Source organism: Mustela lutreola, chromosome 4 (assembly GCF_030435805.1).
Source record: "Mustela lutreola isolate mMusLut2 chromosome 4, mMusLut2.pri, whole genome shotgun sequence".
NCBI classification, from domain to species: Eukaryota; Metazoa; Chordata; class Mammalia; order Carnivora; family Mustelidae; genus Mustela; species Mustela lutreola.
Window position 1 is genome coordinate 196208470 of NC_081293.1, and position 118927 is coordinate 196327396.

The following is a 118927-nucleotide window of genomic DNA, read 5'->3' on the forward strand; positions in this document are numbered from 1 at the left end:
GCCGCACCCCTCCCCCACCCCTGCTTGTGCCCCCCTGCACAACGGGCCATGCCACTGTGCCCTGAGCTGCATTCGGAGCTGTCAGGGAAGTTGGCCTGGCCCTGGGGGAGGCACGTAGCTTTTGTAGTTGAACCGTGTAACTGTCTCCCCAGCGCATTCCAAACCTCCCCGACCATCGACCATCATCAACTGCGCACCCTGCTCCCCCTTAACCCCCCGCCCCCCCCAGTCCTTGCGGGAGCCAGCAGGGGCAGCCCTTCCGTACACCCATTCACTACCTCAAGCTCGGCAGCCCCGTCTCCTCCTTGACTTTATAATCTGTGGGATCTGCGCCCGCACCGCCGCCCAACACGGGGAAGAGCCAAGAGGGGCCCAAGGGAACCTGGCAAGGGACACTAGGCACAGGTCCCTCGGCCACCTTCTTAAGCCCTCCCCTTCAAAACCAAACAAAAACGGCAAACAGGAAACGCTCGTCTTTTAAAAATTACTCTATTATTATCAAATAGAACCACAGTATCCAAAAGGTAATTATAAAGTTCTAGTCCCCAACTAAGTGGCCCTGCACCGCCCCTCCGAGTGGCCGGCGGCCAAATCACTCCCCCCGTGCTGATTGGTTTCATCCATTTTATTGTCAAGGAAATTAACAGCCCGAAGGGGTTCCCCAGGTCCGCGCACTCCCCCCACCCGGGTAAACACGGCAGCAAGCGACCTGGTCTCACTACCCCGGTGTCCTTGGGAGGAGGGACGAAAGGAGGGGAGGGGGGCTCACAGCAAAGGGGCTGGGGGCGCCCCGGCCCCGCCCGCCCGGCTGGGGCCTCGCGGCGGCCGGCAGGTGTCCGGGGCGGGCCGGGCAGCGGCGGCGGGGGCTGCGGGCGCGCTCACTCGCCCGTGTGGGTCCGCAGGTGGTACTTGAGCGACTGCTTGTAGCGGAAGCACTTGGCGCAGTGCGTGCAGGGGTAGGGCCGCTCGCCCGTGTGCGCGCGCTGGTGCTCCAGCAGGTGGTGCTTCTGCGTGAAGCGCTTGCCGCACTCGGCGCAGTGGTAGGGCCGCTCGCCCGTGTGGATGCGCCGGTGCTCGAGCAGGTGGTGCTTGCGGATGAAGCTCTTGCCGCACTCGGGGCAGGCGTGCGGGCGCTCCCGCGAGTGCACGCGGCAGTGGTTGGTGAGCTTGGACTTCTCGCTGAAGCTCTTCTCGCACTCGGGGCACTTGAAGGGCCGCTCGCCCGTGTGAGTCCGCTGGTGGCGCAGCAGGTGCGACGGGCGGCTGAAGCTCTTGCCGCACAGGCTGCAGATGAAGGAGACCTCGTGCTTGCCCGCGTGCACGCGCTGGTGGATCACCAGGCTGATGTGCAGGCGGAAGCTCTTCTTGCACTCGGGGCACGTGTAGGGCCGCTCGCCCGTGTGCGTGATCTGGTGCTTGGTCAGGCTCGACTTGTGGCTGAAGCTGCTGTCGCACTCGGGGCACTTGTAGGGCTTGGGGCCGCCGCCGCCGCTGCCCGAGCTGGGCGACTTGGGGCGCGGCTTGAGCGCGTGCTTGGGGGCGAAGCCGGGCGCGCGCTCGGGGGACGCGTAGCCGCCGCGGACGCGGTGGATGCGCTGGTGCAGCGTGAGCTGCTGCTTGTGGCGGAAGCTGATCTCGCACTCGGCGCACTCGTACGGCCCCTCCTTGATGTGGTTGCGCTGGTGGATGATGAGGTTGATCTTGAGGCGGAAGCTCTTGCCGCACTCCATGCACGTGAAGGGCCGCTCGCCGCGCCGGTTCCGCTGCTGCTGGCTCGACGGGCCGCGGCTGTCGCCCAGGTGCCGCTCCCCGTGCGCCGGTGGCGCCAGCCGCTTCCCCGCCGGCTTGCCCAGCTGCAGCGGCGGGGGGCTCTCCTCGCCCTCGGGGGACAGCTCCCCGGGCAGGGGCGTCTGGTACATGGCGGCCTCGTAGCGCCCGGACAGCGGCCCCAGGGCCTGCAGGTGCTGCGGCAGCTCGTCCTCCTCCTCCTCTTCCTCCTCCTCCTCCTGCTCCTCGGTTTTGATCACGATCCCCTCTGCTCCAGGGACAGGGAGAGAGAAGGACACACGTCAGCGGCGGCCCGGGGGCCTGCACCCGGGACGGAGGCAGTTGCGGTGGCCTCGCCTTGGCGCCCCCGCACATTCCCGGCCCCTTGTGGGAAAACCCCCCCCTCCGCTCCCCGCTGCCTGCGGTCCCCACTTCCCCGGTGCTGGAGGTGTTACCGCGCGGGCCTTGGCTCGGTTCAGGAAGGAACCCTCTCGGGGAACCCTGTGCAGCTCAGAAGGGGCAGGCGGCCCTGCCTGTCCTCACGTTCCGGAGCGGGTGGCGGGTGAGCAGCTGCCCACATCGGCCCCCGCCCCCTCCCCCCGGGGGGGGCACTCGGGCCCAGGGTGCCTACCAGTTACCACCTGACACGGACCCTCCCTTTTCCACTGGAGCTACTGGAGGGCTGACTCCTCAGGCTCTAAGGCCTCCTCTACCCCAAATCCGGCAGCTTCACGGGTCTGTGGCTTTCCAGAAGGCACCTGCGGGTTTCTCCCCAGGTGTCTGTACTCCCCCTCCTCCAGCAGTCTCCCCCTCCTCTCCCTGCCTCCAAATCACACAGGCCACATACCACCCAGCTCCAGTTCCGGCTCTGCCCTTAAATCTCCCGTGACCGTCCCAAAGTGCAGCCCTCAACCACTCCCCGGCCATCGGCACTCACTGGGGTGCCTGCCCAGGGCTTAGGGCCTTGGCCTCACCTGCAGCAGGACACCCACACAGGTGGTCACCGGCTGTGACCCTACCAAGTCTGAGGCTAGGGCCAAGGTTTCTCCTGCCTTTCCCCCAGCCTCCGGTGTGTGGTGCCTCCCACCCAGGAAGGGTTCCCTGAACACAACTATAGGATGTCCTCCTCCTCCCCGGCTCTCCGTCCTCTGGGCTGGCCCTTCAGGGCCCAAGATGTTAGCTGTTCTACATGGTGTTCTAGAGTGTTCCCCGAGAACGTTAGCCCTAGAGAAAAGAAGTGCCCTCTGACTTCTGTTTGCATTTTCTTAAATGCCTTGTACTTCTGCACTCCCTAAACAGGGCTACTTCAAGAGCTCTGTTTTTAGCTACTGTGTGACACGAGAAAGGCACTCCCTTCTCTGAGCCCCTGTCAGATGGAAGCTGCTGTTACAGTCTGCTTTTGCAGAATTCTTAACAGCAAACGAACGAGAACTTTTCCAGGTCTCGCCCGAGAGCTTGTTGTTTTATTCACAATCTCTTATGGGATAAGCCAAGCAAGGATTAGCCCCATTTCACAGACACGGGGCCTCCAAGCCCAGAGATACCTAGTGATTGTTCCAAATGAAGTAAGTAAAGCCAGACCTCTGCAGAGCTTCTAACTTAGGGACCATCTAGCCTGTCCCCTCAATTGCCAGGGAAACAAACTGGTGGTGTGCTGGCCCAGGTCTTACAAAGTAGCCGGTAGTGACCACTGGGCCTTGGGACTTCCTCTTGCTCCTCGGAACCCAAGAAACAGTAGGGTCACAGTTAGGACACAGATGTGCCAGTCCCAGCTCAGGCCTCTCGTCACCGCCAGCATGGCCTGGGCCCTGTTAGGATTCTCAGCAAGGGACGCAATCCAGGATGCAAAATCCCACCAAGTACCGTGCGAACTTTCCTGAGGTCCCACTGGAATGAAGGCCCAGAGGGCAGGCTGACATTTCTACTTGAGGCCTCGCCGCAGCTCAGCCTCACGATGTGCCCTGCACCTTCCCCTGTTTTACAGAGACAGCCTGTGGATTAAAATGCTTTTGGGGGTATCATGAGGTTATTCAGAAGCAAGGGGTTAGATCCACACCTTTGACCAAGCAAGACGTCTGTGATATCTTATGAAGTGCAGAAAGGCCACCTGCAAAGGGATTCTCTACAGGCAAAATGAAAAAATGTAAAAAGTCATCAGCACCGGGGCACCTGGGTGGCTCAGTCGCTTAAGCGTCTGCCTTTGGCTCAGGTCATGATCCCAGGATCCTGGGATCGAGCCCCGTATCAGGCTCCCTGCTCAGCAGGAAGACTGCTTCTCTCTCTCCCATTTCCCCCTGCTTGTGTTCCTCTGTGTTAAATAAAGTCTCAAAAACAAACAAAAAAACCCCAACAACCAATAATCAGCACCATACTTTTAAAAACCTATTAAATAAAATGGGTGTGGATACATTTCTATGATCAATAGTATAGTATCAAAACTGCTATGATAATTAATGGCTTTTTGGCACGTAAAGAAAACATCTAAAAAAAAAAAACCCAAAACGTAAGTGAAGTGTGTTCCTTAAAAATTTGGTAGAATTCACTTAATTCCTATCTTACACATTATTTTTAGAATATAGAAAAAGAGAAAAAGCTTCCCAGTTCACCTTCATATAAGTTGAGTATAATCTTATTTCCAAAACTAGATGGGGGTGAGTCAGGAAAGCGTCAGGCTGATTTCACGTATGACTATACCCGAAAGCCCCTGAATGAACGGCAGCTCACTGAATTTCATGCTGTGTATGAAAAGTACGCTGTGATGACCAGATCGGGCTTTTCTCAGGACGGAAAGGACTGTTCAGCGTCAATCAGCCACAAAAGATGTCCTGAGGTTAGGCCGCTGAGAGCCTACTTCCTCACTGTTCTTGAACACACACAGGGCCGAAAGTATGCAGGAGGGTGACCCAGAGATTTTATAATTAAACATGAGTGATGGCCAGATCGTACCAGGAAGAGACCATACAGTCTGTTATTTTAAAACACATTCCTGACTAGGGCTGAGCTCTCTGGGTTACTGGGACTTCTAATGTGACCTAAGAACTATCAAGAACATAGCAGAGGGGCGCCTGGGTGGCTCAGTGGGTTAAGCCTCTGCCTTCGGCTCAGGTCATGATCTCAGGGTTCGAGGATCAAGCCCCGAATCAGGCTCTCTGCTCAGCAGGGAGCCTGCTTCCCCCTGCCCCACCCCCGTGCCTGCCTCTCTGCCTACTTGTGATCTCTCTCTCTCAAATAAATAAATAAAAATCTTAAAAAAAAAAAAAAAAAAAAAAGAACATAGCAAAAATGGAAGTTCTAGCCTCACCATGATGGCATGACCTTGGGCAATTTGTCTGATCTTCTCTGCCTATAGAAGGGGGGAGCTGGAGAGGTGATCTCGGAGACCCCTTTGGGTCTGCATCTGACTTCGTCTTTGGCTGTAATACCTTCTTCCAAGCCCGGAGACAGACTCTTATAAATCTGGAGGCAGGAAACCCGCCCCCAAGGCCGTGCCCGGGGCTGTCATACCTGTCTATCCGTCAAGGTCAAACGACCCTGTCTGAAGGGAAGCCCAGCTTTCCCACAAGGCAGGGCCTGTCTGCAGGCCTCATGGTAGCAGCTCCCCCCACAGCCTGCACCCCCGCCAACTGACCTGCGCAGTTTCTCTGCTGCACCAGCATCTGTTTGAGCTCGCTGAACTCACTGGAGCCTTCCGTGGACTCCTCCAGCGCGTTCTCCTGTTCCTGCATGTCCAGGTCCGGCTGCTCTCCGCACGGGTCACCCAGCTCCGAGTCCTGGAAGCCGTGCTCTTCCACCTGCCCCATCAGGGGCTCCGGCGTCTCCAGACTCTCGGAGCCCTCGTCGTTGGTCTGCACCTCGATCTTGATCACGATCCCATCGTGTGCTGCAGAGGCGGGGGGGGGGGGGGGGGAGGGGGAGAGGGCAGAAAAACCCAGAACACGTTCATTGCACGAGGTTTCTGCAGCGTAGGATTTACATCTCAAAAATTCTCATTTTAGAGACCAGGAGAACTGTAATGCGGGGTCGAGTGAGCAGACACAGGTTTCTTGTACATCAGTACAAACTGGAGTAAAGTGAAAATAGATGTGGAGTTTGTATTCCATGACCCCTACAACTTTAACAACAGTATTATCAGGGGTTTTTTTTGTTTGTTTTTTTGAACAAACGGGATCTTAATTCCGTTTCCCGGGTCAGGCCAGTCAAAGTCAGCAGTTTCCCCCCCTCACGGTCAAGGTGAATAATGAAAAGGCTAGTCACCTCCTCACCCTGCCCACCTTCCTAGCCCAGGCCCCTGGGGTCCGATTCAGACAGGCCCGACACCCCCGAACGCCTTCCCAGCTCACAGTTACAAGCACGCGCGCACGCGCACGCACACACACACACACGCACGCACTTGGAGCTCTCAGCTTTGTTTTAAAACAGCCTCTGATTACACACGTTGCCCTGACTTTTTTTTTTTTTTTAATTTGCCCAGAGGTCTGCAGGTAACTTCTCATGTCAACACACACGGGCATCATTTGACATAAATGGGCCTTCGCATGTAATCTTTGAGCGCGGCCTGTTTTCTCTTTCGCTTGGCCTCCTCCTCCCCTCCCTTCCCGTTTCACAGCTGCGACCTGCCCAGGCCAGCCCTGCCAGCAACCTAGCATTTTCCTCTGCACTTTTCTAGGGATTTATGGCAAACATTTATGTCTATCTGTTTTTCTCTTCTGGCCATTATTAGTTTTTAAAAAATGGGCACCTACACAGTTCTCTCCCTCCACTTCCTCACTTAGCTCTCTTGTAGAAATCGCTGCAAAGCAATTCTGGAGGCCACCGCCTTCCTCCCCAGTGCTGTCCGCCGCCCGCGGTGAGGCCGGCAGCGCGTCCCGCCGTCCGCTCCGGAGGCACCGGCGCTGTTTTGTTCCGGCCCTCCGCCTGCTGAACTATCCCGCGATCACAGGTGGATTTGCATGTCTCACTATGAAACAGGGGTTTAGATTTCCATGCGAGTCCCGGGAGTGGGGCCGTAGAGTCAAAGGTGTGGTTATTTTTAATCTGACAGATGTCACGAACCGCTCTTGAACAAGGCTGCGACAATCCATGTTTCCACCAGCCCGGCGGGAGCCCAGCCTCCTCCCCGCCTCCCTGCTGGGGACAGACGCCACTGCTCTTTCATATTTTCCTCAGTCAGACGGGTGTACGTTGGTAATTTTCTGATACTTTAATCCCACTTTCCTGATGAGGGTCATCGAATATTGTTTCTTTTCCTTGTTGGCCTTTTCAAGACGATTCCGTATCAACTGTGTTCTGTTCTCGTCAACTGGTGAGAGTTCTTTGGTTCCTGTGCTAAAGATAACCCGTTTTCTCTTATCAGCATTTCAAACAGTCCCCAAATCTAGCATCTGTCTGTTGACTCTGAGCCATCTCTTATCAGACTACTTTCTTCAAGTCTTCCCGTGGTCACACATGTCTGTCTGTCTTTTATGGCTTCTGGGTTTTCTTCGTTAAGAGGGTCTCCTCTGCTCCTGGAAGGTTCACAGGGTCTCCTGGAGTGTGTCTCAAGCTTTTTATTGCTTTATTGTATACATTAAGGCTTTTGCTCCATTTGAAATTTATTTTTATTTTGTGTGGAGTGTGAGGTAGGGGTTAAGCTTTACTTTCTTCCCTGTGGAGAGAGCTGTGCCAGCAGAAACTCCCTCACAGCTTGAAAATCACTTTTTTGTTTTGTTTTGTTTTTAAAGATTTTATTTATTTATTTGACAGAGAGAGATCACAAGTAGGCAGAGAGGCAGGCAGAGAGAGAGGAGGAAGCAGGCTCCCTACTGAGCAGAGAGCCCGATGCAGGGCCTGATCCCAGGACCCTGAGATCATGACCCGAGACCAAGGCAGAGGCCCAACCCACTGAGCCACCCAGGTGCCCTGAAAAATCACTTTGTTAATGAAGGAAATTATAAACGTGTAGCCCATCAGCAGACGCATTTATTCCTTCACTGAATTCACTGAAGCACCGGTTACTTACTGAGCACCAACTATGTGCGACGGGGTCTTCTAATGACGTGGAAGACACCGGTGCACATAAGAGAGCTCCCCACCCTCATACACCTTACCCAAGGCAATAAACCGAATTCATACATTGTATGGGGGTGTCCGAAGGTGGTAAGTACTGTGGAAAGAGGAAAGACACCAGAAACCTCGGAAACTAACCCAACCGTCCGTGCCCACGGAAAGCCTGCCCGCTCTCAGCCATGCCCACTCGTGATCCCCAAGCTAGAAGCCGGGAAACCAGACCCACCCAGCAGGCGGGCAGCTGATGCCACAGGACCCGAACTGGGCTCTCCTTGGTGCCCAGCAATCCTTTCACTCTCCTCGGACCTGCCACCCAATCTCCTGCCGGCCACGGGGAGCAGCAAAATATAAAGCAGCTGGACGGTCCCGTCGCCTCGGCCACAGCCTTAAACCCGGACCCTGCCTGCCTTCCCCTACAACCAAGTTTCCGAAACCTCTTCCTCCTATTCTCGGTCTCACAAAAAGATGAGGTCACCCTCCCTCACATCCTTGTTCACTCCTGCTCCAGCTCCAAGTCACCCCGCTGACTCCCCTTTTCTCTCCCACCTGGGGAGGCACCATGGTGGCGGGGCAGGGACGGGGACGCCTCTGCTCACTGCCTTAGCCCGCCCCGTTCCTGGGGCCATCGCGCTCCCCCTGCAGTGCCCGCTTCTCGCTCTGCAATCCCTACAGCCCTACAGCCACCAGCACAACCGGGACCCCAGCATCATAAAAATGCCTTCCCTCGCTTCACAAACTCCTGAAGACATTTTGCTTGCCTCCCCCCTCTAAAGCGGTTTTCAAACACGAAGCACCCCTTCGCACTTTTTTGAATAAACATATAAAACGCTTCAGTAACTGCAAAAGATGTCATTTCTGGCGTACTATAAATATTGAGGGTTTGAAATAAACTCTTCCATCACTCTTGAATGTCACCAGTGGGATCTGAGAACAGCGGCAATTTTCGACCCTCTATTATTCACTTAAAACCTACACGAACAAGTTCTTCTTTGATAGTTGAAATTTTTCTATCATTCCTTTTCACCTTGAGCTTCTATTTCCATTCCCACTTTGCCCACAGAATTTTATCCCAATAGAACATCTTTTTATGCTGAGAAGCCTTTTACTGGTCTCCTGGTCTACCACTCTGCTGCAAAAATGTGTATGTAAATTGAAAGATTAATTTTGCTTTCATTTCTAATAACCATGGGGCTCTAAGTGTTGACTGTTTTCCTGTCTTAAGTTATCCTTCGTTATTAGTAGTATATAATGATACACAGATACTCAAGATACAAAACTAAAAACTTGTTGGAAACAGCTCTTATGAGGATGGAGAGGAATTTTTTGTCCCCTAATTAGTTTGCTTATCTGAGAATGAATATTCTTATCACATGATTGAGACAAGAGTTCAGAATCCAATCTGTTCCTATTTTTCATTTTCATGAACACAAGCATTGGCAAAGCTCATTTACATAGACATATAGATGGGCTGGCAGGGGCTCTGTTGTGGAATCGTCACTTGATTCTCTGAATTTGCTCTGAATTATAATGCTATGAAAGCACATGGTTAACACAGCATCAAAAATTGTTTCTAATGACCTATTAGCTGACAACTTAATTAGGTTCTCTTTCAATTTTGTTAAAAGCGAAGTATTGCAAGGGATCTAACTTGCAAAAGAATTCGCCATCCAGAGGTGCCTGGGTGGCTCAGTGGGTTAAACCTCTGCCTTCGGCTCAGGTCATGGTTTCAGGGTCCTGGGATCAAGTCCCACATCGGGCTCTCTGCTCAGCGGGGAGCCTGCTTCCCACTGCCCCCTCGCTGCCTACTTGTGATCTCTCTCTGTCAAATAAATAAAATCTTGAAAAAAAAAAAAAAAAAAAAAGAACTTGCCATCCAGGCCCCAGGGCGCTACGTTTGTGGTCACGTGCCCCTACGGTCTGGACTGTCTCCATAACCCAGACGGCTTTTTATAGATCGGAGAACTACTCCCTCGTAAGATGGGGACCGGGGAGGGGTGCGGCTGATGAGGACGAGCTGCATGTGTTGTGTGCCCTCACTGAGGAGTTTTATGAATGAGAACAGATCAACTAAGGACTTACTGAACCATCAAAGCCATCTATGTCATGTCCCTCTTGGGAAGTCTCCGTGCGCCTCTAGGGGCATTGGTACTCCAGCTCGAGACTGCTGCCTTCCAGGACCCGCCCCGACTTCAAGACCTTATCGGCCAAACCTCTTACGATGCTCTCAGCTGCACGGAACGGTGCCCCTCTCCATGGTGTTTACTTTTCCCTCCCCTTGCAAGGTGCTGCATTTACTCATCTGCAAGCCTCTCCTCCATTTGTTAGACAGCAGGGGAGCCAGTGGTCTCCCACCAAAAAGGTTTCCCCACCCCACACAACTTTTGAAAGAGTACTGACACCCTGACTGCACTTCTAAGCAGCGATGTGTTCTCGCATTAAGAAAAAAATTAAAGACACATATCTTGCAGGACTACAGTTTATGATCAAAGGTAGAACTTCAAGCCACTGGGGAAAAGTTGTCAATAAAGGGGGTGGGAATGAAGGAGGGAGGGGCGACAACTGGCGTCACGTCAAAGTAAATCACTGGTGAAACAAAACTTTAGACGCAAATAATAAACTCATCCTAGTGTCAGGGAAAAACCAGTTTCTCTCCTATTTCTTTACAACCATGAACTGAGGAACGGGCTATTCCCAGCCCCCGGGACTCCAGATCCTCCTTCTGGAAGCTTCTGGTTGGTCACAGCAGATGTCATAGGTGCCCAACACATACCAACTCTCATTTTCAGGTGTACATTTTTTTGGGAAGAATTTCTATAGCTTTGTCTTGACGTTGTTTGGTGATAAGGAACTGATCTAATTTGTGCTTGGTTTGTGATCTCTGTAACTACATTTATTCCTGAGAACACTTGCAAGATGGGAAATAAAGAAAAAAATCAACCCTACGAATTATTTCCAAATGTATCATGTGTTTGTGAGCACTACATTTAATAGTTAATGAAGCTGATATAATGTTCTATTTCCAGACACTTAGTGAAAATACTTGACTATTTGCCTTTTGGAATTTTCTTTTTGTTTTCTGGAGCAAGAAATATTTTATTTCAGATTTCAAGTATTTTTAGACTTTTTAAAAAGCTCATAGGCCCAAGACCTGTAATCATGTTTACTGAATAAAAAGGGCTAAGTTAAGTATTTCTATACTTAATATGAAACCCAGACGCCATAAAGTTAGTTATGGGTAAATATGAATACATAGAAACTTAAAACTGATAAAATCTGAACATACAAAAATTCAAAATATCCATTCCACACACACACACACACAAATACTAAATACAAAGGTAAACCATATATTCAAAACACAGGGGCACTGAGTGGCTCAGTCGGTTAAGCGTCTGCCTTTTGCTCGGGTCATGACCCCAGGGTCCGAGGATGGAGCCGGCATCAGAGCAGGGAGCCCGCTTCTCCCTCTCCACCCTGTTCACGCGGTCTCTTTCTCAAATAAACTAATAAATAACTATATCTGCATGCATGGGATAACTTAAAAAAAAATTTTTTTTTTAAAGATTTTATTTATTTGACAGAGAGAAATCACAAGTAGATGGAGAGGCAGGCAGAGAGAGAGAGAGGGAAGCAGGCCCCTGCTGAGCAGAGAGCCCGATGCGTAACTCGATCCCGGGACCCTGAGATCATGACCTGAGCCGAAGGCAGCGGGTTAACCCACTGAGCCACCCAGGCGCCCTAAAAAAAAATTTTTAAGACATTTTATTTCTGCAAGAGAGCGAGCAAGTGCACACCCACTCGTGTCCCAGGACCTGAGATGAAGCCAGACGCTTAAGCAACTGAGCCACACAGGTGCCCAATATCCTTAACTTTTAAAAAGCTTTTACAGATCGATGATAAAATGATGGATAATCCAAAAGGACCATGATCAGAAGATCATTCCTAAGATAAGACATCCTTCTTATCAATAAAGGTATGAAAATAGGCGCAACATCATTACAGAAGTTGAGTGAAAGCATCAAAATACTATCTTTTCTACCCATCACCATGGCAAATAATAACAAGATAAATAAAACTCACTACAGGCCCGGGTATGGGGAGAGAGGCAGTCTCACGTCTGTGTACAAACCGGAGGTGTAGTAATTAGCACAACTGCTTTGAGGGACATTTTTTTTTAATATCTTTTTTTTTAAAGATTTTATTTATTTATTTGTCAGAGAGAGAGAGTGCACAAGCAGGCTAAGTGGTAGGGAGAGGCAGAGGGAGAAGCAGGCTCCCCGATGAGTAAGGAGCCCAATGTGGGACTTGATCCCAGGACACTGGGATCATGACCTGAGCATGAAGGCAGCGGCTTAACTCACTGAGCCACCCAGGCGCCCATGTTTTGAGGGACATTTTAAAATAAATATCAAATTTTTAAATGGGTCTATCCTTGGACCCAGAAAGTCTATTTGTTTTTTGTTTTGTTTTGTTTTGAAGATCTGATTTATTATTTGAGAGACGGAGAGAGCAGGGGGAGAGACAGATGGAGAGTCTCAAGCAAACTCCGCAGTGAGCAGGAGCCTGACTAGGGGCTCAAGTCCCAGGACTCTGGGATCATGACCTGAGCCAAAAGCAGATGCTTAACCAACAAGCCATGCAGGCGTCCCCACATACCTTTTTAAAAAACATTTTAAAAATCGGGGCACGGGCTGGCTCAGTCCAAAGAGCGTGTGACTCTTGATCTCTGGGTCCTGAGTTCGAGCCCCAGGTTGGGTGCAGAGATTACTTAAATAAATGAACTTTAAAAAAAATAAAGAGGGACGCCTGGGTGGCTCAGTTGGTTAAGCAGCTGCCTTCGGCTCAGGTCATGATCCCAGCGTCCTGGGATCGAGTCCCACATCGGGCTCCTTGCTCAGCAGGGAGCCTGCTTCTCCCTCTGCCTCTGCCTGCCATTCTGTCTGCCTGTGCTTGCTCTCTCCCCCTCTCTCTCTCTGATAAATAAATAAAATTAAAAAATAAATAAATAAATAAATAAAGAAAGAAAAAAAATTTTTTAAAATGCATTAAGAAAGACTTTAAGGATATGCCAAAAACTTTAAAAAATCTAACAAAGCGCAGCCATAAAGATGCTGGAAAGCCAATGTTGACCATCATTTCTCTGTTTTGAGCTGGTGAAGAAGGTTAATGTGGCAACATGGTTTTTACTTTCCAGTAAGTCTCTGAAGTTTCATCAGCATAATTCAAAAGGAATCAATGCAGAGAGGGAAAGCGTCGCATTATTCTCTTCACTGAATTCCTTCCAATTATGGGCTTGAGACTTTGGCTCTGTCCCTCCCCCTGCTCGTGATCTCTCTCTCTCTCTCTCTGAAATAAACAAATAAACTCTTTAAAAAGTTACACATGCACACATGTTGAGGGTTAGTTTCTCAAAACTTGTTTTGATTTTTATTTTTAAAAATTTTTTAAAATAAACATTTATTTTGAGATATTTCTAGATTTACAGAAGAACTGTGACATTAGTACGGAGGAAGTCCTTTTGTGACATCACTTTAAGCCTGCTGTGGTCTCCTTGGATTTATTTTATCATTTTCAGGTTTAGGTCACAAAGCTAATCCTCCTCTTAGGGATAAATGTGAAAGCGAACCTTGACACAGAAACTTTACTCTGTCGTTAACATCCATGATACTGTTTTTACATGAAGTTTAAAAAAAATTCTTTAAGATTTTATTTATTTGAGAGAGAGAGCAAGCTCACAGAAGGAGAAGCAGACTCCCTACAGAGCAGGGAGCCCAACAGGGGGCTCTGGGATCATGACCTGAGCTGAAGGCAGACGCTTAACCGACTGAGCCACCCAGACGCCCCACATGAAGTTTTTTTAACGTTACCAAAGCTTTAACAATTTTCAGCACTTGTTTTTAGAAAGTTCTCCTCCACGCCCAGCCGCACTTCCCCAGAGCAACACTTCCAATCCCTCCGGCTGACTCTTCTGTTATCCCCTTCATAACTCTAAGGAACACTCCTCTTGCTACTCCTTGAATTATCTTTCTTTCCTTTTTCAAAGATTTTATTTGTCAGAGTACGCGCGAGAGCAAACATGTGCTTGTGCACAGGCGGAGGAGCAGAGGGAGAAGCAGGCTCTCCGCTGAGCAGGGAGCCTGAAGTGGGGCTCGATCCCAGGACCTAGAATCATGACCTGAGCCCAAGGCAGATGCTTAACCCACTGAACCACCCAGGTGCCCCCGGAAGCATCATACTTTTGTGTCGTGGATGTATTCAAGAAGTCCCTCGAATTTTCAGGGTAAACATCACCTGTCGGCTTCCAAGAGCTGGACAGGAGGCCCTCTCTCCCCGTCCAGGCGAATCTCTTCCAAATCCCCAAGCCTTCCATTTTAGTTTGCAAGTCCGCTTGGAGGAATTTCGGGCATTTACATTATTAGATCACATAAATGTTATAAAACATTGGACCATGGAGTATACCATAGCTATTTTCTATGTCTTTTGCTTTCGCTGGAGCTCACAATTCTTTCCTTGGCTCAGCTTACGAATTTCCTTAAGTCAGCTTCAAACTCCCCCATCTCTTCTGTCTCCCCTCAAAGCATTCGGACATAATGGGTATTTCTCAGTTTCATCGACTTGGGAGAACAATTTTCTACAACCTCCTGATGTGCCCCAGTGTGGACTGGTTGCCTCCAGGTGCACAGCTGTCTTCTTGCGATCCCCCTTGGGACCACCCCCCTCGCCTCACTTCTGCTAGAACTCCCAACACATCTTTCTTTGTGTAAGCAACTTGCCTCCCCCAGTTGGAGGAAGGGTGCACAGGAGATGACCTTGAAAATGTCTTGATTTCATCTCTCACATTTAATTCGAATCATCTGGCCGATATAAAACTCTAGAATGGTTGGAAAATATTTTCCAATTTTGAAATTTTAGAGAATTTTAAAGGTATTGCTCTACTGTCCTTTCCCGATATCACTGAAAAGTCCAAAGTCATTTTAATTCTTGTTCCTTTGTAGGAGCTTTTTTTTTTTCCTCTCCGAAGACTTGTGGGATCATTTTGACCTCAGCTGCCCGGAAATTTCTTGCTGATGTATCGAAGGCACGAGTCTGTTTTCATCCACTGTTCTGGATATTTGCTGGGCTCTTTCAATCTAGAAAACCATGTCTTTCAGTGCTGAGAATTTTCCTTGAATTACTGCATTGCTAATTCCTTCTTCCCTATTTTTGCTATTTTTTTCCCTTTCCTTTCCTGTTCTTTTCTTTTCTCTTCTCCCTTCTTCCTTTTGTGGTTGTTGATATTCCTATTATCTGGATGTTGGACTTCCACCCTTTACTTTTTAAAATTCTGTCACTACTTTCTTTTTTGTCTTGTGCTCTATTTTCTGGGACATGTGCTCAACTTTATCTTCTAACACTGCTAGCTGGGAGTTTTTAATCTGTAGTCTTTTTAAATTCCCAGAGTTCCTTTCTATTCTTTTTTTTATAAGCATCATACTTAAAAAATATTTTCTTTATTTATTTAACAGAGAGAGAGGGCAAAGCAGGGAGCCAGGGGACAGAAGGAGAAGCAGGCGCCCCGCTGAGCAGGGAGCCCAATGCGGGACTCAACCCCAGGACCCTGGGATCATGACCTGAGCCAAAAGCAGATGCTTAACCCACTGAGCCACCAAGGTGCCCCAATAAGCATTATACTGTCGTGTCATGGATGTATTCACTTCTTTTATCTCCTTATGGAATGTGAAATACATATGTTATAGATATTACATAAACAAATATATACATATGTGTTTAAACCCAGTTTTAAAAATCTCTCTGCATAGTCTCTGTTTCCTTGAAATTTATTTTTTCTGCTTTCTTTTCCTTTGCTCTTTCTATATTAGAGACTTTCCCCAAATGTCTGCAGTAATGGTTATCTACTTATATTTAAAAGTAGAACACTCAAAAGAGATTGAAAAGTTTGGTGCCTTTAAGTAGGGCTTACTGGTGATGGGCTTCCCACTGGGATGGCTTGGCTGAGTCATTTCCTGGGAAGATGCCATGGGCTGGTCCCCGAAGTCTCCAGGCAAAACGCATCCTGTATGCTGCCTGGGGGTTCCATCCTGGATGTCTGCTACGACTTGTGAGCCAGGTTGGGAGGAAGGCTGGAGATCTCAGTACCTGCATGTCACGCTTCACTGCCTACCTTGCAGCCAGCGTGGTGTCCTGCCCTCCAGGGGCCCGGTGTCGCCTTCAGACATGGTCTTGTTCACCTTCTCCAGAGAAGTAGGTGCAGCTGTCCAGCAGGGCTGGGAGAGGCAGATGCTGGCGAGGGACCGAGGGAGGCCGTAGAGGGAGGTGAAAGGCGTCTGCCCCATCTTCTGTTTTTAAGCCCACCTTTGCCCCATTTCCCGAGGTACCTCCGGTCTCCGCTCCTGCTCCTTCCCGAGTCTGCAGTAGGGAATGGGGGTGCAGTGCACACGGAGTTTCTCTTCTGCATTCCCCAATCCCAATTTTGGATGTAGCTTTCTAAATCAGTGATCACCCAGCCATCTGCTCGTAGGGCTTCCAGAATGTGCTTGCTGTTGTCTCCCTGCACACTCCTTCTAAAAGCCCTTCGCTCTTGCTTTAGAAGGATTCTGAGAGGTAGGAGTAAACACATGTTCAACCTGCCATCTTTAACTCGAAGTCTTTCTTCATGTGTGTGTTTTTTTAATTATTTTTACTGAATAAGTAATACATACTTACTCGAGAACATTCTACAAAGCATAAAGAAATATGATTTTGTTACATTTCCATTCAATTTTTTTCCCCCTATCTTTTGTTTACATCCCGGACTTCAAGTTACATTTCCATTTCTCCAGCAGTCACTTCCCCTATCGACGGATCCTGGCCATCAGCGTCACGTGAGCAAAGCCCACCTGAAGCAAACAAGGTCGGCCCCCAGCTCAGGCCCATATGTGCGCCCCCCCGATCACGGCTACCCTTGAAACAGCGAGGATGCGTGCTGGCTCCCTCCCCTCCCCGGCTGCTCAGCCCACTCTGAGGGGCTTCTGCCCCATCACACCACCAGGTCACTGTCGCTGCCCACCTGCACGACCCGCGGATGAGTCAGTCTTTGCCTTACTAAGCCACACCGCGGAATTCAGCACGGCTGACCACACCCCCTCCTTCTGGAAACCCTCTTCTCTTGAAAGACCCCACGACGCACTACCCTAACTTCGCGCGCTCTACCGCCTGGGCCAGCCAGGGCCCCAACTATCCTCCTGTCTTGCCACCTTTCTGACCAGTCCTTCCATTTCCTCCGGTTCCTCTGCCTCCTCCTTCCTTCTCCAACTCCTTCAACAGCGGTTCTCGGCCTTGGCTGCGTGTGAGAATCATCCTGGAACCATTTTAAAGAACATTAACGCCTGGGCCCCTACCCAGACCAGTATATTCCAAATCTGCTCTAAAAGTCAGGGCTCCCAAGGGGATGGCCTGTGCTCTCTCCGGTCTCCCTTTCCAGACCGGGTCTATGCTACCAATGCCCAAATGTCTGTCTCTAGCTCAGATCTCGGCTTTTAACGCTTCCAGACTTTCTTCCCTCCAGTGAATTCTCCTCCAGGCACCTGGGACTCCTACTCGCCCTTTAGGTTCCCACTAGAAAGTCGTCCATGCTGTGGGTCTCAAGGGCCCGGATGCTTGCCTTCACAGCACCACTGCCCGCCTTAATGTGCGGTTGGCGGGGGATGGGGTTAGTTATTACTGTCAGTCTCCTGACGTCCTGCCTGGTCCAGAAAAACCCCTGAAGGGGTGCCTGGGTGGCTCTGTTGATAAGCATCTGCCTTCAGCTTAGGTCATGATCTCCGGGTCCTGGGATCGAGCCCCGAGTCGGGCTCCCAGCTCAGCGGAGAGTCTGCTTCTTCCTCTGCCACTCCCCCTGCTTGTGCTTGCTAATAAATGAAATCTTAAAAGCAAAAACAAGAACTAAAGAATGAACGTGCAAATGAAACGTGGTATAAAAACTTCATTGATGATTTCAGTGGCTATATGAGAGTCTGCATAATGTAATATAGTATCTGTCCATCTTAATCCACAGTTTGGATTTTTTTTTTTTTAAGATTTTGTTTATTTATTTGATAGAAAGAGACACAGCAAGAAAGGGAACTCAAGCAGGGGGTGTGGGAGAAGGAGAATCAGGCTTCCCACTGAGCAGGGAGCCCGAAGAGGGGCTCAATCCGAGGACCCTGGGATCATGACCCGAGCCAAAGGCAGCCGCTTAACAACAGAGCCACCCAGGTGCCCCCACGGTTTGGATTATTTTCCTAGTGCTAGAGACTCTCAGAAAGCAAAGGACATTCTTAGGTCAAGTATATGAACATTTTTAATATTTAAAACATATTTTAAGACTAAAAAAATATCAAATTGCTTTTCACAAAGACTGAGACCTTGGATTCCAGCCATGCCTTCTGGTTTGATTTTACTCTCCAGTAATTTGTTAGGTAAAAATGGAAGCTGGCTTCCCCAGACCTTCGTTACCCCCCTTCGAGGGCCATGAATGGGAGCCCCTGCTTGAGTGTTTTGAGAGCAGGGTCGATATCAGAAGCATTTTTGCCCTCAGGGATCCAAACCATAAAAAAATGGGTTTATTGAATACATTCACTTAGCCAGTTCATAAAATTGTCATGTTCAGTGTACTTGGAACTCTGGAAAAATCTCAGGTTTCTAGGCTTTTCCCCACCAGTATCGCACCAGAGCCAGTTCTGCAGCCCCCCCTTCTAAGGGGTGAGATGTGGGAGCTCTGGTAACAGGCTCTGCTAAGGGCAGGATCACAGAACAATCCTGCTCTCCAGCAGCCAGGGCCCTGGTCACACACGGAGGTGCGAGCCCCCAGCTGGCCCTGTGTGGCGGGGGTTCCCATGCCCTCCCCTGTGCTCCCTCCCGTCTGGGCTCCAAGCGTCTGGGGATGGTCCGTGGAACAAATGGCACATTCCAGCCACACAAGGCAGCCTCTGTGATGCTCGGGCCGCGGACGCACGTGTACCACAACAAATCCGGCCTGGGGCCCAGTGGGCTGAGGTTTTTTGCTTTCGATTCTGGCCCTGCTCTGTGGGAGGCCCGTCTGTGATGAGGGTGTGAACAAGCAGACAGGGGCAGGGGACAGAGGCTGTCGTCCCAGCGTGTGTGAGAGAATGCGCGCGGAGCAGTACCTAGACCACAGAACCCCACCGGGACATCAGATTTTAGGGGATCTACCCTGACCCACTTGCCCAGATTCTCATTCTCTGCCTCCCAGGCCTGGTTCTTACTTCTTCTGCTTTGAATTTCTCTCTTTTTCCCACGTGATCCTTGTTTTTGTCTGTGGCCACTCAAACTTGTGGACACAGACTTATTTTTTTCTAAACACACACCATACTTTGTTCCCAAGTCCCCAGTCTCACCTGCTTTTATTTTTTATTTTTTTAAAAGATTATTTATTTATTTATTTATCTGACAGAGAGATCACAAGTAGGCATAGAGGCAGGCAGAGAGAGAGGAAGGGAAGCAGGTTCCCCACCAAGCAGAGAGCCTGATGCAAGGCTTGATCCCAGGACCCTGAGATCATGACCTGAGCCGAAGGCAGAGGCTTAACCCACTGAGCCACCCAGGCGCCCCTCACCTGCTTTTAAATCCTGATTTTTGTCTGCCAGAATGAACCAAGACTGGCCTCTACTCTCAACTTAAATCTCTCGCAAATCTCCAGGAAGGAGGGGTACTGGATTGCTCTGAGGGATGCCGGCACTTATTTTTCCAGAGGCTTCTGTCTCTTCTGTCACTTACAGCTCTCAGTCACCAGAGCTGACTTCACCCTAGATGTTGCTGGACCTCCTGCGAGGATCCAGCTGACAGGTCCCAGAACCAACGACATGATTTCGTAACTAGACCTGGCCTCTGGCTCTGGTGAGTTCTCCGGCTGGATTATCCTTTTAACAAAGACAGGATCACCCATGATGTCTGGCTGTGAAGGACAAGGATTGGCTTCCACTGCAGACCTTCAAGGTAGATGATTCAAGTCCAAAGGCAATTCCAAAGCAGGAGCTCCACAAACAGACCACGCTCCGCAAGAGCTCCAGCAGGGCAGGCACGTGGGCCACGGACACGGGGGCTGGCGAGGGCCGACGCCTACGCAGAATGACCGCGCCTGGGGTTTACTGGCTGCCAGTACAGCCCAGTCACCCCATTAGGCCCTAGAGACTAGGACCCGTCCTATTTTACGGATGGGGAAAATAAACTTCCCCAAAAGGCCAAGTTATCTTAATCAGACCGCCGGTGAGCATAGAAGCCGGGATTCAAAAACGCAGGTATCTGACGCCAGGGTCCACACTTGAGACACACGCCTTTCCGCGGCCTCTGTCACACCAGCCCATCCACACACCGTTCTGCACATCGCACAACGTCTCCCGTCCAGTCTGTCTGTCCCTATCCCTCCACTGACCGGCTGCAGGATGGGGGTGAGCATCTTTCTCTGGAATGCTCCACAAGGCACCATCTCTAGCACCCTGACAAGTGACCGCTTTTCTTTCAGTTCTGGTTTTGTTTCCTGCCAAGAGTGGGGGTGACACCTGGTCATGTCAGAAACTCCCCAAGATGATGAACCCAATGGTGTCCTAATTTCCCAGCCACTTGGGCCACTGGTGGGGGGCAGGGGGTCAAGGAGGCGTCAGGCAGGTCTCGCACCTGCAGGCCTCCTTCCTGCACACATCTGCTAACACAGCCCTCCGGGGTCTGCTGCGGGTGGCGACACCCCACGCCGGGCCTCCTGAGGGCTGGAAGACCTGGAAGGCAGAGCTCTGGGCCACCCAAGAGCCACTCACCAGCACTGGGATCTGCGGGCGTCTCGCCTTCCTCGGAGTCCTCCTGCTCCTGCACGGTCGGCCTCTCCCCACGCTCCATCTGCGACATGAGGTCTGGTTTGGAAATTGCATAGTCTGGGCAGAAGGAAGGAAAGAAGACATGCTATGTGGTGAGGTTGTAAAGATGTCACCTGTGTGAGTGGGACACGAGGAGGAGCCCCGCGGTCAGTGGCAATGCTGGAAAAGAGATGCGCCCGGTTCCCAGCCCTCCTGTTGAAGGCCCCCGCGGTGTGTAGGCCTGTGCGTGCATGTGGGAGGGGCCTGCACGCGTGCGGGGCAGGGGGCAGCAGCCACGTGCACACCAGCAGGAAGTGACCCTGTCGCTGGTGGCCGGGGCGGCGACATGTCATGCCTTTTCATGACAAAGGCACACAAGAGAGTTGAAATTTTATAGGGTAAAAAAAATGAATCCTGACAAAAATCCAGAAGCTAAAACTCTAAGCACGGATAGTGTCCCTCACATTTAAAAAAGTTTAAAGCTCTCTGGAAATGAAGTTACCGGATGAAGACACGCGGAGGAGACGCGTGGAGGAGACGCATACGCGTGTGCGCCCACACATGGCTTCTCTGTAAATGGTTAACATCCGTTATTCTATCTAAAGAGCCACCACGATTCGTACAAGATAAAAAAGCAACTGTAAAGAGGTAATTCATAGAAGAAATGCAAATGGCCAGTAAAGACAAGAAAAGATGCACTAGCTCACTACTCATCAAAAAAAAAAAAAAAAAAAAAAAACCCATATGAAAATAATGAGGTGTCATTCTTCACTCATCAGAAAGGACAACTATTTAAAACAAGGCCATCAGTTTGAGCCCCGGCATGCAGAGACAGCACTGCCACGCTCAGGGGCGTGAAGGTCACAGCCTTCGGGAGAAGTAGCCACAATACTGTGAGCGGGCCTCCTCTTCGCCCAGGAGACGCCCTCCTCAGAAGCTGTCCTCCCGGCGGTACCCAGACAGGAGCACACGGACACATGGGGACGCGGAGTCCGGACTCGGCAGCAGGCAGGAGATGCAATCAGCCTACTCCCTGTCCACAGCGAGAAGGTCAGACGCCCAGCGGCTCCCTGGAGGGCCACACATCCTTCTGAATAGGACTACCTGTGCAACTGTGGAAAGCGGCCTAGGGCCCATCCTTCGATAGAGTAAGTCACCGGTCCCCATCCGTGCAGGCCACAGGCGGCCTGTGCCCAAGCTTGTGTTTGCACGTGCATAACTGAGGATGGGAAACAACGCAGGCCGAAGGGATTGTGCTGGTTACCTCTGGGGGGGCACTGGGGTTGCTCTTTATTCTATAAATCTAAATGGTTAAATTTTCAACAATTTCAATAAACTGAAATTTCAATTATGCATATACTTTAAAAAGAAAAGAAAAAACGAGTCAAATAGAAGAAAGTTCTCTTAATGGAGAGGTATGTGGATATTCAATGAACAATTCTAGCAAGAATCCAAGTTTCTAAGCGTAGACTGGCACATGTAAATGTTTTCCTTCTATTGCGTGCCCAAAGAGTTCCCCACACCAGACAGAAGAATATGTATAAAAATGAAGTATATTCTCCCAGGTTTTCCTCCTGAAATACTCTTATTAATGGAAACAACAAGAATGCACAGACTTCTGGGGAAGAGAGTCCTTGGTGAGACTGTGACCTGCTGGTGGAACCCAGCATGAGCATCGATCCCCCGGGTCACAACCTCCTCTCTGCACAGAGGAGATAAGAACCCGGGGGACGTAGGCTCTCCATCAGTGACAGTGTTCAGTCACCTGAATGGGCGAAGGGGAGCGAGGGCTCATGCCTGTCCCAGTGCCCTCTCGGGAGAAGTGGGGATTAAGTAACTTGATTCTCATAAAGCCCTTCGCACTCTGCTTTGTAACAATTTCCTGGACAGACTCATTAAACATATAGGTACAGAGCCAGGAGGAAATAATGTAGAGGTGGGACCCTGACATCTGTCTCCTTCCCACCTGTCCCCGTGGCTTCTCAGTGGAGTGGTGCTCTGTCTACACGCTCTCCTCATCTCTGCTACCCTGGTGCCTGGGGCTGTTTGTGCTAACTCGTCGTGAACCAGTTAGAAAAACTGAAATTCGGTTTTTCTTGTTTCTGAGTATTGGGAGGACTGGCACTCAGAACTCCCCACGTCTCCAAATGAACCTCAGGCTCGTGTCCAGGAAGCCCCCCAGCGTGGGTGAACCTTCTCCTTACCCATAGAAACCAGAGACTCGTAGTTGCCCCGCATCACGTTCTTGTAGAGCTCCTTCTGCCACTCGGACAGGTTCCCCCACTCCTGCTCGGAGAAGTGGACGGCGACATCATCGAAGGTGACAGGAACCTGGAACCACACAAACTCAGCTTGGACCACCTGGACAGCAGTCATGGGCCCTCAGCCGCCAAATCCCAAGGTAACAAATAGCTCTCAGCCCCAGGCCCTGGCTCAATGTCCTTCTCCCGGTGGTGGGTCTTCACCGCAGGCCTCTCTAGAAATCTGGCCTGACTTCAGCCACTGTCCTGGCCCCACAGAGTAAGGGTCTTGTTTTGTCTGGTCTGTTTTTCTGTCTAATGGGATAATCCTTGCGGCTACAAAGCATGGTCTGCAGACCAGCAGCATTGACACCGGGGAATTTGCTAGAAATGCAGACCCCCAGGCCCCAATCTAGACCCACTAATCAGATTCTGCATTTAGTAAGATCGCCACACTAACATTTGAGAAGGGCTGGCATAACAGTCCAAGTTCCGTCCCTACATAAGGCTGTGTACAGGGACAACACACGAAGAACAGAAAGAAAACCAGTCCACATTCCAGTTCAGGATCTTCTGGGAAAATAATATTAAAACCTAACTATTCTCTAGTTTTTTGGGATTTCTCTTGAAATCACATTTTTACTGGCATTAACATAATTTCTAAGTCAACTGATAAAAACGTGGAGCAGGAGAGAGCCCCAGAACCTTCCACCAAGGTCTCCGTCCACCTCTGACAGTGAACTACCAATGTTCACACCAAGTCCCACTCACTGTGACCTGAACGCCCTTCGGAACTGACCATCCCTGATCACTAGGAGGTCCTCTGACCTGTTTACCCAGGGCTTAACCAACAGGACAAACGCGATGTTGGCGTGTCTTGTGCTTGGTGAAGTCATGCTAGCACTAGGTGTCATTATATCTGTCTCCTTAACCACCTCTTTTTCCTTCTTTTATATGAAATTCCTAAAGCACATGCAATTCGGATCCCTCCTTGGGAGGCCCCGGTTGGGATGGCTTTACCTTGGGGACCTCTCCATTGCTGCCCGGGGGCAGGCGCAGGATCCAGAAATTTCGGTTTTTCAGCAGGTTCTCCATGTTCTCCAGCCGCCTCTGCAGCAGCCCGTACTCCTGCAGCAGGGTCCCCAGCACAACCCACTTGCTCTCCAGGTGGTTCGCAAACTCCACGGCCGTCTTCTCGCAGTCCGCCAGCTTCTTCTCGGCCGTCCCCGTCCGGCCCTCCAGGGTCAGGAGCCGCATGGCCTGGGCCTCCAGTTTCCTCTCCACCGCTTGGACGGCAGCCCACACGGCCAAGCGGGTGATCTCCGCCGTAGGGAGTGGTGTGTCCTTCTGGGCTGCAGAAGAGATCTGGAAGGGAGTATCTTTTTGGGATACGGGGCTCTGAAGCAGGGGGTCCATGTCAGTCTCCGGCACTGTGGGGGAAAGGGACAGGGGGTCTTTCTCGGGAACTTCAGGCGAGTGGAGTGGGGCTTCTTGGTGGGGGGTGGAGTGGGACAGAAGTGATATTTCCTGTTCAGCAGCAGCTGGGGGTGGATACTGGGTCTCTTCTTGGGAAGTCAGGGGACCCTGGAGATGAGTCTCTTGCTCAGAAGCGGCCGGATACAGGAGTGAGGGTCCCTTCTGGAGAACATGCGGCATTCGGCCAGAGGTCTCTAGCTTGGGAGTCTGGGGCAGGGAGCCTTGTCGGGGAATGGGGGGAGACGAAGAAGGAATCTCTTTGGGGGGAAGAACGCGGGACTGAAACAGAGTTTCTCGGGGGATTCCGGCAGGGGCCTGACGTGGGGTTTCTTCTTGCAGAACACTGGGGAATGACAGAGGTGACGAGCTTTGGGTCTCCATGTCCAGCTGCTGGACCTGTGTTCAAGGAGAGAAAGGACAGGATTGAAGGCCACAGAATCCAGATGGCAAAGTAAATGCCAAAGGTCGGCACCCACCGAAAAGGGTCATGGGTTTCCTGGTAATGAGATACATTGCGCGGACACGGGTCTCTTCTTGAGAGCCTAGAGCTGATTTAGGTATCAATTATGAAACTATTATTAACAACAAAGAAAGGTGGCCACCGTCTGTGTTGGTAGAGCTGTCTCTTTCTTCACAACACACATCTCACGGGGACCACCCAGGACTAGAAGTGGACCAGAGGACAAGATACAGGCCTCTGCTCTCGGTCCTGTTCCCGCCGACTGCTGCCGGCTCACTCGGCCTCTCTGTTCTCCCTGTCCTTGCCCATAACACAAGGACAGTATCTGACACACCTGCCACCTCACGGAGTTTGAGCACAGGGCATCAAAGGAAATAAGACTTTGTAAACCACAAGAGCAGAACTGTCAGTGCCGGGCACCGTTATGACCCCCAGACTCCCAGCAAGGTGGGAGGAGACCCCAGCGGGGCTACTAAAGGACGTCCCTTGACGAGGAACTTGACATGTGGCCCCACTGCTCCTGCTTGTGTCAGGAGGCAGTCCCTGTGCCCTCTGTCTTAAGGGCAAACTTAGGGGAAACCTTAAGTTTCCCCGACTCTGATCAAAGCTGAACTGTGGACTTATCAATACAATTTCACCAAGCATGTCTACGGAGAGAGGCCAAATGGGCTTCTGGGTATCCCAGGCAGACAGAGAGAAGAGACACCCTGCCCGAGCCAGGCCAGGGGACAGCAGTTCAGCCCCTTGTACGCGGGAGCCAAAGCGCCCAGGGCCGATGGTCCCTACTGCAGGAGGCGCGCTCTGGTGGTCTGAGTTCCTCCCTGTGGTCTGTGAGGTGGGGAAGGAGAAGCAGAGGCCTGGAGAGGCTGGAAATGGAGCGGAAGTCAGCCATTCTGTGACCCTCGTCAAGACTGGTGGGGCAACTAGAACTGACATAAAGACTGACTCCCTTGGGGATTTTCATTCTTCACTCTCTCCCTGTTCCCCACCTTAGCCACATTCGTGTTGGGAGAATTCTTATGTCACCAGGGAGGTGAAGCCAAGATCTTCTGAGTGGCCAGCTCTGGGTTTACTGAGCCCATCAACAGCGCTATCGGAACCGAACCGAAGTTCTTCTATAACACGTTTGTCCATTTGCTTGTATCTTCCTTCAACCAATCTGCTGAAGGACCCACTGCTGGGCCACGTACAAGTGATCTTTAATGTAACTGGAAGCCCCATTCTCTTCGTTTGAAAGGGAGCATATCCAGTCTGACCCAGAGTATATGCTCAATGAATGTCTGCTGACTGAATGAACAATATAAATGATTGGGTCACGTGAAAAAACAATGTTAGGGGACAGCAGGACATTGCTTCGGTCATCTGTCAGAGCCGTCTCAACTAATTTGTGTCTCCTACCACTTTCCTTCTTTCATTTGCTCACTCATTCACTTACGAGGCCTTCACCGAGACTGCACCACACGTTAAGCCAAGAATTGGAAACCGAAGGCCTGTGCAGGCTGAATGTTCTCAAGGTAGTATGATCCAATAGTTCTGCAGCTAACCAGATGTGAGAGCTTATTAGTCAGATAACAGCTAACAGTTAGTCAGCACTTACTGTGCGCCCTGAACTGTGTTAAGCATTTCAAAGGGCTATCTCTCACGTCATCCTCAGGAAGCCCTATGAAACTGGGACTCTCAGAACTGTTACCCACACTTAGCAAAGGGAGGCGTGGAAGTTTGGAGAGGCCAACCCGCTCGCCCAAGGTCACACCGCAGGCTGGCCGCAAGACACTGTAGGTTGCCTCTGGGCCTCAGCTGTCAACCCAGGTAGCAGGTCAGGTTAAGTGTTCTGAATCCTTTCTGCCTCTAAAATTCAGAGAAGCCTGGAGAGTAAACACAGACCCGTGGGAGGGTCTATGGTTGGCAAGGCCTTACCCATAAAGACATTTCATAGAGCCCTTTGAAAACTAATGAAAATTGTGGATTCTCTCCCTCAAAAAACTAACAAAACAAAACAAAACAAAAATACAGGCGGGCACACACACACACAATTCTGCAAACACTTTCAAGGGGTTCACAGACCCCAAAACCTGGAGATCATCAAGCTACGTCTCAACTTGTCACAGGTAAGGGCAGACAGGACAGCCCTCTGGGACAGGAGCCTCAGATGCCAGGGGAAAATGACCAGCATAATGGAACACAATAGGCACATTATGGCCCTGTCCTTCGAGGGGGGATTAGGGTATTTGCCTACAACTAATGGGAAGGAAAAATCCCTGGAGGCCAAGTTAGTCTCCCTGAGTAATACACGGGTTTAACTAAAACAATGAAAAAACTAATTATAACAATAAAAAACTCCAGTATAGTACCTAAAGCCAGCAGAGTAAGATACGGTTACCAACTAGTCTAATCAGAGCTCAAAGGAAAATACCATTTCTTTGCTGTTACTAGACTGGCTCTCTCCACTTCCAGATTTGGAGGACTGTAGAGGGTTGAGGGGGGCACAGGAACATACTTGTCCTCTACCCCTAAATTAAAGCCCCTTGCTATAATGTCCTCCGTGTCAGTAAACCTGTGGCTCAATTTTACCCTAAGCACAGAGGGATGGAGCTATAAATATAGTATCTAAGATTAATAAGCTTGCATTCTCAAACTGTTGTGGGCAGGGGGAGAATTCTAGACTATAGATCATAGGATTTAACCCACCCTCCCTGCCTCGTGCATCCCAAGTGGATGGGGTCCCCAGGACTCATGCATATCAGCAGAAAAAAATACATCACCATTCATACCGATTTATAAAAAAGCCATGCCATTTTCTTGAATGACCCAGTGTGGTTAACTCAGAATTATATACCATTCAAGGGCCCTGGAGACCAAAGCCCAGAGGTAGGCATTTTTAAATCTCCATTTTGCTGTATTTTTCCAATAGATGATTACTATTTTTATTGAACCAGGAGGCTCTTTAGAAAGCATGTATCCCGACCCCCTCCACACAACAGTAAACTGAGGCTCACAGGCGCTGACTCCCAGCAGCCATCCTGCTCTCCAGCACGGCCACCGCATCTCAAAAGAGCAGGTCTGCGGGGAGATTTCAGGGCTGGTTTTTCAGAATGGCCCACTAAGCAGGACCACCGGCCACGAAACCCTTAGGAGCTCGCTCCCCAGACCCCATCCGTCTGGACACCCAAAATCTGGCGGGGGGGGGGGGCTCCAGACGCAGAAGCTGGAGGCCCAGGCGCCGAGCCCGAGGGTCACCTGCTCCCCACGACGCAACCGCTCGGCCGAGCCTCTCACCACGCCGTCACCTCCCCCCCGACGGGCCGCGTCCACCGCGCGCCGGGCCAGGCCCCTAACCCAGGCGAGGCCGCCACCAGAGCCGCCCCCTCCCCGTCCAGGCCCGCGGCCCGAGAAGGCTGGCATTTCTGGGGACGCGGGCACCGGGCCACGGAGGATTCGCTACGTGACCTTGGGGCAGGCCGGGCAGGTCGCCGCCAGGAGTCTGTGCCTCAGTGTCTCCGCTCTGCGAAATGGGGAGAGCCGCGTCAGCGCCGCGCTCCGGCCGCGGGAGGCTCGGCGGGGGCGAGCTCTGCGGAAAACGTGCGGCGGCAACCCCGACGGACGCAGCGCCGGCTCCGCAGGGAGCGAGGCGCGCCGCCCCGGGCGCCCACCTCCGGGCCCGCGAGCGTGCCAGGCCCCGGCGTCCCCGCAGCCTCGCCCGGACGGCGGCCGGATCCTCGGCCCCGCTCCCATCCCGCAGCCCGCCCCCCCCCCCCGCCGCCCCCGTTAAGGGGCGCGCGAGCCCGCCGGGCCCCCCCCAACCCCCCACGTCGCGGCGTTTCTGTCCCTTACCGAGACCCCAGGCCGGGCCGCCGAGCCCGGGACGCGCAGGCCGTCCCCCGGGCCCCGAGTCCGCGCGTCCGTGCGCGCGCGGGCCGCCCTCACCGGAGCCGGGGCCGCCTCGGCCATGGCCGTGCGCTGTCCGGCCCGGCCCGGAGTCGCCGCCGCCGCCGCCGCCGCCGCCGCCGCGCGGCCCCGCGCAGGCCGGCCCCCCGGCCTCTCCGCAGGCGGCGCCCGCCCGGCCCTGCCTTCCCCCGCCCGGGCTCGCGCGGCCGTCGGGCCCGGCCTGCTCAGGGCGGGCGGGGACGGAGCGGCCGAGCCGGGCGGCGGCGTCGGAGCGGGGCGCGCGGCGGTGCGGGCGGCCGGGCGGGCTGCGCCCCGGCCGCGAGCTGGGCCCCGGCCCTCAGCACCGGCCCCCGGCCCGCGCGCGGCCCCTCTGCGGCCGCGGCTGCGACCCCGGCTCCGGCCCCGGCCCCGGCTGCGAGCTGCGCTGCCGTCCCGGCGCCTCTTCAGCAGGGGAGCTGCACAGCAGCTGCCATGTTGATACAAACTGCATCCTGGGAGGCATGTCCCTCTCAGGCCGTTTAAAGAGAAACACTCCGAGGCTCGTCGGAGGCTGCAGGAACCCAGACAGCTCCATCTACAGCCGGTAGGAGCGAACAGTGTCGAGCGAGCAGCCGGGCGGCGACGGACACGCCCTGAGCCCCGGGCCAGCCCGTCGTGGAGCCCGGGCCGAACCGCGCGGCCTGCCCCCCCACCCCAGCCGCCCCCAGCCGCCCCCCCCGCCCAGCCCGGCCTCTCACCTGGGGTCCTCGCCTCCCCGGGCAGCCTCGGGCGAGACCCGGAGGCGGGAGAGCCGAGCACAAACCGCCGCGCGCGGCCGAGGCGACGTGCTGGGGTCTGGAGGCGGCTTGATTGGCTCCGACAGCCTTCCTCCCGCCGGATCCCCCTGCTCCTCTCAAACCCAGAACCCGGGTCGTTCCCTTTCAAAACCTGCGCTCACAAAGGGATCTAAGAAACCCGTCACACCAAAGCGAGCCCGGGTTCATGTGACCAGCTCTGTGCAGTCCGGGTTCCAGGGAAGCGGACTGTGGTTCCAAGGGTAACAAGGGGGTTGGGTGCTTTTGTGAAATGCCCGAGTGTTGTTTTCGACAGGAGAGGACACAATTCCGAGAATCATAGAGTGCTGGGGCTGGAAGGGGCCGGACCCGGCATTTGGGAGGAAACTGAGGCCGAGTGGGAAGGGACATGTTTACCCCAAGTTGCCTTCCAGCCCCTTGCAGGAATGCTCTTTATAACCTTGAGAGATATCCCAAAAGAAAGGGTAGAGAGCTTGGAGTTGGCGGCTCCCTTTCCTGGACAGGTTCACGCACACCCATATTTATGGAACATCTAGCAAGAGGCAAAAACTAGAAATGAAATGGGGGTGGGGGGCGAGGAAGAGAGAAAGTACAGGCAGGCCTCCTGGATACACGTGAGAAAACCCAACTGGAACTAACTTGAGTGGGGGAGGGGGGAGAAAAGTAGAATATTTTTGTTCACCTAATGGGACCCCAGGGAGGCCAGGGGTGGAGCTGCCTTAGAAGGAGGCAGGAGCAGGGCTCAGTCCGCGGGCGGTGTAGATAGATGTCTCTTTAAGAGTGGAAAGTTATGGATACAGATAAGGGCAGGGCCTGTCCATTTCCTTCCCTTCCCAGAGGTTGGAGATCCCACCTATGTCTTGGTGCATCAGTAAACAGGGCATGCCACTGGTTTGGGTATTTTAAATGTTTATGTGAATGATGTAATTCATTCCATATCAGGTTGCATTTTTTTTTTTTTTAAGCATCATTGTTTTTGAGATACAGTCCTGTTTAAACAAGAATATCTGGTTCATTCATTTTAACCACCGTATAGTATTTCATTGAATAAATAAAGTCCAGTTAACTTCCCCCTCCGCCAGGAATGAAAACAAACCTGCTGGCAGCAACATGTGTGTTCATGTCTCATTGCCTATGTTTGAGCTTCTCTGGGAACGACCCCCAGACACAGAAGAGGGGGTGACAGGAGCGCCTGCCTCTTCCCTAAATTCAACAAATTGCTCATCAGTGAGATGGTGCCCAGTGACACTCCCACCAGCGGGGCATGGGGTCCTGTTTCCACAGCCTTACCAACACTTACTGATAATGGACTTTGAACCCTGCCAACACGATGAGTTTGAATTGAAATGATAGTTATTTTACTTTAAATTGATATTTCTTTCTTTCTTTCTTTCTTTCTTTTTTTTTTTTTTAAGATTATATCCATTTATGTGACAGAGAGAGATATCACAAGTAGGCAGACAGGCAGGCGGGGGCGGGGGGAGCAGGCTCCCCGCCAAGGCCCGATGCAGGGCTCGATCCCAGGACCCTGGGATCATGACCCGAGATGAAGGCAGAGGCCTAACCCACAGAGCCACCCAGGCGCCCCTATATTGATATTTCTATTTCCCTGATTATTAAGAGAATGGAACATCTTTTCACATTTCCTAGACACTTGGTCTCTTCAAATTTTCTCTCCATTTCCTTTGCCAGTGTTTCTGTTGTGAAGTCTTTTCTTATTGTTGTTGTTTTTTTTTTAAAGATTTTATTTATTATTGTTGTTGTTTTTTTTTTAAAGATTTTATTTATTTGACAGACAGAGATCACAAGTGGGGGTGGGGAGAGCTGGCTCCCCGCTGAGCAGAGAGCCTGATGCGGGGCTCGATCTCAGGACCCTGGGATCATGACCTGAGCCGAAGGCAGAGGCTTTAACCCACTGAGCCACTCAGGCGCCCCTCTTATTGGTTTATAGGTGCTTTTTAAAAGAATGTATTAGGGATATGAACCCTGTCACCAGACTCAACATGCTTACTGATAGGATTGTATTTCCATCGACTGTCTTACTAGTTGTTTACTTTGTTTTCCAGGTCTTCGGCAATTTCTTTCTCTTTCTTTTGTTCCTTCTTTCTTTGCCTACATTTGGATGGAGTATTTCTTTTTTTAGTAATTCTGTTTTCACTGTACAGTTATTATTAGTTATGCCTCATTTTTCATGGTTGCCCTAAGTTTTAACACATACAGCTTTAATTTTTAACAGCCTACCTCCTGTGAGTTTTACCCCCTCACCATGCTGCGTTAATCTGTGCGTTAATCTTAAAGCAGGTTACCCACCGTCCTTGTGTTATTGGTAGCATACATTTTATGTTTCCAAATGTTACCAGCAGGAAGGGAGTCCTCTAACTTTGTTCTTGTTTTTCAAAATTGTTTTGGATCATTTGGGATGCCTTGAACTTCCCTTTGAATTTTAGGGTCACCTTGTCCATTTCTGCAACTAAGCCAGCTAGAATTTTGATGGGGCCAGGAAATCAACTAATCAGCTCCTGTCCCACGGAGAAACACCTAGATGAATGAACGTATGATCATTCTTTTTCAGACAAATGTAAGATGAGACGTTCAGTACTAATTTTGGATTTCTTGTTACCAAAATAAAGTGAAAGACTTCAATCACCCAAGAGTTAATTAACTGCTTGAATTTATTTTTCTTTGTCTTTTAGCATATGTGAAAAGTGGAAAAATAAAAATATGTCTTCCTTTTGACATGTTTAACACGAAGTTACTTTTATAACTGCATATCCTCTCAGTGTATTCCCCCCTCAAGATTACTAGTTGTATATTTGATGATATTAAATAAATATCCTGTAATCAGCTGAACTTTTTTGCTATAAACTTTTTACAGTAGGAATTGTTCCAAAAACCAGACATGTATTTTTTTTAAAAGATTTTATTTACTTATTTGACAGAGAGCCAGAGAGCACAAATGGGGGGAGAATGGCCCAGAGAGAGGGAGAAGCAGGCTCCCCGATAAGCAGAGAGCCCAGTGTGGGGTTCGATGCGGGGCTCGATCCCAGGATCATGACATGAGCCAAAGGCAGGTGCTTAACCCTCTGAGCCACCCAGGCTCTCCCGAAAACCAAACATGGAAAGCAGTGATAAGATGAAAGCTTGCAGCTCTCTTGCTTACATGTTTGTAGAGCATGCAATTTTTAAAAAAGATTTATTTATTTATTTGAGAGAGCATGAGAGAGAGAGAGAGAGAGCAGGCACTTGCACACACACAGTTGAGGGGGCGGAGAGAAGATCTGAAGCAGACTCCGTGCTCAGCGTGGAGTCCTATGCAGGGCTGGATCTCACAGCCGGGAAATCGTGAGCCGAAACCAAGAGTGCGCCACTTAACTGACTGGGTCACCCAGGAGTTCCAGAGCATGCGACTCTTGACCTTGGGGTTGTGAGCTCGAACCCATGTTCAGTGTAGAGATTACTTAAAAATAAAACCTTTTAAAAAAACCGAATGGGAGCAAAAGGTGGTTTTTTCCCCTTAAATCATTCTTCTCTTTCACAAACACTTTGTGTATTTTATTATTTCTAATTTATTACGCTGTGATTATGAGAAGGGGTCTGAATAGAATTGGTTATTTGGAATGTGTTGTGATTTGCTTTGCAGCCAGTTTTTGTAAACATTTCATATATACTTGTACATAGAATCTCTAATTGTTTGGATAAAATTAGATAGGTTTTTCAAATAGTCTAGATTCTTACTAATTTTTGTTTGTTTTATCAAATAGAGGTATATAGAAATGTCCCATTGTGATTTTTTTCCAGAATTTTCATCATAATTCTGTCATTTTTTGCTTTATATGTCCTGAGTCCATGCTGTTAGGTACATTAGAGCTTTTTTTTTTTTTTTTTAATAATACAGTGATCCTTTTTATCCTAGTAATGCCTCTTGCGTTAAAGTCTGCTTTGTCTAAAGGTATTTACTAGTCCGTTTCCTTTAGATGAGTGTTTGCTACGAGAGCTTTTCTCCCCCAACTCTTTACTTTGCACCGTGTTGTACTTTCTTTTTTTTTTTTTTTTAAGATTTATTTATTTATTTGATAGACAGAGATCACAAGTAGGCAGAGAGGCAGAGAGAGGGGAGGAAGCAGGCTCCCTGCTGAGCAGGGAACCGGATGTGTGGCTTGATCTCAGGACCCTGGGATCATGACCCGAGCTGAAAGCAGAGGCTTTAACCCACTGAGCCACCCAGGCGCCCCATGCACCGTGTTGTACTTTCAAGTCTTACTCTTGTCTCTTGAAAACAGCATGTGACAAGACAGCAAGTGCCATTTTGTCCTCGTCTGGGGATCGAGGCGAAGGCCCCCACAGTTCACTTTCTTGTGGCCAGAAGGAGCTGGGACAGTCACTCTCCTGCGGAGCTTTACCAGGAAGCACCCCTTGGAGCTGATACCCCCTCTCCATGCATGTGCACACACACAGAGGACTAGAGAGAAGGCCGTTGTTGGCCATCCTCCCCTTCCTGAGCAGTCAGTGTCCTCTGTGGAGCCCAGGACTTCGCTCATTGCTCTTTCTAGGCTCCCTCTTCCTTCATAGGGAAGAAGAGGAGCCCTTGCTCTGTGTCCCCCAAAGTCCCTGAAGTCTGCGAGCACACTGGCACATGGACGCAGATGGCTTTTTATTTTAAAAGATTTTATTTATTTATTTGACAGAGATCACAAGCAGGCAGAGAGGCAGGCAGAGAGAGAGGAGAAAGCAGGCCCCCCGTTGAGCAGAGAGCCCCATGCAGGACTCAATCCCAGGACCCTGGGATCACGACCTGAGCCGAAGGCAGAGGCTTTAACCGACTGAGCCACCCAGGTGCCCGGCAGACGGCTTTTTAAGTTTTATTTTTTTTAAGATTTTATTTGACACAGAGAGAGAGAGAGAGAACAAGTGCGCACAAACAGGGGGAGAGGCAGGCAAAGGGAGAAGCAGGCTTCCCACAGAGCAGAGAGCTCGATGTGGGACTCGATCCCAGGACCCTAGGATCATGACCTGAGCCGAAGGTAGACGCTTTACCAACTGAGACACCCAGGCGCCCCACAGATGGCTTTTAATGTAGAGATTGTTGAAGGCTTAAAGACATCACAGGGAAAAGGAGGGGCTAGTCCCACCCTGCTCCAGTTCCCCTGGAACCCCAGTGGAGCAATGTACGACCCAAGCCACTTCCTTGCCCTCTTGTAGAGGAAGCACAGCAGGTGGGGGGCGGGGGACCCTTGGGGTGCCCACATGCCACAGACCATATCATGGGGGGCCATTTCTGGGAAGAGTCAGGGGCAGACATTTCTTGATATCCCTCTGGAAATGCTTCTCCATGTCAGAGGAACTGGGGGTAAAGCTGAGTACTACCCCATCCCCCCTCCTGGACACCACTGGATCAGCTGAGCCCCACAGTCCCAGGCGGAACCAAACTGAAGTTTCTATGGCAACACACACGAGCATGTCCTCCCTCATGTCCTTCTGGAACTCTCCATGCATTGGCCAAAAGTGAGGCTTTGTGAAGACCCAAGTTGGAATCCAGGTGAAGTGTGGGAAGACCGGAGAGAGAAAGGAGGAAGGATTTGAGGACTAGACCTCGTGCTCTCTGCACCCCAAGCTGCTGGGGCCCCAGACAGATGGAGCCCGACGGGTGGAGGGGACACGCGTTCTGCCTGAGACTGCCACTGACGTTCAAACAGGGTTCAGACTGAGGCTGGAATGAGACTTTTCTGGTGAGGGCAAGTTATGAAACATGATGGACTTTTGACAACATGTCATCATGGTACCAAACAGCCACCGAGAGGAGGGCTGACATAGTGCAATCATGGGGCAGTCGTTGGAGAATAGAAGATCTATGCCCCAACGAATATTTCTCACTACAGCTGCAACGCATAGAGATGGATCTTTGTTCAGCTTTACAATCTGATAATGTGTGTTTCGACTGATGAACTTATTTTTTCTATTCATAGTGAATAGAGAGACCTATTTGGGTTTTTTCTGTCACCTTATTTTGTGATCTTTACCGTAACGTTGCTCCTTTCCCCTGTCTGTTAGATGAATCAAGTTTTCCTAATTCACCATCCCTCCCCCTGCTAGGAGCCACTCTACTCCTATTCTTTCAGGGGCTATTAGGAACATTTAAGTAGGTCTGATTGACTCACAAATATGTATGATTGCCCTTCTCTGGAAATCACAAGGACCACAGGATGCTTTCACTGGCCGCCTGCTCTGTCTTGCACGTGGTCTGGTGTTGTAGATACTTTGTTTTATATCTCCCAAATTTATCTTTATTATTGTTTTATGAAGTCCATGTATGTTAATATACACCCATATTTACTATGTTTCCCCTCTCATGATTCTCCTTATGATTGTTCCTCCTCTGTACTGGGTTTAAGTTTCTTCTTCCCAAAGACAGTCCTCAGCCATTTATCGTTATCTATGACTGCTTCCTTCTCAGTTTTTACCTTCTAACAAACGTCTTTATTTGGCGTTGGTTGTGTGCGATAATTGAGCAGGGTACAAAATCTAGGTTGACGGTTTTCCCCTCGCCACTTTGCAGGTGTTAGCTCATTGTCTTCTGACCTCTGTTATTGTCCTAGAAGATTCTACAGTCTTCGTTGACTCTTTTTCCTTTCATGTCAATCTGTCTTTTTCTCTGGCAGCTTTTAGGATTTTCCTTTTGTTTTTGGTGGTTCTAGTTTCACCACGATTTTTTAATTTTTAATTTATTTTAATTTTTTTTATTTTTTAAAGATTTTATTTATTTATTTGACAGACAGAGATCACAAGTAGGCAGAGAGGCAGGCAAGGAGATGGGGGGAAGCAGGCTCCCCACTGAGCAGAGAGCTTGATGCGGGGCTCGATCCCAGGACCCTGGGATCATGATCAGAGCAGAAGGCAGATGCTTTAACCCACTGAGTCACCCAGGCGCCCTTCACCACGATTTTTTTAATGTGTGGCTTTGCCTTTGGGCCTCTTGAATTTGAGGATTTATGTATTCCAAGTCTTGGAGATTGCCAGCCATTCTTTTAAAAATGTATTTCCTCCTAATTTCTTAATTACTTCTTTCTAGATGAGAAAATCTGTTTAGATAAGTGTATGGAAGGTGTTTTTGTCTATGCTTTTAAACATGTCATATATCTCCATTCATGATTTTCTCTTTCATTCTGGGTATTTTTCTCATCTGTAGCTCATTTCACTAATTCTTTTTGGCTGTGTCTTGGTCAACTGTTTAACCAGTCCGCTGAGTTTTAAAAGTTTCAGTGACTTTTATTTCCAGAAAAAATTTTTTTTTTCAAATGTTACTTTCTTTTTAACGGTATCTTGCTTTTTCTTAAGGTTTGATTTGTTTCTATTTACCAGGTTTTTCCCATGCTTCTTCTTCTACTTTCTGCTCTCTGTTAGTTTTGGGGGCATTATAAAACTATCCATGTTACATTCAATCTTGAATAATCTGTACATGAATTCAGGTTCTTAAATTTTGATCCCGGTGTTTGTTGTCTCACTAATGGTGGACTGTGTCCTTGTGGGTTTTGTAATTTGTGATTGTGAGCTTATAGTGAGCCAGACTTGTGGTCTGGACTGTGGGATAGTTCCTCCTGTTTTGGCATTTCCTCAGCCAGAAACCACAAGCACTCTCATTGGCCCTTATCCAGGTATTATGTCAATTGGCCAGCCCTGTGGGTAATGTAAATTTGGATTCCAGCCTCCATGGTGTACAAGCTGTGGTTTTAGATTCTTAATGATGATGCTGCCCTGCCCACTGCCATCACCCAGAGCCCAGCCCGAGGCATAAGCTTTTTGTCATTTGTGACGGCCATGGTGTTCTGCCACACAGATCTTTCAGAATTTACCATCTAGCTACAAGGAATGCAGTTAGACCACAGCTCAGGTCATTAATGCCTTCCGGAAATGCCTTGGCTTTCAAGCTAAGTCCATGCTGTCCTTGGGCAGCGCCAACCAGTGTGGGAGCAGGTAAAGTGCAAGGGTCTGGGTGTTTCTGCTCAACACAGGACTCCCCTAACAGGAATTATTTGCTCTAGAATCCTTTGGTTGGCTCAAACTCTGTCAGAACCACAGTGTGTTCTGTTCCTGCTGCCCAAACCTGCTTGTACTCCTCTTCCCTTCCATGGAGGTTAGGTCTGTGTCCTGGTCTGAGACTTTGTCTGCGAAATCCTGCTTCCTTCTGCCTTTACCATTTATAGTGTCATTGTGCAGTAAACGTCCTGCACTTCAGTATGTGTGTGACTGAAGCGAGCCCAGTGTCCTGTTGTCTGAAACTATGTTTCAGCATCTGCTTCCTGAGGACCACCCAGCACATCGTCTTTTGGAGGTGGGTGTATTTTTTCTGAACCATGTATTTTCTGAAGTCGAGGTCTTTAGAGGACGTTCTCTGGATGAAATGTCAGCTCAGACTCTGATCTTCACGGTCCCAAGGCCTCTATACCCTTCTCTTCACCCCACCCTGTTAGACGCAGCCACTGTTCACCTGCTTACGACCTGGATGTAGTTTTGTCTTCATTTCTGGTACACTACGATTTCCCTTTATTCCTTTCTGAGCTCTGTATTTAAAATTATGTTTCTTATATCCCATCTGGAATTTGCAGATGTTTCTATCAGGTTCTACAACCCACAATATTTGCATTTATTCTTTTTTGCCCTATTTTTAAAGACAGATTATTTAAGTGTATATGTTTAATGCCTAAGTGGCGCTTCTAATGTGTTTAAGTAATCATGTATAATTTGCACAAGACTCGGGGTTAAAAGGAGCTTGACAATCACATCAAATCAGGAACTTTGTTTCTAGCTGTCAGGGAATAAAGTCTGCCTTAGGATTTGTGTAAGTGTTCTGCCTCGTCTTTATACATACACCTTTATACACATTTCCGGGAAAACATTATATACAAAGTAGGGGAGAGTCTAATGTAAAGACTGAAGGAGTGCAAACCGGGTCTATGAGAAACGGGAGGCATCACTGCCGCCTGTACACCTTTATACACATTTCCGGGAAAACATTATATACAAAGTAGGGGAGAGTCTAATGTAAAGACTGAAGGAGTGCAAACCGGGTCTATGAGAAACGGGAGGCATCACTGCCGCCTGCAGAGACCGGCGACAGCTGGTGATGCTGAGCCATCTTCTGAGGTGTAAGGAGTGTACCAGGTGCACTGTGGAGCCAATGGGGCGGTCAACGCCATGAAGTGGGAACAGCATGTGCAGAGACATGGAACAGCACAGTGCTCAGGGAAGAGGTAGTTCAGTTTAGGCAGAAGATGAATATATGGAGAAGCTGCCCTCACGAGGGGTCGGCTATGCAGGCCTAAAATTGGGATTTTCAGCAGTAGGTCATAGGGGTCCTTGAAGGGCTTTAAGCCAGGGAGTGAGAGTGCTCGGATTTCCCAGTTAGAAAGGTCACCCCGGTTCTGTATGAGGGACGGAGTGGGGGCAGGATGGGCTGGGTGTTCCACCCTCGAGGTCCAGGAGGATTCTGGCGAGCCTTCAGTGATGTGGAATAAAGACTGACGAACGCCAGAGAGGAGAGAGAGAAGGTGACAGGAACCCCGAGAGGGAGGGGTGTCTGCCCGGGAATGGAGACAAAACAGAGTGAAAGTTAAAGGGGCCAGTCCTCACTGGTCTTGACGCTGTTGCAATGGTTCTGGCATGGTTGACCCCTCTTGTCTTAAGGCCACCTGGGAACAGGACAAAGATACAGGACTGCTACGGAACAACGGAAAGTCGAAAGGGATGGGGACCACCTTTGGACAAGAATGAAGTCACAGAAAGATCAAAGCAAAGAAAGCTGTCGGGAGGAGGCGGCCGCAGGTGGGTGCGTTTCCATGGGCAGCCGAGGGCGGCTGAGATGAGGGAGGGGCGGGGCATGACGACCGTCAAGCTTTCTCACTCACGCACATTACTTTGATGCCAGAACGTAGGACATTTCACGGAGGACATGGCCTGGCCTTGGACAGGAGTTGGGGATTGCCCTGAGATTTGGAATGTGTAGTAAGCGGAACACGACCCCCCAAAGAGTCCACATCCTGATCCCTAGAACCTGTGAGTATGGTGCCTTACATGGTGTGTCTGGGTGGCTCAGTCGGTTAAGCATCTATGTCTCAGGTCATGATCCTAGGATCCTGGATTGAGCCCCGCGTCCAGCTCTCTGCTCGGTGGGGAGTCTGCTTCTCCCTCTGTCCCTCCACCCCTGCCTGTGCTTTCTCTCTCTCTCACTCATTCTCTGCCTGAAAAAAAAAAAAAAATGATAGTGCCTCACATGGCAAAAGGGACTTTGCAGGTGTGATTAATTTAGGATCTCTAAATGAAGTGATTATTCTGGATTATCCTGGTGGGCCCAGAGTCCGTTGCAAGATGCTGAGAGCGAGGCAGGTGAGTCCAGGTCAGAAAACGATGTGATGATAGAAGCAGAGCTTGGAGTGACTGCCTCAGGAGACGAGGGCCACGAACCAAGCGTGGCCTCTACAAGTGGGAGAAGGCGAGGCCGTGGATTCTTCACTGGACCCAGGAGGAACGCAGCCCTGTTGACACCTTGATTTTAGCCCCCTAAGGCTCAGTTTGGACTTCTGACCTCCAGAAGTATGAAACGGATCTCTCCTGACTTAAGCCACAAAGTTTGTGGTCCTTTTCCCTAGCAGCAAGAGGACACTAAGACCAGAAGAGACCACAGTGCTCTGGCCTAAGCGGGGGGGGGGGGGGGGCAGCCCAAGGTGCTGACCTGGTCTCCTTAACTGTTCACCGAGTGTCCCTTCGGGGTATTGATACTGAACTCAACCCTCTGCCCCCACGAAACCCCATCCTCCCCAAGTTCCCTGTTTTGAGAATGCACCCGAGCCAGGGCCTTGGGAGTCGTCTACTGAGTGGAACACTACATGGCTGAGGGCTTTGGCGTGAGGCATGGGATTCCCGCAGCACCCGGGCGTGTGGCGGGAGGGCGTGTGTGAACGGGGCCGAGCATGGTGGTGGGCTGGAGGCTTGGTGAGCAGGGCAGGCACCAGAAGTGTTCCTTGTTCTTTTCCCAGGACTGAAGACATGTCCTGCGGGGGGGTGGGGGGGGGGGCGACAAGAAGCGTGTGGGCGACATCGGGGCTGTGGGTCCCAGGAGGGATGCCATCACCACAATGGGCGTGGGTGAGACCCACTTCCACTCTCTCTCCATGTCCTACTCCCATGCCCTTGGGGCAATTTTACGCAGATTTTATTTTACATTTTCATTTTCTTAAAAAGACAAAGATCAAAATGTGACAACGACTGACCACAAGAGAGAAAACATGAACAATCATTAACTCTGGTTGATGGGAATGTGGGTGTGAGCCCGGCTCAGACGGCTCAGACGCCACCGGCCGAATACAATGACCCCAGGCATCGCTGGTCCTTTCTTTGCTCCTGGCCAGCCAAGACAAGACTCGGGGAGAGAACATCCAGCATCTGGTGTTCTCTGACATACTGCTTTTCTCTCCCAGACCTATTTTCTTCATGTACATTGTACAGAATTATATAAAGCCAAATTACACCGACATTATTATATTCTGAAGCACAGTGACCGGCTGTGCTACGGTTTTCCCCTCCACAGAGTCAAACTTCTCCGGATTCTTCCACTCCTAGCTCTCAGGGACGGTGGCCTCCATGACCTGAGGTGACCTGTGCAGGGGCGGGGCGTGAGAGAGCTGGCCACCCAGCTCCCTGGTGAGAAGGGTCTGGAGGCATCAGGGCTGAAGACATGGGTCTAAAAATGCAACCAACCAAAGCGCCTTGGTGCTGGTTAGGTTTTATTTTAACAGGATGTTTCCTCTTCGTTTGTTTTTCAAAATATCAGTTATATCAATATTAGAAGTGTAAACAGGTACAAAATATACAGTACATAGAAACAATTTTCTTAACTAGTCTATTGCCTAATAAAAGTACGCACGAGGGAGCTGACGGAACGGAAGCCATGGTTTCTCGCTCCTCAGGGGAGACAAGTCACCCATTTGGGGCGAGGGAACCGGCGGCTGCTCCAACAAAACGGGAATGGATACTTGTGTGGTGGGGACGGCACTGTGGTAGAATCAAGAAACCTGGGCTGTTTCTAGCTCGACCTCGAAGATGTCAGATGGGGAGTGAGCAAGCCCTTGGCCCTTGCCCAGGCTCTCGGACCTGCCACCGAGCACACTCACCAAAGAGGCCAGCGCTCAGCGACGTCTTGACGCCCGCCGACTCTGCTCTGGCAGATGTGACACAAATCTTAAGAGGGCAAAGACGAAACCCTTCCCTCCCCCAGACTGATGCTCCGGGAAGATGAGCCGCGTCTAGTCCGTAGTCCTCCTCGCCCGTGGGCACGGCACCGCGCACTTGACTGAGCTGGGCGGGGTGTGTCCCCCTCGAGGAATTTACTTCCTCGTCTCTAACAGGAAAGAACACTTGTCCTGCGTGCTTCACAAGGTCACAGTCATCAAATGAGATGCGAAGTGAAAGCATTTTGACAATGAAACACTACACAGAGAGAAAAGGAAAGAGAAGCATTTCTCTGGAGTGGAAAGCAGCCCCGCTCAGGGGCGGGCAGGCCAGCTTTGTTCCTGGCTCTACTGGTAGGTGACGGTGACGGCCAAGGCTTCCACTTGCCGGCCTCAGCTGCCTTGTCTCTGCAGCCCTCACACTGGGTTTTCAGGTGACTCTCCGTTAGAAGGCTCTGAGTCACCTAACAGGGTCACACCACCCAGATCCCTTTCCATAGGGGTGGCAGATGGCCCGTAATAGGCCAGCACTTTGGGGGGCCTTTTCAGATTGAGGAGAGCTGGGAAATAGGACTGGCTGCTGCTGGGCAAGTCCTTCTCCCAGCTGACAGCAGGTGCGGAGCAGGTCTCCACACTGCAGAGCAGGTGCTGACGGGACGAGTTGCAGCCCCAGCGGCCTGGAGTACAGCTTGGGGGGGGCCAGAGGTGTCTCACCTCCACCGAGCTCTGTGCAACCATCAGCCCATCCCTAGGAGTCAGTGGTGCGAGGGAAGGACCCTCCTCACCTGTGTCCCCAGTCGGCCAACTCAGGGCACACTCACTGTCAGACTTGGTAAGGACACAGGCCACACAAACACGCGCTCCGGAAACCAAAAGTACACTCTAAACTGGTGCTACGACTATTTTCCAGCTTTTTTCGTCAAGAATTTAAAAAAAAAAAAAAGTTTTCATAATTAAATTACTTAAGATTCTATGCTGCTCAGTTTCACAATCAGAGAATTCTACTTTGTTTAGAGGTGGAGGCCGGATCGTTTTCTTTTTCCAGTGATCAGTTCAATAACGTGGAAATCTGCTTCCCCCAGACCCCGTTCCCACCTCAGCCTTCCCCACCACCCCGCAGTCTGCAACAGGGGCGTCCGAGACACGCGCGGCCTGCGGGGGGGGGGGGGGTGCCTCACAGGTCCGCGCCGTCGCTGGGTCCCAGGACGCTCAGGCCACAAGTCCAGTCGGTCACAAGGTCTGTGGAGGCCAAGGGTCCTTTAGAAGCCGGGCTCTTGAAGGGGTCCGGGGGCCCGGCCGGGAGCGGCGGCAGCGGCGGGCCGCGCGCCGGGGCCTTGGCCCCCGCCGCGTGGTTGCGCTGGTGCTTGCGCAGGTGGTCCTTGCGGATGAAGCTCTTGCCGCACACGGTGCAGGTGAAGGGCCGCACGCCCGTGTGCGTCCGGTAGTGGTCGATGAGCTTGGAGCGCTCGGTGAAGCGCTTCTCGCACTCGGTGCAGGGGAAGGGCCGCTCGCCGGTGTGCAGCATGCGGTGGCGGATGAGGTGCGCGGGCCGCGTGAAGCAGCGGCCGCACTCCCCGCACCGCAGCGCGCTGCCGTCCCGCGCCCCGCCGCCGGCCGCCGCCGCCGCCCCGGGCGCCCCCTCGGGCAGCCCGCAGCCGCGCTGGTGCGCGCTCAGGCTGACCTGCAGCTGGAAGCTCTTCCCGCACGTGGCGCACGTGAAGGGCCGCCCGCCAGGGGGCGCCGCCGGGTGCTTCTTCAGGCCCGGCTTGTGGCCGAAGCCTTTGGTCCGGCCGGGGTATTTACACGGCTCTCCGAAGGGCCTCGGGGCCTGGCCGGGGTCCAGCACGGCCTCCCCGTTGTCGGGGGAGCTGTAGGGCACCCCCTCGGGCCCAGTCCTCGGGTTCAGGCCCACGGGCGGTTTGCACCGGAAATTCCAGCCCCACCGGACCCCCCCAAAGAGCCAGTCCCCGGGGGGCGCCTCTTCCTGGGCCACCGCGGGGCTGAGCTCGCCCATGTCTCGCTCGGGCCGGGCGGGCTCTCTCAGGCCCAGCCCGGGGTCCTGGCTGGGGAAGGAGCTGCCCTGGCTTTCCCAGGCTCCTTCCTGGACGGGGCTAGGGAAAAACCTCGTGGCTTGGCCTGGTCCGAACAGGGTCGCGTGAGCCTCTAGGTCAGTGGGGTGCACGGGTGTGGCCACCACCTCCTCCTCCTGGACTTCTGTCTTGATCACAATTTTTACATCTGCTGAGAAAGAGAGAAAGACCCCGTCTCGTTCTGTCCCCACACCTGCTTAGAGAAGGAAGCCCGGGCACTCTCACGGGGCCAGTCCGCAGCTACTCAAGCCCTACTCCTCTGAGCCCCTCCCGGTGGGCCTGGGGCTGCCCCAGTCGGTGGGGAAGGACCTGCACAGGCAAAGCCAGAAGCACAGCAGCTCACCACACCCCAGGTTCACTCTGGCTATTAAGGCTCATCATGCTTTTCTCCTGGGGCTGCCCACAGGTGGCCAAGTAACCAAGACACAGAAGCCCCGTGGTGGGCTCAGGGGGATGTGCAATTGTGCTGTGCCCTCCCCCCAGCTGCGGGATTCAGGCAGCTCTCCGACCTGTGAGGAACCCATTTCACAGGTCTGTCTGAGCATTAAACCGGGTGACCTGTCTGAAAACACTCAGCATGCTATTTGGAAGGCAGCAAGCATTCAGTGAACGAGGCCAGCTTGCTCATGGAAAAGGGGTCAGTGAAATAGTACCAATGTGTTTGAGTTTATATAAATGTACTTGAATCTCACATCCTGAAGTTTTAGATCATGCACCTAGGCTTCTAGCACATTCTGGGGGTGGGGCTAAAATATGATGGAAATGTTTAAGTAACAGACAACCGGCTGTCAAAACAGAAGTAAATAGAAAGTCAATACATAAATTTGGCTGTTGTTCCTCCCGATATTGGCCTTCAGACACCTGTCTTTCGCCGTGCTGGTACCTAAGAAGCGGTTCTGGTTTGCTTTTGGTTTTGCGATGCCGGCGAGGAGCCAGGATTGCTGAGCCTGAGCAGAAGGTACGTCCTCGTAAGGGATCAGCTTCCCAGGGCTGACTGGTTAAGACCACATGAAAAAGGGACAGCTGGAAACATTCTCGAGAAAGGCTGTCCAAGCTTAAGAATTTAGAAGGTGATCAAGGACAGACTGACAGCGTCCCAACATCACAGACACCTAACAGCCTGTTGGCCAAAAGGTCAGGGCAGTTCACCAGTAACAGTGAGGGCCCCAGGCAGCCTCCCAGGAAGACGCGACCCTTTCCCGTCCTCTCTCGGCCCCGTACCTTCTGTGGAGGCCGCGGTGTTGAGCTTCAGTGTCCCGTCTGAGCATGCCGAAGAGGGATGGTGGGGAGGGAGGTCCGCCTGCCAGGAAGTGGGTGGGATAGTGGTTGAAAAGTTGGAGTGGACGCCTGCAATGAAGAGAGATCAGAGCCTGTGGGTTAGGGGAAGGAAGGGGGAACCCCTGTGAAAGGAAGGGCAGGCTGGACCCTCGGATCCCAGCGGGGCCTTTGCTGCGGAAGCATAACGGCCCTGCCCTCTCCCGCACCCAGTTCTCTTTTGCCCCTTCTCTGAGGCCCCAGGAAGCTCAGATGTTATTTCATACACGCCTCTCGAATGTGAGGCATCTGGTGATGTGAAAGCCCACGGGTGGAGGCAAGAGCAGGAGTGCGGCTAGAGAAGGTCAGGCCGAGAGATACCAAGATAGGGGCATCATCAAAGCCACGGTGGGGCCTGCAGAACATCATCTGGTACAGCCCTCTGCCTCCAGGTGGGAAAACTTCCCCGTGAGTCAGGCCAGATGTGCGAGAGCCCGCAGTGCTTCCAGAAGCTCCTTCCCCACACCCTGCCCTTTGTTGTGGCATCTCGTTCCTGGTGTCTGCTCTGGGTGCGGCCACTCACCAGAGGCAGCATCTGTCGAGACGTCTCCTGCTCCCGAGTCCAGCTGGCTGAGGCCCCATGGCTCCTCCCCGATATCCGGCTGTCCAGCTGCCCACGCCTCTACCCCCAGCGCCTGCTGCTCCTGGAGCTGGAGCTCGCCCTCCTGCTTGATCTGCATTAAGAGGTCAGGGGCAGGAACTGGGGGCCCCGAGCCTAAAAAAGGGAAAGGGTGTGAACATACAGCATCAGGGTCGCTCGGGCATGGGGTGGACACACATCCAGCCACAGATGTGGACACAGGGGCTTACAGGGGTCAAGCAGCAAGAGAACCCAGTCGGAATGGAAGGCCAGAACAGCAGGGACCTAGGGCCTTCTGGGCGAAGCTTGAGGTCATGTGGTACTGAGCACAGGGTAGGGCGGGAAAGCATTCTCGGGGCTGGACCTCTGGACCATCCACGCAGAAGACTGGGCTGCTCTTGGCAACTCCTGCCCTCGCTTTTAACACAGAAATGCTACGTAGTCACCCCAAGTATACTCCCTTCACCTCCCCCCACCTGTATATAAGTGAGCAGAAAAGAAAGATCCCAGATATAAGAATCAAAGAGCAAATGTAAAGTCAATCCAGAGTTCAAACAGAAGCCAAGCGACCCAGCAAATTGCTGAAACAGGACGTGGGCCTTAGGGGCTGAGCTTTGATGCCCAAGCAAGGCTCGGAGCCCCGCTGAGTTGCCTGCCTGAGCCCAGGAGCCTCGGTCCTAGTGAGCTGAGGACTAGAAAAACTCCAGCCACCCGAGGGCGCTACCAGGAAGCTGCCACCTGTCTAGGGCCATGCGTGGGCCAGCCGCCCTGAGAAAGCGAACTTCCCCGTGTCCACACTGAATCCATACCCCCCACATGGTGCAGAGAACTGACGCCAGGAAATGCACGGAAACACTGGCTGACCGCCCCAGCAACCTGGGAGGCCACCCCCCAGCGCAGGCAAATGCAAACCTACCCTCCAGGGACACCCCCACAACTCAGGTCCCCATGAAAAAAACTAAATTTACAACCAGAAGAGGAGCCAAATGACATGAGAGTCATGGCCGAACTGACTCCCAAGAACTACAGGAAAAAGGACATGCGGAAGGGCACAGGGACCGAAGTCCCAGCCTGGGAGCTGATGCACCGAAGCCTGTGCCCAAGGCTGTCCCTGCCGGGTCACACCACACAGTGGCTGAAAGCCTCCAGGCTGAGGCCGTGGTGGCCCCAAGGACCAGCAGAGTCAGACAGAGTGTCTCAGGAGGAAAGCATTTTCCACCGCTTGCAGGCGCTGCAGGGCTCACAACTACAGATCACCAGCTCAACAAGAAAAGTGGCCACCTCTGGGGGTTGGAGAGGTCCTACGCCACAGGACCTGGCCCGCAGAGACATGGGATACTGGAATTATCACACACAGACTATAAAGTTTAATATATTTGGAAAAATAAAAAGGGGGAAGAGTCTGATAGATAAGAGACTACCCAAACTGACCAATCAGAGTTTGAAAAAAGAAGAAACTCGAGCTTTGGAATTGTAAAATAAAATCACTGGAATTTAAAAATCCAGTCTATAGGGGAAATGAGAAAGAAAACAACTGAGCCAAGGATGGTGAGCTAATTAGAAGACACATAAGAAATGATGGACAGAGCCGAATATACGAAGACACGTGCGCTGTTACGAAGGGTAGTATGAAAACATTCCAAATACACAAGTAGGGAGAAGGCGGGTAAGGTGATATTCAGAGAGAGAAGCTGCAAAATTTCCCAATCAGTGTAAGGAGGCTGGACCGGCACTGTCCATTGGAGAAACCGTGCAGGCCACACCGCTCATTCTAGGTTTTCTAGTAGTTATGTTAAAATAAATAAATAAAAGGTGAAATTAATGTTAAATAATATATTTTACTTAACCCGATATGTCCAAAATGTTCACCATTTGTATATTTTGTCTTTACAGCACTTGAAAAAAAGGTTTTATCTGTTTATCTGGGAGAGAGAGAACAAGAAATGGGGGTGCAGGGAGAAGCAGAGTCCCTGCTGAGCGGACACTTGCCCCACTGAGCCACCCAGGCACCCCTTTTACAGTAGCTTTTTTTTTTTTTTTTTAAGATTTTATTTTTTTGACAGGCAGAGATTACAAGTAGCCAGAGAGGCAGGCAGAGAGTGAGGAGGAAGCAGGCTCCCTGCTGAGCAGAGAACCCAGTGCGAGGCTCCATCCCAGGACCCTGGGATCATGACCTGAGCCAAAGGCAGTGGCTTTAACCCACTGAGCCAGCCAGGCGCCCCAAAGATTTTATTTATTAGCGAGAGAATGAGAGAGAAAGAGCATGAGAGCAGGGAGGGTCAGAGGGAGAAGCAGACTCCCCACCAACCAGGGAGCCCAATGTGGGACTTGATCCCGGGACTCCAGGATCATGACCTGAGCGGAAGGCAGCTGCTTAACCAACTGAGCCAGTCAGGCGCCCCTTTGCAGCACTTTTTAAGTGACCAAAAGCCACATGTGGCTAGTGGCCACCATTCTAGACATTTAAAAGATAAAGATGACCACACTAAAAACTGGCAAAAAACTAGCTGTATGCTGTTTGCAAAAGACGCACCTAAAACAGAAGGATGCAAGAGCAGAGTAAAAGAATAAAAGCCAGAATAAAGACTTCTTTTAAAAAAATGTAGTCAGGGGCATCTGGGTGGTTCAGTGGGTTAAAGCCTCTGCCTTCAGCTCAGGTCATGATCCCAGGGTTCTGGGATTGAGTCCTGCATTGGGATCTCTGCTCAGCAGGGAGCCTGCTTCCCCTTTCTCTCTCTCTGCCTGCCTCTCTGCCTACTTTGATCTGTCAAATAAATAAATAAAATCTTAAAAAATAAATAAAAATTAAAAAGATGTAATTAAACCATATCAGAAGAAATTGATTTTGAAAAGAGAGGTATCACAGAAATACAAAAAGGGTCACTGTGCAATGTTACACTGACCAGAAAGAGAAAAGAATTCTAAACGTTTTATCTAATAATTTGGCTTCAAAATAATAAAGCAAAACTCCAGGAGAAATAAACAGCTCCCAACTTCTCAGCGGCTGGTTTCAGCACACCTGTTTTTGTAACTGATAAATTAGCTGACTCTGGGTTATAGGAAATTCAAGTGACACTATTAGTGAACCTGATCACACAGACGTAGCAGAACCTAAAGACAAGGAACACACACGTTTTTCAAGCCACACAGAAGTCAGGAAAAATGAACGTTCGAGAGCATAAAATGAACTTTGGTAAATTTTAAAAGATTTATACTTTATGCACTTATTTTCTAACTATAATATTAAGTCAGAAATCAAGAACAAATATCCCAAACTCCTCATTGGTACTAAAACTTAAAAATATGTATGTTTTCTAAATAATCCAAGGCTCTAAGGACAAATGATAATGAAAATGAGAAGATATGTGGACCCCAATGCTAATAAAGATAATATTTATCAAAAGATGTGGGCTGCATCTACAATGGTACTTAGAGGGTATTTTATGACCTTGTATGTTTATATTATGAAAGAGAAAACAGGAAGAAAATTAAGGGTCAAGTAATCAATGCCACTCTACTGACTTTAGGATGAGAAGTCCCCCCACTGGACCACAGTGAAGGAGCTTATCCCCAGCAAAACAACAGAGAGGGCCTGGCCCCTGGGGGGAGCCGATTGCCCACCGGGAGGAGGATGTGTGGGTGGGGACTGTGCTTGTCCACCTCTGCTCCCGCACTCTCTAACGATGAGCTACGTTCCTGGTGGGCCTCCTGGACAGATGCCCAAGGGTGGGGGGGCGGCGTGTCACAGAACTGAGCCCGTTGTGGATGAGAACAAGGCCCCGGGGAAAAAGGATTCCCTGCCTCGCAGCTCCCTGCAGACATCAGCAACAAACAAAAACCATGTTAAAAAAAAGGCACCACTGGGGTGCCTGGGTGCCTCAGTCGGTTAAGCTTCCAATTCTTGACAGGCAGATGAGATCAAGCCCTGTGTCAGGCTCTGTGCTGGGCACAGAGCCTACTTAAGATTCTCTCTCTCCCTTTGCTCCTTCCCTCCCAGCTCTCAAACTCTCTCTGAAAACAAACCAAACCAAACCGAACCAAAAACCAAACCAAAACAAAAAGACAATACCACTGACAATAGCAATTTGTTAAAAATACAAAAAAAAAAAAAAAATCTAAAAAAATAAAAACTAAAAATGATACAAGGAACCTAGGAATACATCTAACAAGAAAAAGCTGTACAAGATCTTCTTTGGAGAAAGTTCTACAACTTCATGGAGGCACATGAGACAGATATACTAAATGGAGGGGGCTTAGGACATTCCCCCCAAAACGTGCCTCAATACAGCAAAGGGGTCCTTTCTCTCCAATGTGATTAGTAGAGTGAATGCAAGCCTGAGCACTGTGCCATCTGGAAGTCTCACAGAACTTGTTACAGGGTCATTAGGAAGGTGACCCCCGAAGAGCAAAGGAAAAGAAGACCCGAAGTGCTACTGAGAAAGAGCCAGGGTCCCGGCTGCCCCTGCCACTAAGAGCTTGAATGTGAAAGGCAGACCTTTGAGAGCTGAATATGAGATAGTGGATTACTGCCTTGAGGTAGGGGAAGTTTCTTTCCTTTTTTTTTTTTTTTTTAGGATTTTATTTATTTATTTGACAGAGATCACAAGTAGGCAGAGAGGCAGGCAGAGAGAGAGAGAGGGGGAAGCAGACTCCCTGCTGAGCAGAGAGTCCGATGCGGGGCTCGATCCCAAGACCCTGGGATCGTGACCTGAGCCAAAGGCAGAGGCTTTAACCCACTGAGCCACTCAGGCACCCCTAGGGGAGATTTCTTAATTGTTTACGACATGAAAATGACAAACCATAAAGGTAAAATCCAAGTATATTAAAATCAAAAGCCTCTGTTTTTTAAATATACCATAAAGGGGGAAGATACTGGCAATACACACACCTGAGAAAGAGATTAATATTCAGAACAAGAAAGAAGCTCCAACTAGTCAATAAGTAGAGGGAAAACAAAAGAAAACAGACAAAAGGGATACACAGGTTCTTCCAGAGAAGAGAGACAAGTGGCCTATACACAGAGGATATAACATTCAATCTCATTAATTGGGAAAATGCACATTTTAAAATAGGAATTTTCCAGGGCTGGCGAGGATGAGGGCCGGCGGGCGGCCGGGCGCCCCGTGGGCAGGTGCCGGCGGGCAGGCCGCCTTACAGAGCGCTCAGACGTGACCTGGAGAAGCTGAACACGCGTCTTTCCTACGAGCCGGCAGTTCCACTCCCGAGCCTACACCTAGAGAAACTTCTACACATGCTTCACAATTTTCACAACAGCATCGTTCCTAAAAGGAAACACGTTAGAAATAGCACGGACGCCCACCGACAGAAGGATGCATGCCCCGTGTCGCCATCGTAAAGCAGAAAACCAGAGAGCGGTGACAAGGAACGAGGGCAGCTGTGCTGTGTCAACACAGAGCGACTCCCAGAAGGGAGGGCCCGTGAGAGAAGCAGTGTTATTTAGGAATATCTACATACACACGTAAGGAATCAAAATGTAAAGAAAAGCAAGGGACTGATCACACCTCCTTCTGAATTTTCTGGTTGTCTGGAAAAGGGAAGGGGGGGGAACCGGCTCAGAGACGGACCACGGGGCCATGGAAGGTTCTGGCTGTGATCGATTTCTGATGCTGGGGTTTTGAGAATGTGGGTGTTGACTCTTATTCTTTAAGGATTACATGGATTTTGTTCTGTACGTAGATTTTTTTTTTTTTTTAAAGATTTTTGTTTATTTGTCAGAGAGAGGGAGTGTAAGTAGGGGGAGCAGCAGGCAGAGGGAGAAGCAGGCTCCCTGCTATGCGGACTTCTAGCCCAGGACCTTGGGATCATAACCTGAGCCAATGGCAGACACTTTACTGACTGAGCCACCTAGGTGTCCCATGTCTATAAACTTTTTTTTTTTTTTAAGATTTTATTTATTTATTTGACAGAGAGAGATCACAAGCAGGCAGAGAGGCAGGCAGAGAGAGAGGAGGAAGCAGGCTCCCTGCTGAGCAGAGAGCCCGATGCGGGACTCGATCCCAGGATCCTGGGATCATGACCTGAGCCGAAGGCAGCAGCTTAAGCCACTGAGACGCCCAGGCGCCCCAGTTAATAAGGATATCATTAAAAGTCTATGGCAGGGGACACCTGGGTCGTTCAGTGGGTTAAGCCTCTGTCTTTGGCTCTGGTGATGATCTCAGGATCCTGGGATCAAGCCCCGCATCAGGCTCTCTGCTTAGCGGGGAGCCTGCTCCCACCACCCCCACACCCCGCCTACTTGTGATCTCTGTCTCTCTGTCAAATAAATAAATAAAATCTAAAAAAGTCTATGGCAAAAACCATCCTTACCGCCCAGACCTTTGAAGCACCTCACAGAGAAGGACGCTGGGACCAAGTGACAATATCCTGGACAAATTGCCAAAGAAGAAGAATAAAGTTATAACAATTTTAAAAGAAGAGATAAGTTTGGTGTTATTTGAGGAAGGTAAAACTGTCTACAGAACAAAATCCATGAGAATCTCAAGTGACAGGTCCATTACTAGAAATAATAAGGAGGTTGAGCAAAAGGAGTCTTTTACTAAAGGAAGTTAACAGCAGAGCTATAGACTTGTAATAACTATTTAAGATACAGTGAATGTGAAAATGCCATCCACAATAGAAACCACGATTGGAGAAAACCGTGAAGCTGCTTCAGGCCACTCAGCCTTCACTCAGTGAGTCTGCCCATGGGGAGAGGGGCTCATATGCTCACGTTGTGAGGAAGCGAGTTCTCCAGAAATGAAATGACAAAGTCAATGCAGTTCCCATCAAAATTCCCGCAGGATTTTCCGAGAACCTGACATCATGATTCTGAGACTCATTGAGAACAGAGGTCTAAGAATAGTCCAGGAAAGTTTCGAAGGGCAAGTAGGGAAGGCTTAGGCTTCTAGATAAGAGAGCTTCTTATGAAGCTAAAACAGGGAGTGTTGGCACAGAGACAAAGACCAAAAAAAAAAAAAAAAACAACAAATAAAGAGCCCAGAAACCAAGTGCGTGCACGGGAACCTGGTTCATGACCAAACTGGCGTTATTATAAATCACTGGTGAAAAGACAGAATATTCAGCAGATTTTGTTGGGAAATCAGATGTCCTTGTGGGGAAAAAAATTTAAATTCTCCCTCATAACCTACACAAGTATTAATTCTTTTTAAAAAAATTATTTATTTATTTGACAGAGAGAGACACAGTACGAGAGGGAACACAAGCAGAGGGAGTGGGAGAGGGAGAAGCAGGCTTCCCGCTGAGCAGGGAGCCCGATGCGGGGCTCGATCCCAGGACCCTGAGATCATGACCTGAGCCGAAGGCAGATGCCTGACTACTGAGCCACCCAGGAACCCCACAAATACTAATTTTTGATAGACTAAAGACTTCAATGTGCAAAGCAAAACTTTAAAAGTTTCGTAAGAAAATGGAGAAGAATGTCCTTCTGACCCGCAGTGCAGTAGGGAAGGCTGTCCTAAGATAGAAAAAGCAGATCATAAAGGAAAACACTGGTAAGTTTGATTGTACCCAAAATGACAACTTCTAGACAGGCACGACAAAGTTAAAAGACCTGCCACAGGCTGAGAGAAGATATTTGTGATGCAAATAACAGACAAAGTGTTTGGATCCAGAACCTACAGACAGAAGTCTGAATCAGTAAGAGAGTGAAAAGCAACAGTAGAAAAACAGAAAAAGACAATTCATTGAAGAAACCAGATACGTGTGAAAAGGGTGCTTCGCTTCACTGAGAGTCAGGGAAAGGCGAATTAAAACACGATGCCGTGCCAACGTCCATCAGATCGGCCAGGAGCTACTGCTGAAGGAGGGCAAGGATGTGCGACAACGGGCACTCCTGGCTGCTGACGGGAGCAGGACTAGCCGCGTGACCATGGCAATGGTGGAGGTGCAGACAAGCATGCCTGGCGGTGCAGGGGGTCCCCCGGCCTGTTTCCTGGAGAGGCCGCAGCACACGGACACAGACAGACAGGGGTGACTGCCCACTGCGGCACCACTGGTGAGAGTGAAAAACCAGAAACAGCTGAAGTGCATATCAACAGACCAGTGGAGAACAAGCTGGAACATAGTTGCTTTGGGGATACTAAGCATCTGTTAAAATGAATGAACTTGATCTATCTGCATCAACAGAGACAGATCTGAAATCCATGGTACCGAGTGGTCAATATACTGACATTGATACCATTTCTCAAAACACACAAAACCATATTATATTGCTTATGGCTACAGGTGGACCTAACAGTTTTAAATGAAAGTTTTAAAAGGCTGATGGAGAAGGAAAACATCCACTTCAGGACTACGAGTTACCCTGGGGAGGAGTGAGATTAGGAAATCTAACAAGGAATTCACCACACATATTTTTACACAAAAATATTTTAAATTACGTAACTACATACATTTGACAAATATCTGTTGAATTTCTACTCAGCGCTAGGCAGTTCGAGGTGCCTGGAATGATCACATGAACAAAAGACATAAAAGTGCTTGTCCTCTTGAAATTTACACCCTCCTGGGGAGAGCCTGCCGGCCATACAGTCATCTGCAAATGTGAAATCTATCATCTCTTCTCTCTGAAATTTACATGCTGTCTGTATCCCTATTGATTCTGTAAATGTGAAATATATGTCACAATCTAGAAATACACACAATAGATGATGCTCTCTGCTGTGGAACCAACCAAAGCAGGGAAAGGAGACTGGAAATTCTGGGTGGGAACAGGGGGACACAATTTTAAATAAGGTGATGATTTAAATGTTAAATAAGAGCTCTGAAGGAGGTAATGGATGGAGCCGGGGTCGGCGGGGGACCTGAAGGGCGTTACTGGCAGAGGGCACTGCAGGTGCAAAGGCTCGGGGACTAGAGCAGCCTGGAGCACTGGGGGAAGCAGCAGGGAGGACAGTACGGCTGGAACAGGAGGAGCGAGACGCAACCGGAAGCATGAGCCAGAGTCTCTGAGTCCGTGGGAAGCCAGGAAGGGGTTTTGAAGGAAAGGGCGTAGGGCTTTCTCTGAGCGATTAGAGCAGGAGAGGGGAGGGTGGTCGGGAGGTGACCACAGGAAACGATGGGCTCGGGTGGCAGGGTAGAGGAGACGGGGTGGGACAGCATTCCGGAGTGCTCGCTACTAGATCTCCGATGGCTGTATGTGTGAGAAAGGGCCGAGGCTGACCCCTAGGTCTCGCCTGCAGCTGGAGGGTGGGCAGTGGTCTACTACAGCAGGAGAGACCTGGGGGTGGGGGACGAGGGGAGGAGGAGCTCCGCTGGTCGAGTGCTTGGCATAAGATGTCTATCCCACCTGGGTCAGGGACAGACCAGGCAGCCAGGTGTGATTTCAGGGAGAAGCCCAGCAGGGGACACACTACAGAAGCTGTTGGCATGCAGAGCCTACCACACAGAGAGAATGGAGGGCACCCCGACGCTTAGAGACCAGAAAGAGCATTGGGAAATAGCAAAGGGAAGGTGTTAAGTAAGCCAGGAGGACACCAGGAGGGGGAGGCATCCTGTCAAAGCGGCGAATCTGGGAAGAGAGCCATCAACGGTGGCAAATGATGTCGCCAATGGTTAAGACCAGACCTTTAATGCTATATGGGCCCCTGTGGCCCGACAGAGGTGCTGATGGCAGGACCTCTGGAGTGGAAGAGGAAGGGGAGAAAGCAGGCACTGAAGGAGAGCACTCCTGGGGCACGGGACACAGGAGGGCAGAAGAGGGGCGGCTGCTACAGGGCTGTGCCGTCACAAGGGGTCGGTGTTCAAATCGAGCAAGCGATGGCAGGGGCAGATGATGGGAAGGATGGGGGGTGTGGGTCCTTGCTAAGGTGGCCTGGACCGGATCTAGTGCCCAGTGGAGGGCGCCTTCGGCAGGAGGTCTGACCGTGGTGGCAAACACGCAGAATAGTGCGCGGGTGCAACCGACAAGCTGGTGGGGTGGGGGGGCTGTGAATATCGTTTCTTTCTTTCTTTCTTTTTTTCCCCAATTAAACAGTATTTGTTCAACATGAAAACCTTTCTAAGCTCATGGGCCACAGTTTGCCAACCTCTGCACAGCTGACTGGACCAAGGAGACACCCTGGGACTGCAGGTAAGAAAAAGCGAGCTGTGGGGAGGGCTCTTCAGCCATGTGCAGCTGCGTGGGAGCAGGTGCAGGACAGGGAGATGGACTTCACCAGCATTATGGTCCTGCTGGATACTGGGGTCAGGGCACTGGGCGGCTGAACTCAAAGTGAGGGGAGGTGAGGGTGCATCACTCTCAGCAAAAGGGGAATGACCTGGGTGGGGGCGTGGAGAGGGAGTGGAGGCTGGGGTGTTCCCAGTGCACAGAGCACCTTCTGTGCCCTTGCCAGCCACAGTGGTAAGAGCAGGGATGCGGTCTGCAGGAGGCGGCAGGAAGACAAGAAGCATCTGAATGAAAGGTGGGGGTTTCCAGGGAGAAGGGGAGACCAGCAGGAAGCCATATGGAGGAGCAGGGACACTGCTGCCAAGGCCGGGGCTAGAGGGACATGGGAAAGGGGTGCTCTGCAGCCAATGCCAGGCCCTGGAAAGAACCAGGACTCGCGGACAAGGATGGGTGGGGATGCTCCAGGAAGAGCCTGCACATTTGAGGTCTTGCTGGGGACTGAGCTCCCCAAAGCACGGAGGGAGAATTTAGGAACCGAAAAGAAGCAGAGAGGAGGTCTGGTGGGGGGATGCACGAGCGGGGGTGGGGGGTGGGGGGTTGAGGAGTGAGCTGGGGTCCGACTTCTCCCGCAGAGGTTAGGGCAGGGGTAACGGGGCTCTTGCTGTGGGGCTTGAGGCAGAAAGTGGAGTCTGTGTCGGAGGGGAGGGTGTGTGGGGGTCTCGCCAGTAGCCACCGTATTTCTGGGCCCCTCTCCACCCTCTCGATGGCAGCGTGCGAACCGGAGAGGCCTCCCCGGAGATGGTGTGGGTCAAGTGAACCAAGCCCACCGTGGACCTCCCTCCCAGGCCTGGAGGCCGGGCTTGGCGTCAGTGCCCTCTTCTCCATTCAGACTCTGCAGCGCTCTGCTGAGTATCCTTCCGTCCTCCACTTCCAGCTCTGTCCCTGGCACCTAGCAAAGTCTCAAAGGACATCCGTGGAGGCGAGCGCCCCTGGTAAGCGCGCTCGGGAGCGTGGACGGCCTGGCCAGCTCTGCGCATGCGCTGCTCGGCAGCGGGACCCTAACTTGCGGTCCCCTGCGAACCCGGGAGACGCGTGTCATTAATCACAAATGAAACACAGCGAGGCTCTTTAGCAACACAGGTGTTCGGACGCCAGGAGAAAACCCAAGGCAGGTGGGACAGACACCGCGGTTTTGTGCGGAAAGCAGGCTCGGGCCTGCAGGGGTGGGCGTGGGGTGGGGTCTCCTCCTGGCTTCTCTCACGCATCCTTCTGTCCCTCCCTTGGATTTCAGAGGTGCTGGCTAGCTCCAGAAAAATCCGAAGCAGTAATACCAGGTATCCAGATTCACCTTAAATGAGTCTGTCGCCCTAATCGTGTTGAAACATGTGGCCAGCCAATGGGACTGGCTCCTGGTCAGGGGCGATGCTGGCTCTTCATAGAACTGGAAGGAATTACATTTTGTCTCCGACCCACTCCTACCTTCCCTGTGAGTGTCCTGCCCCCTCCTTCCCTGACTGTGTGTACTGGCTCTATCTCTTTGCTAAAAGACTAAGTTTGTCACTTGCTTCCGTGCTGGGAAGTATTCCTAGAGTGTTAGGAGCACAGGTTACAGGTCATAACTCAACTACTAAAAAACTTAGATTTAAAACTTTCAAGTCTGAGGTTTCTCCTCAGCTCTTCCTGAAGAGTCATGCCCTCCCTGACCCCTGCTTTCCTGTTTCCAGCGGCCTGCCTGGTCTCCTGCCCTTCTCTCAGCCCCTCACCTGGACTCGGGTCCACAGGAACATCTGGAACCTTGGGGCCAGGGCGACGCCAGCTGCACGGCTCCTTCCCCGGTTCAGTCTGGGAGAGGACCTCAGGCTTGGAGATGGCGTAGTCTGAGGAAGGACATAAAGGTTAGCTTTTACCATGTGGTTCCATTCAGAGCTGGTGACAGGCAGCCTGGGAATCCACGGGTGGCCCAGAATCGAAACTTCTAGATTAGTACAGAGCACTGGTTCTCAACCATGGGCAATTTTGTCTCCTGGGAGACATTCCGCAGTCTGGAGACATTTTTGATGGTCATGACTGGGGGTTGGGGGTGAGGTGCTCCTGGCATTGGTGCGTCTAGGCCAGGATGTTGTGGAACATCCCACACGGCACAGAATAGCCCACGACAACCAATCATCTGGCCCCAAAGTCCGTGCCCAGGTGAAGACACTCTGGTAGGGTCTCCCGTTAAGAAGTGGTGTGTTTCTTTAAACTGAAATCTACCATCACGCCTGCCCCTGTTCCCACCATCACTGAGCAGGCCTTACTGCCTCCAGATCTGGGGTCACACAGAAACCATCCCAAGAGGAAAGCAGCTCAGGGAGGAACAACCTCCTGGGGCCACTGCACACAGACAGTGACAACGGCCCCAGGGGTCTGAGGGAGCAGAGCCTTGAGGCATGAAGAGAGCGCTGGCACGGGAAGCATGGTCTGCCCATCTTCTCCACTAACCACTAACTCACCAGAAAGGCCACATACTCCTGTAAGAGAAGGCTAAAGGAATGTGGGCCTGAGAGCAGCCCCAGGCTTCAGAGCAGGCCCACTGATGAGGAGAGCAGCCCCATCCTGGACCTGAGAGCAGCCCGAGGCTTTAGACTTTGTCGTGCCAGGACGGAGATGTCCATGCTCCATGCCTGGTTAGAGAAACGCCACCACCCCTCTCTGTGTGGCCACCCACGAATGTCACCAGGTAGAGGGAGTTTTCAACTCGGTCACCTGGTGCTCATCTTTAGTAGGAGGAGAAGAAAACTCCTTGCATGGTCAGAGCTTTCTAGTGATTTACACATTGTTGCGACGAAAACCACCAGCATGGAGAGGTAGGTCTGGGGACTCCCAAAGTCACATGTAACAGAATGAGTGTCATGCCTTACCCAGGGACACCAGCGTCTCGTAGTTGCCCCGCATCACGTGCTTGTAGAGCTCCTTCTGCCACTCGTCCAGCTTGCCCCACTCCTGCTCAGAGAAATACACGGCCACGTCATCAAAGGTCACGGGCACCTGGAACCACAAGGGTCACGCATGCTCACCCACACACTTCCAGGCACAGTCCCTCGGGCTGTCCCACCCCAGGGGCCTGAGGGATACCTTGGGGGCCTCCCCCTTGCTGCCGGGGGGCAGGCGCAGGATCCAGAAATTTCGGTTCCTCAGCAGGTTCTCCATGTTCTCCAGCCGCCTCTGCAGCAGCCCGTACTCCTGCAGCAGGGTCCCCAGCACGGCCCACTTGCCCTCCAGCTGGTTCCCGAACTCCACGGCCGTCTTCTCGCAGTCCGCCAGCTTCTTCTCGGCCATCCCCGTCCGACCTTCTAGCGAAAGCAAGCGGGCAGCCTGCGATTCGATCTTCCTTTCCATGGCCTGAATTGTGGCTGCCATCGTCCATGGAGAAATCTTTCAGAAACAAAGAGAAGTGCACCCTCATTCAGCCCCTCTCCCCTGGGTGCTGGGGAGCTGGGCGGCTGGGGGGGGGGGGCACAGAGCTCGGATTAAAAGTGGGAATGCCCTGGGCCACAAGCCTGATCTCAGCCCAGGATGGGCTTCTCAGGGTAACTCAGATTTGGCCATCATCTGGGCAGGTGCCTTCTTACCGGGGGGCTGAGCTCGCCCGGACTGGGGACCTCTCGCATCTCCCCGAGCTGACTCCCTGAACCCAGCTTTTGCAGCAGAGTGCATGGCCCGTGGAAGGTGCTCCGTGCACTTCTGCTAAATAAACAGCACCTTTGCACCGCTGGGGCATTTCAGGGGATAAATAGTAAACTGCAGATTCACCAGCGCCCAGCCTGCACCTCCCATCATAATGGCGCAGGACCGTGTACGGACGATGACCTTGCAAAAACCAAAAAACAAAACAAAACAGCTGGTTCACTGAACCGGCACAAACATGAGCATTGCTCAACTGTTTTTTGTTTTGTTTTGTTTTGAAGCATCTCTTAAAAGCGTCTCTTTTTAATAAACATAAAAATCAAACAGCTAATCCTTCTCCCCCCAGTGCCATCTGATTTTGCCCCCTCCTGTTACTTTTCCTTAAACTAACAATCACCGTTACTGCAAATCTCCGCCAGCCAAGAGTTAGACTTTTTGACCCACGTGGCAGGCATGAGTCAAGGGGACAAAATCAACACGGGTCCGCTGGGCCCTCTGAGACTCTGTTTCTCTCGATGTGCTCACCACTCCCAAGGGGAAAACTAGTCTGACATCTGTAGCTCCTCGGGGAGAAGGGACACACCTTACAGGCTGGGTGAGGAAGGTAAAACATATGCCATAAGGTCAGACTTTAATGCGTATGACTTCCTTGTTGCTGGAAACTTCACACGTAGCCTGAGTGACCTGAGAGGTGGCAGTTGGGAGACCGCGAGGAAAGGGCACATTTTCACTTGAGGAGGGGCCAAACCGGCCGACCCACCCACATGTGACGGTGGGCCCTCTGGGTCAGAGAGGAGGTCCAGATATCTGCACTTTCTTCTGGCTGTGCCTGAGGACGCATGTCTCCTTAGAACATTCTGGAAACTATTCCCAAACAATAGTAAAATGAAGAAGCGACTAGTAGGGAGCAGTGTGGGCTCATCTGGAGAAAGGCTCGGAGAACTACAGCATGGGTGGAAAAGAGTAAGCGGAGAGTGTGAGCAGTGGCCCAAAACACTGTCGAGCCCAGTTAGAGCTTCCGTGGTTGTTTGGAGCGAGACCCCACGAGGTGACCTCTGACCTGAGGAAGGAAGGGGTTTCGCTGGGGAGGAGCTGGTGGGCAGAGGGCTGTGGTGGGTGAGACTCTTACTCTCAGGAGGCAGGTGTTTCTGCCCCCAGGCTGCAGGGCCTGGCGCTGGACTGGTCCCTGGGCCACCCTCCATGGCAGCCGCTACCCTTCCCTTGCCCACTTGTCCTTTCTGATCAGTCCCTGCCACCTGACTCCAGCCTCCAAGAGCCTGCTCCAGCTCCCCAGCTACTGAAATCCTATTCAGCCTCCGAGTGCCCTTGCCTGCCACAGGACGGCAACCTTTGTGCTGCAGGAAAAAGACACCTCCATAAACCCCTTTATAAGACACACAGTGTGCCTACCATTTCAACAGGCGCAGGGAGCCCTAGGGCCTCTGCACTATTTAGTGCGAGGTGGTGACCGTTTCTGCGCAGGCCCAGCTCCATACTAAATGGTGGGTGGGTAATATGGGGCTGCCCTCCGACTCCCGCCAGGGAAGCAGAAATCCTATGCTTGTGAGGAGCCCATGGTAGGAGAACTCAAAATCCATCCAGGACCGCCCCCCCCCCCCCAGGATGAAGTCCAGGATTAAAAGCCCTTCCAAGTCTCCCTGCAGCCTTCTCTCCCACTGCCTCCTCACCAAAACCATCTTCCAAGGAGCAGGGACTGGATTCCGGTCCTTGAACCCGCTGGGCACTGCCTTCTCTCTGAGCGCAAGCTGTCCTCCCTACCTGGAAAGCTGCACCGGTCCACTCGGCCTGATGAAATCCTAGCCTTCCTTAAAAGCCCAGCTCAAATCACAGCAGCACAGGCCGCGAAGGGGTGCCAGCGCCTCCCTCTCCTTCCCCTGCCCTCCCGCAGCACCTTTCTGCCTCAGTGCCAGAACCACTCACTCACTGTTTGCACCATGCTCACCAGTGTACCTGCCTGCTTCCCCCAACACACAATGTGTCCCTGAATACAGACCAGCTGTGCCTTTTCACACACTTTCTAGCTGGGCGATCCTAGGCAAGTTAACTTCTCCAGGCCTCGGGTTTTTCCTTTGTATGACGGAACGAGCACCTACCCCACAGGTTTGTTGTGAGGACAAAATAATGCCTAACAGGGCTGGTGCCTGCCCGCTTCTACGAGAAGGAGCAGCTGTCTTCCGCCCCGACCTCGATCCTCGATCGGGCCGGGCACTCGGCGTGTGCGGAATCGAAGCCGCTTCGGACACCTCCCAGGTGCCACCAGGCCGCTTGGGGGAGCTGGGGGGTAGGGACCGCTGAGGCAGAGCGGTGGGCAGAGAAAGGAGACGCGGGGTGGGAGGCGCGGAGAGGAAGGGGCCAGCGGATGGGGCGGGGGCAGGAAGCCGCGGAGGGCTGCAGGAACTCGGCGTGGGGCGGCCTCCGCTGCGGGGTCGGCCGGGTCCGCCCTGCCCCGGCTCGGCCGCGAATGGGGGGCCCGGCCGGCGGGCGCCGTAGGCCCCGGCGGACCCCGCGCTCCGCCCGCCGGAGCCCAGGCCCGGCGGCCCGGCCCGGCCCACGGAGCCCCTCCCCAGGGCCTGCGGCGCCGAGTGCTGGGCCCGGGCCCCGAGTCCGCGCGTCCGTGCGCGCGGGCCGCCCTTACCGGAGCCGCGGCCGCCTCGGCCATGGCCGTGCGCTGTCCGGCCCGGCCCGGAGGAAGTCGCCGCCGCCGCTGCCGCCGCCGCCGCCGCCGCCGCGCGGCTCCACGCAGGCCGACCCCCGGCCTCTCCGCAGGCGGCGCCCGCCCGGCCCTGCCTTCCCCGCCCGCGTCGCCGCGCTCCTCGCTGGCCGGCCCGCGCCGCTCCGCCCGCAGACGCGCCGCCGCCGTCAGCGCCCGGCCGGTCCACACTGCATCCTGGGAGCCGGCGCAGGCCCGTGAGGCTTCCTGGAGGCAGCGCGGCCGCACAGCCCCACCTGCAGCCGGGAGAGGCGAACGGCAGGCGCGGCGCCCGCCCCGCCCCGCCCCGCCCCGCGGCCAGCCGACCCACCCACCCGCCGGTCCACCGGCCCGCGGATCCGTGGATCTCCCGGCCCGGCCACCCACCGGCCTCCCGAATCCGCGACCGCCCGACCCCGGACCCACAGACTCCCCCCGCCCCGACCTCCGACCTCCGAGCGCCGAACTCCCGACCTCCCGACCTCTGACCCCACCCCGACCCCCCGACTCCCCGACTCCACCAGTCCACGAGCCCGCCGACCCCTCCGACACCCTGACTCACTGACCCACAGGTCCACCGGCCTCCCTACCCGCCGACCCACTTGGATCCACAGGTCCACCGACCCACAGGCCAGCCGCCCACCAGCCTCCCGACCCCCTGAACCACCACCTATGCTGTTCGGCCCACAGGTTTCTGGACCCCCGGACCCGCCGCCCCCCCCCCCGCAACGCTGCCCCACCCACTGGCCCCTGCCCCCCCCCGCCAGACCCACACGCCTACAGATCCCCCCACCCCTCGACCCCTCCGCCCCGACCCACCGACCCACCGGCCTCCGGCCCGGCGTGCGCGGATGCACCGCCTGGACCCCACGCCGACCTGCCTCCTGCCCGCCTCCCGCTCCGGAGCCTACGCACCCCCGAGGGACTCGCTTACTAAAAGGAAACTCCCGGCTCCAGGGACCAGCCTCGCCGGGCCGGGTGACCGCGGCGACAGCCCCAGAAGACCCTTGCCTTCCCCCACAGGGCATCCGCCACGTCGTCTCCGAGGCTTTAGGTCTTTGCCAGGCAATTTGGGCTTTTCATGTATTTATTTGTTTATTGGGACAGCTGTAACTCAACGTCTGTCTTGGTGTGAAAGACAATAAATTCTTCCAACGACAGGAAAGTAGTTCGGTAAATCCCGGTGGACTGCCACTTCGAACTTTCCGTAATGTGTTTCTTATTTATAACAAATATTTCTAAGTGAAATGAACACAATACCATATTTATAATTGTTTTGGTGAAGAACTTGCTGTGGGAAGGCGTTCGTGGTATTTTAAGAGGAGAAGTCTGTCCAGAATGATCTCAGTTTTGTGTAAAAGAAAAAAACACCAGCGCGTCTGGAAGCCTACAGAGCAACACAAGTTAGCTTCCTTTTTCTTGCACAGTGAGACCACGGGCTGTTGTTTATACGTCTTCTAGCATTTTTTTTTTCCAATTCCCGTTTTTATTTTGTAGCAATAAGAATAGAATTTTTTAAACAAAAAGGAGGCAAAAATTAAATAAATAATTGGGAAAACTCCTTAAGAGGCAAACCCAGGCTAGCGGGATCGAAGGAGCCTTTGAATGGGGCCCCCATGTGGTCACAAAGACGCATTTCAAACTTGCTGAGTTTCCTCTAAGAGGGACTCTTTCCTAAAAAGCAACCTGTGCCCCACATGGTCCAGACCTCTCTACTGGGGTCTAGCTTTGGGGTCTAGCAGGTGGGGGTCTTCTCATGCTCTTTGCTTTGTCTCCATGAGCCTGGCCGGGAGCTACGCAATGGGGATCACCCACGACGCATTTTTCTCTATGTGAAAAAGTAGAATCTCCCCAGGGTTAGGGGGAGAGTCACTCCAGAATCTGCTCCCCGAGCCTGATTTTCTTTTTCTTATTGATGCTAACTAAGCCCGGCTGTTTTCAGATGCCCCCAGCTCTTGAAGGTTGCCCCTCAAATGTAGGGGTGGGGTGGGCGAAGGATAGGGGATTGCCACATTGGAGCGCATGGCTCCCTTTTGCCTTTGGAATAAGTCCCTGAAAGGCTATGGCAGCCGCACTCCCTGTGGGAGAGTGTTCCTGAACTGCCCATGGTCCTTTTCCGATTTGTGTTTCTTCTTATAGCTTTGTTTCCACAGGATTCCTTCCCCTCCCAAATCACACATTTCCTCTGCCAGGGTGGACCCATGTTTTATGGGCTTGAAATGGTTATATCTTATACGATTTAGAGAATATTATTAAGAAAAAAACTTCACAAAATTGCAAATGTAAAAGTAGATGCAGAGCTGGTGCCAGGCAGGTGATCTGAATCTTAAGATTTATTAGCTTCACGGTAAGGTCCTTGATTGAAAAACTACACGAAACAAAAACAGCCATGGGAACATACCCAAGCCTGTCTAAGTTGGGACGTGTGCCCTGGGGTTATTGCGGGAGGAAGTGGGAGTCAAGAGAAATAATGAAAGTTCTGCCATTGGCTGGCGCAGATCTCCAGGCAAGACCGCTGGCCTCGCATATGTACAGTGAAAGATTGGACGGGGCTCTTCTGTGACTTTCCTGGGCCTGGCCTTCCTACCACCACCAATTTGCTTTGACCCAAGTGAAGACCGCTGTGTCCGTTCCCACCGTGGGCTCCATGCTGGACCCTGCATGATAGCTTGTTCATAGTCACGATACCACACGTTGGTTCCTGGATTACTTTGGAGAAGGGGGTTTCCTCCTTTTCGAGGAAGCAGAGGTGTTACCTGCACGGTGATAGGGCCCCTTAGGGTCCTGGGCTTCCCTGATGCAATGTGTCACCGCCTCAACGTGGGGGTGTGAGTAGCGTGGGGCGGGGCACAGCCCGTGCCTCGGGAATGAATTCTTCCCAGGACGGAGGAGCTGATCGTGTGGGTTCCCACCTCCAACAAAGGGTGCCCCTTCCCAGCAGAGTTGAAAGCCACACCCATCTGAACTGGCCGGCGGTTGGACCCATTCAGCTTTGTACTTTCCAAGGCTGGCAAACTGCCTAGGACACAACAAGGAAGAAAGTGTGGGTGTGCACGTGTGTGTGTTATGTGTGTATAGTTTCCTCTGTGTTTTCCAAACAGGGCAGACCTTTTAAAGTAGATGAAAATTCGAACCGGATCTTGAAGGATGGGCAGAACTTTCATAAGCCGAGAGCATTTCGGACCCGAGGGCGGTAGTAGAAATGTTAGCTGGGGGAGCCGCAGAGAAAAAAAATGGGGGCCGGAAGGTACAAAGCATGTTTAGAAGGAACACAGTCATGGTCCCGGTTGGCTAGGACTTGAAACCACAAGGGAGAAGAGGCTGGGCCATATTGTGATAAGCTTCTACAAACTTCGTTCAGGCCAAGGAGCTGGATTCAGTTGGGGCTGAGCATGAATGAGCCATCTGTGAGGCGGACGGGGACACTGACCTGCGGCCGTGACAGTGCCGGGAGGGTTGAGGACGTCTGGCTAAATGCAGCGGGAGCCGGAACAGGAAGGAAGGAACAATCGAGAGAGAGAGAGAGAGAGAGAGAGAGAGAGAACGAGCTGTAAATGATACGCAGTAATTAAGTGGAGACGCTGTGAGCAAGGATTGCAGCCAGCGCTGAGAGGCTGTGCTTGTGCGTGTGCGTGTGTGTGTGTGTGTGAACGGGGGCGGGGCATGCTTGCAGTAGAAACAGAGTGAGTGTGAACAGGAGCTAGTTTTCAGGAACGTGACTTTAAAATTCCACTTTTGAAATGTGCCATTTCTGGGTAGAAACTGCCCATCCTAGTGGATTCTCAGACCAGCTCTGTGTGTGGGAAAGCTGGTGAAGGGGACGGATTTCTGGATCCCTCCCAGATGTACAGAAGCAAAATCCCCAGGGGGATAGGTCCTGAGTGTTGTGGGGGAATCTTTTTTAAGAAAGAAAATCTATTTTTAACAGGCTTCTAGCAGGGGGTGGGTGCAGGGGCCGGGCTGGGGCTCTGATGCCCGGCCGCGGGAAAGAATGAGCGGCCCAACCTGCCACCTAAGACAAGAATCCCTTGCGAAGCCTCCCTTGCTGGCTCTCTCCAGCCTCTGCTTAAAGAAAGAGTAAAGATAACCTCTCCCCCCGTTCGATTAAGTTTTATTTCATTAATTTATTTATTTGAGAGAGACGGAGAGAGAGCATGAGCAAGCATGAGTCGGGGTGGGGGAAGGGCAGAGGGAGAGGGAGAGTCTGAGAATCTCAAACAGACTCGGCACCAGCCATGGCCATGGAGCCCGACACAGGGCTTGATCTCATGACCCTGAGATCTGGACCTGAGCCAAAACCAAGAGTCAGCCACTCAGCCGACTGAGCCAACCAGGCACTCCATTTTTTAAAAACTTTTTTACTTACTTATTTATTTTACCTCTCTGCCCCTTAGATTCATACACAAGACCTTCTGTCCTTCTTCCTCCATTTCCAACTTGATGGTGCGGTCTGTCTGCACATGCGTTGAAGCCGGCGTGAGGATTTCCATGCCTGTGCCTTTCCTCATATTATTTCCTCTCCCTTTTATCCACACGGAGCGCCCCCAGTCTGTCCCAGACCAGCTCATGCCCCCAAGTCTCCTACAAAGCCTTTCCATTCCCATCAAATCTGCTGTGAACTCTGCCTTGGTCAAGCTCGCAGCTTCATATTGGCACCATTCATTTGGGACTTCACGAAAAATGATAACACAAGGTCACCGTGTCCTGACTTGCCTCAGATTATAGGCTCCTGACAGCACGGGCTGTTTTTTCTTTTTGTCTCCTCTGCCGTGCTTGCTAGGGTAGGTTAACAGAGCACGTTGCAATCCCATGTATTAATCTTGATTTTTTTCTGTGGTGTGATGAGTGAGGGTCTCATGAACGCATCACCCACTGCTGGTCCATTCCCATGGCTGCTCCTGTCAACTCTCCCCTTCTAGAAAAATCCAAGGTGGGTGGTCATGGATCGTCTGCAGCTCATCCAGCAGGAGGGGGTGGGGAACAGGGGAGCACGAGATCCTCCGTCATCCCAGGGGACTGGAGAGACCTGAAGCTTGTGGTTCAGACTGCCCAGATGTAGGGGCTGCTGAATCAGGAGCCCCTGTTGTACTGCCTATGCTGGGACAGGTACAGCTGTGTGCAGGCACCTCCATTTTTCCAGCTGCTCTCTTGGGACTAAGCACACAGCCCCAAGGTTCAGGGTTAGACCTTTCCGAAAGGTTGTGGTAGTCCTTACTGCTGGTCCCCAGATATTTCTGGCTGGCTCCCCCAAGGGACATGGCTGGATTGTGTTTCCTGCCTCTTCTGGTTGGGTCTGGTCAATGAGTTGTCGTTTCTGCACTGAGCACTTCCTGGTAAGTTGGAGCCTTCCAGAGATTTCTTTCCCTCCATGATGGTGCTCAGCAATATTTGAGAAGGGGGCTGTTCTCTCAGCTTGCATCCTGGAGGGAGGAGACACTGGATAGGACCCTCAGCCAACCCAGTAACAGGAACATAAACAAACAAACAAAGAAACAGAGCCCCTTTGCTGTAATAAGTCCCACAGTTTGGGGGTCGATAGCTACCGCAGCTTAACCTCGCCCATCCTGGACCTGGTGGAGGTTGGCCAGGCACGAGCACAGGTGTCCTCGGTTGCAGGTGGTGTCTGCTCAAGGCTGACTTCTCACCCCTGCAGGGAAAAGAAGGGACTCCTGGGCTCCTACAGAAAATGCTGCCCTGTAGGTCTGAGCAGCAAAGTGCTGGAGGATTCACAGCTGCCTCTGGACTTGCTCCGAGGGGCCGTGCCAGGGCCTCTCCTAACACCAGGACAATCCAGGACAACCTTGGAGTTCCTTTATAACACTCCGATGCTTGTTTGAATTTTAAAAGATTGTTTGGACTTATTGACTACTGGAAAAAAAAATATGATGATTCAAAGCTTCAAGGCCTTTCTCTTGTTCCCACCCCCTCATCACTTGGGGCCCCCAGTAGTGGTGGTGGGGAGGGCCATGCTTCGGAGAGAGCTAGCTCTGGGGTCTCAAGTGCTGCTGAGTTTCCGTTCTTTTTTTCTTTAGATTTGCTTATATATTTGAGAGAGAGTGAGCGAGGGAGAGAGAGCAGGGGCAGAGGAGAGAATGTCCAAGCAGACTCCTGCTGCGTGTGGAGCCCTACACGGGGCTCGGTCTCAGGAGCCATGAGATCAGGACCTGAGCCGAATCCAAGAGCTGGATGCCTAACCGACTGAGCCACCCAGCTGTCCCTGGTTTCCATTCTCAGCCAACCTGGAGGTCAGCCCCTGAGGTGGCTTAAGAGAGCTGGGGTAAGGGACACCTGGGAGGCTCAGTTGGTTAGGCGTCTGCTTAACGATCCCGGGATCGAGTCCCACATTGGGGTCCCTGCTCAGTGGGGAGCCTGCTTCTCCATCTGCAGGCTGCTCCCCATGCTTGTGCTTTCTCTCTAATAACTAAATAAGATCTTAAAAAGAGAGAGAGAGAGAGAGAGCGCGTGAGCAAGCTGGGTTAAGGTGGGTATGTAGCAAATGTGTAGAGGAAGTTTCAGGGACCTGACATCTGTGATTGCCCTTCATACTTTCTAGGACCTTTTGTAGCCTCAGTTATTCTAATACACTGATGTCAGAACTTGTCTACGCTGCGGGTGCCAGTGACTGATGACAGCCGAGAGAGTGACCCCTCATCCCAGGGCCCCTGCACCTTCCACGGGGACAGAGCTCTCAGCCTCAGGAATGAAGGCTTGAACCCTAGAGCATTCCAGGCTTCCTCAATAGAGGGAAAGGCTCTGGATCTGGGTTCTCTGGGGCAGAAGTTAGGTCACTCGGAGCTGGTAAAAATGAGGAGCATAGCAAAAGAAGGTAGGTGGGCCTTCCTTTAAGCAAACTCCACATGTGGAAAAATCCAGACTTATATGAAACAAGCATCAGAGTTTGTTTTTAAGTTTATTTTAAACAGTCAGTAACTGAAGTTATTGAATAGTTCCCCACAGCTTTTGAAAATAGGAGAATTAGATTTCTCACCATGTACATTAAAGAACACTTACTGTGCAGGACATGGCCCACCCCGGGAAAGACATTATTAATTACAATAGAATCAAGCTTATTACTAGATTCTGACTCATTTTTACGAGAGATTTTGAAGTTTTATAAGGCTAACCCTTGAGTCATTCATTCTGGGTGACCTCGTAATGAATACAATACTGCCTTATGGTTTTTGGGGGTGGGGGGAACCTGTCACTTCAAAGACTAGTCACCTCAAATTAGGAGTATTTTATAGGGACACCGAGTTATTTCTAGCTTGGCCAGGGACAAAAGCCACTCAGTAGAAATGAGTCAACAAGTCCATACTGAGTTACTAGCAGAGTCTCAGCCCGGTACTGGGCAGGAGGAGTATATAGTCAAGGTGACCATATTTTCTAAACAAAACCCCCAGGGTTTTAGTATCACAGAGGATTTTTATGTCACTTATTGGCGCTAAGAGATAGTCTGGGAGGTATAATTTGGACCTCAGCTCTAGAAAATCTGGGAACAATTGAATAGGTTCCTGTGGTAAAAGAGTATATCTGAAAATATAACTGTCCAAGGGGGACACCCGGGTGGCTCAGTCAGTGAAGCCTCTGCCTTTGGCTCAGGTCATGATCCCAGGGTCCTGGGATCGAGCTCTGCATCAAGCTCCCTGGTCCACGGCGAGCCTGCTTCTTCCTCTCCCTCTGCCAGCTGCTCCCCTGCTTTTGCTCTCTCTCTCTCTCTCTCTAACAAGTAAATACATAAAGTCTTTTTTAAAAAAACCTCAAAAACTGTCCGAGGAAAACCAGCACACAAGTTTATTTGTTCAACAAAAACCACTTGGGGTTCAGCACAATGATGACAGGTGCATCACTACCTAAAAGGAGCGCCCTGTTCGGTGCGGGACGGATGTGGACATGAGCAATGAGAAGAGGATAAATCCGGAAACAAACCCGGGAGAGGGAAAGGGGGCTACGTCTTGCCTGGAGGGTTGGGGTGGGCAGAGAAGGCTTCTCGAAGCCACTGCCTGAGCCCAACAGTGAAGGGCCAGCAGGAGTTTGCAAAGCAGACGAGGCTGGGGAAAGAACATTCCAGACAGGAATCAGAATGTCTGAAGCACGAGGGGGCAGAAAATTAAACAACACACTTCTAAATAATTCATGGAAACTGGAAAATACTTCGAAATGAATGATAATTAAAAGAATGTATAAAAAGTTTGCATTTTCCAGCTCAAATCACATTTAGATAGAAATTTAAATCCTTAAATGCACATATTAGAAAAAGAAGAAAGGCGGCGCCTGGGTGGTTCAGTGGGTTAAAGCCTCTGCCTTCGGCTCAGGTCATGATCCCAGGGTCCTGGGATAGAGCCCCACGTCGGGTTCTCTGCTCAGCGGGGAGCCTACTTCTCCCTCTCTCTCTGCCTGTCAAAAAAAAAAAAAATCTTTAATAAAAAAGAAAAAGAGGGCACCTGGGTGGCTCAGTAGGTTGGGCCTCTGCCTTCTGCTTGGGTCATGATCCCAGGGTCCCGGGATCGAGCCGCACATCGGGCTCTCAGCTCGGCGGCGAGCCTGCTTCCCCCCCCTCTCTGCCTGCCTCTCTGCCTACTTGTGATCTCTCTCTGTAAAATAAGTAAATAAAAATCTTTACAAAAAAGAAAGAAATAGAAGAAAGGCTGAGAAATCAGTAATCTAAATGACCATTTCAAGAAATTAGAAAAAGAACAACAAATTAACCCCCCCCCAAATGCAGAAAGAATGAAATCATAAAGATAAGAACAGAAAACAAGTGTTCCTGGCAAAGCCAAAGTTGGTCATTGAATAAGCCAAAAAAATCGATAAGCCATTAGCAAGAGTGATCAAGAGAAAAAGAGAGAAGGTACATATGGATAATATGAAGGCTGACAAGTGAGGGCTCCCTGGCAGGCTCAGTCGGTAGACCTCAGGGGCGGGCTCAAGCTGCACATCGGACGTGGAGCCTGCTTAAAAAAAGCAGGGGAGGGGATGACAAATGAGCGAATACTTTAGCTCCCGGAGACACCAAAGCGGTATAAGAGGAATATTACGAACAACTCGATGCCAAGACATCTGAAACATTAGATGGAATTTTCAACGAATTGTTGAATTCCCTGAAAAACACAATTTATTAAAACTGACCAAGAAGAAATAGAAACTTGAAAATTTTCATATCTATTAAATAGACTCCTGAACTAGAAATGTTCCCAGAAGGAAAACTTGAGGCTCAGATGGCTTCACTGGAGAATTCTTCCAAATATAAGGAAGAACTAATAGCAAACACATATACGGTCTTCCAGAGAGTTAGAAAAATGGGGAACACTCCCTAACATATTTTATGAGGCCGATGTAATGCTGACATTTAAACCCAACAAGGTCAGAATGGACTAGTAGAGGCCAATCTTTCTTATGACCTAGATGCAGCTGAGAATATCTAAATGAATAAAACATGGTGACCAATCAGATTTAGTCCAGGAGCAAATCAAGGTTGATTTACCATTGATCAATAGAATTTATCACATTAATAGAATAAGGGAGGAGAATCACACAATCATTTTCATAGACGCAGAAACAGCATTTGAAAAACTCAACGTCTCTTCATGATGTAGAAGCACTTAGCATACTACTCATGGGCAGTGTAGTTTCTTAGAGCTGCTGTAACAAAGAGCCTCAGACTTGGGGACTTAAAACAACCCACATTTATTATTTTATACTTCTGTAGGCTGCAAGTCCAAAATCAGTTTCACTGTGCTGACCTGAAGGTATCCCCAGGCCCCAGAGAAAGAATCCATCCCTCGCCCCTTCTGGCGTCTGGTGGCTGCCTCCCTCCAGTCTTGGCCTCCAGGTCATATTTCCTTCTCCTATTTTGTCCGTGTCACGTCTTCTTCTGCCTCCCTCCTATAGTACACTTGTGATTGCATTCAGGGCCACTCAGATTATCTAGCATAATCTCCCATTCCAAGACCTTAACTTAATCACCTCTGCTAAGACATTTTTTTCCCCATATAACATAACATTTACAGGTTTCGAGGATTAGGACTTGTGATCTTTGGGGGCCTTTACTCAGCCCTCCGTGGAAGGTAATGTTATTAACCTGATAAAGGGGGTTAGAAGATTTTCATAGTAAGCATCACATTTAATGAGATACTGCAAGGTTTTCCTTTGAGACTAGGAAAGAGGAAAGGACCTCCACGGTCACCACTTTTATTCAACTATGTTTCCAAGGTCCTGGCTAGTACAGTAAGGAGAAAGAAAAAAAGAAAAAGCACAGATAATAAGAAAGGAAAAAATAAGATTGCCATTAATTACAGTTGATAGTATTGTGTGTGCGGAAAATCCAAAAGAATATACAGATGAGGACGCCTGGGTGGCTCAGTTGGTTACACGTCTGCCTTCGGCTTGGGTCATGATCTTAGGGATCAAGCCCCGCGTTGGGCTCCTTGCTCAGCAGGGACCCTGCTTCTCCCTGCGCCTGCTGCTCCCTCTGCTTGTGCTAGCTTTTTCTCTCTCTCTGACAAATAAATAATAAATAAATAAAATCTTAAAAAAAGAATATATAGAAGAACCACTGGAATTAAGTGAATTTTCCAGATCACTGGATACAAGATGACAAGACAAAAATCAATTCTATTTCCATATGACAGAAATTTAAAAGGTAGAAAAACCACGAACAGTGCTATTCCAATATCATACAAAAAACCAACTACTGAGGAATAAAAATAAAGATGTATAATCTCTACAGAAACCTGTAAACCACCACTGAGAAAAACTAAAGACCTAAAAAGTAGCGGGATATACTAAGTTAGTAGAATGAAAGGCTGAGAAAAGCAACAAAAACAGTTCTCCACCCATCTTTATAGATTTGAATAATCTCAACCAAAATCACATAATTTTTTTGTGGATATTGACACATTGATTCGAAAATTTTTATGGGCGTGCAGAAGGCCAGGAAGAGTAATGCACTCGTGAAGAACAGAGCTGGGTGAACTGTACCACTAGAGTTGGCATATACGGTAATCAGATGGCGTGGTAATGATGGGCGAGAAATTATGTGGATCTATGGGGCAAAAGAGAAAGTCCAGAAAATATGTGGGGACCTGGTGCACTTGGTGCACAGAGTAATGAGGGAAAGACTGGCTTTTCTGACGTGCGCCGCTGGGTTAGTTGGATAAACCATGTAGAAGAAGGTCTACACTCTCATCCCGTACATGAAAATCAATTCGCGGTAGACCATAGCTCTGCATGTAAATAAATAAATAAATAAATAAAATAATATATTTCTGGAAGAAACCTGAAAAGCATATCTTTGTGATCCGATGAAAATGTAATGATTTACTCATGAGAATGCAGAAAGCATGAAACATCAAGGGGGCTACTGATAAATCAGACCATCGCAGTTAAGAATTCAGTTCATCAAAAGACAGCTTTAAGAAAGCTGAAGGTCGGTGTCCGAGCCGCTGCTGCCAAGTCCGGATTCAGTCTCGCGCGCCGCTGACGCTCGCCCTCCCGACGTGCACTCCCGATTTCTTTTGGTTCTAAGTCCAAAATGGCAACTCTCAAAGACCAGCTGATACAGAATCTTCTTAAGGAAGAACATGTCCCCCAAAATAAGATTACAGTTGTTGGGGGTGGTGCTGTTGGCATGGCTTGTGCCATCAGTATCTTAATGAAGGACTTGGCAGATGAACTTGCTCTTGTTGATGTCATGGAAGACAAACTGAAGGGAGAGATGATGGATCTCCAGCATGGAAGCCTTTTCCTTAGAACACCAAAAATTGTCTCTGGCAAAGACTATAATGTGACCGCAAACTCCAAGTTGGTTATTATCACAGCTGGGGCACGTCAGCAAGAGGGAGAAAGCCATCTTAATTTAGTCCAGCGTAACGTGAACATCTTTAAGTTCATCATTCCTAATGTTGTCAAATACAGCCCAAACTGCAAGTTGCTTGTTGTTTCCAATCCAGTGGATATCTTGACCTATGTGGCTTGGAAGATAAGTGGCTTTCCCAAAAACCGTGTTATTGGAAGTGGTTGCAATCTGGATTCAGCCCGGTTCCGTTACCTAATGGGGGAAAGGTTGGGAGTTCACCCGTTAAGCTGTCACGGTGGATCCTCGGGGAGCATGGAGACTCCAGTGTGCCTGTATGGAGTGGAGTAAACATTGCTGGTGTGTCTCTGAAGAATCTGCACCCTGACTTAGGCACTGATGCAGATAAGGAACAGTGGAAAGAGGTTCACAAACAGGTGGTTGACAGTGCCTATGAGGTGATCAAACTGAAAGGCTACACTTCCTGGGCCATTGGACTGTCTGTGGCAGATTTGGCAGAAAGTATAATGAAGAATCTTAGGCGGGTGCATCCAATTTCCACCATGATTAAGGGTCTCTATGGAATTAAAGATGATGTCTTCCTTAGTGTTCCTTGCATCTTGGGACAGAATGGAATTTCAGATGTTGTGAAGGTGACTCTAACTACTGAGGAAGAGGCCCGTTTGAAGAAGAGTGCAGATACACTCTGGGGGATCCAAAAGGAGCTGCAGTTTTAAAGTTTTCTAATGTACCACTTCCCTGTCTAGACTACGACAGGGATTTAGTTGGAGGTTGTGTACATTGTCCTTATTATCTGATCTGTTACTTAAATAATATCAAAATGGCGTAAAGAAAAAAACATCAGTTTCCTAAATTTCTAAATACGAATGGTTCAGTAAACCCTGCAGCTATACCCTGATGCTGGATGATACCTGCCTTTATAGTCCTAAATGGGTTCATCTCAGAGGCACCACTGCCAATATTGCATATGCAGCAGGTGCTCTTCAAACCAGATGAGTATTTCCTGTGTGTTCTAGGACTTCAGGTTCCTTCACCCAACATGCCTAGTCCATCTTTTCCAGTCAGTCACATCCTGGGCTCCAACGTATAAATTCATTATTGCATGTATCGTGCGTAACTGTTCGAAAGGATCTTCGTGTACCATGTATGTCAGAATATAGTGTACATTGCCATATAATGTAAAAAGACCATACAACCAACTAAGTGTTGTTGTACCAACTAAAATACCAAATAAAATTTGAACAGTAACTTTAAAAAAAAAAAAAAAGAAAGCTGAAGGTCAAAGAGAAGATATTTGCGATGCATATAATTAACAAAGGACTTGTATTCAAATATAAAAGTAATGCCTACGAATCAGTGAGAATAAAGACAGACAACCCTACAGAAAAATGGGAGTGGAGCAGGCATTTCACAAAAGACACTGTCCAAATGGCCAATAAATTGGTAGATACAACCATCCAGGAAAGTTGCATGTCATTAACTACTGAAACACAACGGTTGCCTAGCTGTGATCCAGTAACTGTGCTCCTAACAGAAGTGCACATACGAGTTCATCAAAAACAGGCACAAGAGTTTTCTTAGCTGCCTTTTCGTGATAGCAACAACTGGCCGGCAACAACTTAAATCTTCTTTAACAGGAACTTAGATAAATAATGAATATTCATCTAGCAGAATACTATACAGCTATAGCAGGCAACAAACCTTTCTTACACGTGCTGGTGCGGAAGGATACCACAAGCAAGAAAGGGAGGCAGACGCGTCAAATCCAAAACTAGGACACGGACGGGGCCAGAAGTTAGAAGAGCGGTTGCTTTGGTGAGAGGCTGTTAACAACTGGGAGGAAGTACAGGTGTGGGTTTTGGGTTACCGGTAATGATGTTTCTTCTTTTTGTTTATAAAGGAAGTTCTAAACATAATCTAACTTTTTATTTCAAAAAGTCTCAAATCTATAGGAAAGTTATAAAAAATTGGTACAATGGAAATTTTAATACCTACCGGGGTCACCAGTTGCTAACATTTTGCCATATTTGCTCTATGTGTGAGTGTGTGTATGTGTGTATGGGGTTTTGTTCCTGACTCCTTGGAGAACTAGACTAGAGTCTAAGAACAAAGGCGTTCTACCTAATCACAACACACACGGGAGGCTCGTCAATCTTGCGATCCAGGATTTATCACGCAATCCATAGTCTATATTTCTCAATTCTCCCGATGACATCGTCATTAGCTGCCTTTTCTTTCCAGGCTGGCGCACTCTATGTGGTGGTCCGCGAGTTTAGAGTGCTTCCATCCGGTCTTCGGTGTTCTTTTGTGAAAATGACAGCTTTGAAGAGTCCCCCTCGGGCGATTGGCAGAATGGTCCCTGCGATCAGCTTTCACAAGATAGCATGGCTGGATCTCGCCAAGAGTATGTAAAGTCCACGAAGAGGCCCAAGGATGTGTTAACAGTTAGGATAATGGTTTACTTTTAGAGAGAAGGATTTGTCTGATCGTTTCCTCATTATCTGAAGTTCAATATTTTGGCAAAATGACTACATAGGTGATACTATGTCCTTCTCACGTTTTATGTTATATTTATGTCTATGTGTTATATGTGTGTGTGTGTGTGTGTGTGTGTACATATATATATTTATCTTATGTCCGTGTGTTGCCGCAAAAGGCAATGATGCCACTTGGCTCCGCTACTGATGAAGCTGAATTTGATGATTCTGTTAAAATGATGGTTGACGGATTTTTCTGTACCCTGTTTCCCAACCATCCTCACCTTGCAAAGTTAGCATCCTTTAATCATTCTTACCAAGATCGATTACTACACTGATGGTCATAAAATGGTGATTTGATATTTCTATCAGTCCTTTTACATCGATTAGTTGACGTTTTGGGAAAGAACAGCTTTCCTTTCTCCACCTACAATTTTTTAAAAACCCTATTCACGGATTCTTTGATGAGCTATCACAATTCCTATCTTTGTTCGGATGCTCAAATTGTTCCAAATTGAGCTAGCACGAGGCCTTTTCATGTGAGCCCTGCATTCTGTTGACTTATACTGACTAGTTGGGACCTTCTCAAATTTTGTGGCATGAGATGTTGCATTGTTCACTTGCTGGGTTTCTTGCCTGGAAACCATCCATTTCTCCAAGAGTTTCTGGTTCCTTTTAACGGTATTTAGTAACCACAATACAGGCATTAGGAGTGCTCATTGACACCATGTCATTTCTAGCCATTTTTGGCGGGGTATGTCAGGAAATGCTTGTGTGCACACGTGGGCACATCCGTGTGTATCACACTGTTGTTGACAATTCCAGTCCCTCTCTAGGGGGAATTCCAGTTCCTTGCCTTCCTCCACTCCACATTAATATCTCCTGCCCCCCACAGTGAGAGCCCTGGTTCCCCCGAATATCAATATATTTACTCGTTTGCTCAAAAATAGATTTTGGAAGTTATAAAGTAACTTGCTAAGTGAAGTTCAATGTCTTGTTGTAATTCAAAATCTATCTATCTATCTATCTATATAGCAGTGAGAATTTTTTTTTTTTGTGGTCCTGTTATCAATATGACATACCACTAGGCTTTTGGGTTTTGTTTCTGTTTGTTTTTAGGTTTATTCCCTTCTACTTATTGTGGGGTTTTTTTGTTTGTTTTTGAAATGTAAAACATTAAAATGACTCACAAGTCAAGGCATTATGACCATGTCCACTCGGGGAAGAGCCAGGGAAATGAAAGCATATATCCAAAGATTTGCCCATGAATGTTTATAAGAAGCTTTATTTATGAGATCCAGACACTGGAAGTAACACAAAAGACCAGAATAGGTGAGTGGTGAGTGTTAATAGAGCCCTACCATAGAACAGTACCCAGCAAGGGAAAGAAATGAACTATTGACACACATGACAACAGGGACAAATCTCAAAGCATTTCTGCTGAGTGAAAGAAGCTAGACAAAAAAGTACATAAAGTGTAATTCCACTTTTATCCTAGAAAATGCAAAATAAGCCAGCGCAACAGAAGGCAATTGGAGAGTGCTTTGTTTTGCTCGTTCCTGCCAGCGTAACCCTAGGGATGATCCTTTCCACACGGACAGTATGGGTTCTGGTTGCTGGCTTTCTTTGGGCGCTCCTGAACCAGGCTGATAGGTAGTGCTCCCCCCGGGAGATGCCCCGGGAGCCCTGAGATCCCAGCACCCTATCCTGAGACACCAACACCCCTTACGGGCCAGTCTGAGCGCCCCCCTCTCCGGAGCCCCGCCTCCAGCCTTCTTCATCCCGATAACTGCAAGCTCCTCCCTGTTTCCCTCCCAGCTCCTGGGGTTAGAAGCCTGCCTTGCCCTGCTCTTCTCTATCCTTGAGCGTCCTAAGAAGGACTGAACCAATTCCCCCCATCACGTTCTCTCCGTTGAAATGCCCAGTGTAATTTCTGATTTCTGACTGTACCTTCCCCCAGCAAATCTCTCCTGATGTGTGACTCGCCTTTTCACTTTTTTTCTGGAAGCTTTGAGTACAGTGAAGGTAGTTCATTTTAATGAACTAGAATGCATCATGGATCCTTTATTCATGGGTTCTAGGCGTGTGTCTTAAGGAAGACATCCTTCTACGCCAAGTTCCTTCAGGGTGTTTCTCTTATATTTTCTTCTAAAAGTTTAAAAGCTGTGTCTTTTATACCCAAGTCTTCCATCCACTTGGGGATTATTTTGTGCACGGGTATCCCGCTGTCCCGGCGCCCATGTTGGGAAGCACACCCTTTCCCGCTCTCAGCCTGCCATGCCACCTTCCCCATAGAGCAAGTTTCTCTCTATGGATGGCTTCATTTCTGGAATCTTCAACCTGCTTTATTGGTCTTGTGTGTCTGTCCTCGTGTCAGTACTACACACTGCCTTGCAGCTCTAGGATAAGTTTTCATATCTAATAGGGCTAGTTTTCATGTCTAGCTCATTTTCTTTAGGAAAACCCCTATCTGTCCCCAGCCCTTTCTCTTCCTGCATAATTTTTAGCACTAGAATGTCAAACACTATGGTAATCCTGATTGGGATTTTGATTGATATGGCATTAAATCTACAGATGAATTTGGGGAGCATTAACATCTTTACCAAATTATTATTTTGTCCTATCCAAAAACATAGCATATTTCTTTGTTCACTTAGGTCTCCTTTAATGTCTTTCAAGGAAACTTAAAAATGGTCTAAACGAAGGTTTTGGGGGCACCTGGGTGGCTCGGTCGGTTGGGCATCTGCCTTCGACTCAGGTCATGGTCTCAGGGTCCTGGTCTGCTTCCTTCTGCACCTCCCCTCTGCCTGTGCGTTCATGTCCGCGCGCGCACGCTCTCTCTCTCTCAAATGAATAAATAAAATCTTAAAAAAAAAAAAGGATTTGTACAGCTTAAATTTGTTCCTGGGGATCCTGTATTTTTCTTACAGTTTTAAATGACATCTTTTCAAATATTTTATTTCTAATTCTTCATTACTGGTGTACAGAAGTAGATTTGATTATAATACCTTTATGTTTTATCCTGAAGTTTATTAAACTTGATAATTCAAATAATTTGTGGTTATTTTCTGGTGGGAAAATCATAGTATCCATGAATAATGGCCGTTTCATTTCTTCCATTCCATTCCCCGCCCCTTCTTTTGCCCTAACACACGGTCTCTGGTTTTAGGTACAATCCTTTCCTTGCTTCTCGCTCTTGAGAGAAGGCTTCCAACATTGCCCCATGGAGTATCGTGACTCGTGGAGGGGGTCTTTGTTGGTGTATTGTTGTTGGCGCTCTCCTAATGGATTTTGTGAGTCTCTCTCTCTCTCTCTCTCTTTTTTTAACAAGAGGAATTTTAGTTTGGGGATTTCTCTGATTCCTTCCTGCCTTTTCCCTTCTCAGTAAGAGGAGAAAGTTGCTAAGAGAGCCGGAAGACCAGCAAGGGAGAGCCGCTGGTAAGGGCGTGGTGTGACCAGGAACCAGCTCATCTCTGGCTAGAATGAGGGGCGCCCCAACTTGGGGGAAGGGGGTGCCGAAGTTTAAAGGGACAGACACCAAAACACCAGCGGTGTTGCTTTGGCTGGTGGTGTCTCAGATAATCTGTATTTACTCCATACTTAAATGCCTTTGTGAAGTTTGCTATCTGTACATCCATCCAACAAATTTATCATCTGCTAATTTTGATGCTTAATGTCATGGTGGGCGCTGTAGAAAATGGGGAGGTACTGCTTTTCATTTTTTCAACAGGAGGGTTTATTACCCATGGAATAAATGTAAGGACTAGACTCCATTGGAAGAATGACAGGGAGATACTCCTCTTCCCCGGGGCTTTCCTTTGCAAGTCTCTGTGCCCTGCAGAGTGCTGGTTTCCCCGACACACACAAGCCAGGCACTCTCATGGCCTCTTGTGGCCCTCTGGGCGGGTGTCTTTTCTCTATGCTTTTGAAGTCAATGGTCTTTTGATCTTGGTGGTGTTTTGGCCAGGGGCCAGCCAGGTTCATTCGCTGGGGCTGCAGTGCTGGGCCTCAGGGCAAGGGTCCGTCCAGCAGAGGCATCTCGGGCCCTGGTTCTCGTGCACAGTCCCTGCTGCTCCTCTCCAGCTGCGCTGACCTTCTGGTGGGAGGCTCCTTGGGACAGTTGGGACAGCTTCCTGGGTCCTAGAATGGGGGGTTGAGACCTCTCTGGCTAAATAATTCCAGTAATTTGTCTGGGTTCAGTCAGGACCCTGCCAAAGGTCAGGAGGTGGTGGTGGCGAGAACACAGAGCAGGGGGAGATGAGCAAAGAAGCCGGGACCCATCCAGCGGTGAGGGGGAGGGTGCAGAAGGCAGGCTGCAAGGAGCCGGAGCTTGCTGCCGACCACCAGGAAGGCAGAAGGGGTCCAGCTCTTAGCAGTGAGTTTCCAAGTAGCGCCTTCAAAGTGGGGCTAAGAAAAACCAGGCTGCAAGATTGTGAGCCAAGAAGTTTCTGGGAGCTAGAGTTAGGTAGGGGTGATCTCTGTTGGGGGGCGGAACAGGACCAAAAGGCGCTCATTTCTTAAAGGGAAACTTTCTAGAATTCAATAGAAATTTCAGTGCATAGGGAAGCTGGATGTTGCAGCGCAGGTGAAAAGGAATTTATTAGACAGCTAGTAAAGCAGGGGGTATAGCTCAGGGGCAGAGCATTTGACTGCAGATCAAGAGGTCCCCGGTTCAAATCCGGGTGCCCCCTGACTCAAGTTTACTTTTAGTAGCTACATCAAATGGTACCTTCAGCCTGGCCCCTGATGTTTGGCAGACTGGGACAAAGGAAAGTCCCAGAACCAGGAATGTGGTACAAGCCATGGTCATGTTGTGCTGTTAAGATGATATAAAGACTCAAGGTGTCTGAGCAGGAGAATTACCAGGGAACATGGGGAAACACATTCAGTTCCCAGGCCCCCAGTCCAGAGAGTCTGGTTTACTGGCCTGAGCTGGGGCCCGAGGAGCTTGATTTCTCAATGACACCCTCCTCCTTCCTTTTCATCCACCCACATCACAGAAACACTAGATAATTCTTCTGGGCTGCACCACTTAGCAACTGCTGTTCCGGAGCATTCTAAATGCCTTTCTAGGGTAACATAGGGGCATGTAGATGTCTTGGTCCTACACTGGGGGGAGGGAAAGCTGCAGGGCTGCCAGGAGGAGATGGGCAGGAATGGATCCAGTCTGCGGTGGAGCTGGTCTCATGGGCTGACCGAACATAAACAGAGGTGTTGATGGGGCGACACAGGTGCTCAGGAGCCAGCTAGAACTGGGGCACAAGAGGAGACAGGGGGTCTATCTACAGATCAAGTGGTCTCTCATTCAATCCACATGATTCCTACCCTATTCAGGTTTTTACTTCCGAAGAACTGCCTTTCCGCCACTGGGTCCTGCGAACTTGAGTTTTCCTGCAAGGAGAGAAGGGAGCTCGGATGGTATAGATCTTGGCCAGAGAGCCTCTCCAGCTTCTTGTGGCTGCAGGTGAACTTCTCCGGGACTGACCGAGACCCCCTGTTAACACTTGCCCTTAGAGCCTTGCAGATGTCACCACACATCTGCATACCTGCACACCATACCTCCGTGGCAGGGAGAATGGAGCTTCGACTCCTGCACGCACTCCATCCCTGCTGAGCACAGGACTGTGCCCACAGCAGATCCCTAGGGCTCCGGTGGCTCTGCCCTGGATGCTCTGCACGGAAGTACGTGCACAGAGCAAGGGACCTTAAGGAAAGGCAGCGAGGGGGCCCTTCAGGGAGCATGCTGACTGCCAGGAGCTGTCAGCTCACTCATGAGGCCCTGTGCCACCCTGGGGCTACTTCTCTGCCCCCTGCATCCATACAGGGACTCCGGGGAACGCATTGTGGGATATCTGCTTTCCACGTGCCTGTCTCTGCTGCTGAGATGGAAAGCCCCCACCAGGGTGAGTACGCCGCAGCATGTTTTCTCAGGAAGATGAACAAGGTGACCCGGTTAGGGAGCTCTTTAATGCTGGCTGGTGGAATTTCGGAGGCAGACTGGAAAGGCAGTGGTTTCAGTTCTGTTCTAATTAATGCTCAGTTATGTTCTGTGCCGGCATCTAGATGGTGGACCAGTTGTCCCTCGAGGGCGTTCACATTTCAGGTCAATATTCCCACGTCATGATCACATGGCGAGGTATTTCTCGCCCAGTCATTCCTGCAAGCTGTATCAGACTTCAAGGTGTCAATTTACTGCTCTGTTTCATTCCACTTGAAATTCTCATCCAGGACATCAGGAAACCTCTCACTCTATTTGACCTCACTCTAATTGACCTCTCCAGACTCAAAGGCAACAGCTAAAAGCAAAAATCTAAAGTCAGTCCTGCATAATCCCTGGCAGGTCCCCCCCCAAACAAGGGAATGATAATAGTTCGTCATAATATCATTGTAGCTACAATCTGCTTAGTCCCATAAAATATTACCCTAAGAGACAAATACTGTTATGTGGTAAGGGGTAAGGCGGTTTCTTTGCATGTTTTGAAGACTGTGGAAGGAAGCTGGTGCCTCCTCCAGGAAGCCTTCTTGATTCTTACAGAGATGCAGGAAGGGGTAATCAGGGCGGGAGAAAGAGCTTACACAATGGTGGGACATAAAGTGCCCCCAGGGGTGTCCTAAGTGCCTGGGGACAAAGAGAAGGAGGGGTGGGCTGGAGCTCCAAGGGAAACAGGGACCAGAGGTTGAAGGGCTTTATATTCAAGGCTCAGAATTTTGTTTTAGTCTACTGAAACCCTCCATCCTTTCTCAGCCCTCCAGACTTTTCTTTCCCGCCTCTGCTCTTTGCAACCATTTTTACTTCTCACTGAGGTCAGGTCACTCTGCTCTGCATTGCCCCTCAGACCACTCTGCCCTTTCTCCTCTAGAGGAGAACCTGGTGGTACTATTTAATCAACATTATTTCCTGAAGGCCCAAGGCATAAACGTGTCTTTTTAAGATAAGCCAGGAGTCTCTGGGAAGCTACATTCGTTGGATGAGGGCCCATGAGTGGAGCCAGGAGGGAAAGGAGTTTGCCACAAGGAACTCATCTTTCTGAGGCCAGAGTAGACCTTGTCAAGGTTCCAAACTGTGTGGTTTTTATTTGTAAACTTTACAGATTCATGATGCAGAAGATGCAAAGTAGTGAGATGTTCAGAACCGTCTGTGTGCATGTTAAGTCAGACTACATGAGGGGCACTCGGAATTGAAGCAGACCTCCTGGTCCGCACTCTTACCCTAGAAGCCGAGACCCAGGGTCTTGTTGTTCTGTTGCTTTTCCTTTGTTCTCAGTGTGCCTTCCAGCTCACCGCAGGCCTGTTCCTTTGCTAGGCAGCCTCCTTACCTGCCCTCTGCTCCACACCCCCGACCCCCCACCCGTGTCCCCATCCTGGCCTTCAGCAGTCCCTCCTCATCCCTGACATCCCCATCAGCCAGGAGGGAGTGGGGGTGGAGAAGCTAGAGTTGCTTCCTTGGAGCTCATTTTGGCTCTTGGGGTAGCTAGGGAGTGATTAAAGGTTGTGGAAAATCTTAGATATTCCAAGAAAACTAAGCAGTTGAAACATGAGGTTATCACTAACTCCAGGAAAAACAAAAAGTTTTACCAGAATTCTTAGTTCCACTTAGCACTATGAAAACTATTAACTAGTAACAGTGAAAATATCAAACATGGAAACATAGAAAATTATTTAACCAAAAGTTGAGATATAGTTATAACAGAAAATTGAGAAAGGAAGGAGACATACAAGTTATAATCTTCATCATAAAAGTAAGACAATTGATGTTGAAACTTGATTAAGTTAGATGTTGCATATTATGAGATATTTATATTATTTGAAATCATGGCAGCAAAGAGACTAAAAGAAACAGACAAAACAGTAAAGGGTGGTTGCCTCTGGGTGGCAGGAGGGAGATACAAAGAATTGAGTGTTTTGTGAAAAGCTTTAAAAACACTATCTGACTTAAAAATAATTTCATAAGATACTTCAATAAGGGGTTCCTGGGTGGCTCAGTGGGTTAAGCCTCTGCCTTGGGCTCAGGTCATGGTCCCAGGGTCCTGGGATTGAGCCCAGCATTGGGCCCACTTCTCTGCCTGACTCTTTGCCTACTTGTGATCTCTGTCTGTCAAATAAATAAATAAACTCTTAAAAAAAGATACTTCAATAAAAGCACAAAATATAATATTAAAAACATCCATGTTCTGTGGGTGGAGGTGTAGCTCAGGATAGAGCTTTTCACTGTAGCTCAGGAGTTCTCTGGCTCTGTGTAGTCCTCATGTCTCCATGATTTTCTAGGACAACTCCTTGGTCCAGGTCAGGGACTGGAAATTTCACTAACCTCTCCAGCTACCACCCTCCAGGTTTGGTGAATAAACACGCACACTGGAGAGACATTTTCAGATGTAAGTACTACGTGTGTCTCCAAGAGGATAGGCGGATCTCTTCAAGTTGCTGTTTTGTGGTGTAGAATAAGAGAAACTCAGACAAGTGAATCTTAAAAACCCTTCCAGTAGTTAAAGTCAATGCTCCTTCTGGCTGCTGCTGTCATCACAGACTGAAGAATAGGGGGACATGCAGGCGTGTGGAGGGGAGAGGCTGGGGGCTCTGGGGACTGGGCAAGGACCTTTCTGGGGTGAGTTTGTGGAGGAATAAATTGCTGGTTTGATCAACTCTCTGGAGACAAGTAGAAACTCCCCATGTGTTATAGGAGTTCTGGGTGTGACTATGAAGGTGAAAGGTGCTTATTAGATACTCATATAAAGCAGGGGGGTATAGCTCAGGGGTAGAGCATTTGACTGCAGATCAAGAGGTCCCTGGTTCAAATCCAGGTGCCCCCTGCCCTATTGTTTTTCCTATTCACAGCTGTTGCCCATATTCCAATTTCCTTTCACCCATGCTAATTATGACCCTTCCTGAAATTGGAAGCCACAGGTCAGCCCTTGCACAAAGGCAGTCTAGGTGGATTGCCCCTTACATGTTTGCCTATACCAATGCTCTGGATATCTCTCTTGGCATCTAGCTTTTTCTCCTTTCTCTTTATATCTAATTTCTTCCACTCTATTGGGTCTTCAAAGAGAAGGCAGAGACACATGCTGGGAATTCTGCTGAGCTTTTCCAGGGCAGACCAGAGATCAGACAGTACTTCTCAGGATCAGACAGTAAATGGTAACCTTAAATAATCGCCCTAACCTCTCCTTCCCAGCAAAAAGAGTTTGGCACAGTGGAGTCATGGTGAGCCCTACAGAGACAAATCATAGCATCCAGGTTCTCTCCATGTATGATAGACATTTCCCTCTGGGGATCTGGTTTGTCCACTTCAACCTTCTGGGTCTAAAGCCTGGCTTAGCTACTCAGACAAGGGTTGCTCCCAACTCTTGGAGCTCTGCAACACTGTCTGAATTAAGAGTCCATTTCTGTTTTCACTGAAGGGAGAAAACTAAAGAGTGGGGACCCTGATGGGGTGGGTAGTTTTGGAGACAGCTGGCCCGGTCCTGGGCTAAATAAAAAAGGCAATGGGAAATGGATTGGAGGTTCTCCAGGCAGCCTCTCTCCTTTTTTCCTCACCAATGATGCACAGGGGACGGAGGCCTGGGAAGCCGCAGGGCTGAAGGAAGATGTCTTGCCATGAACCAGGTCTGGCAGTTTCCAGAAAGCCAGTCCTGGAAGGGGGCCATTTTCCAGAACTGAGTGTTATAAAACAGATGATGAAAGGTATTACTTAGAAGGCTTCTGTAGCCTGGGGGTATAGCTCAGGGGTAGAGCATTTGACTGCAGATCAAGAGGTCCCTGGTTCAAATCCAGGTGCCCCCTTATTTATGTGCCAAGGGTTTGCATTGGAACTGGATTGCAATGGGCATGGCATCCTGCATTCTGGTCTGCAGGGTTCCTGCAGAGACTTATGTTCTTGTCACATAGGACTCTTAGGGACCGGTGTGTTTGGGGAGAGACTAGGTGAGGGAGGTCTTGGGTTGACACAGCTGTGGTTCAAGGCCATGCTCTCTCCTCTGAGCCTCACACATACCCAGTCAACCTATAACACACCTCCAGTGATCTTCGTTTTCTCTTTTTGCTGCTCTCTCTCCCATTGCCAAGGCCAAGGCCAAGGTAGACCTCAACTACTTCCTGCAGGCCTTCTGAGTCTATTAGCTTGTGGGAATAATTGTGGGCTGACATCTCAAACAGATCTCCTGCCCACCTCAGAGAGCCATGGAATTGGGAGAAAAGTCACCTGGTTGTTGAAGAGGCCCTGGGCTCCTGAGACAGACAAGGACTCAGAGCTGGAAACTTGCCTGGGTGCAGAAGTTTCCTGATCTCCACAGCTCACCCACTTACTGAGGGAGAGGGATCTTGACATTGAAAAACAGTTCAATGAACAGAATGTAGAGTGAGTAGTGGGCATGAAGATGAGATCCAGAGACCTCTCAGTCTCCTGTCTTGTGTACTAGATCTAAGCTATTAGGTGTCCTGTCTCCCCACAGAGGAATGAGTATATGTTCCCAGCAAGTACCTTTCCTGTGTTGAAGCCACCTAGGTGGTTTTCCCATCCTGAGTAAGCAGGGCTGACCTGTAGGGAGCAGGCATGCTGCCCACTGAAAATGTGCCTGTCTTTCTGGTGCATATGCCCCCTTACCCCTGGGTTCCCCTGGGCCACCTGGGAGCCCTCTGGTAGCAGCTCTGCAGCCTCCCCTCCCCCAACCCTCTCTCTCCCTGGGGCAGGACAAAACCCCAGAGAACAATGAGCCCTCTCAGTTAAATTCCTCAAATGTTTCTTATGCTGAAAAGGGGCCAGGCCTGGGGGTCCAGAGATGAGGGAAATCTACTCAGATGTTTTCCTTCCTCACTCTTTTTAGAGGCTCTCCTTCTTGTGAGGAAGAGTGATTTGCAACATAAAATATATTAGCTAGAGAGGAGCCTGGCCACTCCAGGCTGACTCAGTGAGGGCTCTGCAGAGATGGTGGGGTCAGTTGGGTCTGGATGGTGAATGTCAGGCAGTGTGTGGGGAGCACATGCACAAAGAAACAAAGATGCCATGTGTTTGGAGCATTTTCTGGCTCTAGAAGGTATGCAAGGGCACCGGTTTGCAAGTACTTATGTGTGCAGAGTGGGTGCACACGTGTGTGTCTGTGCACATGGTGACTATGCAGGGGACAGGTCACATGACTGTGACCTAATGTCAGACACGGACATTCAGCAGAGGAGGGTCTGTTTGTAAGGGAGGTTTTGGAATTCAGACTTTGTTCTGTGGGTCATAAGGAGTCCTGCAGACTGCCAAGAAATAGCAAGGCCAGTCCCTTCATTTCAGGACATCACTTAAGAGACATTACAGAGAGTGCTTACATGACTGAGTTTGCCAAAGGACCCTTCCTTATCTAGTATTATTTTTTGAGCACCTTACTATGTGCTAGTACCATGTCTAGCTGCTTACCTGAAGTTAACCATATTTGTTGCAAGAAACTTGTCCTTGTTTAAGATGAGGAAACTGAAGCTAACAGAGTTTAAAAAAAAAAAAAAAAAAAAAGGAGGAGGAGTCAAGATGGCGGAGAAGTAGCAAGCTGAGACTGCTTCAGCTAGCCGGAGATCAGCTAGATAGCTTATCTAAAGATTGCAAACACCTGAAAATCCATCGGCAGATCGAAGAGAAGAAGAACAGCAATTCTGGAAACAGAAAAACAACCACTTTCTGAAAGGTAGGACCGGCGGAGAAGTGAATCCAAAGCGACGGGAAGATAGACCCCGGGGGGAGGGGCCGGCTCCCGGCAAGCGGCGGAGCAACCGCGCACAAAATCAGGACTTTTAAAAGTCTGTTCCGCGGAGGGACATCGCTCCAGAGGCTAAACCGGAGCGAAGCCCACGCGGGGTCAGCGTGGCCTCAGGTCCCGCAGGGTCACAGAAGGATCGGGGGTGTCTGAGTGTCGCAGAGCTTGCGGGTATTGGAACGGGAAAGCCGGCTACAGAGACAGAGCCGACAGTAAGCTCGCAGCTCCGTGTTACCTTGAACCGGTCGCAGGCTCGGTGAGCTCGGAGCGCAGCCGGAGGTCAGGCAGACGGGAGTAACTGGGCGCTGTTCTCTGAGGGCGCACTGAGGAGTGGGGCCCTGGGCTCTCGGCTCCTCCGGGCCGGAGACCAGGAGGCCGCCATTTGTATTCCCGTCCTCTGGAACTCTACGGAAAGCGCTCAGGGAACAAAAGCTCCTGAAAGCAAACCCGAGCGGATTACTCACCCCGGCCCCGGGTAAGGGCGGTGTAATTCCGCCTGGGGCAAAGACACTTGAAAATCACTACAACAGGCCCCTCCCCCAGAAGATCAACAAGAAATCCAGCCGAGACCAAGCTCACCTACCAAGGAGTGCGGTTTCAATACCAAGGAGAGCAGCAGAATTCCAGAGGAGGAGAAAGCCAAGCACGGAACTCATGGCTTTTTTCCTGTGATTTTTTTTTAGTCTTGCAGTTAATTTAATTTTTTCTTTTTCATTTTTTTTTTTTTTCTCGCCTTCGGGTAAAATTTTTTTTTTTTTTTAACTGTTACCTTTTTCTTTTTTAACGATTTTTTACTAGTTTATCTAATATATATATATATATTTTTACATTTTTCTTAGGTGTTTTCTTTTTTAAAAAAAAAAAAATTCTTTTCTTTTTTTTTTTTTTTTTTTTTTTTTTTTTTTTTTTTTTTCTTTTTTCTTTCTTCCTTTTTGAACCTCTTTTTATCCCCTTTCTCCCCACTCACGATTTTGGATCTCTTCTAATTTGGCTAAAGCATATTTTCCTGGGGTTGTTGCCACCCTTTTAGTATTTTACTTGCCCCTTCATTTACTCTTATCTGGACAAAATGACAAGACGTAAAAATTCACCACAAAAAAAAGAACAAGAGGCAGTACCGAAGGCTAGGGACCTAATCAATACAGACATCGGTAATATGTCAGATCTAGAGTTCAGAATGACAATTCTCAAGGTTCTAGCCGGGCTCGAAAAAGGCATGGAAGATATTAGAGAAACCCTCTCGAGAGATATAAAAGCCCTTTCTGGAGAAATAAAAGAACTAAAATCTAACCAAGTTGAAATCAAAAAAGCTATTAATGAGGTGCAATCAAAAATGGAGGCTCTCACTGCTAGGATAAATGAGGCAGAAGAAAGAATTAGTGATATAGAAGACCAAATGACAGAGAATAAAGAAGCTGATCAAAAGAGGGACAAACAGCTACTGGACCACGAGGGGAGAATTCGAGAAATAAGTGACACCATAAGACGAAACAACATTAGAATAATTGGGATTCCAGAAGAAGAAGAAAGTGAGAGGGGAGCAGAAGGTATACTGGAGAGAATTATTGGGGAGAATTTCCCCAATATGGCAAAGGGAACAAGCATCAAAATTCAGGAGGTTCAGAGAATGCCCCTCAAAATAAATAAGAATAGGCCCACACCCCGTCACATAATAGTAAAATTTACAAGTCTCAATGACAAAGAGAAAATCCTGAAAGCAGCCCGGGAAAAGAAGTCTGTAACATACAATGGTAAAAATATTAGATTGGCAGCTGACTTATCCACAGAGACCTGGCAGGCCAGAAAGAGCTGGCATGATATTTTCAGAGCACTAAACGAGAAAAACATGCAGCCAAGAATACTATATCCAGCTAGGCTATCATTGAAAATAGAAGGAGAGATTAAAAGCTTCCAGGACAAACAACAACTGAAAGAATTTGCAAATACCAAACCAGCTCTACAGGAAATATTGAAAGGGGTCCTCTAAGCAAAGAGAGAGCCTACAAGTGGTAGATCAGAAAGGAACAGAGACCATATACAGTAACAGTCACCTTACAGGCAATACAATGGCACTAAATTCATATCTCTCAATAGTTACCCTGAATGTGAATGGGCTAAATGCCCCTGTCAAAAGACACAGGGTATCAGAATGGATAAAAAAACAAAACCCATCTATATGTTGCCTCCAAGAAACACATTTTAAGCCCGAAGACACCTCCAGATTTAAAGTGAGGGGGTGGAAAAGAATTTACCATGCTAATGGACATCAGAAGAAAGCAGGAGTGGCAATCCTTATATCAGATCAATTAGATTTTAAGCCAAAGACTGTAATAAGAGATGAGGAAGGACACTATATCATACTCAAAGGGTCTGTCCAACAAGAAGATTTAACAATTTTAAATATCTATGCCCCCAACGTGGGAGCAGCCAACTATATAAACCAATTAATAACAAAATCAAAGAAACACATAAACAACAATACAATAATAGTAGGGGACTTTAATATTCCCCTCACTGAAATGGACAGGTCATCCAAGCAAAAGATCAGCAAGGAAATAAAGGCCTTAAATGACACACTGGACCAGATGGACATCACAGATATATTCAGAATATTTCATCCCAAAGCAACAGAATACACATTCTTCTCTAGTGCACATGGTACATTCTCCAGAATAGATCACATCCTCGGTCCTAAATCAGGACTCAACCGGTATCAAAAGATTGGGATCATTCCCTGCATATTTTCAGACCACAATGCTCTAAAGCTAGAACTCAACCACAAAAGGAAGTTTGGAAAGAACCCAAATACATGGAGACTAAACAGTATCCTTCTAAAGAATGAATGGGTCAACCGGGAAATTAAAGAAGAATTGAAAAAAATCATGGAAACAAATGATAATGAAAATACAACGGTTCAAAATCTGTGGGACACAACAAAGGCAGTCCTGAGAGGAAAATATATAGCGGTACAAGCCTTTCTCAAGAAACAAGAAAGGTCTCAGGTACACAACCTAACCCTACACCTAAAGGAGCTGGAGAAGGAACAAGAAAGAAACCCTAAGCCCAGCAGGAGAAGAGAAATCATAAAGATCAGAGCAGAAATCAATGAAATAGAAACCAAAAAAACAATAGAACAAATCAACGAAACTAGGAGCTGGTTCTTTGAAAGAATTAATAAAATTGATAAACCCCTGGCCCGACTTATCAAAAAGAAAAGAGAAAGGACCCAAATAAATAAAATCATGAATGAAAGAGGAGAGATCACAACTAACACCAAGGAAATACAAACTATTATAAGAACATACTATGAGCAACTCTACGGCAATAAATTTGACAATCTGGAAGAAATGGATGCATTCCTAGAAACATATAAACTACCACAACTGAACCATGAAGAAATAGAAAGCCTGAACAGACCCATAACCAGTAAGGAGATTGAAACAGTCATTAAAAATCTCCAAACAAACAAAAGCCCAGGGCCAGACGGCTTCCCGGGGGAATTCTACCAAACATTTAAAGAAGAACTAATTTCTATTCTCCTGAAACTGTTCCAAAAAATAGAAATGGAAGGAAAACTTCCAAACTCATTTTATGAGGCCAGCATCACCTTGATCCCAAAACCAGACAAGGATCCCACCAAAAAAGAGAGCTATAGACCGATATCCTTGATGAACACAGATGCGAAAATACTCAACAAAATACTAGCCAATCGGATTCAACAGTACATTAAAAAGATTATTCACCACGACCAAGTGGGATTTATTCCAGGGCTGCAAGGTTGGTTCAACATCCGCAAATCAGTCAATGTGATACAACACATCAATAAAAGTAAGAACAAGAACCATATGATACTCTCAATAGATGCTGAAAAAGCATTTGACAAAGTACAACATCCCTTCCTGATCAAAACTCTTCAAAGTGTAGGGATAGAGGGCACATACCTCAATATCATCAAAGCCATCTATGAAAAACCCACCGCAAATATCATTCTCAATGGAGAAAAACTGAAAGCTTTTCCGCTAAGGTCAGGAACACGGCAGGGATGTCCATTATCACCACTGCTATTCAACATCGTACTAGAGGTCCTAGCCTCAGCAATCAGACAACAAAAGGAAATTAAAGGCATCCAAATCGGCAAAGAAGAAGTCAAATTATCACTCTTCGCAGATGATATGATACTATATGTGGAAAACCCAAAAGACTCCACTCCAAAACTGCTAGAACTTATACAGGAATTCAGTAAAGTGTCAGGATATAAAATCAATGCACAGAAATCAGTTGCATTTCTCTACACCAACAGCAAGACAGAAGAAAGAGATATTAAGGAGTCAATCCCATTTACAATTGCATCCAAAACCATAAGATACCTAGGAATAAACCTAACCAAAGAGACACAGAATCTATACTCAGAAAACTATAAAGTACTCATGAAAGAAATTGAGGAAGACACAAAGAAATGGAAAAATGTTCCATGCTCCTGGATTGGAAGAATAAATATTGTGAAAATGTCTATGCTACCTAAAGCAATCTACACATTTAATGCAATTCCTATCAAAGTACCATCCATCTTTTTCAAAGAAATGGAACAAATAATTCTAAAATTTATATGGAACCAGAAAAGACCTCGAATAGCCAAAGGGATATTGAAAAAGAAAGCCAACGTTGGTGGCATCACAATTCCGGACTTCAAGCTCTATTACAAAGCTGTCATCATCAAGACAGCATGGTACTGGCACAAAAACAGACACATAGATCAATGGAACAGAATAGAGAGCCCAGAAATAGACCCTCAACTCTATGGTCAACTAATCTTCGACAAAGCAGGAAAGAATGTCCAATGGAAAAAAGACAGCCTTTTCAATAAATGGTGCTGGGAAAATTGGACAGCCACATGCAGAAAAATGAAATTGGACCATTTCCTTACACCACACACAAAAATAGACTCAAAATGGATGAAGGACCTCAATGTACGAAAGGAATCCATCAAAATCCTTGAGGAGAACACGGGCAGCAACCTCTTCGACCTCTGCCGCAGCAACATCTTCCTAGGAACAACACAAAAGGCAAGGGAAGCAAGGGAAAAAATGAACTACTGGGATTTCATCAAGATCAAAAGCTTTTGCACAGCAAAGGAAACAGTTAACAAAATCAAAAGACAACTGACAGAATGGGAGAAGATATTTGCAAACGACATATCAGATAAAGGACTAGTGTCCAGAATCTATAAAGAACTTAGCAAACTCAACACCCAAAGAACAAATAATCCAATCAAGAAATGGGCAGAAGACATGAACAGACATTTCTGCAAAGAAGACATCCAGATGGCCAACAGACACATGAAAAAGTGCTCCATATCACTCGGCATCAGGGAAATACAAATCAAAACCACAATGAGATATCACCTCACACCAGTCAGAATGGCTAAAATCAACAAGTCAGGAAATGACAGATGCTGGCGAGGATGCGGAGAAAGGGGAACCCTCCTACACTGTTGGTGGGAATGCAAGCTGGTGCAGCCACTCTGGAAAACAGCATGGAGGTTCCTCAAAATGTTGAAAATAGAACTGCCCTATGACCCAGCAATTGCACTATTGGGTATTTACCCTAAAGATACAAATGTAGTGATCCAAAGGGACACATGCACCCGAATGTTTATAGCAGCAATGTCCACAATAGCCAAACTATGGAAAGAACCTAGATGTCCATCAACAGATGAATGGATAAAGAAGATGTGGTATATATACACAATGGAATACTATGCAGCCATCAAAAGAAATGAAATCTTGCCATTTGCAACAACATGGATGGAACTAGAGCGTATCATGCTTAGCGAAATAAGTCAAGCAGAGAAAGACAACTATCATATGATCTCCCTGATATGAGGAAGTGGTGATGCAACATGGAGGCTTAAGTGGGTAGAAGAATAAATGAAACAAGATGGGATTGGGAGGGAGACAAACCATAAGTGACTCTTAATCTCACAAAACAAACTGAGGGTTGCCGGGGGGAGGGGGTTGGGGAGAAGGGGGTGGGATTATGGACATTGGGGAGGGTATGTGATTTGGTGAGTGCTGTGAAGTGTGTAAACCTGGTGATTCACAGACCTGGGGATAAAAATATATGTATATAAAAAATATATGTTTATAAAAAATAAAAAAAAAAAAATAAAAAATAAAAAATACTGAAATAGAAAAAAAAAAAAAAAAAAAAAAAAAAAAAAAAAAAGCCTGCCCAGTGACACAGATGGAGTAAGGAAGTGGATGCAGAAAAGAAAAGGAATTCCAGAGAAGCTTTCAGGATAAAATATACAGGTCCTGGTGACAGATGAGACGTACAGGATGAGGAATCGTGTGAGAAAGTAGAGTTGGAGAATGAGGACTACTTTTGTCCAGAGAGAGAAGTAAAGAGGAGCTACAGGGAAGGTGGAAAACCTAATCTACTTTGGGCTAGAGATAGGAGCAGGTTTTTGGCCAGGGGAAGGAACAAGATGGAGAAAGAATTGAGTCAGTTCAGTTATGGGGACCAGAGTGCGGATGGAGTGGTTTACTTGGAAGGGGGGATGGGCATGCTTTCCTTGAGATGAACAGGAAAGAAGAAAGGTGAAGACAGGGGCCTCTGAGATGTGGTGGGAAACCAAAGAGCTGCTGTCTTGCTGCTTCTGTTCTGTCTGTTAAGCAGGGGTAGCGTCTTGTGCTGGAATGAGGGGCAGAAGGGGGGGAGGGAAGCATGTCCCTGTAATTGAAACAAAGGAGTCAGGTATCTGCTGTGGGGTGGGGTGTAGCTTAATTGGAGTTATGATCGGGTTCTGCATCTCCGTGAGTCCACTGTGGACAGTGGAGAAAATTGCTGTCCCCTAGAGACACTTGTCTCCACCCAGGTCAGCACAGGAAAAGTACTAATGATTTTATTCTCTAGCTCCTTGTTTTTTATTCTAGGCAAAAGCCAATCCCAAGAGTCTAGGTCACTCTCAGTAGCAGATAAAGTTGCTGGTTCCCTTGCATACACTCTGGTTCCAGGGTCTGTCAGCCCCACACTCACCATCTTTTGTGTGATTCTATCATCAAGAGAAATCTGTTAGCTCCATGGACTCCTGCGGATTTTTACCAGTTCCATTCCACGGTGCAGGGATCTCATCTCTCAACTCCCGGGGTCTCTTCCTATAGTTGCCAAAAGGAGACAGGAAAAGAGAGCAAAAGAACCTAGAACTTGAAGGACAAAGAAGATAGACAATTTAAGCCAAACTGTTATCCGTACTAACATTAAATGTAAATGTATAAAATACCACAGTAAAAAGACAAAGAATGTAACTGGATTAAAAAAAAAAAAGAACAAAGAATGTAACTAGATTAAAAAAAAAAGAACAACTATAGGATGTTCACGTAAGATAGGTAGAAAACATAAGGATATAAATATATTAAAAATAAAAGGACAGAAAGAGATGTAATTATGATAAATATATATCAGGTAGCTATATTAATACCAGACAAATAATTTTTGAGGCAAAAATTATTACAAGAGATAAGGATGATCATTTTGTATTGATAAAAAAGTTTAATTCACCAACTAGGTACCACAATTCTAAATCTGATGCACCTAAAAAAAAAAGTCTCAAAACATATGAAGCAGAAATTAACAGATTAAAAAGGAGAGATGAACAACTTTCCAATTGTGTGAGAGATCTTTAAAACCCTCTTTTGTGAACTGAAAGGACTTGCAGAGATAATATCAGAAAGATATAAAAGATTTGAACAACATGATTAATAAACAGTATTAACACATAAAGAACCTCACACTCAACAATTAGAGAACATGCATTTTTTTCCCCCAGTCACTCATGGACATTTCACACAAACTGACCATATTCTGAGTGTAAAGCAAGTCTTAACTAACTCTAAAGTATTTCAATCACAACAAATGTGTAGCCTGACCAAATTAAATTAAAATTCAAGTAACGATAAATAACGAGAAACCTAACAAATAACTAGAAAATCCCCATCTTCTTAGAAATTAAAAACTATACGTCTAAATAATCCAGGGGCCAAAAGAGAAATTGCGACCGAGTTAGAACTACATGATGATGAATATACCAGATACTGAAACTTGTCAGCTGCAACAGTGACAGTGTGCAGAGAGCAATTTAAACCTTTCCTGCACCCACATCTTTGTGAAAAGAAGAAGGTGAAAATTAATTAACTCTGAATCTATCCCAAAAAAGATAAAAAAGGGCCATAAAGGGGTGTCTGAGTGGCTCATTTCGTTCAGCAACTGACTCCTGATTTTGTCTTAGGTCGTGATCTTGTGGTCATGAGATCCAGCCCCATGTCAGATTCACGTGCTGGGTAGGCATGGAGTCTGTTTGGGATTCTCTCTTGCTCTCCCTCTGCATCTGTCCCATCCTCTCTAAAAATAAAAAATTAAAAAAATAAGCAAAAATGGAAAGGGACAATAAAGCCAAAGGAAAAATAAAAAAAGTAATAAATATGAATTAATGAAAGCATAAATTGATTAAATAGAAAACAGAGAAGTAAGAGATTGCGCCAATGAAGCAAAAGTTGTTCTTTGAAACAAATAATAAAAATGATAACCCAGACAAGACTGACAAAGGAAAAAAAGAAAACGCTAATAATCAATATGAGAGATATTTGAAAGGATACATTATTACAATTTCTAAAGACATTAAGAGGATCATAGGATTATGTTATGAATGACTTTGTGCCAATAAGATATAATATTCAGGTGGCATGGAAAATTTTCTAGGACAATACAACTTACACCAATAGAATGAGTGAGTTTAGCTGGCCTGAGGTGGGTCAGTGGAAAGTTCCACAATTTTAGCTGATCGAGGTGCCAGTATATTGACTTCCTACCCAACGAATGGCAAAGCTCCTCACTCTCCTGTCCCCCAACAAGATCATTTCCTACACCAAAACTTCTGCTTTTCTGTGGTCCCTCCAAACTTCCTTGTAAATTCATGATATCCATATCTACATATAGCCAATGAAGGGTTTGTATCCACAACATAAAGAAATTGGACAAAACAAGAAGAAGAATACAGACAACCCCACAGAAAAACGAACAAGAGATTTGAATAGGCCCTTCACAAAAGTACACACCCACATGACCCATCAGGATATGAGAAGATGCTCAAATGTTCATTAGTCTTTGGGGAGATGTGGTGGAAATCACAAGGAGATAGAATTAGATTCTCACCAGAATTGTTAAAATGGAGAAGACTGGTGGTACTGAGCATTGTGAGAATATGGAGCAGTAGTAAGTTTCCTATGTTGTCTATAAGAGTACAGTTTGATATAACCGCTTCAGAAAACTAGCATTATCAGTTAGAGTTGAAACTGTGAATGCTCTCTTATTCAGCAAATCTATTCTAAACTATATACTTTAGAGTGCACGTACATAAAAGAAGGTTCATACCAGCATTTCTCTTAATAGCTCCCAACTGGAAACAGCTTGAATGCCCATCAGCAGTAGCACAGATAAATAAATCACGGTACAGTCATACACTGGAATGCCAAACAGGAATCAAAAAGAACACATGACTGTCACGGTGACCAAACATGTGTGAGTCTTAGAAACCTAAGGTTGGGTGAGAGAAGCCAGACTCAAAAGAATAAATCCAAAATCAGGCAAAATTGATCGCTGGCGAAGGAATGGTGGTTATCTTTGGGGATAGGAGGCAGTTGGGAGGGGTGCAAAGAAACCCTAAAAATGCTAGAAATTTTCTGTCTTGATTTGGGTGGTGGTTTTGGATGAACGTGTATGTCAGCATTCATTGAGCTGTACGTTTAGAATTTGTGTGCTTTGCGTAAATCACACTTCAACAGGAAGTAAGTAAAAACAAGTTAATTGCATCTTTCATTTCGAGAATGTCTTGATTAGTTTTTCAAATATATGTGATCATTTCTGAGTCTTCTGCTCCTCAGTTTTGATCTCATTTCTCTCTTTTAAGATCCTCATTGATTTATTCAAATGTCAAAGGTGGAGTCTTTGCAGGTCCAAGTCCAGTGTTTCCTATTTCATTGACTCTCATGGATTTTAGGTAGTTTCCTTGTGCATTTTTAAATTTGCTCAGCAAACAGTGACATAGAGCTTCCCAAGTGCCAGTCCTGATTCAAGTGTTTAATGTGGACTAACTCATTTGATCTACCCACCCGTCCATCAAGTATATGCTATTATCATTTCACAGCTTATGCAGTGAGGCATAGAGAGGGGAAGTAGCTGGCTAGAAGGCGCACAGCTGGGGCAAGACTTGGAGCAAGGCTCTCTGCCTTCAGAGCCAATGCCGTGGGCCTCTAGGCAATGCTGCTTCTCACACACTTGGGTTTGTTAAAACCGGGGATCTTGCTGGCACTCAGTTTCTGGCCTCTGGGGAGTTCTGCGCTCTTGCAGGTTCATGAATCTTTCCATTTGACCTGGCAGTCAGCCCTTTTGGGCAGAAACAAGAAATCCTGGGGACTTTAGCATCATGGTAGAAATCAGTGTAAAGATGAGAGTTTCTGCAGCCTCCTGGCCAGGACGGGGAAAGAGAAGCTTCCAGTGGACTTTTGAGGAGATTGCCAGACATCCAGGCTGGTGGGTAGGAGGGGGAAATGCCAGTAGTGGGGAGAGACAGTTTGCAGAAGAGAAAGTTTGACAGCTCCCATGACAGCAGTAGGGGCAGGGACTTGGGATGGCTGGTGATGCAAAGATGCAAATCAAAGTAAGTTTATCTCCTGGACAGGATCAGGCATGGCCCACAGATCAGAATGCTGCCAGGTCAAATGGGGTTCTTTTCTAGTAACATTTCTTGGTCCTTGAATTACATTAGCATAGGTCGGTTCGTGCTTTTGGGGATGCCTAACTCTTCTGCCGTCTACTTCTGACCACTTTTTGGAGTGGTTCATTCTCCGTCTATACTAACTGAAGAAGGGGTTGCTGGGAGGGTCACCTTGTGTCCTAGACCATGATTTGGTAGAGAGTACCCTGAACCAAATGTCAGCCCACGAGGGTGGTGAGGGTCAGACCTTCATGACATGGGTTTGGACAGACACTCAATCATGTTAAGTTTCTGGTTTTCAGGTTCTCACCAGGATGGGCATGGGGATCTGCCTCCCCATGCCATTCTAGCAGCCATCTTTAAAGCTTCTCCAGGCTGCTGCCTGCCCCTAGGGGCTGTAGGCCAGGAGGACATAGGCTGGGGGCTTTTGGGGGAGGGAGCCCATTGCCTGATATGCAGCATGTTGGTGCATTTTCACCCAAACAGGCCAGGCAGTTCCTGAGAGAGGTACTTCAGAAGGCGTTACTCATCCCTGTACAGGTAGTCTGGGTGTGGCTACACAGATGAAGAATATTAATTAAGTCACCCCATAGCAGGAGGGGGTATAGCTCAGGGGTAGAGCATTTGACTGCAGATCAAGAGGTCCCCAGTTCAAATCTGGGTGCCCCCTATTTATTCTTAATTTAAATTGAAGCTGCATTTTTAAAAACTTCCTCTTCCTTATTAGGCGTCAATGTGAAGTTGTTTTCCCCTGAAACCATCCAGTGGTGGACCTTAATACCATAGTTGCTCTGTCTGCCCAGCTCCTTGTGTTCTGGGTCTCCTCTGATTCATCCCTAAGTGGGCAGCATCAGTGATCTGATGTGGACAGTATCTTCCAGGGACAGTCCCCATCTCTGCCTTTGTGTCCTCAGGGCTCCCCCTTCTCAATTCAGGCTTTCTGTGAATGGGGTGGATGGGGTCTTCTCTTTCCAAGCCAAAGGGCTGGGATCTGTGGCTCCCATGTTCACGTGCACGTTGAGGAACTACTGAAGACGTTCGTATGTCTTCTTCAAGCTTTACAAGTAAACTTCTGCATAAGGGACCACTGAATTATATCATCCATCTCCAAACTAGAGAGTGTATTGACTTTCTGTGGTTTGGAAAAGGAGCATCTGGGCATGTGGGTAGACAATCTCAGAGTTCATTCTGAGTTCTGAGATACGGCATGGGATTCACAAGTGATTTCTATGACGTCTTACACCAATCATCATTTATGACCTTTCTCCCAACTCCCTAAAACACATTTCACCACCCTCTAGGCTTTGATCAATAGCAGAATTCTACACTTTTGATGGGCTAAAAACAGGTTTTCATAATAAATTATTTGACAGCAAGAAAGCTTCAATCCCTTTACACAGGATGGTGGGAAAAGGCAGCAGAGAAGCTACTGTGGTCGGACTTTGTCTAACTCGGTCAGCTGGCCCAGAGCTCTCTGTCTGACACCCCGGGTTGAAAATATTCTCTATCCTGAGTTCTGTTATCAGCATTACAGCATGAGGGCCTGAAAAAACAAAACTTCTTTTATCCTCAGGGATGTGTTTTGGAGTTTCCCTTTCATTGAAGCTGATTCTTTTTTGTTAGAGAAAGACTCAAATTTCTGACTTAGTGCTTATTTTTCCAGTTCCATAAACACTTAGAACTTTGGCCGAGAGCCGGGTGGCTTGTCCCTTTCCTGTCCCTGCCCTCCCACGACACCTTCTGATACTGAAAATGACGTCTGGTGGCAGCCTCTGTCCATTTCCTCCTCCTCCCCGTGGGGCCTTCCATAATTGTGTAGGACCTGTTTCTGTTTCTTGCCCTTCCCAAGAGCTCCCGAGTGGCCCCCACCCCCGGATTGAGCCCTTTCCCTCTTATGGGAGAGAGCCTGTGTATATGAGGCCATGTATATGATTTTCATCGCTAAGCTGGGGCTGGTCCCTTCTTCAGTTGTCTTGCTCTGACTGTGAATATGACAACCTTTCTCTACCTTTGGAAATGTCATTCTTTGACTTTATTGTGAGGTTCTGATGGCCTAGGAGGCGAGGTTTCTCCTCATTATTTTCAGACTCCTACACAGTCTGTATGCCTGTTGGGAGCACCCTCCCCATACCCTTGGAACCGTATACTTGGATCATAGAGGCCTCTGGGGAGGCTGACAGGTCAGGGCAGAGACGGCAAGTGTGGAAGAGGGCAGTGTGGCTGAGGGGCTGGGCTGTGCTGGGGTCCCCAGAGGTAGTGAGCTAGTCCTTTGCTCTCAGAACTACCAAGGACATTATGCATCCTAGCTGAGTGGACAGTGGACTCTTGCTATGTGAAACCACAGCAACAGTGCTGGAGGGGAGGGGTTAGAAATGACAAATTCCTGCAACCACCACAGACAGAAGTGGAGAGGGAAGTACAGGCCAGGAGGGGCTTGGGGTTTGGGGCCAACAGGAGTCTAGGCTTCCCTAGAGGGAGATACAAAATGATCATCTTTATCTCTTGTAATGATTTTTGCCTCAAAAATTATTTGTCTGGTATTAATATAGCTACCTGATATATATTTATCATAATTACATCTCTTTCTGTCCTTTTATTTTTAATATATTTATATCCTTATGTTTTCTACCTATCTTACGTGAACATCCTATAGTAGTTCTTTTTTTTTAATCTAGTTACATTCTTTGTTCTTCTTCTTTTTTTTTTTTTAATCCAGTTACATTCTTTGTCTTTTTACTGTGGTATTTTATACATTTACATTTAATGTTAGTACGGATAACAGTTTGGCTTAAATTGTCTATCTTCTTTGTCCTTCAAGTTCTAGGTTCTTTTGCTCTCTTTTCCTGTCTCCTTTTGGCAACTATAGGAAGAGACCCCGGGAGTTGAGAGATGAGATCCCTGCACCGTGGAATGGAACTGGTAAAAATCCGCAGGAGTCCATGGAGCTAACAGATAGCTCTTGATGATAGGATCACACAAAAGTTGGTGAGTGTGGGGCTGACAGACCCTGGAACCAGAGTGTATGCAAGGGAACCAGCAACTTTATCTGCTACTGAGAGTGACCTAGACTCTTGGGATTGGCTTTGCCTAGAATAAAAAACAAGGAGCTAGAGAATAAAATCATTAGCACTTTTCCTGTGCTGACCTGGGTGGAGACAGGTGTCTCTAGGGAACAGCAATTTTCTCACTGTCCACAAAAGGTGGACCCACGGAGATGCAGAACCCAATCATAGCTCCAATTAAGCTACATCCCACCCCACAGCAGATACCTGACTCTTTTGTTTCAATTACAGGGACATGCTTCCCTCCCCCTCTTCCGCCCCTCATTCCAGCACAAGACGCTACCCCTGCTTAACAGACAGGACAGAAGCAGCAAGACGGCAGATCCTTGGTTTCCTCCCATAGGACAGGGACACTGATGACCAGGACACTGATGACGCCCACTTAGGGATGAATCAGAGGAGACCCAGAACTCAAGGATGGTTTCAGGGGAAAACAACTTCACACTGACGCCTAATAAGGAAGAGGAAGCTTTTAAAAATGCAGCTTCAATTTAAATTAGGAATAAATAGGGGGCACCCAGATTTGAACTGGGGACCTCTTGATCTGCAGTCAAATGCTCTACCCCTGAGCTATACCCCCTCCTGCTATGGGGTGACTTAATTAATATTCTTCATCTGTGTAGCCACACCCAGACTACCTGTACAGGGATGAGTAACGCCTTCTGAAGTACCTCTCTCAGGAACTGCCTGGCCTGCCAACATGCTGCATACCAGGCAGCGGGCTCCCTCCGAGGGAGGAATCAGGATGTGTGTAGCTGCAGAACACAGGAAAGGAAAGAATATTTGTAGTGCTTTCTCTCAGTTATTTTTAGCCACTCAGTACCTACAAGGCTGGAGTGTGTAGGCATGTGGGTTATTATTACATGTGTAAATTGGAAAATGAAAGAATCCCCCCCCCCTCATTGGCAGTAGTTGTTTGGTTTATTTTCTCCCACAGGAGATTATATATATATATATATATATATATATATATATATATATTACAGATATGCTATATATAACACATACATAAATATAAAAATTTATATTTAAATATATATTTTTAGGGCTGCCTGGGTGGCGCCGTTGGTTGTGCGTCCAACTTGGTTCTGCCTCAGGTTGTGATCTCTGGGGAGGGGAATCAAGCCCTGCGTCAGGCTCCCTGCTCAGCACAGAGTCAGCTTGAGAGTCCCTCTCCCTCTCTCTCTGCCCCTCCCCACCTCTCTCTCAAAAAAATTTCTGATACATATATATAAATTTAATGTATGTTTATATGTAAATACCTTTGTATGTGTGTATAATCTTTTTTAAAGAAGATTTTATTTATTTATTTATTTGAGAGAGAAACAGAGACAGAACATGAGCAGGGGGCAGGGGCAGAGGGAGAGGGACAAGCAGACCCCCCAGTGAGCAGGGGGCCCTACGAGGGGCTCCATCTCAGCACTCTGAGATCATGATCTGAACCAAAGGCAGGCGCTTAGCTGACTGGGCCACCCAGGCGCTCCTTAATATATAATAATATATTTCTATGGTATCTTTCTAAAGGTCCAAATGAGTTCACATCATACATATGCCAGGCAACTTGCCTTTGGCCCTTAGTGATATTGTTTAAGCGTCTTTCCAAGATCGTACTCTGGACCTCTGTCATCTGTTTCTGTTGTATCATACCCTATCCTGTGACTGCTTTGTGACCTACTCCCAGTCAGTGGAGAGTTAGGTGGTTTCTAGTTTATTGCTAAAGCACAAAAAGGCAAAAGTTGTAACGAGTCTCCACAGATGTGGATCTCTGTGCGCTCACCTGAGTATTTCTGATGGATAAATCCCCAGGAGTGGAACTTTCCTAGAGTATAATTTCTCCTCAGTATCTTTTCTTTTTTTAAAACAAAGGTCACAAGCTCAACATGGAAAACTTGAAAGATAAATAAAAGTGCAGAAAAAAAGCTGAGATCATCTACAATTTCTCTCAGACACACTGTTTTGTAACCTGCCTTTTCTTTTTTTTTATCTTTATTTTTTTTATAAACATATAATGTATTTTTATCCCCAGGGGTACAGGTCTGTGAATCGCCAGGTTTACACACTTCACAGCACTCACCATAGCACATACCTTCCCCAATGTCCATAACCCCACCCCTCTCTCCCGAACCCCCCTCCTCCCAGCAACCCTCAGTTTGTGAGATTAAGAGTCACTTATGGTTTGTCTCCCTCCCGATCCCCATCTTGTTTCATTTCTTCTCCTACCCCCCTAACCCCTCACATTGCATCTCCACTTCCTCATATCAGGGAGATCATGTGATAGTTGTCCTTAGGGAGATCATGTGATAGTTGTCCTTCTCCGATTGACTTATTTCACTAAGCATGATACCATCTAGTTCCATCCACGCCGTCACAAATGGGAAGATTTCATTTCTTTTGATGGCTGCATAGTATTCCATTGTGTATATATACCACATCTTCTTGATCCATTCATCTGTTGACGGACATTTAGGTTCTTTCCATAGTTTGGCTATTGTAGACATGCTGGTGCACGTGCCCTTTCGGATCACTACTTTTGTATCTTTAGGGTAAATACCCAGTAGTGCAATTGCTGGGTCATAGGTAGGTCTATTTTCAACTTTTTGAGGAGCCTCCCTGCTGTTTTCCAGAGTGGTTGCACCAGCTTGCATTGTAACCTGCCTTTTCACATGACATATTAACACAGATGTTCTTTAAAAAAAAAAAAAAAAAAAAAAAGATTTTGTTTATTTATTTGAGAGAGAGTGAGCACGAGCCAGGGTGGGCAGAGGAGGAGGGGCAGAGGGAGAGGCAGAATCCCCCCTGAGCAGAGAGCCCAATCCCAGGACTCCAGCACCCTGATCTGAGCTGAAGGCAGACGCCTAACGGATTGAGCTACCCAGGCGCCCCTTATGGGCGTTCTTCTGTGTCATTAAGTAACCATTGGATATGGGCTCTGAACCTTTGAACCTTCCCTCAGCACAGGGAAGGTGCTGTCATCGGCCACAGTTATGTCACCGTCCCAGTGTCCCTGACATGCTCAAAAGCCCTTAGTGTTGAAGAGAGTGATCTGGATGGTTTTAAAGCTCGGCCCACCTGTAAAGGTCATCAAGGCGACTGGGGGCGTCCTCAGACAGGTGCATATAGTAGAGAGGCGGGAAGAGGGAGGGCTGGGATCCCCCATGAGGAAGACACAAGCTGAGAGAAGCAGAGCTGTATGGGAAATGCCAACCAGCAAAACTGAACCGTGATGTAGCAACACAGGTAAAAGTGTGACTTAGACCATCCTATCAGCTGAGGGGGTATAGCTCAGGGGCAGAGCATTTGACTGCAGATCAAGAGGTCCCTGGTTCAAGTCCGGGTGCCCCCTTTACAAACTTTTACTCCCAAATGGGCTCTTTTCTCTCTGCCCTTGGTGTAGAGTCCTGGGCTTCAGTGAGGGAAAGAGAGCTAGAGCTGCACCCAAAAATCAGTAAGAACAGGGACAGCTAAGGATCATCTGTCCTTAAAAGCTCACCTCACATTGATGGGAAGACGTCTGGCCTCTGTCATTAATTCCAGAACTCCTTCAGACACTGACGTAGCCCCTCATGTCTAGCCAGCCTCCAAGACCTGCTCTGGGGCAGGTGGAAGACATTCCTGTCCACCATGTCCTTCTGCACCCCCCTCCGCCTGTGCCAGCCATCCACGGCCAAGGACGTCAGTGTCAAGGCAGGGCTATGTCAGTGGAGGGCTCTGAGCTTCCCTAAGGCCAAAGGTCCCCTGCTGGACGGCCTGTCACAACCCCTGGCGTGTGAGATGGTAAGAGCCGTGGCATGCGCTGTCATGGAAATACAGCTTACAGGCTCCGGGTCAGGCTGCCTGGATCCGTGCCCCCTTGGGCATGGGGCCAAGGGACTCTATTTTTAACAAGCTCATGGGATGATCCCAGTGGAAAGTCAGAATTGGAAACCACCAATTTTCTTTGTTGCCCCTTGTTACAGGCTTGAAAAGAGGCCATAATTAAGAGATGTGTCCAAGCACACACCTGATTAATCATAGGGTTGGGGCCAGATCCCACATGGCTGGTCTTGGGTTCTTTCCACTTCCCTAACCTGGGACAAGATGCGACGGGGCCCACTGCCTTCAGCTGCTTCCCCCTCCCCATAGCTGAGGCTGCCCTGGGCTGGAGGAGAGAGGCCTTCCCTAATAATGGCCCGAATCATGGCCACCGAATGTCCAGTACTAAACCAGACGAGCTCGCAGTGGCCCTCCCGGCCTGTAGTCAGGTCTTTCCCCCTGAGCCAGGGCTCCTTTCACATTGTATCCTGGTTGACACCACTTCATGGTTGTGGCCTCCCCAGGGAGGGACTCCCCCCCCCCCAGGACCCAGTAGTTTCTGTTTATTCCAGCAGGCCCCATGTCCTGGCGACTCACCCTCTCCTGGCCATGAGCTCCTTGCCCTTTCCCACTGACCCCTCATATCAGTGCCCTGAAGCCGCCCTGTCCCGCCCAACCCCTCCCCTCCTTCTGTCTCTCGCTGGCACACTTTCTTGCTCCCCCTCCTTCCCTCGTCACTCCACGTCTTCCTGGGCTCCCTTCTCCCCCAGCTTCCCCTGTTCGACCACCGGCTGAAGGGTGCTTCCTTTTCCCCTTCCTCATCCCAAGGCCAAATCTTGGGGCTGAGCCTGGGGGAGGCATTTGGCCAGGAAGACGGACGCCGCCCTCGCAGTGAGCAGCCCCATCTGCCTTGAAAGGCCTTGTCTGGGCTCAGCACATCTGGAGGGGGCAGGGATGGGGTTTAAGGCTGCCTGTTTGGGGGTACCAAAGCCCAAAAGCCTTCTGAACTGGCATGGGGACTCTTACTTTGCTGGCTGAAGCCCCTGACTAGGACAGTCAGACCACACACCCTCTCCCCAGTGGGGACCCCTCCCTGTCCCCTCCTGGAGCCACAGGCTTTGTGGGTTCCAAAGCACAAAGATTCTGATGGGCCGGAAAGCTCCCCACTGGGGGTTTTCCATTTCTAGAGCGAGTGGACAGCTACTGCATTCAGTGGGCAGGGGCGGGGAAGCGGACCCTCTGAGAGCAGTTCCATCAGCCTGGATATAAGAGGAAATCTGGAGGCATTGGTGGCATTTGGAGCTGGGATTGATTTCTCCATATCCTCTCATAAATGTCCTTTACAGTTTTAGGAGGACTATTCTTCCCTGATAAATGCCCCAGTGCTCACCAAAGAGACCACAGAGGCTACCAGTTTCAGGGAATTTAGCACCGGCTGGATTCAAGTTTGCCTCTGGAGTTTGGCCCTGCCACGGGGTGCCTTAGGCAGATTTTCTTGGCACGGTCGTCGGAAGCCCCGTGTGTCCTTCTGAGGGCTGGATATAGAAGCTGGACCTCTGAGCTGGTCATGCCTGGCGTGTTAGAATCAGCCACCGGGGTCTTCCTCTCCACGGCCATTTCAGCCGACAGCAGGCAATAAGCTGTTTGGCTGTTTTGCGTCTGTTAACCCTGGTCTGCCGCTTCCCAGCCAGGTGGGACCAACCGGTCCTTTCCTGACTTCAGCACAGGAGGTCTGGTGGTTAACCCTTCATTCCCACACACTGCTTCTCTCTGAGGATCAGTTACTCAGAGGACCAGTTCCCGTAACCAGGCACGCACACAGGTGCAAGCCCAGAATGCACTTCTGTTTGATGGAAACAGACTAGATGGTCCCTGGCAGCCTGTCGGGAGCCCATGGCCCTGGAGGGAGGGTGGGAAGGTCAGGCTCCAAGGGACCCTAGGGACCCCCATCACAGCCGGAGCCACAACAGAGCACCATTTGGGGCAGGAAGCCCTGTGGCCCCCAGGAGGTGCTTGAAGAACCATCAGCTCTGCCGAGGAGCCAGAGGTCTAGACCCTGGAATGAAGCTCACTCTGGAACTGCTGAGCCGGGCCTTTAGCCAGCAGTCGGGGGTGTGGGGTGGGGGTAGCAGTATTGGCACACCTGTTTGGTAGAGCAGGTCGCAGAGCTGGGCTTCCCACCAAGACCCACTATTTTGGGTTGGGGTTCCGGTGCTGGGCAGAGAATAGCAGAACACCCCATCTGCAGCCACCGAGGGGGCCCGGCCAGCACAGCATGGTGGGCTTCAGCGGTGGAGCCCACCTGAGTCTGTGAGAAACTCTGGAGGTGAAACAGAGGGGTCCTGGTTCATCTCTTCTCTCTGAGGTTTCACTACCAGGGAGACAACAGCTGTTGGAGGGGGTAAAAGTAAGTTGGAGGGGGTAAAAGTAAGTATAATAGGGGGCACCTGGATTTGAACCAGGGACCTCTTGATCTGCAGTCAAATGCTCTACCCCTGAGCTATACCCCCACTTGCTCATAGCTGTCTAATAAGCACTCTAATCCTGCAGAGCCACACCCTGACTGTCACCTTGAGATGAGCTCTTGGTAGTGCTCTCCATCCTACACCCCCAGAAGCATGTCCTACCTGCTATGCCCATCCCTGCCTCTTACCTCTGCTTAGAGCCAGTGTTCTTCCTACGCTCAGCCCCTGGGGGTAGGCACTGGCCTTGAAAACATTGAAGATTGCCACTAGAACATTCTGGACTCATCTGGAAGAGCTGGCCTCAGAAATGGCTGCTCAACAGACCTTCTGAGGTTAGGGTTGAGGAGAGCTGGGAAAAGTCAAAGTTCTTGGGCCCCAAGAACTTGGGCCCCTGGGAAGCCCTAAACCAGACTCTCTGGGCAGGGGCCAAGGGACACCGGGAATCTCTAACAAGCTCCTGATGATTTCAGAGCGATCAGTTTACTTTGTGCCCTGCATGGCATAGATCTGGAAAACAAAAATAAAGACAGTCACTAAAATCGTGCCCCCAAAACTTGGTTTAATGACGAGTTACCACTAGGATCCGTGTGTGTGATTAAACGCCTCTTTGCGCTAAACTGGGCAGATGAACTATCCCCTTCATCTCTCTTCTTTTGTCCCTTTATTCTGTTTGTTACTCTTTCCCTGTGTCAGACAGACAGGGTGACCCGAAGAGAGGGTGGAAAGCGTGGAAAGGCAGTGAGGTGGTCATCGGAGCCAGACCCCGGACAGGGTGACTGCAGATGTGTGGTCAGAACAAGAGGAAGGGCCACCAGGTGACGCATAGACTTGAACCAGGGACTACTTGATATGCGGTCAGAGGCTCTTCCCCTGGAACTCGGCCCCCTTATCGGTCTGGGCATTGCTGATGGTCCCCGTGTCGCCTGTGAGCCATTGGGCACTATAACTCCTCACCTCTAGGGAACCAGGGAGAACTGGCTGACTAACCCGCACCTAGGTGGACCTCTCTCTGACTCTGAACTTCCTCTGTCCTTCTCCAGAGACTTCTAGAAATCTTCCCTGCCCACAGCACGGCCACGTCCTCAGTCTCCTCAGGGGACACGAATCACCCTTTACACTGTAGCCACTAAGACAGGTATCCTAAAAGCCTTTTAAAAATCAGCATGAAAAAGTAATCAATTCCTTTTACTGTTAAACACATCATAGAAGAACAGTTTTATCTTTGTAAGAAAGTGATATGCAAATTATAAACACATTATCTCTGAAATGACCTATTTGCTTTTCTCCACACAAGTTAGTTTTGCTTAAAAAAAAAAAAAAAAAGGCAACAACCCCAATCATTTCTGTCCTTAAACAAGAGATGGTTTTATCCTGAAAAGAGACTGATTCCAATAAGATTCGAAATGGGCCGGTGGAGACAGGTCCCAGCTGCCCCCCGAGCCCACCAGCTCCCTTCCGGATTGTGTTGAACCAAAGACCCTGTGTCCAGACTGGTGATCTCACAGCACGGGGACATCCAGACTCAGGATATCTGACATCATTTTGGCGGCTCCAATGGTTTTCTTATTTGAAACAGTTTTTGCATTTCTGTAGAACTAGATGGATTTTTCTTACAAAGCTTCTGTACCTCATCCACCAGGCCAGTCCAAGGATGTCATCACGCCGCATTCCAATGGCTAGAAAGCAAGAAGAAGGTGAAGACCGTTTTGTCAGCTGATCTTTGTCAGCAAATTGTCTTTTTTAATTTCAGAAAGGGCTCATTGGAAACACATCACAGAATTGCTAGGAAGCAGAAGATAAGGCTCGGGAAGGGCTTGGCCACACGGACTCATGGCAAGAGGCCAGAGTCGAATTCCATCCACATGACCCAGAATCAGCTGCTCTGGGCACTTTGTCTCCTGTCCATGGCTGGAATCCCGAGGAGAACATCTACACGAGATGCCTGCCTACCTGCGTAGACTTCCGTTCTACCAGCCTGTATCCACGGAAAACTGGGATGTTATTAGGAAGGGAGATGGGTTGGGAAGCCAGAAACAATTCCTACATGTCCTCAACACCAGTTTTTATGGAAACATTTGCACCAGCAAATATACAGGAATGACCAAGGAAATAGTTGTTGTCACATCTGAACATGTGAGAGAAGGAGGCTTTAAGATAAGTTCAGGGTTTTCCTGTTCTCTGTCTTCTGCTGAGACGTCTGCTAAATATCCCCTTGACTAAGGAACAGGGCTGTTTCTCTTCCTACAAAGCTCAACTCATTATTGAATAAAAAGCAGAAAGGCTAGATCATCATATACATTCAAATGGGAGATATCAAAGTGCGCGCGTGTGTGTGTGTGTGTGTGTCTATGTGTGTGTCCTCCAGTGGGAAATTTACTCCAAGAAGGGCTGGTACTCAAAAGTATTTAGCCATTGTTAAAGCACGGACACTGATCAATCAGAGAAGACATCGGCCATAAACAGCCATTAAATGCCCACTGGAAGGAAAAGCTGCCTCCAATCCATTGGTCAATTGAATCTGTGTAACTGATCAATCAGCTCATTGACCACTGAGAGCCCATGGGTTCTCGGATTTCCAGCCCAGAAGAATCCCCTGGATTTCTACTTTCTTCTATCCCAAGCACGGCAAGAAATCCTACATCCACCCCACTTTCTTTAAGGTCTTTTGCCTGCAACCGACTCCAAATGTTGTATCAGCCTAGGCACATTGTTGCAGAGACAGGAACTGGCTCTGCCTATGGGAAAAGGTGAGACCGTCCTTGTCTAGGTGGCAGGGAGCCCGCAGCACGGAAGGGAAGGTTCGCGAGGCAGGGGTGATCTAAGGGGACTCCGCCTGCTGGGTTCTCGGCCAGCCATTAGGGAGCTGCTGGACGATGCCTGAGCTCTGCCAACCCTGGAATTTGTGTCACTCAGTCTGAGTGCAGTGTGAGTCAGGAGCACCTGTTTGGCCAGAAATACTATGGGACGAAAAGGGAGAAAATAGCCACAAGCTATTCTGCAGCCACAAGCAGAGCCATTTCTTCCAGTAGGGCTCATACAATGGGGGAATCCTCAGAACATGGAAAGAGGGTTCAAAGTTTGCGAGGGAAAAAGAATTGGAATCAGGGACCTCTAGGTTGGCAATTAAGCACTTTTCTTGGTCTCATCTAATAAGCGTGTTTAAATTCTGAACTTTAATGCGGAGTCGAGTTATTAATTATGGGCTGTCACCATGCTTCGCTGGACTGTGACCGTGCGGTCTGTCACCACGCTACCATAGCCACATTCTCTTACCTCTGCACCCTGGCTACTCTCTGGGCTTACAGCCCATCTCTTACAATTCCCTCAGTCCTGGGCAGAAGGCACTAACTTGAAAAATCATTGGTGTTTACCACTAGAATGTTGTTTAAAATGACATAGTGTTGTAAGTTCCAAAATAATTTTCCAGCTACTTGGAATGCCTGGATGTTACCATCAAATTTAGCGGGGGGGGGGGGGTCTGTGCCTCCTCAAAACAGAAGCTCCCGGGCATCTCTTTAGCCCTATAAATCCCAATTCCTACAGCTGATTTGTATTTTTACTAAGGTCCCTAAATAATTCCGGTGCAGACAGGCTGGGTAACTCCTGATCATAACGTAAATTTTAAGGAGTAAGAAACTTCTGACACACACATCATTAATGACAGTACCATGATATGTGCTGTGCCCCAGAAGTCACTTGTGGAAACTGACACAGACCCAGGGAGCTTGCTGATGTAGATGACTTTACAATGAGCAGGACCCTGAGTGAGGTTACCTATTTGCACTTGGCAATAAGGTAAGACATTCATAGGGGGCACCTGGATTTGAACCAGGGACCTCTTGATCTGCAGTCAAATGCTCTACCCCTGAGCTATACCCCCCTGCTGAAATCATGTTCCTCTTTAGCATAGTTCACCTGCACTGCCACACCCAAGCATTACATGGTGCACTGGACATTCTATTCTCTTTTGGTCCACCTGTGAAACTGGTAAGCCCACCACAAACTGGCTGGAGACCACCCTCTGGCCAGGAGTTGGCCCTTCCATTCCCCAGAGACCTTCCCTTGTCTAACAGCACTCTTCTACTCTGTAGCCACAACCCGAACTCCTTGGGTAAAGTGTAGTCTCCTGCCCTCCCCTCACTCAGGAGGTGGGAGGGGAAGGGAGAGGAAGTGTAAGACTCGTGCCTGGATTAGCTACGTCCACAGTGATATTTCATAACAAATCATCCCCAAATTCAGATGCGTGCCACAATAAGGTCCATAGGTCATCAAAATGCGTGTCAATCAGTGGATCTAGTCTGGGCTTGACCTGGGGGCCCTGCTTCAAGCTGAGGGTCCATCTGGGCTTGGATCCTTGATGTGAATCGTGCCCAGGTTTGCTCCAAGTCTGTTTATTCCTGGATCCAAGTCGGAAGAGTGGCAGCTCGCAGGGAAACTTTTCTCCCCGGAATGGCGGAACTGCAAACAAATCCTGCCCAGCTACACAAGCAGGTTTCAAGCCCCGGCTTGTGATCCAGGTGCTAACATCCCATCAGTGAAAGCGAGTCTCAGCACCCAGACTGACATCAAGGGCGAGTAAATCTGTTCCGCTTCTATTGGGAGCATCTGAAAAGTCTTGCGGCAAAGGGCTCACACAGAATAAGTTCAGAACTGGGGCCAACATTTTAATCCACTGTGGTCTGCCCTCTTGGTCATAATTACTTAATCTCTCCTGCACGCATAACATACTCAGCTTTACCCCAAGGCCCCCAAAGCCTCATTCAGTCAAAGTCCAGGATCCTATGATCTGCACTAGATCAAGAGGAAGCTTCTCTTGATTCAGAGACCTATAAACTTAAAAAATGAATTACCTATCACTCACACACCCAAAACCCGATGATAGTACAGGAACAGACTTTAGGGCACTAAACCCTTTTACATTCAAAGACTGGTCACGATGGGAAACACATGGTCATAGAAACTGGTTCACAGAAATCGAAAAGCTAGACAAATGTGGCCATGTTCCTCTCTTACCTCTTGTTCCAGCCAGAGCCCCCTTCTGGATCCCAGTGTCAGTATTTGTCAGGCTTTTCACAATAATATTGTCTAACAAACCACCCCCAAACTCAGCATGATTAGGCTCTGATTCTGCGGTGTCAGGACAGCTGCCTGTCCACTGTTCTGCCCAAGTCTGAGGAGTCTTCCTTTCCCTTCAGCGTCCTCTGCAATTTTTGAAGGGATCATTGGAAAATTGTCCTTTTTGCTGGCCGAGCATTCTTCCGAACTTCTTCCCCCTGTAGAATGCGGGAAGCCCAGGTCCTTTTACTTCCCAGTCTTCGTTTCTTTTCATCCAGGCTAGTAACGCTCTTGGCAGCACAGGTCTCTCAAGCATCCTGTGGGTCTTCTGTTTATTTGACTCCCTGGGCCAAAAGCTACACGATCACAATTCTTTTCGACATTTGCTCTGCCTCCAGCTCAAGGATAAGTACTTGGGCATATTCTGAGTCTATGAGCGCATTAAGCTCCATTCGGTTTGAGGCTATGTCTTACGGGAAGGCTCTGGAGTTAGTCTTTTTCCTAGAGTGATGTAATAATGGCCTCACCTTTCTTTTGGAGCGGATGGTTTCATTTTTCTGACCATGCAGCTATCTAGATTGCCTCTAAATTCTGACGGAGGTTCTCTTCTGAACTCAAATCTTTCTCTGTGGGACCTTATCAGAAACAGCCTATAATCGCTCCGGTATTCAGTATTTTTCCGTGAAACATCCTATCCCACCCACTACAAGTTCAAGGGCACTTTCTGCCTCCCAGGCTGTCGCGCGCCTCTGATCGCCCTGTGGGTAATCGGTTCCCATTCCCCCCGCTGATTCTGACCGGTCCCTCGCACCTGTTGCTTCCCTGCGAAGGCACGCCCTGTACTTCAGGCCTTTTTATAGGAGGCGCCCCCTTCTGCACGTCAATTTTAGTATTTGCCAGTCGATTCCACCATAGTGTCGCAAAACAAGCCGCCCCAAACCGGTGACACACAACAATGGGCATTTACTGTCATGCCCGCGGGGCAGAATATTGAATGTGATTCAGTTGATCTAGGCTGGGCTGGGCCGGGTAGGTCCGCTTCAAGCTGCGGGTCCAGCCCGCCTCGGCTCCGCTAGATGAGCTGGGCTGGAGATGCGGCCGGGTGTGCTCATTGCTGGGGTCCAGGCGGAAGGGGCAGCGGCTCGCAGGAGGGACACATCTCATGGTACTAAGAGAAGCTCCAGAGGACAAACCTACCCTGGCAAGCTGATCTCAAGCCCCTCGCCTGCATACCCCCGCTAACGTCCTGTTGCCCCAAACAAGTCACACGCACACAGCTACCGAGTTTTTTGACTCTCGGGTCCAAATTCAGGCCCCCATGCCCGCCCTGCGACAACGGAGCGGTTTCTAGAAGCGTTTCTCCTGTAATGTGAGCAGCTGTCAGTAGAGGGCGCTGGAGGGATGTTGCGGGAGAAAAGGGGTTTGTCTCCCCAATTTCGGCTACCTGGTGGTGGTGGTGGTGGTGGTGGTGGTGGTGGTGGGTTTTTTTGGTTTTGTTTTTTCCATGCGCTTCCCCTTGGTCTCCGCTGCATGGGGTTGGTTGGTCAGAGGTGTGGGTGCGTGAGGACCCAGCCAGGCATCCAGAGAAAGAAATCCCACCACGGCGATCTGGCAGCCCCAGCTGGGCCGGCGACCCCCACCACCCCCAACCCCCGCGGGGCCCTCCCCACTCCGCCCACGCACCTGCGCGTGCCGGCCAGCCCCGCTCGCCTTGCCCGGCAGAGGGCTGGTCCCCGAGCCCTTCAGGCGCCTTTGCTGCGCGCTCCAGACCTCTGGCCTCCAGGGGCCTCTCCTGTGCCTAAGAGGTTTGCTCGCTGCTTGCCCGGAGACGGTGAACAGGTCAGGTTGCTGCAACCACACCTTCCCCAGGGATCTACTCCCAGCTTTGGGGGGGGGTCCCCCTTCCAAATGTGCCCTTTGGGTTCTTCTCCCTCGGATAACTTTGGAGTTTTCTTTGCACCTGTGTGGTTACTCTTTTCACAACACAATAATTCTTTATATGAAACTTCCCACTTAAGTTACTGTGTGGGTTTGTCTCCTGGTTGGTCCAGATTGATCCCTACGATGGAGCCCAGAGCGCCCTCACCTCTGGGTAATTCTTTATATGAAACTTCCCACTTAAGTTACTGTGTGGGTTTGTCTCCTGGTTGGTCCAGATTGATCCCTACGATGGAGCCCAGAGCGCCCTCACCTCTGGGAGTGAAACGGCAAAGTTACCACGGGAGGTGACCAATGGGTCATCCTGCCACTTCAATATGCCAGGGGACAAAAGCCACCTGAGACAGTGGTCCCTCCGTGTTCAGCAATAAAGCGAAGGCCCAGTAGGGGGCACCCGGATTTGAACCGGGGACCTCTTGATCTGCAGTCAAATGCTCTACCCCTGAGCTATACCCCCTTCCGAGAGGTTGGCTCCTCTTTACATGACTTCATCTGTGATGCCGCACCCAAGCGTTCCAGAGCCCCGCGCGAGTTCTAGTCGTTGCTGGTCGCCCTACGAAACTCGCAGGCCCAGCAGAAGCTCACCAGGGACCACCCTGTGGCCAGGAGGCCGCCTTCCGGTTCCCCAGAGACTCTCTCTTGTCCAATAGGCACTTTTCCTCTAGAGCCGCGTCTGAACTGCGGGAGGCACCAGGTTTGGGGGGGACCCCGCGCCCCATCCTTCCTTCCTTCCCTCCTCCCTGAGCTCCATCGACCCTTGCCTGTGACCCCACCCTCACCCCTCCCTCGCTCCCAGCTCGCAGACCTTCAGTCCTTCCCACAAGGCATCAGGGCAGTAACCGAAGGGAGGTTACCTGACATCAGAGACTGCTGAGGTTCACTTGCCAAGACCACGGGGAACACTGGGCTATGCAGTGGGAGAGAGGATAGAAAAGGGGAGATTCTTTCCTCATTTCTGTGAGGCTTACCTACAGCATTCCTTTGTTGCACAGGTAACCTGCTTCACTTCAAAAACGTCATGTAAACTCAAAATAAGTATTCCAGTGAGAACAAAGCAGCGCCCCATCCAGGAGGTTCCTAACATAACCAGCTGGCTTCCACATTGCTGGCTGCTTGCCCGGCTTCTAAAACACCATCTTTTTATTAGGGGATTTAATTGGAATGTTAGGCACCCTTCCCTGGCATGGCCAGGTTCGGGGGGGTGGGGTGCACACAATCCATTTGGTGGAGCTGGCTCCTAGCCTCCATGCTTGAAGTGTTGACCTTTGTTTCTGAGTCCACTGAATAAGTGCCGAGTGGGTACAACAATCCCACTCTTTTCTGATTAGTGTCCTATCTTTCACGCATGAGACAAGGATACTGTTCCTTTAACTGACATTATAAGTCAGTAACCTGCAGGATCAAACCCCACTTTTGGTTGGAGGCCTTTTCGGTTACTCAGGGGTAAGAGATAAGTCTCTCTGCACTTGGCACCAGCTGGAGTAGAAGGTTTACACGTTTGGGTTTCATTTTCTTTAAGTTCCTGTGCCAACAGTATTAGCCACTCTACTGTATAGTGCTTCCTGGTGTTCTATGGTAATTTAGTATATTGGAGCCTAGCCCTCCCTGGGCACTTCATTCCAGGTGACCTAGACAATAGTCAACTTCCCTGCTTGGTCACTGTGTCAATAACTGCCAGGTTCCAATTCCTGAATAACGGGTCAGATGGTCACTGCTTTTAGCCCCAACCAGACCAGAAAACCAACATCATGTACCCCTCACTTCCTGCACCTGACTTCTAGTATCAGTTTTCACACTGCCAGCATTCTGTCTCCCAAACAGAAACTGATAATGGCTAATTGAAGCAAACTAGGAAGTGACTGGCACAAAGACAAAAATCTCAGACCACCCAAGGAAACCTAACTATCTACATTCAGAAAACGGGCAGAGTTAAAGCGTAGCCAGGGGGTCACGAGCCTTCGCCCCAAACAGCATCCTAGTTGGGGGGCTTGTGATGCCCCCACTGCATGCCGGCTGCAGCCATGAGCCCCACCACCGATGTCAGAGCTCCCCTGGAAGAACTGCCAACTCTTCCTGCCTGTATGTCCCTCATTGTGTGGTCCAAGTCTCAGTCACGTGCGTGTGAGTGGCTGAGCTTAGGGCATTGCTGGCGGTGGGAGGGCAAAGTCTGATACTTTTGCCTTTGGTAGTGCAGAGAGGTCCTGGTTTCCACCAGTCAGGCACACCTGCGGATCCCCCCCCAAATGGAAAGGAATTTCAAATGTTGAGGGTATAAGAAAGATAGTTGCATTTGCCTCCTCAGGCCTCCTTCTCTTCCTCCTCTTCTTCCTCCTCCTCCTCTTCCTCTTCCCATTCTTCCTCCTGCTCTTCTCCTCCTCTTCCTCCTCTTCCTCCCTCTTCCCCTCCTCCTCCTCCTCCTCCTTCCCCAGTGTAGTTAACATCCTGCATTATATCAGTTTCAGATGTACAGTACAGTGATTCAACACTTTCCTATATTACTCAGTGCTCATCAAGATAATATACTCTTAATTTCTCTCTTCCCTTTGTAAGGACCTATTTAGAAACTGTCCCTGCTCCCCTTCCCCCAGGGGATTTACTTGGAGACAAGTCCCGGAAACCAGCTTCAGGTAACAAAGCCCAGATACAAAGGTGGGTCAGGCCAGGAGGAGACATCGATCAGTCTGGGGGATGCATACTGTCTCCCTGGTTACCAAGGAGTATGGGCCCCGTCCTTTGGGAGCCTTTTTGGCGCCAAGCCCAATCAAGGTGTAATAGGCTGGTTCAGATGTCTACTAGGGTAAATTGTAACTCAATTGGTCACCTAGCATTACTGTGGAGTTTCCTGTGTGTGTTACAATCTCATCGGCCACCTGTGCGTGGCCAGGCCTGACCGCATGGCCTTTGCCCTTAAAAGCTAGTCTGTGAAACAGAGAAGGGTCGCCCTCTCTTGTAAGAGGTGTGGCCCCAAACGTTTGGTTAGATTCTTGATGCTTGGCGCAAAATAAAGCTTTACTTGACCTTCGCTTTGTATCAGTCTCACTCCTTTAATCACGGACCTATTATTGGGGCATAACACCTTCCTGCAGGAAGAGACAGTTACCTGGAATGGCAACAAGTCTAAATAAATATGGCAGCAAGTCCATACCATGGAGTATTATTCAGCCATAAAAAGAAATGAGCTATCAAGCCACAAAAAGACATGGAGGAATCTTGATTGCCTGTAGCTAAGTGAAAGACGCAGATCCGGAAAGGCCTCATACAGTATGTTTTCAAATAGATGACATTCCGGAAAAGGCAAAACAGGCACAGTAAATCCTGGTCATCAGGGATTGGCAGCGAGGGAGAGGAATGACTAGGTACAGCAGGCCGGATTTTCACAACAGTGGGACTATCCCTATGATGCTAGTTATTGTGGATATGTGACACTATGCATTTGTCAAAACCCATAAAACTGTAGGAACCTTAATGTAAACTATAGGTGTCAGTTAATAATGTGTCGATTGATAGTCGCTCACTAGTATTTACAAAGGTAGCACATTAGTGCAAGATCTTAACCACAGGGAAACCGGAGTGGGGAGAAAGTGAGGGGCGGGGGTATAAGAGAACTCTGCACTTCCTGCTCAGTTTTCCTGTC

The 118927-nt window shown here is 49.2% G+C and overlaps 2 protein-coding genes, 9 non-coding genes and 1 pseudogene across 15 annotated transcripts; 6 read left to right on the plus strand and 6 right to left on the minus strand.

Moving 5' to 3' along the window:
- Positions 1–473: 473 nt before the first annotated feature.
- ZNF777 (zinc finger protein 777) lies at positions 474–29653 on the minus strand. 2 transcript variants are annotated; one of them, XM_059172186.1, is made up of 6 exons: positions 29435–29653; positions 23897–24748; positions 22841–22967; positions 20601–20714; positions 5396–5647; positions 474–2035 (listed from the first exon to the last, which is right to left on the minus strand). In XM_059172186.1, exons 2-6 carry the CDS (start codon positions 24731–24733, stop codon positions 879–881), a joined length of 2487 nt encoding a protein of 828 aa, XP_059028169.1. In that variant the 5' UTR covers positions 24734–24748; positions 29435–29653; the 3' UTR covers positions 474–878. The 2 variants fall into 2 exon arrangements, with proteins under 2 accessions (XP_059028169.1, XP_059028168.1); XM_059172185.1 differs by lacking the exon at positions 29435–29653 and adding an exon at positions 28644–29268.
- Positions 29654–41247: 11594 nt separating this feature from the next.
- Positions 41248–62407, minus strand: ZNF746 (zinc finger protein 746). Of its 4 annotated transcripts, none has more exons than XM_059172187.1 (7): positions 62142–62407; positions 58934–59233; positions 58720–58846; positions 57583–57696; positions 45637–45828; positions 45021–45146; positions 41248–43950 (listed from the first exon to the last, which is right to left on the minus strand). In XM_059172187.1, the coding sequence occupies exons 1-7, from the start codon at positions 62163–62165 to the stop codon at positions 42884–42886; spliced, it is 1950 nt and encodes a 649-aa protein (XP_059028170.1). In that variant the 5' UTR covers positions 62166–62407; the 3' UTR covers positions 41248–42883. The 4 variants fall into 4 exon arrangements, with proteins under 4 accessions (XP_059028170.1, XP_059028172.1, XP_059028173.1 ...); XM_059172189.1 differs by having other exon boundaries at positions 41248–43947; positions 62142–62405; XM_059172190.1 differs by having other exon boundaries at positions 58720–58801; positions 62142–62403.
- Positions 62408–73611: 11204 nt separating this feature from the next.
- On the plus strand, positions 73612–75278 carry LOC131829917 (L-lactate dehydrogenase A chain-like; annotated as a pseudogene).
- A 5825-nt stretch (positions 75279–81103) lies between these two features.
- On the plus strand, positions 81104–81175 carry TRNAC-GCA (transfer RNA cysteine (anticodon GCA)). The gene has a single exon. It is a non-coding gene; the product is annotated as a tRNA-Cys (tRNA).
- A 4044-nt stretch (positions 81176–85219) lies between these two features.
- Positions 85220–85291, plus strand: TRNAC-GCA (transfer RNA cysteine (anticodon GCA)). Its single transcript has one exon. It is a non-coding gene; the product is annotated as a tRNA-Cys (tRNA).
- A 901-nt stretch (positions 85292–86192) lies between these two features.
- On the plus strand, positions 86193–86264 carry TRNAC-GCA (transfer RNA cysteine (anticodon GCA)). Its single transcript has one exon. It is a non-coding gene; the product is annotated as a tRNA-Cys (tRNA).
- A 13315-nt stretch (positions 86265–99579) lies between these two features.
- Positions 99580–99651, plus strand: TRNAC-GCA (transfer RNA cysteine (anticodon GCA)). The gene has a single exon. It is a non-coding gene; the product is annotated as a tRNA-Cys (tRNA).
- Positions 99652–102551: 2900 nt separating this feature from the next.
- TRNAC-GCA (transfer RNA cysteine (anticodon GCA)) lies at positions 102552–102623 on the minus strand. Its single transcript has one exon. It is a non-coding gene; the product is annotated as a tRNA-Cys (tRNA).
- Positions 102624–105314: 2691 nt separating this feature from the next.
- On the plus strand, positions 105315–105386 carry TRNAC-GCA (transfer RNA cysteine (anticodon GCA)). Its single transcript has one exon. It is a non-coding gene; the product is annotated as a tRNA-Cys (tRNA).
- Positions 105387–108273: 2887 nt separating this feature from the next.
- Positions 108274–108345, minus strand: TRNAC-GCA (transfer RNA cysteine (anticodon GCA)). The gene has a single exon. It is a non-coding gene; the product is annotated as a tRNA-Cys (tRNA).
- A 3763-nt stretch (positions 108346–112108) lies between these two features.
- TRNAC-GCA (transfer RNA cysteine (anticodon GCA)) lies at positions 112109–112180 on the minus strand. Its single transcript has one exon. It is a non-coding gene; the product is annotated as a tRNA-Cys (tRNA).
- Positions 112181–115678: 3498 nt separating this feature from the next.
- On the minus strand, positions 115679–115750 carry TRNAC-GCA (transfer RNA cysteine (anticodon GCA)). The gene has a single exon. It is a non-coding gene; the product is annotated as a tRNA-Cys (tRNA).
- Between the last annotated feature and the right edge of the window lie 3177 nt (positions 115751–118927).

Coding starts and splice junctions, on each gene's coding strand:
- ZNF746 (XM_059172187.1), bottom strand. CDS start 62,165: ATGGCCGAGGCGGCCGCGGCTCCG. Junction 58,847..58,933: donor GCAAGGGGGAGGCCCCCAAG/GTATCCCTCAGG, acceptor TTGTGGTTCCAG/GTGCCCGTGACCTTTGATGA. Junction 45,829..57,582: donor TCCTGTGGACCCGAGTCCAG/GTGAGGGGCTGA, acceptor TCCCTTTTTTAG/GCTCGGGGCCCCCAGTTCCT.
- ZNF777 (XM_059172185.1), bottom strand. CDS start 28,760: ATGGCCGAGGCGGCCCCGGCTCCGGTGAGGGCGGCCCGCGCGCGCACG. Junction 22,968..23,896: donor GCAATGGAGAGGTCCCCAAG/GTAAAGCCATCC, acceptor GTGTGGTTCCAG/GTTCCTGTCACCTTCGATGA. Junction 20,715..22,840: donor CGAGTCTCTGGTTTCTATGG/GTAAGGAGAAGG, acceptor CCTTCTGCCCAG/ACTATGCAATTTCCAAACCA.